Raw genomic sequence first — 103,732 nt, forward strand, 5'->3', positions numbered from 1 at the left:
TTAAACCTTTTCAACTCCCTCCTTTGAAATTAGCACAGGGATAGTCAGAAATCTAAAGCAGGAAATCAACATAAAATGCACCTAAGTTGGACTTGATGATCTTGAAGGTCATTAACAATACTGCTTAAAAAAAATGTTTCACTAACTCTGCAGTGGCCCAATTCTAGATGTCTCAGGAAACTGTTTCACAACATACCTTGGCATCAGCATGGTAAGAAACACGTTTATGGTGCTCAGACATGCAGTTTTTACCCAGATGGTGCAAGGAGGTACCTTGTTACACAGAATCCAAAAATGGTTTGGGTTGGAAAGGAGCTTTAATGTCCATCTCATTCCACTCCCTGTCATAGGCAAGGACACCTTCCACTAGACCGGGTTTCTCCAGCTTGACCTTGGGCACTTGCAGGGATGGGGCAGCCACATCCATGAGCTCCCTTTTTGCAACAGGTTTTTCAAATTCTGTTCAAATGACAAGTTGAGCCTCATTCAGCATTTGTGCTGGGTTACAGCATATTATCATATATTTTATTGGGCAGCTTGAAAAATTAGTCTGAATTCCTCAAATATCATATAGAAACACTTCCACACCGGGTCCTGCTTACACCATCCCTCTGTCCTGGTTGGCTGCAGATTCTACAGAACAGGGTATAGGTGAAGGCAAATATTCCATTCACCTTTCCACACAGACTCATTATCCATTTGAAAACTATGTTATAAATATGATGAAGGGAATAATCCAGGATTCTAGAATTCGAAAGCAAGCCAGGAGATGAATTTTGCCCCCATGGTAACCCTTATGTAAAATATAAATAAAAGTGTTATCTAACCCCCCCAGAGGTTGGTGGGTGCAAATTTCCACTGGGGTAAGTGATGATGTTTTCTTAAATATCCTGTATCAGAGCTCTTCCACCCACAACTGAGGTTTGAAGGTCAAGCTCAGGCTACTCAGGTCAAGGGAAGCTCAGCAGAAATCCAAGAAAGGGGTGGGAGAAGGTCAAGGAGAAGAATCCTCCCCTGGAAGCGCCACCTTCGCCTGCAGCACCCTTCTGAGCACAGTTAGGTAACCACACAACTACATTCAGGTGCTGGATGTGTGAATGACAATGAGAGGATTAATCACCTTAATTGCCTGTGATTGCACCCATCCTCCTTCAAATGGGTGTGTCTGGTTCATTTGCCTGATTAATTTCATTGGCCTAATTATCTTGGCCTCAGATCTGTTTCATTAAGCAGCAAATGGTTTTATATAAAACACAGGAACCATACTGCTCTTCCTCCGTGTGTTTTATTCCCTTGTTGCTTACAAGGTGCCTGATAAAACCTAAAAACTTGGGTCCTGAGCTGCAGAAGATGCTGCTGGTTTCTGGCTGGAGCCAGTTGCTCCTGCCTGGCCCAATGAGCATCTGCAGGTAAATCATTCTGAGCTGAAATTACCACCCTTTGCAAGTCTATAAAACCTTCAGGCCACACTCATAATCCCAGATGGACCAAAGCAGTACAACCTGTGCTTCACCATCACCCAGGGGAGGGGCAAATAAATAAAGTGTGAACCTAAATCAAAGTGCTGCTGCCAATTCCAATTCCATCCCGTGCTCATTCTTGTCTCCTCATCATGCTGGAGCTCACCAAATGCTAAAATTAAGCACCTGATTTGGTGAAAGTATGCAACTGAAATGCAATCCAACAGCACTAGAGGGCAAGGCATCACGAATCCAGTGTTCCAGCAGCATTCCAGCATCATGACTCCTTTCACATCCTGCAAAAAGTCAACAACTCAATAATAACAAAGTGTCTGGGCTTGAATGTTGCAGCAGGAGATTATGGGCAAGTCAGGGACTGGATAAGCTTTAAAAGTCTCTTCCAACTCAAACCACTCCACGACTGTGATAAATTCTGTCTGCATAACTGAAAATAAAATAAAATAAATAAAAAGCGAAGAGATGTTGAGTCTGCTCTGTTCTGTGATGAGCAAAGGAATCATGCACAAAACAGAAGATAGAGATTAAGAAGCAATTTCCTTTCTGCAATGTTTCCTAACAGAGAGGGGCAATCTTCAAGGCCTCTATTGAAATATGTGGTAAATGGACCCGAGTTTCAGAGAGGTTCTCCTGAATGTGGCAGTGTTAAGACAGGGATGAGTCCCATATGCTGCAGTAAGAGGGTTTAAGACATTTGTGCATTTTGAATGTGTAAATCCAGGGTTTTAAAACCAGCATGATGAAGAGGAAATAGTGACACCACAGCTGATGACATAAAAATGATTTCTGGGCTTTCAAAACTCAGTTGGGTCAGGCACTGACCAGCCTGACATCCTCAAACACTACACATAAGGTCTTCTCCACACACACACACACACACAATTTCAGCGCTAGATGAACAAGATTTGGAACTCATATTTCCTCTGTTAATGTTCCTGTGTAGAAGAAGCTTTAGGACTAATGGAAGCCAGAGGTGCCAAGACTTTTGGGTGGATGCAACACTTCCCCTGTCCAAAAGCATCATGGGACCATTAGACAATTCCCAATGCTCCAATTCCCCCCAGGACAATATTTGTCACTGCCTTCAGTTTGACTGAAAGTTGGATTAGTGCTTCATTCCCTCTTTGTGGCTTTTGCCAACTGGCATTGATGGCCTGACAAAGAGGAAGATCACCAAGGGCAACGGGGAAGTCACATCTTCCAGCCCCAGTTGCTGATGCAGAAAGAGCAAAGGTGCCTCTCAGTCGTGACCAACATACATGTCCGTCATCAGGAAGCATCTTAAATTGACTCTAAGGTGATTAACAGAGCAGAATTAGCCCAATGAGCCAGGGGAATTAAGGGCAGAGAGCTGTCCTTGAGCCAATATCCCATCTACATCTGCCAGAGGAAAGCCTGCAGTCCCAGAACTGGAGTGGAAGCAGAAATTAGAAACACAAACAAAGTCTTTGGTTAAAAAGTGCATGGGGTTCTGTGTGCCCACGTGAACCCCACTAAAAGCTCTGTAAGTAGCACAGGAATGAGTGCTGGAGTTTTCACTGCAAAGCTTCCTTTTCACAGCTCTGCTCTTTGAGACAGTCCCACAGGGAGCTGTTTTGGGAATTACTACTCCTGCACGAATGGCTGCGAATTCCTTTTCTGTCACTGATGTTACTTGTAAGTAACGACATTTGTACCAGTGATTCAGCTTTTCCCTTGTAGCTGACGTCTTCTCCTACAAGGGGAATCATTTCAAGTTTAAGGCAAAAGAAAGTTAAGGATTACCTTTTCCTTCCCAAACTTTCTCTGCTGTCTCTCTGCTCCATCATCTGAGGTAGTGCTGTCACATCTCCTGAGCCAAGGCACCATTGTGAGCTCAGATTTATCAGAGAATCACAGGATGGTTTGGGTTGGAAGGGACCTTAAAAATCTTCTAGTTCCAACTCCCTGCCATGGGCAGGAACACCTTCCACTAGACCAGGTTGTTTCAAGCCCTGTCCAAGCTGTCCTTGAACACTTCCAGGGATGGGGCAGCCACAGCTTCTCTGGGCAACCTGTGCCAGGGCCTCCCCACCCTCACAGGGAAAAATTTTTAACTAATATCTAATCTAAATCTATTATCTATCTAAATCTAAAATCTAATCTATTCAATTTAAGGCCATTCTATAACCCATTTCTCCCTTCACATCCAGCCCACAACTAGTCCTGGTCTCATTGTCTCTGCTCCCTTTTCCTTCTAATCCACCCCCAAACAAGGTAAAATTCTCACTTCTCTCATCTTTGGGTTGTGCACCACACACCTGTTATCTCACTATTGCAGTTTATCCCCTGCAAATTCAGGGAAAAGCAGGGAATTACCCCCCTGGGGGCCTGTTCTGGCAATTCTCTGAGTCTTCTATAAATCAGCACAAAGTCCATCTGCCTCCACAGCCTGGCTCAAGTCAACCTTCCAGCTCAGCCCAATAACCCTCGTACAAACATGGGAATACTGACATGATAAATAGCAAACCCCTTGGCTCCCAGCACCAGTGCCACCACAGGGATTGCTCCTGTTGGGAATGTGTTGCTTTGGCAGAGTTGACCAGCCCTCAGTGCCACGTGCACATTGAAAGTGCAGCCAGATTTGACTTTTCCTGGCAGGGCCACTCTCCCTGAATGCCTGGAATTTCCCCATGGCTGACACAGTGCTGCCTATTCTGCAATAATTCCCGTTGCTTTGATAGGTTCATCCTGCGGGAAGCTTTGAAACATCTGACTTTTTTGAGGCCAGCTGCTTATCTTCTCCCGCTTTTCTTGATTGCACCTGGAGCAAGCAAGCAAACAAAAAAAAATCTTTCATTTGTCGGTTCCTGGAAACAAACAGCTCTGAGAGCATGTGGGGACAGCCTGACCGCTGAGCAAAGCCTGATTTACAGCCTTGAGCAAACCTGGAGGAACTCTGCAGGCAGGGGAAAAGACAGGACTAGCACACACAGGGAATTGCCAGGAGTAACCAATTCTCAAGGTCCCTTATCCTGCTTTCTCTCTTCTTGCCATACCAAGTCCCCTAAATTCTCCTCTTGTGTATTAACATCTAAATACTTAAAAGCACCTAATTGTGCACAATTTTCTAACCATTTTCTCTCCCAAACTCTCACTTTATGACAGGGAAAAAGGATTTAGAGGGGAATGAAAACTAAATCCTCTTCGATAGTTTTGCTCATTGTCCTTCAGCTCCAGCTACAGGAAAGTTTCTGACAGCAATCCCTGCTGACACTACACCTGAAGACCAGCCAAACACTCCCAGTTCGTCACCTGGCCACCCTCATGGCTTTGCAACATTCCCCTTCAAGAAATCCAAATCCTTCCTTCCCACATTACAGACTTACACCCATCTAACACCAATTCCCATTTCCAGCAGCACAGGGAAGCTGTTTCCCTGTCAAGGGGCTGCAGGGGACAGGTCAGCAGGTGTGAGGTCTTCACTGAGGTAGAAGCCAGGAGGGGTCTGGAAATGCTCCGTTCCCACAGGGAGGGAGGATCAGGAGGGAGGACAGTCCTGTCTGGGCTGTCTGTGCCCTCTCGTGGCTGCCTGACCGCGCTGCACCACCAGATTCTTGTATTACTTTTGAATTTAAAATTATATCTCTTTCTGGAGACTGCTCTCCCTCGGACCTGTTAGGGTTCTCCAGATGTGGCAGCCCCTCCTTCTGGGCACTTGTTGGGCACTGAACTGCCTCCAGTGCCCTCCTCAAATGCCATCGCGGGAGTGTGAATCCAGCCAGCACAGACCTCACACACCCTCACTGACCAGGGAAATCCGAGAGCAGCATGAGGTCAGCTCATCCCGTCAGAGGGAGGCAATGCCCATGTTTACACAGGAATGTGCAGGGAAAAGGTGACAGGGAGATTTAGGGGCTGAGCTTGGAGTGTGTCAGGGCACTCCGAGTAGGGAGGACACAGGACTCCAGTTCCTGCCTTTCCCATCATGTGAAGGTCATGGTGATGCTTCTGGCTGGCATAGCAACCCCCAGCGATGGGATCTCAGGGTGCATCCAAGCAGGAAAAAACAGCCAAGGCCTGACCACCCCTCATACAAGTTTACAGTAAAAAGCAGCTCCAGATCCCAGAACCACTATTCCATGGGGTCTAATCCCGTTTTCTGTTCTGGCTGTACCTCAGCTTGCTTTCCCAAAGGTCTTTGATGTTTTGCTTTTTCCTTCCACTGTCATCCCCAAGAGATGATGATGAGATCTTCCATGTTAATGTCCAGAGCTGAACACAGGAGGAGAGCAAGTGATTTTAGAGAAACCAGAGTGGCCTAAAATCTCTACCTGATGTTAGGAAAAGCAAGAGACTGCTTGGCCCTGCAAGGACAGAGGAAGAAAGATCCTTGAATTAACCAGCCTTCAGGACAGCAGCATATCCCGTGCAATGCTCCAAGCCAGCAAATTGAGCAGGACAAACCTCAGCTTCCCTCACGAAAAACAGGGACCTGTCCTGTCATAAGTGTTACTTCCCTGTGAGGGCAGTGAGGTACTGGAACAGGCTCTCTGAGGATGCCCCATCCCTGGAAATCTTCAAGACCAGGCTGGACCGGGCTTGGAGCAACCTGAACTAGTGGAAGGTGTCCCTGCCCATGGCAGGGGGTTAGAACAAGATAAGCTTTAAGGTCCCTTCCAACCCAAACCATTCTGGGATTCTGTGAAGAAATGTTCATCCACCTGTGGGAAAAAACCCTTCCATTTGGCATGAAAACACTATCACTTATTCCCCTCATGAAGTCAGGGAGCAGCCAACTATGGGAGGGACACACTGATGAAAAAAAACATTAAAACCCAATCCAAGAGGTCACACAGGGGCCAGAGAAGCTCAGAGAATATCAGCTAAACTTCATTTTCTCTTGGCTACTGAGCACCCCAACCAACTCAACCCCTCAACCTCCAACCAGACTTTTAGAGGTTAATAGCAAATGTTTATTTTCCATTATTAAAGAGCAGGGTGCAACCATCCCGCAGTTAACGGAGTGACTTCATTTTCCTTTACAAATTGTTCTCTCTGCTTCATTTCAAATGTAAGACAACTTCACACATGGCATTTCTCCAATTCCTTTCATCTCAAAAGTGCTTTACAATGTGACACTGAGGGGAAGAAAAAAATCCTACAAACCAAAACATCTCCTACCTTGAGAGATCACCTCATTCCCAGCGCTGCAATGCAGCCACATATTGTGCAATGTAGCAGCCAATGGCACAGGAAGACATGGAGAGATCAAAAGGTCAGGGGGAGCAGATAAAAGGGGAAATTCCAGGGATAGAATTTACCTGAGCTGAAATCTGCAGCTGGGGAAACCAAAGCTTTTGCCTTCCCTGTCTATTCCTCCATCCTCTGGGCAAAACCACAGCAGCTCAGTTTGTGTCTTTAGTGGAATAAAACTGAGTTCTTACTGTAGCATCCCCCGGGAGAGGCTGAAAGTTCTGGAGCTGAGGATGATCTGGTGCTGGGCAGGGCGATGTGCCAGTCAGAGATGGAAACCCCAGGGTGGGTGGTGGCTGCTCCACAGACACTGAAAAAAAGGCTAAATTGGCTACAAACCACTGTCACGGCTTTAAGAAACCTGGGTCTGTGGCAGATCTGTGTGTTCCAACAGCTTTAGTGACATCCCTCCCTCCCAGCACAATTTGGAAGATACAGGAACTGCAGCCACACCCCTCACATGCACACAAAGATGTCTCAATTCCCTCACTGGGGATGGCAGCCCAGGAGAAGCTGGGATTTCCACTGGAATGGGCATTTCTAGGTCTAGTGTAATAGGAGGGAGGAAATCTCTGGGCTTCAGGACTGCCCAGCCTGGGCATGCTCCTTCTGAGACATGAAGAACCCAACCTGGGCAAACGGATTCTACCTAAACAATGCAAACAGGACTGCCCAAAGCTCCCTCAGGATCAGGAACAGCTCCAGGGCATGTTTGTAGGTGAGGTTTGTGTTTAAGAGCACCAAGGCGGACTCCTACACCAAGAACTGTCACAGGGTCTGTAATAAGGTCTGCCTGTGACAACTGCAGCAGATTTCCTAGTCCAGGAGAAAACATCCTGCACTGACTGCAGCCAGCTGGGAGTTAGGGAATTTTCCTGCTCCCTTTGTTCTGCTGAAGGCCCCAGGTGCACAGCTCCAGCTATTCCCCAGCCTGGATAACCCAGAGTCAAACAGCAAGCTAAAAAGAGGAACAATTCCTTCTTTGTGACTCCGTTGGCAGAAAGCTTCTCTCACAGGCTCCTTTAAAAGGAACAAGGAAGTACTTGGAAGCAAACTGTTCATGGCTCTCCGTAAGATTATTGTGCTCAGCTGGCATTTTCTGGGCTGTTATGGGAGTATGGTCAGCAGGACCTCGGAGTACCCCCAAAAAACGAGTGGGGCACAGGGACAGACAGCCAGCATCTGTCCTGACAGACTGGCTTACAGGGAAGGTCCACAATTCCTGCCCTCCTCAGAAAATGCCAAAGAAGACTGCATATAAAAACAAAAGTTTAAAAAAATGGATATACACTGCATATAGGAGACTCCAAAGTCTATAGATGGCCACCTCAGAGCAGTCAGGGCCAGCCCAGCTCCGAGGGGACAGCGTGGAAGCTGCATTCCAGTCACAGTTGGAGCAGGTGGACAGCTGAAGGTGGAAGTTGTGCTTCTTGGTCAGCTTCAGGCAGAGAGAGGGTGGGGAAGGAGAAAGGCCCATTGCAGGGCAGGCACTGCACTCACAAAGCCCTTCATACTGGAGCAGTTTCCTTCCATGCTCAGGCCTCTGCTTACATCTCACTGGGATAAAATCCAAGTTTGGCCAGGGACATCTCCCTCCGGAGCCGCATGACCTCCCAGTACATCAGCTCCACTGCAAAGCAAAAGGGTGTGGGGAAGAGAAGGGAAAAAACAACCAAAAATCAGTAAGCAAGGCACAGCTGGACACTACGTCCCAGTGCAGCCCAGCCAGGCTCCTTCCCAAAGTCAGGGAAGCAGGACATGCCCATCAGGTCACCATTCATCAGTACCACCCCAGGGCAAAGCTCCCAGGAACTGGTGCTTTGCTTCCTTCCCTCATGTTTTTCTTTTGTCATTTAACTGCTTCTCAAAGACACAGGGAGTTGAGGGGACCCTGAGCTGGCCCCACTCCTGTCATTTGGAATAGCACCTCTTAATTCCTCCACAGAAAGCATCCCACTGGAACCAGCTCTTACCATCCTGCCTCACCAAGCCCTGCTGGATATAGCGGATATATGTGAAGAAGTTGCAGACTGCTGTGATCTGAGAGAGAGGGGAAAAGAGAAAAATCAGGAATTAGCTCCAGAACTGCTCTGCCAAAAGGCCTGCCCTGCACTCAGCAGCAGAGCTCAGTGTTCAGCATCTGAGAAATAGTCCCACATATCACCAGGTAGGATGAAAGCTGGTTAAAAATAAAATTCAAAAAAACCATCTGGGTATCTTCCATCCCATCCCTAGACATTACATTATCCATGAGACACAACATGGAACAACTCCAATCTACTGCAGATTTGAGACACTGCTTTGGGGCAAGTGACACAAATGAGTCAAGTCTGTGCACAAAAAACAACTTTTTGTATCCAAAATGGTCACATGTTTCAGGATCAGCTCTTGTGATATGCAGCTCAGGAAAGAATAAACTTCTAAAATGCTCCATTGAATCAAAGCCCCAACAGCAACATTAATAAATTATCCACCTTTTGCCTTCCCTCCACAGAAAGAACAACTTGTTCTCACAACCACCGGAGCCATGGATCTGACTAGAACAGTAAGAGCATTTAAAGAGCAGAAAATTACTGTATTTTACAAAGGGGAATTAAATAATAATAAAGCCAAAAAACCAAAGCCCTGTACAGAACGAAACCATGGAAAGTGAACACACAGAGGGCTGTCTGAAAGCATAAGCAAGGCTGGATCTGCACCCTAATTATAAATCAAGAGCCACCCTGAGCTCAGGAACAAACTCAAATCCCACAGGTCTTCCTTAAGTTGAAGGCTGACCCTCAAGAGCTCCTACATCTCAGGGTATGGAACAATTTTGGAGGGTCAAGGCACCCTGGGAAGGCAAAGGACTCACCCTGGCCCTGCAGGAAGGTGAAATGTAGTAGTAATTCCCAGAATCCCCCAGCATGATCCGGTGCTTGCAGGTCCTGGGGAGACCACTTAGAGCACATTTCCTGCCAGGAAAGGAAAAAAACACTTCAACAATCCAGTGGCACAGCAGAGATCAGGAATTTAGGAATCTCAGGAGGTGGAAGGGGGAGCTCAGAAGCCAGATCTGGGTCAGTCAGCATGAAAAAAACCCCATGGCTGATAGAGCCTTTTGCTCCTAAAAGATTCCATAAGTGGCAAGTTAGGAGAGTTAAATATCTGGAATCATGAATTATTCCATATCCAAATACACCAAGTTGTACCCTTTCCCTGGCACAGAGCCCAAGAGAAAGCTACAGAAAACAGAGTGTAATGTCATCTGGTCCCTGCATATCTCCTCCACATTCCAGGGAAGACTCAGGTGTATCAGCTTTCCTGCTGGGATGCAAACATGCTGGCTGGACATCAAACCTGGCCTCAAAACTGGTAAATCCAGCATTAGAGCAGAATTTGCTCATGCTGAGAACTCAAAACAAGCCACATGGCTCTGGATGAGGCTTGCAACCCATAAGGACAAGCCAATCCCTTCCTGGGCAGACAGCGAAGAAGATTGGCTTCACTATTTTAGGATTTCACTCAGAGCAACAAAAACAGTCTTTTCAAAACAGTCAACAGCCTCTCTTTTTCTGCCATTTTTTTTCTGTTATTTCTTCTATTATGGTTTCCATCACCAGCCAGTTGCCTTTCCTTCATCCTCACTTTAAGCAGTAAAGCAGAATTTTCTATTGCATAGTTATCACCACATTCCTCAGAGGCTCAGTTCCTGCATGTGGAAAGAGCAACATCACTCCCCAGCTGCAAAAAACTGCTCTGGGAGCCATGGAAGGTGCCAACAGATGGGAGCAGATGTTTCAAGGAGATTCTGAGCATGTCTCTGGGCTTGTTTTCCACTGCTATCAAGGCAAATATTAGCCAAGAGTGGAAGCATGGGCTGTAGGAGTCCACATGCAAGGAGAAGCAATCACTGACCAAATATTATCACAACTTAAGGAGATTAAATTCTCAGGAAGTGTAGGATGACCAATAACAAGATATTTTTAAGTCACAAAATTCAACATTGGAGCACATAGAAAAAAGAGACTCTTGGTGACTCGGTGTAACTACAGCTGTCACAACCATATTTAGAGGTAACCAAAAATGCCACAAAAATCAGTGTTTTACACCTGGGAAACAAAAGCAAACAAATTCCTTTTGGATTTTTTTTATTCCCAATAGCAAAACTCCTCACCATCATGCCTGGAAATTAAACAGGGTTAAAGAGTTAGCTCAGTTCAGCTCAAGCCTCCAAGCTGCTACATTGCACTGAGTTAGTCACTTGTTAATGGATTAGAGATCTTTGATCACTGGCTAAACAATAAATGCTTCACTTACGTTACAATTTGTGACCGGAACCCACTGTGAAGACAAAAAATAAAACGCAAAAGGAAAGTGATAAGGATAAAGACAGGATGGGTTGCTCTCAGAGCAATTTGCCTAGAGATGGCAGACAATGCAGGAGCGTGGTAGGAAACCTGTGTTTGCCCTCACAGGGACACTTTAGGGGGTGCTCTGTTTGAAGGTAAGGGAGGGAAGGACAGAGAAAGGGAGCCCTGATGGAACTTGAATTCATCAGCTGAATAAAAACCCCTCCTTCATCTGGAATACCATGTCATATCTGCTAGTGCTCCTCTTCCTTGAGGTGATCCCAAGCTGTTTGTCACAGCACATATAGTCACACAAGCTCTGAAGCAGCCACAGCCCCAAATTCTGGTGGCAAGGTGACAGCATCAGGTGGTAAAGATGATGTGCAGCAAAAGGAGATCTCTTCTGACCTAGGCTCAAACCCACCAGCAAGGTCAGGATGCAAGGTGAGCTCAAACCTCACAAGATGCAAGAATGCAGCTCTGATTTAACCCTTTCACTCCTGGTTATGCACAAACACCTTCAGAGAACATAAACAAGTTGCTGCCTCAAGGCAAGGGAAAAAAACCCACCCCCTGGTCAAGGGCACTAACACGTCACAGGTTATCCCCAAAACCAGTCAACAGCTCATCTGCTGAGCTAAGCTCATTCCTCTTCTCAGGCAGAGCAGAGCTAAATTCCAACTGCTCACAAGCCTGGAGAACACTCAGCTGAGCCCTTTGAACTGTTCACCTCAGCGACTGAGCGAGGCCCGGCCAAACTCCACGGCACGGGACAAACCGACCAACAGCAAGGAGGGGACAAAAGACGGTAAACACGGTCCTTACTTTGGCCCACCACACTCTTCTGCTGCCACCTTCACCACAGGGAGTGTCTGGGAAGCCACTGGCTCGATGGTGAGGGTGTTCTGCTCCACAGCCACTCGCACCAGCTCTGACAGCTGCGGCAAACAGAAGGGAGAGCGGGTACGAACATGCCAAGGTCACCTCCACAAAGGTGACTCTCTGGAGCTGCTTTTCCAGCACTCACCTCCTGCTTAGTGAAGTCCAGACAAGGTCCTATGTCTTCTCGATAAATCCTGTCCAGGAAGGAGCAGGATTTATCCAAGGTTGGAGATTCCTTCCAGGCCTCGAACTCGGCAAATAAGATGGAGTCGACCTGCAGCAAGTGTCCAAGAGGAAAGGGAAGTGGCAGGGTGGTCACAAGAAAAGATTTCATATCAGAAGGTAAATGCTACTGTGCAGGTAACCGCAATGCAAAACATCTCCTCTGGCATCTAGAGAGGCTCAGACACCACGGAAGTGTCTGAGAGAAGCTGCCTTGCCTCTCATCTCCCACCCACCAGCAGTTCTGTAACAGTTCTGAGCCACAGCCATCCTGGGCTTATTGTGCCAGAAACCTGCAGGTATCTCTCTATCCCATCTTCCTCCAGCACCCGTGATGCAGGAAAAGCCACCACACAACCACTGAACAGACCAAGTTCCCACTCGACCCATGTCAGGAATGATGAGAGCAGCTGAGTGGCAAAGCACAGTGGCAATGGGAGACTTTGGGACCTGGTATTTAAATTCCAGATGGATCATTAGCCAAACCACCAACTTGACTGACAGGGCATCTCCTACAAGCCCAGCAAATTATGTTAAAGCTGCTGAAAGGAAACAATAAAACTAAAGAAACCCTACTGAGCAACACAAAGCACATGAGTGAACACAGCTGGGAAAGTCTGGATTCCAGTACACTCCCTCTGTGCCATGGAGACTGCTCACCTCGGACCAGGAACAGCTTCAGAGCCACAAGATGGAAAAACAAATGGAGAAAAACAAAACAAAAGGGAAAAAAATGGAGGTTAGCATAAAAGGGAGCTGGAACTGAAAGGCTGGAAGCATGAGAGGTAGCTGGGTCCCACCTATCCCCAGAAAGGTTGGTTACCTGCCGTGAGGAGGAGGAGGAGGAAGCATCTGCTCCCAAGGCCTGCCAGCCTGGCTCATAGGTGATGTGGATGGCCTTCCCAGGGAGGATGCAAAGGAGCAAGGAGAGGAGAGCAGGGAACCCAGACTTGGAGGGCAGAGGGAGAGACACAGTGAAGGAAAAGGTTTAGAGTGAGACAGGTAAGAAGGGAGGTAAAAAACGTGAGGTAAAACAGGAGATAGGAAGAAAGGCTCAAGTCCTGCCCTTCAGGAACTGAGCATGCTGCTCAAGGCATCACAGGGGCACAAGTCACACCTTTAGATTTTAGCTTAGGGTGCAAAAAGGGAACAGATATTGCCATTTTTAGGTTCAATTTAGCATGGGACACATCTTTTTCATAGGGCACCAACCCTCTGAACGCCAGATTCCCTTTTATCACCTCTCACATAGGCCATTAAAGAATCTGAGAGACAAAGAAACCACCCCATCCTTGATACAGAACATTATTAGTCACTTTGGAAGCTGAGCCCTGAGATTTTAGACCCCAAGATATCTGCACCCTGTGGAAGTTGCCTCCATGATGAAATGACAGGTCCAGATCTTAAACAAACAAGTCCTTGGTGTTTCCTCAACAATTCTTCATGACAGAGGCAGCAGCTGCCCCAAAAAAATCACCAGTGAGATATATTCCCCCACCACATTCTCACTCATTTTCATTCTTCCTGACCAAGTACCATAAGTTGCCTCCTTTTTGCTCCCCAGGACAGCTGTGTACACATCTGGCTAGTGGGAAATTCCCAGAAGGAAAGATCCTGGTAGCAGGAAGAAGTGTTACACTCGTGGTCACAGTAGGTTTGGGGGGGTGCTATCGAAGGATCACCTTAATTAAACAGGGCTTGTTTGGAAGTTATTCACAATGCTTTGGATGCTTCTCTGCCCAGCTCCTTCCAGTGAGGAAGGAATTAAATATAATTAAATATATACTCTGCAAAGAGGGATAACAGCCCAAGAACACAGGACAAGTGAGAGGCTACTAGCTGATGGAGGTGTCCTAGTGTCCCAGCCAAACTGAGCAGGAAGAAGAACCACCACCATGTCATGCCAGAACAGGCTATGGACTCATCTGCCAAGGTGCAGTAAACCACTGGCTTCTGCTCATCAACTCACAGCACTGGTACCTCTTGGATCTGCCCATGTCCCCCAGAGATCCCTCAACTGCTGTTGTCCTGACACAGCCTCCAACACGCCTCCAAAGAGGAAATACCCACAAAAGGAAACCCACCACAGCCTGCCTCAGCAAAAATGTAGGGAACAAGGCATGTTACCACACAAACAGCTTCTTCCAACACTGAAACCACAGATTTCTCCAGGAAGCCCCTGAGCACAGTGCCAGCAGTGGCTCTGAGGCCGAGTCAGCGAATGGCCCTCACCCACCTCTCTGCACTCCCGAGTGACTGGCTCTGGAGACACATTCTGTCTGGCAGCTGAGACCATGGCACTGCTGGTGCTTTTGTTTCGCCCATGGCCCTTCCTGAAGCCGGCTTTGGAAGGGCTCTGGAGCTGAGGGTGCAGCTCCCGGTTGGGGGAGGAAGGTGTGGACGTGATCACCAGCGTCTTCAGAGCTGTCACCTCTGCCTGCAGCATGTCAATCTGAGGAGACCAGGTAGAGTCAACACCTGCTGAACTCAAGTTTGCTGCATCCCATCACATATTGAAGCCACAGAGAAACAGCTACAAGCCCAGCCATGAAGCTTCTCCCCATCCCTCCCAGTGCCCAGCACCACCCAGAATTTTAAACAAACAGCAGCTATTTGGGATCCCATCCCTCTGCCCCTTTAGTCAGCACATTTTGCCCCAGGCTCTTTTCAGACCAAATAACCCCAAAGAAACTTCTCTCTTGAGTTAAGCAATGTTGTGATTCAGCCCTGCCAGGAAATTCCAATGCCCCAGGTCCCTGCTCTATCCATTCCCACAGCTGTGACGATTAAACAGCTTATCAGTTCCCTGTGGTTTCCCTGGCATCCATTTCCCAAAAAGGAGCTAGATCAGGAACAGACTACAAGGATCCCTCTTTCCCCTCACTTTAGTCCCTTTCCAGTGTCTGCTGAAAAGGGAGAAGAGCAAATGCAAGCACTTTACTCTCCTCCAGCCAACAAGCAGCACTGTGGCCAGTCTGGGCAGTGATGCCACCAGGCTACCCCAAAAATCAAGTCCCAGAGAGCAGTTCTCACCTTGCCCCGGGCCTCCCTCAGCTGTTTCTCTGCTGCAGCCTGTTTAGTGTTGGCTTCTCTCACCATCTTGTGGGCTTCCTGCACCAGAGAGAATTTAGTCTGCTTGTTACACAAAGCCACCAAGGCAGGTCACAGCTATGCCATATCACATGATCCAGGCAAGTAAGCAAGGGGACAGCCATCCCTGCCACATCCAAGGGATTTGTTCTGCAAGCTGTGAAGCATCTTCCCCCAGAATTTCCCAGAGAACGCTCCCAGTGCCAGAGCCTGGAGTGCACCCCCTGCTAAGGATTGTAGTCAGTTAAACTAAAGCATTTAGCTGACTAGTCCAAGGTCGTCTCTCTCACTGATAGGGGCTGCTTGAAGAATGTCAGAAGCAAGGGCCTGCCCTTCCTTGCCCTTGGGAGTTGCTTAAAGCTGAGGCTTTAACATGAACACTCAGCTGTGTTGCTATGGGTGCTGTGGCAGGGGCTGTGGGTGCCCCTATTCCAACATCTCTGACTCCAGCCTCCCCTCAGCTTGGCTTCCTGGCTTGACCCCAGTCACTGCAGCCCTGCTGGTTGATCACTAAACCTATTTCTGCCCCTGCCCTGCTGTCTGTGACACTGATCCTGATCCAGATCTGCTTCTCCACATCTTGGTGAGGTCACTGCTCCTGCCTGGGTTTCACTGCACTTTGCTCCCACTTCCCTTGTGGAGAAGCCAGTCCTCACTGCTCCAGGCACGGCTGGGACACAGCAGGATATAGAGCTCAGGCGGGGGCTAAATGGTAGAAACTGGCTTAAAAGGCTCTCCCACAGAAAGAGGGGAGTGGGATGAATCCCACCTGGGTCCTCCCTGCAGCACTGTCTGGAAGCAGGGTCTGGCCAAGGCCACCAAAGGAAGGGAACAGCCCTTGGCTTTATTATCTCCAAGATCACCCTGAGCTCAGGCAGCCAAAATTTCAAGGGGGAGTTGCTCTCTTGGCCCTCATATCCCTGTGTGTCAAAGGTACAGATGGGCTCTGGCTTTCCTCACTATCTAGACAGATCCAGACATAAGAGCTGCTGGTAAATGGGATTTTGCCAGGATAGACCTTGGCAAGAATCACATTACAAAAAACCAAACCAAACCAAAACAAAAAACCACCACAACTGACAGGCCTTCTGGACACTCATTGGAGCAGAATGTGTGAGGACACCTAGGCTGTCCCCACCCCCAGCAAGGGCTGAGACAAGCCAGGGAATCATCTCTATTCCGCAGTAGCTGCCCAGCAGGTATGGAGAGGGACGTGGAGAGGGACAGGGAGCTGTGCCTGGCTCCACCCACATCTGGTTTTGTCACCATAACTACTATGCTCTTTATGCCACCCCACAGCTGCCAGAAGGGGCAAGAAATACCTGTTAAATGCTCCCCAGGAGCTTGTTCTGAGGGTCTGCCTGCAGCACTGCCCAGCTCTGCTTCTCCAAGTGGGAAAGAACAGGGGAAAGGAAGAAACTGTAGGAGGACACAGCTGGAAGTTCAGTGAAAGCCTGTCTTAAAGGGGCTGGATGCAAGCTTAGGGTAAGAAAAGGAAGAGGGTGGTACCTCAAATAGGCTGGCTGTTAACTCCTCCAGTTCCTGCTCCAGTTGTTCCCTGACTTTTGATAATCTCTCACATTCTTTGTCCTTCAGCTTCAGCTCCTGTTGAGGAAATGGAGAAGGACACATCAGCCCACAGCAGATCCCAGGAGTGCTGATGCCCTGCCCTGTCAATCACAACCCTTCTCCCCACCATGACACAGATCCCTGATCCCAGATTCCTGTCACTAAACTCTGTGCCAAAGGCACCCTCCCTCTACAAGTTGTAGCAGGATTTTCAGGCTCATTTCAGGAATAGCTCATTTGTCATCAGCAAGGAGGCTCCCAGTTAAGCACTGCCTTGAGCTGCTTCCTGCAGTAGGTTTCCAGGATTAATTTGGATATTGGCACATCCAGCAACTGATGTCCTGCTCCAAAGCACTTTATGGCCACCTCAGCTCAGTCTCTCTCCTCTTCTGCCTGCTCCAGACTCCTAAAACACCTCTAGGAAAACTCCTACTGCTCCAATCCATGCTGCCATCCCCAGGTGTTCTCCCTTTACCTTCTGTGCTTTGTGCAGCTCATCCTTCAGGAACTCAGACCCCTTTTCACGGATCTCCACCGAAGAGCTGCGCAGGCGCGACACGTTGAGCTGCTCGGTGGACTGGGTCTCACCCACACCTCCAGCATCCTGGCATCCCGTCTCCAGCTCCTCCTTGTTGCCTTTGGATGGCATTAGTGGCTTCCAGTGCCCCACAGCAGATTGCTTCTGGCTCTCTTCCTCAAAACTGACCTGGCTGTGGGGTGACAGCACAGAGAAACTTCTCAACCAGTGTGTCCCAGAGAGGACACTCAGGATAAAGCAGGAGAACTAAAGACAGCTGTTGCAGGAATCCTGTTCTCACCTGGATTCCAAGAGAAACACACTGCAGCTGCCTTGTTTAGGACCCTGGTACTCACCCAGCAGACCCAAGTTCAGACACTACTTCCCCAGCTGAAGGAAAGTAGGAAAAAAAAAGGAACACAGCTCTCCCATTTCCACTGTACAGACCCTAATCCCCTCTGCTGCCAACCCAGCCTTCCCCTACCCCTACTTCCCACCAAAAGCCTCCACAGAGCTGCCTAAACCAGTGCATTTCCAGTGGGCTGATGCCCTGTTTTTTAATTTCAGTGGCTGGCAAGTGGAGATGTACCGGAAAGAAGAAACTAGAAGAGCCACCCAGGAGACTGTTCCCCAGCAGCGCTTGTGCAACTCCCAAATTAACACAGATGCTGGAGAGGCTGGTGGATTTAGCTGGCTTTGCTGTGGTTTTAGGAGAGGAAAACCTCATTAATGCCTGCATGACAGGGCACTGCAGTCACCCTGGGGTGTGCATCTCCCTTTCTTTGTGCATCAAAGTGCCCTCACGTGGTTGCTCACCGTTTGAAGGCAATGGGAGCGTGTCCAAGCCTTGCACACATGGAAGTTTTCTATCATGCCCAGCCACCCAGCAGGACACACACACTGCCCTGCAGATTAACCTGCTGCTGGTTATCTCTGGGTCACAAGCCTTGGCTGAGCTCTGGTGCCCAAGCCCTCTGCCCACACTCCTACTGCTTCTTGCCCGCTGCCTTCTCCTTAAGAGAAGCCACCACTTCCTTTGGTTTGGTTCACTTTCTCTTTTTCCCTTTTCCCAACCTGCTTTCCTCTCCTGAACTTGCTCTTCCTCCTGCATTCCAGCCAGGACATACTCTTCCCTCTGATCCGACTCCAGCCCAATACTGCACAACAGAGCACAGGCTGGGCTTATCTCCTCAGCCATGTGCTCCTCGAAAATAGCCTTGTTCTCCCTCAAACACAGAAAGGAGCCAAACCACGAGGCCCAACCATCCTTTTCACCCAGCCTCAGTGTCCCACCACCTTTTCTACTCAGATTTCTCTCTTTTTGTGCCCACTCCAACTCTGTCTATGAGCAACAGCTGCCCACAGTCATCTTCCAAAGAGGGAAAGAAGTAGCAGGTACCAGCTAAATCAGCTCAGGTACCACAAGAAAGCATGTGGAAAAGCACACATACAGAACTCTCTAAACCCTTGGAAGACAAAGAGCACAGGATCTGCGAGATGGTGGAGGACAACAGGATCATTCCTGCTGCCATGCCATGCCAACTGGATGGCATCTGGGCAGCAGAACTTGGGGAGGGGGACATCAGGTTGGTATCAGATTTTGCTGACCTCTCTGTCAAGGAAGTACATGTGAAAGCACCACAAATATGATCATAGTGCAGAAATTAACTAGTGTCCCACCGACTTCACCTGGTTTTACTGACCATTTCCTGAGGAGATCTAGAAAGGGAGGCTCACCCTGGTGATAAGACTAAATTTTCTGCAATGGATTTGCCATGGGAATCATGCCAAGCAGAGAGGTCTGTCCAGCAGATACACCAGTTCTCAGATGGCACAAGGGAAGTCCTCTCTGCTTTGGACTTTTGGGATGAGACAGGGTAAACTGCAGAAAAGAGACCTCTCCAGGTATTCCTGCATTAGAGGAAACAGAGCAGAAGGGACCCAGACAGTCCCAGCACCTCCAGCTTCTGTGAGCAGAGCACAAAAATCAGAGCACAGAGGAAAAGCAAGATTCAGAACCAAGCAGCTACTAAAAAATAATAAAGAAGCAGCAGAGAAAAGGGCATTTCAACAGTCCACTAAACTACTCATGCAGCCAATCAAACCCCCAGGAAGAAAAAACAATGTTGTTTCTTTATGACTCTCAAACTCTCACATGAAAGCTGCCTTGGGAAACAGATATTTCAGCACATTTCCACACACTACAGAAGAAAACTGGAGGATATGGAAGAATGAAACAGTCCCACCCACACCCTGTAATGCCAAAAACATATCCTGAAAAACCATCTGTGATAGCTCATTCTCCACACTGCGCAAACAGAATCCTCATGGAAGCCTTGGCTATGCTGGATCTCCATTGTCCAGGTGGGGCTCTGAAATCCAGCCCACAGAGACCAAAAGACCACCACATACACTCATTCTCTCTTGCTGACTGGTAGCTGTCTTTCTTGGAAAAACGGATCGTATTATATAAGTCCCACACTGACACAAGAAGTACAAACTTTCATAGGAAAAAAAAATTCACAACACCCCACAACCTTCTAAAATTGGTTTCTGTAGAAAAAGCAAAAAAAATGTGCAAGATCTGCACTTTTTCCAGCGGGCCCCACATGTTTCCTGCACTGCTGATCCAAGAGGGTTATTTCCCGTACAAGCAAGCCTCTGGCTCCCTCCAGGTTAAACTCTTACCCGCGGGTTTGGGAGGAGGACCCGACTTTTCCATCCCGCCGGGACAGATGCCTGACTGGTACCGTGTTCATCATCACGGGCTGGCATCTGTCCAGAGCCCGTGGCTGCTCAGTATCATCCCTCAAAAGCTTTGGCAAAGCATCTGGTCATGTTTCATTATATTATTATATTATAGCAGAACACACAATTGCAGTTTCTTGTCTTTGCCTCAGCAACGACCCTGTTGTGCCTTATGTCTGGGGGTGCTGGTGCCGCACGGCGTCTCCTCATTCCATCTCCTTAGCTGGCTTCCACACAACTCTTTCCACAGGTTGCCCAGAGAAGTTGTGGCTGCTCCATCTCTGGAAGTGTCCAAAGCCAGGTTGGACGGGGCTTGGAGCAACCTGGTCTAGTGGAAGGTGCCCCTGCCCATGACAGGGGCTTAGACTAGATCAGCCTTTAAGATCCCTTCCAACCCAAACCATTCTGGGATTCTATGAATCCTACGAACACCCGCAGCGCCCTGAGCGCTGGCGGAGCCGGGGGGCTCCGGGCTGCAGGGACACAAGGTGTGAGCACCGAAACCACCAAACCCCGTGGAAGCCCGAGGGGCACAGACACCCCCCTAAGCCCCCGATTCCCCCCGCACCTACCCCCGCAACATCGCTGGGTCCCTGATGCTGGTGCTGCTCACGGCGGAGGGGTGCCCGCCGCCCCCCCCATGCCCGGAGGAGCCGCAGCCGGAGCGGGAGCTGCGCCCGGAGAAGCCGGAGCCGCAGCCGGAGCGGGAGTCCTTCCCGGAGGAGCCGCAGCCGGATGAAGAGTCGGAGCGGCTCCTGGAGGAAGGGGAGCCGCTCCCGGAGCAGACCCCGAGGAAGCCGAGCTGGAGCCGGAGCGGATCCCGGAGGAGCCGCAGCCCCACCGCCGCCCACGTGATGCCGGCGCGGCTGCGCCCTGAGCCCGCCGGGGCCCGGAGGGTCACTGGGCGAGCGGCGGCGCGGGCAAAACGGGCTGGAATCGCGGGAATTAGGGTGGTTTGTTACCGATCACATCGGTGCAGGGCAGTGAGAAGCGAAAATTAAATCTTAAACAGCCGTTCCTCTGCCCTTCTCTTCTTCCCCGGCTCAGATTCGCGCCTGGTTTCCTCTGCCTCCTTCCACACGGGTCAGCTCTCTCCTGCTCCTTCTTGCTCAGAAGGATTCGTCACACTTTTCCCCTGCTCCAGCATGGGGTCCCTCCCAGGGGAGACAGTCCTCCGTGGACTTCAACGTGAGTTATTCACGAAGTGCTCCCGCGTGGGTCACTTCCACGGAGTGCAGTCCCTTAGGGAAGCGCTGATCCAGAGTGGGATCCTTCCACGGGGACCACCTCTGGCTGCAATTGCTCCCATGCAATAGCTTTTGTCCCCCTTCTTAAATATATTGTTCCAGAGGTGCTCCCACTGTCGCTGATGGGCTCAAGCTTGGCCAGTGGCAGGTCCATCTTGAGCCAGCTGGGAATGGCTCCATCCGACATAGGTAAGCTTCCAGCAGCTTCTCACAGAAGCTACCCCTGTAACTCTCCCACTACCACAACTGTGCCCCAAAACCCCAACACACTGAGGAAGTCAGAGATAATATGCAGGAAGCTGAAAGGATGGGGGAAACCTGGCTGGGGGAAGAAAGGCCATTGATTGTCCAGGATTTTTAAACTTGGCATTCAAGGAGAGCACAGGGCTGGGAACAAAACAGGCAAACCACTCCTGCTATTACCCCAGTCCCAACAGCAGATCCCACACCCACCTCTGAATTGACAGCACTGAAATTTTGGTGAGTGTCTCCACTCAACCAAAAACTGTCCCTGCCCTTGCAGGCCACCCTAAGAGGATGTTTTCCAGATCGATCCTTCCCCACATTTCCCATCACATCCTACCTTGCCATTGCCCAGGGCTTCCCTCCAGGCAGCCGTATCCCCTCAGAGCCTTCACATGCTCCTGCCTTGCTCTCCATTTGCCCATCCTCTGCCTCACTGCCAGATCCAAGGCCAAAGGCTGGTGAGTCAGACATGGTGATCCATGTATCCATTGCAGAATGCTGCTGTGGATACCACGTAGGGAGCACTTCTCTGTCCCAGCATCTCCTGGGTGTCCCTGTCATCTGCAGCCCTGCCCTGCCCCATGGCCAGGATCCATGGTGACAGAACAGGCCAACCTCATGCTCTGAAGTCTGGGAACGGAGTGTTCGGGACGTTTGTGTCTGTTTGTGTCACTGGCTGTAACCTTTGTTATCTTCAGGGAGCTTTTGGGAGGAGGGGAAAGATCTTCAGCTTTCCAAGGCAGCACCACAAGTAATTAGTCTTTGTAATTATTAACTCCCAAGGCTTGGCTGGCAGGGACGGAGGGTCCTCAGATTAGAAGGGTAGAACTGATTCCAGGAGCCAACAAAGGCAGGAAGGATGAGAACTGATAGTGCAGACAGGAAGCATTGAGGGGATGTGCTGAAGATTCTGAATCCCAGCCACTTGCAGAAGTTAACTTTTCATAGGGGGAGAGTGGCATGTGCTTCCCTCTTCTTCCCAGAAGGAAAGGGGAAAACCAGATGCAGGCTGGGAAGAGAAGGAATGGGGATTATTTTAGAGCTTGGAAAGCAGGACTACACCCCAGGCTCAGCAAACCCAAACCGGATGTTATTGCCATGAAAAGGAGAATGAAATGGCCTCAAACTCCAGGCTCCTTCCAGCCCCTCCTTGCTGGCTCAGATGCTGTGCTGATGTTTGCTCAGCTGGCTGCAAGGCTTTCAGCAAGGGCTTTCTGGGATTTCTGGCTCTAAGATCCCTGATTTCCAGGACCAACACATTTGGTCCTCCCTTTGGAGCCTAATCCCTGCCACAGAACCTATGGCAAGAGAAAGGGGATCTTGCTAAGGACCTTTCCCTCCTTTTCATGCCGTGCAAACTGAACTATGCAACATCGGAGAGGGAGATTTGTCACCCTCCAAGCCCCTAAAAACAAAATGCAGAGGGTAAGATGGAGATTAGCACTCGGGTCTGAGGGAGGTGCAGAGCTTGGCACCCACGGCTCTCAGAGCCCCCCAGAAATAGTGAAGAATTCTGCAGCATAAGGGGAAGAAGCCTGGGGGTCCTCACAAAAGCACTGAGGGTCACTGCATCCTCTTCAAACATTCCTGGCCAGCTCAAATCTCTGGGTAAATCCTGTCCTTGCAAAACAGCATCTCCTCAGATAATTCCCGCTTTATCTTTTTTTTTTTAATTACGTAAGATTCCAGGGAAGAATGCTATTTTGAGAGACATCCCTGATGCCAGCTGCCTCTGTGTCTATCTCACCACTGAAACTGGACCCACTGTCCCAAAAAACACTTATTCTCTACGAGACAGCAAGGAGGGCACCGTGCCATTCCCAGACAGTTGCTGCTAACTCAGCACGGAGAGTGGCCCTCTGGCATTCCCAAAACAGGGATTCAATTCCCACCACAGTAATTCAGTTTCTGCGTCTGTAACATTGAGAAAATGAGGATGATTCCAAGGCTGTGAGACTGAGGAGGGATATCAGACCTCCTTGCTTCCTCCTCTGCTTCTGTGCAAGGAATCTTCCTCAAGTCCTGCAAGGTCTGAGGCCACAGGGGATGTGAAAAGAGATCCAAGCAGGGCTGACATGCTGGTAGCCCTTCAGTTATTTACTTTAATATTAAATTCCACACATATTTCGTGCTGTCCCAGCAGCAGCTGTGAAACACACGAGCTGCCAGCTGAGCTGCTCTCAGAGGAGGGCAGCAGAGTCCCCCAGATGCCAGCACATCCTTCCACAAACAGCAGGACACTCTGTGGTTTGTTGTTTCATGTCCCCAGGAGCACCCAAACCACTACCAACAGCACTCTCCCCTTGTCTAGGATCAGCCACAGGAAGGATAAAACTACATTTGGGACAAATTGATCCCAACTGCTGATGTTAAACAAGTGTCAAAGACACAGGCATACAACCAGCACAAGAGAAAGTTGGTTTTTACAGGAGTCCTGGTCTCCAGCTGCTCTTACCTGCATGGGTCAGACCTGTGCTCCTTCTCCACAGCATCCCACAGCTGGGTAAATGATGGAAGACTAAATAGTGAGAAAGGATTTTCATTCAGAGCCCCGTGGAAGGGGAACATCCTAAAGACCTAACAGGGGGGATTGTTGAGGTGGTGGATGAGAAGGATGGTGGCAATTGGGAGGGATGACTTGGGAGCAGAAAAGGGACCCTGGAGAGACAGAGGGAAGGAGTTTCTGGCTTGGTGGAGATTTCAGAACAAAGGCAAGGACTGATGTTTCCCAGGATGTCATGCAGGGAAGAGCAGTGAGTCCCCAAGCACTGCTGGAAGAAGCCAGAGGAAGAGAAAGTGAACCCATGGAAAGAGTCTCGGGGAGGCAGTGGCAGAGTGGAAGTCCCCAGCATCCAAACCACAGCTGGAAGAGGTGACAAACTCATCCAGGGACAGCGAGGAGTGACAGAGAAACATCCTGTGAGAGCCAGGCAGAGCATGGACCAGGTGTTTCACCAAGCTAAGGAGCTTCCCCAGGGAAGAGAGGGCTGTGCAGCCCCCCAGGCATGACACATTTTACAGCCTTTGTGGAAAATTCCAGCCCTGCATAATCTCCTGGGGTTCCTGTAAGATTGTGACACGGAGAAAGGGACCAAACAGGAAAGAATTAGAGGAAAAATGCCTCTCTCCTGGCAGCCACCATGGCTGTGCCAGGAGTTAGCAGCAGCAGAGCAGCCAGCCCTGCCTCCCCCTCCTCCGGCCGCCTCTATAAACACGCAGGGCTTACTCAGAAGATTAGGAGGGAACAGGGCAAAAGACAACAGAGTCTCTTTTGTAATGAGGAAGGATTACGGCATCAAGTGACCGGCTGCAGCTCCCAAGTGGGTCTCAGGCTCCTTAGCACACCGTGTCGGGCAGGTTCAATCCCCCCATGAGCCAAGGGGGCACGAGGAGGCGGGCGGTGGCGTGGGCCACAAAGGACCCAGCGAGGACACGTGCGGCAGCAAACCTCCACAGCCTCCAGCACGGCAAAGGAGCCCATGACTGTGAGTATCCCATCCTCCTAAGAGCAGGCAGTTTCCTTCTGAGACCTTCCTGCCTTCCCGTAACCTCCTCTCACTTCATCCCTCTGCTCTGTCCCCTTGTTCTCCAGCTCTGTGGTACCTGCTCGTTTCTGTTTGCCGTCTCACGTGGTGGGTGATGCACCTGATGTTGCAGAATCCTGATTGCTGTGGGTTCCCACACTCTGATTAGTGGCAGTGGACCTCCAGGTGCAATGGTTAGTCCAGAGGGATGAGGCAGGTGGATGCAGGCAGTGGCAGGCAGCAGTGCTGTGCAGGGGATGGCTCTTCCTCCCCATACTGACTCCGGTGTGCCAGTGAGTCACCTCCCACCTCAACCCCAAATGGTACTTGGAGTGTGCCAGCTGCCCAGTGACATCCCTGGGCAGTCCCATGCAGGCTGGCAGGTGGGCAGGGAAGTGCCTTAACCATTCTGGGCTGGAGGGAAAAGCACTGGGAAAAAAAACCATATCCCAGGCGGGGGCAGAACTGCACAGAGGTGGGTGACATCCATTATTTACATGGACAAGAGCTGAAGTTTTCCTTCTTTGGTAAAAAGTGAATGTGTATCTGAATTACGCAACAAAGAGTCTCCCTGGGCTCTTTCAAGACCCAAAACATAGAGAAAGCAGATAGCCTTGTGTAAGCAAACCCCCCAAATTTATGGGTTTATGGGCATACGTTTCTTTTCCATAGAGCCCATGTGTGCAGTCTCTGGGGCAGTTAAAACCCACTCTTCCAAGTCCTGTGCACAGAAATCCGTATGAGAATGGCACAGAAGTGCACAAGGATTTAGTGAAATGTGCATTTGTGCAGCTGGGGACAGGGACCAGCTCTGCTCCTCCACATAACCTGTGAGAGGGGACTCAGGGACCTGAGTTACTACAGGGAAAGCCAAAGGAGGAGCAGCACCAAAAAGCCAAAACCAGGAAAAAGATGTTGTTTGGTTGAAGTAGCCAAAAAGCCCAGACTTTGCTGTTTTTCTCACAGCAGCAGCTCACTGGGACTCAAGTTGTCCCCACCTAGGTGTAAGTTTTTCACTGAGATGTTTAAATAAGGAACACGGCACAAACTTATCGACCTTCAGGTGCTGCAAGGTGTGAATTGTCCCTTGAAGTTTTGCATTGTCTCCATCATTCAGGGGAGAGCCCGAGGTGCCATAATTACTAACGTTGTTACCTCTGTTAAATAGCAATGCCTGTGTAACACCCTGGTGACATGTTAAGATTTAGAAATACCAGTAGTTTCACACTGGTTAATTATAAGCCAAGGGATCATTCACCAACCTGCCTGGCGTGGATTACTCCAGTGTTTTGGTGGGGTTTTTTGTTGGTTTTTTTGGGTTTTTTTACAAATTCAGATTTATATGAAAGTGAGTCTGATTACTAATTGATGATAAAGAAGTATTTATCCCTGTTAGACTAGAATTGCAACGGGGATGCTGCATGACTGGGAAGCATTTCAGGAGCCTGAATGCCTTTTTTTATCCAGTGTGATTTATTGTGCAACATATGGTGGAAGGAGAGGGGAGGCAGAGCTGCTGGAATTTGGGCTCTGTGAGCCTGGCCAAACTCCATCCCACAGATCTGTAACAGGGAGGGCTGTTCCACCTGGAGGACTAGGACCAGCAGAGTCCAGATATGGCCCTCACCCCAAATTTAAAGACAGCAATTCTTGTTGGGTACCTTCATCTGGATCAGTTCTAAGAAATCTCTACTTTTTGGGGTTTTTGCTTTCCTTTGGGTTGAGTTTTTTTGCCAGCAGCATTCCAGGAAGATGCTTCCCAACATTTTACAGAAACATTTGAAACAAATAGTATAACAAAAAAAATTAATGGGATAAGCAACTGTGGAGTTTGTGACCGTGACACTTAACCTTACACCGGTGTTTTGTGGGAAGGTGGTGGCACGTGGGCTCTGTCCTCTCCAGCCAACCAGCCCCACTTGAATGCTGACAATCAAGCACTAGAAATCCTGGGCTCCACCAGAAAATACATCCTCTGTCACTGTAACCAGCTCATGTGCAGCTCAAGGACAGGGGAAAGATTGCAAATTAGTTGCTTACGACCGATTTCCTCCTGGTTGTGTGTGTCACTGACTTCACCTTACCTGGCTTTGGATCTCAACTGTTTCTTGCTGTCTTTCTCTCTTTCTCCTCTATCCTTGCATCTTGCTTGGCTCCTCCTTCTGTTCAAGCTTCAACACCTCCTCCTTTTGTGTGTGCCACAGGACCTGTGATGACAGTGACATACACCAACCGTGTGGCAGACGCCCGCCTGGGCACCTTCTCCCAGCTGCTGCTCCAATGGAAAGGGAGTATCTACAAACTGCTCTACTCAGAGTTCCTGATTTTCATCTCACTCTACTTCACCATCAGCCTTATCTACAGGTGAGCACCTTACACCCTGACACCAACACAGCCTGTCCTGGAGCAGGACAGTGGAGCAACATGGGATTGGAACAGGGATGCTGGACAGACACTCATCAGCCTCTGTTTGCAGGAGGGAAGGGAAGAAGAGGAAAAAGCTGAAGGAGGAGAAAAAAAAGCTGAAAGACAAGGGAGGGAGGGCGGGGAAGGAAAGGAAGCAACTTTAAGAGGCAGGAACTCAGGGGAGAGCACAGCTTTGGACTGACGTTTTCCAGGACATTAAGTGAACTGCAGTGCACATCCAAGCTCTGTGTCAAACCCTTGGTACCACACATTGTTCTCCTGAGCGAGAAAAATAAAGGTGGTCCCTGGCATCAGGCTGCATTACTTACCACACAGTTCTCTGGCCTCTGGACTAGTCAATAGGGTATTTTGGGGATGTGGGCTGATATCCCAGGCTCACAAGGGCTGTTCACCCACAGACTCCCCATCCTTGGCTTCCCTTGCCAGACTCACCCCGGTGGGTCCAACAAGGGCCAGACTCTTCTCTGAGGCTGCTGCTTCTATTTGTCCCTTTTAGGCTGATCCTGAGTGAGAGCCAAAGGCTGATGTTTGAGAAGCTGGCACTGTACTGCAACAGCTATGCTGAGCTAATCCCTGTATCCTTTGTGCTGGGTAAGGAGCTCTGCCTGAGATCACACAGGGAGGGGAATGGGACAGCATTTCTTCTCTCTGGTTTGATAGAGATTGTAAATTTCTTTAGGAAGAAATTCTTTGTTGTTTAGGAAAAAATTCTTCCCTGTGAGGGTGGTGAGGCCCTGGCACAGGTTGCCCAGAGAAGCTGTGGCTGCCCTGTCCCTAGAAGCATTCAAGGCCAGATTGGATGGAGCTCTGGAGCAACCTGGTTTAGTGGAAGGTGTCCCTGTTCATGGAACGAGATGATCTTTAAGGTCTCTTCCAACCCAAACAATTCTGTGATTCTGTGAAACAAACCATGAAATCCAGACTCTTTTTAGCCTGAAGGTCTGAATTCCCCTCTGGTTATTCCTGCACTCATCCCTGTATGAGCACTAGAAGAAAAGAAGAGGAGAAGAGCAGAGCTTCCTACTCCCTTACGATGACTAATTTGCTCAGCTTCCTTCTCCCACTCCTCTGGGATGCCTAATTTGCTCAGCTCCCCTCCAGGTTTCTACGTGGCGCTGGTGGTGTCCCGCTGGTGGGCTCAATACGAGAGCATCCCGTGGCCTGACCGGATCATGAACCTGGTGTCCTGCAACGTGGACGGGGAGGACGAGTACGGGAGGCTCCTGCGGCGCACCCTGATGCGCTACAGCAACCTGGTCAGCGTGCTGATCCTGCGCTCCGTCAGCACCGCCGTCTACAAGCGCTTCCCCAGCATGGAGCACGTCGTGAGGGCAGGTCAGCCCTGGCACCACCGCTATTTCTGGGGCAGAGAGCCTCGGGAAAGGCCTCCTGACCTTCAGGTTGGAGGTGGGATAGTGCTGCAGTCTGCTGAGTGTCTGCAGCAGGCAACAGTTTTCCGCTGGTGGGTGGGAATTGGAGCCTCAGATCTCCAAACTTAACTGCTGGGCTCCCTGAATCCTCTTTGGGAGGATGCTCCTGAAGGTACAACGTTTCCCAGTCTGCCCAAACGGAGAGGTCTGCACCTGCTCCCATTATCTGGGTTCCCTTTGCGATCCAGAGAGAGAAACAGGCACTCTAGGGCACATGTTATGCCATTCCAAACAAATAGCTGTGGACATTAGGCAGTTGTACCCTCAGCAGTACTGTGATCTGATCAGATGTGCTGCAGACAGCCAAAGGGAAATCCCATAAATTCCACCTCTCAAACCTCTATGACTCAAAATTTTAACTATGAGACTTATCCTCCGTGTGTCTCCCAAAATTCTGAGCACCTGAGTCTTTCCCGTGGTTTTAAGGAGAGCTGAGGCCACCACCTGAGATTCAAATGTTTTCATTTTAGACCAGATCAATTCCTTTCTGCCCTTTGTGGCCATCCCTTTTCCATTTACTGTCTTCCACACAGGCCTCATGACACCAGAAGAGCACAAGAAGTTTGAGAGCTTGAATTCCCCCCACAACAAGTTTTGGATCCCATGTGTGTGGTTCTCCAATCTGGCTGTGAAGGCAAGGAATGACGGGAGGATCCGGGACAGTGTGCTGCTCCAAGGAATCCTGAATGTGAGTGACAGAGACAATAGGCAACTGTGTGAGATCCCGGGGATCCCTGGGGATGTTCATTAACTTTGGTGGAAAATGCTCCCAATGCCACACTCCTGATGGTGACAGAACAGAGCTTTCCATGGCCTACTGACATGGCAGCACTGTCACATATATTTGAGGAGAGGGCAATGCAACATCTTTCTCAAATATGGGACTGGGAGGAACCATTGGACTCACTTTTAGGTGTGGGAATGGGAGGTATCCAAGTAGCAGGTCCCTGATCAGCCTTGACACGCTCCAGGGCAGCGTACAACAGTAGCCAGTGGAGGTCTCTACAATACAGCTGGAAAGCCATAAGAAAGTAGGTATCTGGAAGAGATCAGGAGAGGTCAAAAAAATCTCCAACAATGAAGGTCCTTTAGAAAACTTAGCTATTGAAAACCCTTTGATAGTCCTGGGCAGCAGGCCACACTCCACAGGCAAGACCTGGCAACAATGCCTGCCCAGCTGCATAGAAAAAGACTCTGGAGCAGCTCATCCTTCTTGGTATTCATGTGCAGAGAAAGTCACATGGTTTCTGTTGCCTGGAGTGGGATTCATCTGCCCAGAGAGAGAGATCTCCCTCTGGCATACTTATCTATAGGCAGGAGAGAGAAATGGATACTCCTGAGACATCCTTTTGCCTCTCCTGTTGGCTGCTCATTTTGTGAGGAGATAAACTGCTAGGAAGTGAGTTAGGAAGGGGTCTTGGGCTCAGATGGAGACACCCAGGCAGCAAGGAGTTCCTCCAGGAATGTGTGAGATCCTGCTGGTGGTCTGTTGGGCTAGAGCTGGGCACCACGGGAACAGGAGTCCTGAGCCTCCCTTTCAGAGGAGGTGCAAGCAGGAGAGAATGGGCTGGAGCAGTGAGGGACAGTGGTTCCAGAGAGGCTCTGTGTCCTCAGCAAGGACATGCAAAGTTATTCTGACAGGCCATTCCTTCTCCCCACTGCAGGAGCTCAACACCCTGCGCAGCCAGTGCGGGAGGCTCTATGGGTACGACTGGATCAGCATCCCCCTGGTCTACACCCAGGTGAGAAGGGATCCCCCCACCTTCTGCTCCACCACCTGCCTGTGCACATCCCCATTTACATCCTTACCTAGAATCCTGCAATGGTTTGCATCGGAAGGGACCTTAAAGCTCATCTTTTAAAGTTCCACCCCCCTGCCATGGGCACCCTCTGAGTAAAGAATTTCTAATCTAAACCTGCCCTCTGTCAGTTTAAAACCTTTGCCCCTTGTTCTGTCACTATCTGTCCATATAAAAAGTCCCTCTCCCTCCTTTCTCTAAGTCCCTTAAGGTACTGGAAGGCCTCAGTCTCCCCAAAACCTTCTCATCTCCAGGCTGAACAACTTGTAGAAAAGGTGCTCCATACCTGCCTCACACATGGACCGTGCAGGATACTCTTGAATCTCTCATCCCCACCTACACATATCTCTTTTCCATAGGTACCTCAGCAGCACACATCCATCCCAGCCTCATCTCCCTAACTCAGACACATCCATCTCTACAGACACACCCCTGTCCAGGGGGAACTAACCCCAAATGTGCCACACAGGTACATAGAAAACACAGGGACCACAGACCCACTCCCTGCACCAGTTTGCAGGGCACACATTCCAGACAGGGAGTTCCAGGGGAGTTGTGCCACAGGTGTGAGCGAGCTCTGTGCGTGTCCTCAGCTATTTAACAGCCCAGGCAGACACTTGGGCACCAACTTGCCCCTTTGTCTCCTACAATCCAGCTACTCAGATAACACTGGTGCCCTCCACTGTGAAATAGGAGCCGCTGAAGGTTAATGGGGAACACTTTGGGAAAGTATGTTCTTGTTTTGAACCCCCTTGCTTGTATCAAGAGAGTCTCAGTTACTGTTAATTTGAAAAGGGGAAGTTTCCAGTCTCATGGTTATAGAGAAAAGCACAAAGCTCAGCACAGCCTGAGATCCAGGCAAGCAAGCAGGCAAATAGAAAAAAGGCTCAGCATGAGGAGCAGGAAGGAAGGAGCTAATAGGACTGCCAGGGTTCCCTTCCAGACTTTGAAGCAGCCTGCCAGCTTGGACTGAGCCACGAGACAGCTTTCAGTCCATCCAGGATGTCATGTGCTTCCTTTTGCAACTGCCCTGTGATACCTACACAGATCTCATTCCAGGGACAGCATGGAATGACATACAGCGCATGCAACAGCTAAAGGGAATATTTAAAGCTTTCTGCTGTGGGAATGCATCCCCCTGCAAAACAGCAGCCTGTCATAAGTGAATCCAAGGGTTTCCAAAGGCTGCAGAGCCAGAATCTGGCTTTGGAGATGTGTGGGGTGGAACTGAAGGGAGATGCTGGGAACTCACGCTCTCCTGGTGTGTCCCTTGGCATCTTTCCCAGGTGGTGACCGTGGCTGTTTACAGCTTCTTCCTGGCCTGTCTGATTGGGAGGCAGTTCCTGGATCCAGAAAAAGCATATCCTGGCCATGAACTGGATCTCTTCGTGCCTGTCTTTACATTTTTGCAGTTCTTCTTCTACGCTGGCTGGTTAAAGGTAAGTCCAGGAAAATACGTCTGGAGCTGGAATATGACTCAGCCGAGGGTTTTTCCCCATGTGAGCTCACCAGGGACCCAGCTGTGTGTTCTTTGATCTGTGCGCAACAATAGGAAGCCAAGGGGAGGCTGAAGGGATTTTCCAAGTGTGTCACCCTGGAGACCAGCTGCACCTTTCCTAAGCTTTGGTCCTCACTAGTTTGGGGAAAAGAGAGGCAGTAGGCTGCAGGAGGGCTGTTACTGTGTGTGCCAGTGTCTCCCAGCCACTGGCAAGCCTCCACTTTTAACCCTCCCCTTTTTGGGAGGAGCAGCCTTTCTAGGAATTCAAGGGACATCATGCTTGCCCCTGCCCCACAGGCCTTCTCCTTGCAGGGAAAGGGGCAGGTATGACCATGGTGACCTTTGCTGTCTGCTCTCCACATGCAGGTGGCCGAGCAACTCATCAACCCTTTTGGGGAGGACGATGATGACTTTGAAGCCAACTGGCTCATCGACAGGAACCTGCAGGTAAAGGGAAGGAAGATCCTCCCACCCTGTCAGTGCAGTCACCAAGTTCTGCAAAACCTCCCTGCCTGTGAGGGGATGGAGAGACAGTCCCTCCACAGCCACGGGGACAGCCCAGGCTCCAGAAAGGGTGTGGGGCAAGACCCGTGACAGGAAGGCCCCCGCCTGTTCTCCACACCAAGGAATTTAGGGCTTTGGGCCTATCTTTGTACACAGAGACCAACAGCAGCTTCAGTCCATGCTCTGGCACATGGCATGAATGCAGGCTGCTCATTTCAGGCCCTCATTGCCTTTGAACAACACATTATTCCTGTTTCCATCTTTACTATCCTATATCTACCTAAAACAACATCCTCTGCTTTCTTCTGTGCAACAACTCCACACCTCCAGCCCTTCATAAGACTGAGCCCATCTGTCCTAGTGAGCCTGCTGCTTTTTCTATTTCCTTCAGCATCATTTTCCTTACAATTAGTCAAATCTCTATGTGAATAAAATCTCTGTGTTGATTTGCTGGAAGGCAGGAGGGCTCTGCAGAGGGACCTGGACAAGCTGGAGAGATGGGCTGATTCCAACAGGATGAGGTTCAACAAGGTCAAGGGCCGGGTCCTGCACTTTGACCACAACAACCCCCTGCAGTGCTACAGGCTGGGCACAGAGTGGCTGGAGAGCAGCCAGGCAGGAAGGGACCTGGGAGTGCTGACTGACAGGAAGCTGAACATGAGCCAGCAGTGTGCCCAGGTGGCCAAGAAGGCCAATGGATCCTGGCCTGGATCAGGAACAGTGTGGCAGCAGGACCAGGGAGGTGATTCTTCCCCTGTACTCAGTGCTGGTGAGGCCACCCCTGGAGTGCTGTGTCCAGTTCTGGGCCCCTCAGTTCAGGAAGGACATTGAGGTGCTGGAGCAGGTTCAGAGAAGAGCAACAAGGCTGGGGAAGGGACTTGAGCACAAGTCCTATGAGGAGAGGCTGAGGGAGCTGGGGTTGTTTAGCCTGGAGAGGAGGAGGCTCAGAGGAGACCTCCTCACTCTCTACAACTCCCTGACAGGAGGTTGTAGCCAGGTGGGGGTTGGTCTCTTCTCCCAGGAACCAGCAGTAGGACAAGAGGGCTCAGTCTTAAGCTATGCCAGGGGAGGTTTAGGTTGGATATTAGGAAGAAATTCTTTACAGAGAGAGTAATCAAACATTGGAATGGGCTGCCCAGGGAGGGGGTGGATTCACCGTCCCTGGGGGCTTTTAAGATGAGACTGGATGTGGCATCGGTGGCATGGTCTGGGAACCACGGGGGGGTGGGTCAAGGGTTGAACTTGATGATCTCTGAGGTCTTTTCTGGTTGATTCTGTGATTCTATGAAAAACAACCCAAGTGACAAGAAACCACAGCAACCTCAGCCACTTGCCCCACTTCCGTGCTACACTGCTTCCTCCTGCCCTGCATCCCTTCATCTACAGAAAACAGGCTGCTCACCTTGTGTGACATTCCTGCTGTCTCCTGCAGGTCTCCCTCATGGCAGTGGATGAGATGCATCAGGATTTACCAGTCCTGGAGAAGGACCTCTACTGGAATGAGCCTGATCCCCAGCCACCCTACACAGCAGCCACTGCTGAGTACAAGCGCCCATCATTCCTTGGCTCCACTTTTGATATCAGGTCAGTGCAGGGTGTCACAACAGTCCACAGTTACACCTGGATCAGGTCTTCAGAAGGATAACACACCTGAGGAGCAAGAATGGGTAGTAATATCTTTCTCCATAGTCTGTGAAATCTTGCTCTAAGATCCCTTTAGGCTCACGCAAAGACAACAGCCAGCATCCTCCATGGAAAAGGATGACTCTGACCTCTTTCCCCCACTCACTTGTACTGTGAGCTTCCCTGCTTTGGGGGCACTAACACATTTAATGGCAGTACAGGGAGAGGTCTGCCACTGGCAGCAGTGGCAACGCAACCCCCCTCCCTTTGTGGCTCGTAACAGCCCTGCTTTGCCTTTCCTAGCATGCAGAAAGAAGAGATGGAGTTCCAGCCCCTGGAGCAGATCAAGGAGAACGAGGAAGCCAACCACTCCACACCATTACTGGGACACCTGGGCCGCCTCTTGGGTGTCCAGTCACCAAACTTCTCCAGGTCCTCCTCCCGGATGAACCTGCTGCGCAGGCGAGGAGACCCCGCATCGCCCTTCTCCCACTACACCTACCAAGACATGGGGAAGTCAGGAAGCCCTTGTGGCATCAGTCAGCCAAAGGGAGACTCCCAGGAGCAGTGGGACAGCGAAGATGGAAAACTAAGGGAGTTTGATGCCTTCATGTCAACCCCCTTCTATGAGAGACCCGGTTTCTACAGCGCCCCCCAGACACCCATCAGCTCCATCCCCATGATTTTCCCTTCCAGACGCCAAGGCCGGAAGAAACCACCTGCTCTCTCCAGCATTGCTGCCTGCTCAACTTCCCTGAGGGATGTCATCGTCAACGCCTCCCCTTCCAGGGCCAGTGATGTCTACAAGAGCCAGAGCTCCCTGGGCTCAGCTGCAAAGGAAACCTTCATCTGGCCAACAGATCGGAGCAAAGGTCCCGACTCCACAGCTATGACAGCGGAAGAGGAAAAGAACAACTCCAGGGAAGCTGCCACCACAGGAAGCCCAGGAGCACAGTCCACAGCATCCGACAGCCCAAAATTCCCCTTCCTGGCAGAGTCCCCTGACCAGGAGAAGCAGGGCAGCTACAAGAGCCTGAAGAGCTTGAAAGCTTCACACCCACCCTGGCTAACCCTGGAGAACACAGCATCAGCTCCTCCCAACTCAGAGCATTCCGGTGCCTTTCACACCCCCAGTAACAAAACCCCCGGGGGCAGCACCTCCCTCTGCTTCTCCTTCACTCCCGTGACCTCTCCAGCCCTGGAGAGGTCCCATAAGGGGAACCTGGGCCCTGACGCTCGCAGCCTGAGCTTGGAAGACGCAGCCAGCCCTCCAGACCAGCATCCAGAGGTTTCCAGGAACACGAGAGACACTGGGAATGGAAGCACTAACCCAACTCCTACGAAAGAGCCAAGAAGAGCAGAGAGTCCATCCCCTAATGACTCCGGAATCTCCCTGGCTGAGGGCGACTTCGTGGGGCTGATGGAGGTGATCATGGAGGCCAGTGAGAGCCCAGGTGAGGAGCAGATGGACCAGTACAGCTAAAGGAGACAAGGTTCCATGGGATACCTTCCTTATCCTCACACCTGGCACTCACCTGAACAGAAGGGCAGTGCTGGACATGCAGCTAGAGCCTGGCCTAGGCTAAAACCAGCACTAAGGACACACTACTCCTGGTTTTGGTACCATAGCAAGCTCAACTTCTGCTGCAACAAGAAAACCACCAAAAACCCAATTTTTAGCTAAAAGCCAAGACTGAGTGTTAAGTATTGCTGATATCTCAGCAGGCACCAGGTGCAGCCCAAAACAGGAGTATAGTTAATATGGATACTTACTTCCTCCTCACAGCAAGTAGAACTTGAGCTTACAAATCTCAGGCAGGACTTGCACTACTCCAGGGAAAGTAAGGGACTGAAGCAAGTCACATTATTACTGATGCGGACCCACAGTGCTTCTTCCAATCCTGTCTTAGCTCTTTTCCAGTACTGGGAAAGTACTGGAGTAAGGCAGGGTAAGTGTCTATACCAGCACAGGCAGCTGCAGTACCTGCCCCCACATTGCTTCCTTCCGAAGTTCCAGATCACCCCTGCCACAGATTTGAGTGCTCAGAGAAATGTGGATGGTAGCCCACACCACTCAGCTGAGCTTTACTGCCCACCCTCAGAAAATAAAAGCAAGGCTCAAGCCCAGGACCATCGTTTCATTTCCTCATTTTGGTTCCCATGCAACGGGAATTTAGAGAAACCATACAAGTTCTACTTCTGCCTTCAGCAGCAGCTGCAAGACTCCCACACCACATGACAAAATTTACCTCCCACACCCCTTCATTACAGCTGCCTTCTCTCCCTCAAAACTAAACAGGAAAAGCCAGCTGGAACCAAGTCACTTTATTGGCTGGAGGGCAGTACATAAAACACAAGAGAGAAAGGGGGTGATATTTGGTACAGAGAATGGAACTGTTTCTCTAGGTAGCTGAAGCTGCATGCACGGCTGGACATTAAGTAGGAGTCCCACTGAAACCCACAGCGTGTCTCGGGCCAGACTTCAGCTGTCATTGTCACTGTCCCCGAGGGTGTGCTTGTCGAAGAGGTACTCGGCCATGCCGTATTTTGGTGCCCCCATCTTCCGCAGGTTGGTCACATGGTCACCCAGCTCCTTGATGGCTTTCACCTGCTCATCCAGGTAATGAGTCTCAATGAAGTCACACAACTGGAAGGGAGACCAAGAGAGTTTAAATTCAGGCCCAGAAAGGAGCGGATACAGCATGACAACTTCCAAGTTGAGAGGAAGCAGTTTTTAAGTTTTGCTTCAGCAAAGCCAGAAGGAGATCAAAGTGAGGCAGGGCTTACACAGGCACACTGGCTCCAGAACCCTGCAGAGCTCAGGAAGCCTCTCCTCTTCCTCACTACAGGAAGCATTAGCCAAGTCTCTAAACAGATTTTGACTCCCCCACTACACAGCAAACTCACAACTGTGAGGATTTACACCTCTATAACAGCCCAGTTTTATTGTTTTCTTTAAAAAAGTCCCTCCAGCTTACACAGGACACTCACAAGAGTACTTGGATTCACACACATTAATCTCTTCCTGATACTAAGCAGCCTCAATCCAGCCTTGCCAAAAACTTTCATCTGTGAAGAGCCCTGTGTTTTCAGACCCTGTTCTCAAGTATCAGGGCTTGAGAAACCAGAAGTGACACCAGAATTTTGTGGCAGAAAAGCCTCATAAGATAGAACTCAACCACCTCAGAAACAAGCCTCCATAAAGCCTAATACACTTCAGAAGGAATAAAGCAAGTCTCAGCTACCATAAAAGTCCTCCTGGAAGGACAGCAATAACCTCACCAAAGGGCTAAAGGACAGGCTGACATCTGGGCCCTTCCCTCTGGAAGGGCTGCACCCCTGGTTCACCTTTTCTCACCTTTATTAACATCAAGGACACACAGCTCAGCCCTAAACCCCCACAATTAGACACATCCAGGCCCCCTCCTTGCACAGCCACATTCTCGGGCTCAGCCTCCACTTACGTGTGGGTCGTTCTTCTCAGTTGCCAATTTGTGCAGTTCTAGCAGTGACTGGTTCACGTTCTTTTCCAGGTGCAGGGCACACTCCATTGCAGTCAGGCCATTCTCCCAGTCATCACGGTCTGGCTTCTGCCAGGGGAAAGCACAGCCCATGTTTTCTCTAAGTACCCACAGATCAGTAGGGAGCAAAGCCTTTAGACCACCCTCAAAGCTTGTCTGGATCAAATTCAGACATTTAGGTAACAAACACTTGATGTGCACTCAGAACACAACTGAATGCAACCCCCCAATCCCACTTCTCAAAACAGTCCACAGAGCACTTCTGCTGTTAAATTTAATGATGATGAACCAGTTGCCTTCTTGTTCTGCCACAGGAAACCATTACCCTCTTCTTACACAAAAAGTACTTTTTCTTAGTCAATCAGCATAAATTATCAAATTACTACACGTCTCAAATGATTCTGCTTCTCCAGTGTCAGCTGCTGCTCCTTCTGGGAGAGGACCCAGAGGGAAACCCACCTCCTCCCAGCCCCCAAATGTAGTTCTGGGCCGGGAGAGCCCACTCACCTTGATATCCTGCAGGAAGATGCGCCCTCCCCTCTGGTTCTGCAGCTTCATCAGCTTCTCCGCGTGCTCCCGCTCCTCATGGGACTGATGCAGGAAGTACTTGGCAAAGTTTTTCAGAGCCACATCATCCCGGTCAAAATAGTAGGACTGAAAAATAAGGATTCACAGGCTCAGAATCCCAAGCTAAGCCTAAAGTGTGGCTTCAGATGTGTCTCCTCTCAGCCCTGCCTCAGGATGGCCCAAGTCCAATCTGAGGCCAGCAGACAGCAAGGCAGTGTGTAACAACCCTCCCCTTACTATTTTTCCAACTAAGATTAAATCTTAACCTGCATCCCTACCAAGGACATAAATGGTAGTTGTGTCCTTGGTTCAGTTCTGAAGATACAAAAAAATCCCCGATACCCCACAGATACCTGTTCTGATCACCATTCAAATGCCTTAAACTGCGGCCTTGAAAAGCCTTTTTCATGGAGAAATCTTCCCTTTGTTTGCTCGAGCTTGTTTACCATGATCACAAGTCAGGGTTATGACTTGCAACACCAGCTGAGTGGCCATTAACTTTTAGGTACTTCTGCAATAAAGCTCTCGTGCCTCCCTAGGCTTTTCAGGGATTAGACTAAAGAGTACACTTGCTACTTTTGGAGAAAAATAGCAGTATTGCATTTAAAAGACAAATCGAACTAAAATATCAGGTCAACAGCGAATACTGTTTTGAAAGCCAAAAAAAACCCCCCTCTAACAACAATTAGAAGCCATCACACAGCTTGTCTGTTCCTCAGTCAGGGCCATTAGCAGGATTCAATGGAACTTTCGCATCAACTGCCACTTATTTCCCAAACTACTACAGAATTCTCTGCCGCTAAACCAGCAGCCTGGAGGTTCAAAGCAAGACACTAGTGCTTTGTGTACCACTATCATCCACCAACGGAAGAACAAAACAGCATTAAAACTTTTACAGTAACACAGAAACAAGCCGTAAAGTGCTGGATGTACATGCCACGACATTATGGAACGCCACCGGAAAGTCTCAAGTTCCCTGCACGTCTAAAGCTGCACAGAGGTCAGAGCTGCTCCTTGCGCCAGAGCAGCTCAGCGTGGCCAAAACCGGACCCTCGTGCCAAGCGAGACAAGTAGACACAGGGCCAAGGAAATCGCGGATTCCTCCTGATTCACGGAGGAAAGAAAAACCGTGCCTGGGAGCCGAGCACGCCCGCGGGAAAGGTGCCAAGCGCCTCGCTAGGCAGGTCCTACTATCCAGCCCAGCCCCAAGGGCAGAGCCGGCCGGGAGCCGCTGAGCCGGGCTGATAACGGGGCCCACAAGGGCAACGGCCGCGGGGTCCGCGAACACCGAGATAAAGGGCCTCACCTACACACAGGGGACGGCCCACAAGGGCCCGGAGGCGCTGGGGAAGCAGGAGGAGGAGGAAGAGGAGGAGCTGCGCCCGCAGGCACCGCCCGGCACCCGCGAACCCCCCCCGCCGCGCCGGGCCCGCGTGCGGCCCGTCTACCCCTCGCCTCTCACCATGCTGAGGTACACGTAGGACGCGTAGAGCTCCAGGTTGATCTGGCGGTTGACGGCGGCCTCGCAGTCCTGGTGGTAGTTCTGGCGCACCTGGGAGGGGGGCGCTGCCATGGCTGGGTGCTCCGGTGGGTACGGCGGTGGCTGTGTGAGCGGTGGTGTTGTGGGTGTGTGGGAGGGGGCGCGGCGGGCCCGAGCGCGGCCGGTTCCGTCCAAGCACTGTTGACGCAGGAACCCGCTCCGCTCCGCCGCCGACGCGCTCTGAGGGCCGTCCGCCCCGCGGCGCACATTTTATACCGCCGCGCGCCGGGCGCACCCACCGAGGGGCGGGGCTTCTGTGCCGCGCTTCTGCTGGCCCAGCATGACTCAGCACCCGCCCAGGCCACGCCCACCGCGGGGGCGGGGTCCGCGCGCGCCGCTTCCCTCAGCCCCTCCGCCATCATGGAGTTGGTGCTGTTGGAAAAGCCCTCAGGGCGCGCCCTGCCCCCGGCCCCCAAAACACGCCCCCAAAGCGTTTCTAAATGTTTCTAAAATCCAATCTAAATCCAGAAAAATGAAAAATCAAAAAGCAAATGTTAAAAAACTGAGCCCTCTGGTAAGGAGATGGTTATTTCAGCTGCTTTTAGTGCTATCCCAGTCAGTGCCATAATTTATTTTCAATAAACACTGGGTTCTTTAGTCATTCAGTTTGCTCATTTATTTTCAATCACCACTGGACTATTTTACTTTGTGTTTTCTGTAGTTTTAAGCTGATTAAAAGTGCAACTTTGAGGGTTAGAAACATCCTGCTTAACCGAGACCATCTTTTAACATCAAACTCCCAAGATCTAGGCTTTTACCAAGCCAGCGTTCAATCCTGGCTTTTACCAAGCCAATGTTCACGCTGAAATCCATCAGAAATTTAACTTACTGGGCCTGTAAACTCAGATTACATAGTTTTTCTTCTATTTACTGTGCCTGTAAACTCAGATTAAATATTTCTTCTACGTATTGAGCCTGTAAATTCAGATTAAATAGTATTTCCTCCACGTACTGAGCCTGTAAACTCAGGTTAAATAATTTTTCCTCTAACCAGTTCTTTCTACAGCACTTTTCCAGGCAGTTCCAAACAGCCTGGAGGGAAGAGGGAGCCTCTGCCTTCCTTTGTTTCACCGTTTTCTGTCGGTTAAACATCAGAAGTAATTAAGATCTGTAAGATAACGTGGGTCATACCCATCGCTTCAGGCTGCCAGGTACACTTGAAATCTGTTCTCCTCCCGCACTAATGCTTATGTAAAAAACAACAACAACAACAACAAAAAAGTCGTAGCTGCTGGGCAGACTTGTATGACTATGTTCACACCAGAGTGTTTTCAGCTCCCTGGAACATCAAACAGACCTTTATAATTACAAAGTTTATAACAGCAATATTTCCTCTGCAGTTCGGACAGTCTGTGCCACCCGTGATTAAACGTCAGTGAGATTAGGGAAGTCTCAGATTCTGCTTTCTGGATCCACTGCGAGTTGCACAATGCACATGATGTTTGGTGACAGCAGATTTACGTGGGCAGGAGAGGAAACATGGGGTTGCACAGCCGTGTGTCATGCCTTGGTGACCAAGGTGAAGAGTTCAAAACTCTGGTTTTGCATGAGATTATGTTCAGCCGTACCCAGATCTTCCCTATCTCAAACTAGTGTTTTAATTTCAACTTTACTTCACGCTGTTTCCTCATGGTTTGGTTTAAGCCTTCTTTTATCTTGTACTGTTCTTCCTGAAGATGCATTTAATCATAAAAACCTCGGATGGTTTAGGTTGGAAGGGACTTTAAAGTCCAACCCCGTGCTGTGGACAGGGACACTTTCCACTATCCCAGGTTGCTCCAAGCCCCATCCAACCTGGCCTTGGACACTTCCAGGGATGGGGCAGCCACAGCTTCTCTGGGCAACTATACCAGGGCCTCACCACTCTCACAGCCAAGAATTTCTTCCTAAATAGTGAAGAATTTCTTCCTAAAGGACTTTACAAGCATTCTTGGGAAGAAGCCTGCTAAAAGCATCACCTTATTCGGCTGGACTTCCCATCAAGTAACATTCACATTTAGGAGGAAATTGTGCCCTGTGAGGGGAATTGTTCCCTAGCACAAGTTGCCCAAAGAAGCTGTGGCTGCCCCATCCCTGGAAGTATTCGAGGCCCAGGGCCTCTCCCATCCTTGTGTGTGGATTTTGAATTCACATCTCTCTCAGCTGCTTTGTTGGTCTGAAGTAAAGGCATATTCAGGCTGCCTACAGGCAAAATCATTGTATTGTCTGCCTACACAAGCTTCAGATTGTTGAAGACAATCTCTGTTTTCCCTTGGATAATATCCCACCAGGAACAATGGAGCAAGCTTTTCTTGTTTACAGCTTGTACATAGAGCACAGACCCTAAAATCTACCAATTTAGGGACAGTTATGCTGAGCTTTAGGTGTGCAAAAATAGGGCTTCTTTGATGAATGTCCCCATATAAACACAAAAGGTCATCAAGTCAGAGATCAAGATATACCTGAAGGAAAAGTTTCCATGACTCTTACACCCACTTTAATATAATTTATTCTGACTCTACCTATGGCCTTCTCGTGCATGACCTTCACAAATGACCACAGTGACCTTCCTGGGGGTTGAAAACAGGACTTCTAAGCAAATACTGGACAATATTTGCCCAAAGTAAATTCTGAGGCAGATTTTTGCTGATACAGTCCCTGAGCAAAAAACTTGGCATGAGACTTAGGCTTACAGTTAGACCTTCAAAAAGAGGGCTGCCTTGGTGTGATCAGAGAGAGCCAGAATGCTCAGGAATGCACAAAATTTCTTTAACATCTGTAGAAACAGTTCACCTATAGCTTTAAAATGCTTGATTTTTCCATGCTGGTTTAATTACAGATTAATAACAGATCTCAGTTAAAAATCAACAGCTGTCCCAGATGCAGTGAACAAGAAAGTGCTGAATATGCCTCAAATATTAAATCAACAAAAATACAGTAACCTTTTCTTTTTTTTTCCCCCCAAAGCTCAAAGTCCTGTAAATAAGATAAACTGCATCCAGTCAAATATTTGTTATGGAGAACCTCCATTCCACCTACGAATTTCAGTGTCATTCAGGTCCCAGACTTTCTGTAAACACAAAAGCAACTCTAAACTTGGCTCCAAGGTTGATCATGTGTGGGGAAATTTGACACTGATCTCAACTGTGAGTTTTGAAAGCTGTTTACTAAACACATCTGGGCTCCATTTGCTCTGTGAGATTAACTGCAAACTCCTTCTGTAGCTCCTTGGGCAAAACGTGGTGCAAGTTTTTCAGTTGTTTCTTTTAGGTGTCCAAATTTCTCCACGTGGGAAAGCCGGGATTTCACTGAGTTTTCCCTTGGTACTTACAGCACAGAATGCAAATGACTGGGGAACACAGAAGTGCTGGTTCCTGGAAACACTCTCCAAAGACAGAAAGACAAAGGATGTTTGAAGTTATGCTGGGAAATTTGCCTTGGAGACTGAACACGAGGCTATTCTGATTCAGGAAAAAAAAGTCCCGAAGACAGACTAAAGGATTTTGTAAACAACTAATATAATCCCTGTTTTAAACAGACAAACATTTTCTAAACTCTGTTACAGTTTTTTCTCTCTCTTGAACATTTTTGCATACAGTCTGAATGAAATGCCATAGATAACAATTCTCTACTTTGTCCACACTACTCTTGATTTTATTTTTATATATTTTTATTTATTAGTTATTTATTTTTACAAGCCTCTAAAAACACACTTAGAGTTAATAGAGTGAGGAAAAACATTGTTAATAACATGATAATTCTGTCAGCCCAGCATGGCCAGAAGCAGAATTTGGTGAATTTACTTGCATGTATCAGCCCCTTTTAAACTAATTTCAAGACCAACTTCAATATCTGTGACAGAAAAGCTCCAGTTTGGATTCCAAAAGCATCCTGTGCACCAGCTGCATGTACTGGAGCTTCCACAACAGATTTTTCCAAGCTGCAAAAGTCACAATAATTTGATGTTGACATTCCACCACAGGCCACGATCCACAACATTTACTACACTGTCATGGTCCTCCTGCAGGGCCATCCACTTTATTTCCCTCTCAGATTTACCAAGTGTTAAAAACCAGGGGGTGGGTATCATTCCTGTTCTCTATTTCTGTTTATTTAACTTACTCTAAAACTGGAAAAAAATTGCAAATAGAACCACCCATCTAAAGTCAACAACCACAGGGAAATTTCTCAATATACCAAAGGATCACCTCCTTCCTACCATGAATTCCCCTGGAAAACACTGGGGAGTATCCAAGCCCTCATGAATGATCAGGCAGCTTTCATTCTGAGTAGGATACACAGGCAAAATGTTGTTTTTTAAAGATGAGGTTTCATCTGGGAATCAAAAGGAGGTGTCTGTCCTCCCTGTCCCTCATGCTGCCACCTTGTTTTCCACAAAAACTGGATTTGTTACCCTCCACAGAGACACTGATTCTTTATTTCGGACCACAGTTTGCACCTCAGGCCTCAGTTAATTTTGTGAGGATGTTCCTTAGGCACAGTTTGTGTAGCATCTTGAACAGATATTACAAAGCCTTCCAGAGAAGGTGGTGGCTGCTTTTATATTCAGCCACCCAGAAAAGGGGCTGGCAGGCAAATGCTTTCAAGCATGATGAGAAGAAACAAGCTTTTACAGGGAACTGGCGGTTAAAAACCGGCTTAAAGAACATGCAGCAGCCCGATAAAGCACCACAAAAAACAAGCAGTGGCCCATGTCATGATCTCTGTCAGGCAGGATGGGCGGGGGGAGCACCTCCAAACTGCTGCTGCTGCTCAGCAGGTCTCTCCAGGAACTCATTTCATGGATTATTTTAGAGGAAGTGAAGAGATTAAATCGATGTAGTGGCTTAGAAAAATTGGAGGGATGTTGTCTACAAGAGGTGAGAAAGCAGGGAGAGTTTTCTGGGAGCCTGTGGGAAAAGCAGGTTCCTGTTGTGCTGTGAAGAGACACTGAAAACACCCATGTGGTTCATGCAGCTGAGATGGAGCCACAACTCCACAGCTTTCCTGCTAGGTATAATTTCCTCCTAAGTCACATCCCAGACCTTGGCATCAAGGTAAAAAATATTTAAAAGCAGTTCAAGGGGCTTGAGTTGGACCTGCTCCTGCGTGTGTGACCTGTGGAGCAGGCAGATAGTGTTGAAAAGTAGAGTATTGTCCCTGAAAAGTCAGCTCTGAATGAGCTGGACACAGCTCCTTCCACAAGCCAGCAGCAGCTGGGTGGGGAGGAGACCCACTGGTGCTTTCCCTGCCTACTGAATAAACTGGGAAGAACCTGGTTCTCTGTTTTTAAACTTATTCCACCAGCATCTGGGGGGGGGGGGAAGGAAAGCCATAAAATTAGGAGAGAGAAATAAAACAGGAAAAAATAAGTCTCTATAAGAGCAAGGCCTGACCACGATAGTAATAAATAGGTTGGATTAAGTCGTTGTCTTTAACTTTGCAGATGTTGGGCCAAGCCCACAGATATCAGCATTCCAGCAGCCAATAAAACAGTGACAGAGCAGGCCCCCTGCTCCATCAGGGCAAGGAGATAACAGGGAAGGGCAGCCACAGGAACATATGGACTCCTCAGCAATCACATCTGGCTGTTTCAGACTGGGCAGAACCATTAACTTCAGGCAGAGCACCAGCTCTTAAACCTTGGCCACCAGGTCTTGCTGACCTGGGGTCGTGGCCAGAATGCTGGGAAGATGCTCCCACTAAAATTATCATTTTTATGTGGTAGCAAAGCTCTCAGACTGCCCTTGGACAGCAGCCACCTTAATTTCAGGTTTAAGGCAGCCAGAGGAATGCTCTGCCTGGTCTAAGGAATCAGTTCTTCCACCCAATTGCTCTATGAGTAGCTTGCTCAGTCATGCATGGCCACACTGCCCAAAACCTGTCTAAATAGGCAGTGATGACCAAGACTGAAACTACTCAAATCAGGAACTTTCCAGTCTGACAAGAAAAAAAACACAAGATTTCCGCTCCACACTTGTTTAGCACAGGCCAGGCCCTTCCTTGCTTTGTGTTTGGTGCTCCTGGTTCCTTCTAAAAGCCACTGTGAAGGGACACAACCCTCAGGGGAGCAGCAGGTTCAGTGTAAAGCTGCACCTTGCAGCTGAAACCTTCCCACGACTCGAGGCTGCCAAAAAGGGGAGACTGAATTCTCTACCCACATGCCTTGTCTGTCTCCTTTCCCTGTCCCCAGCCACCCTTAGAGTGTTCACCAGGGTCTCTGCAGGCAGAGACCGGCAGAAAACAGCATTTTTGGCCAGTTTCTAGGGCTGGCTTGGCCAATGGATGGATCTAAAAGCTCCAGAGTCATGAGACACATGGAGGAGCTCAGCCAGCCACTCCTCAGCCAGCAACTCAAGGCAAAGGGTGAACTGCCAGGATTTGGTTGAGATGCCAGGAATCCTGGGAGCAGTGAGGATGTTCAGTGAGGCTCAAAAGGGTTCTCTTACAAAGCATTTCTGCAGTCAGGAGGTGCAGGTTGAGCAACAGGCTGACATCAGCTAAAACAACAGCCTGAGGGAGGGAGCAGCTCCAAGGCGAAACCACGTGGGCATTTCTTAGGTCACCAAGTAAAACAAGAGTTTCTGATTGGGAAGAAAAAGAAGCCAGAATTGCAGCATTGTTACTTAATCCAGGAAATTTTGTTTAGCAGAGACCAGCAGGCTCAGCGTGACCACACGAAAAAGCTTTTTCTTGGAATTCCTGCATCCCTGCCTCAGCCAGGTTCAACTAACAGTGGGGAGTGCCTGAAAAAGGCAATTCCAACCTTTTTCCCTGCCTGTATTTACTTTCATGTACTCTGGAGTCACCAGGTTCTACAACGCCCCCCCCCCCCCCCCCCCCCGTAAACTTCAAAAGGAACATGGATGACTGTCTGTGTCAGCCTAGGAAAGATCCACTTCCAAAGTTTTCTACTGGAAGCCCTTGTCCTTTGCATCACCAGATTAGTCCTCCTTGCAAGGCTGTGACATCACAAAATTCATCAGGTGGGAATGGGAGGGTTCAATACTTTCTTGCTTTATTCCAGAGGCCAGAAAAGCAGCTCAATCCACAGAAAAGAGTACTTCCCAAACTACTTCAACCTAAACTGCCCCACAGTCACACCACAGCCACAGAGAGACCTGTAATAACAAGGATGACAAGCTGGGAAGCAGCTGGGAATTGCAGAGACTGGAAAAAAAAAAGAGGAAGGGGACTGAGAATCTGTGTTTCCACAGCCACATCCAGCATAAAACCACCGGTGCATGGAGAGGCTGAGGAATGGGAAGAGAAAGTGACACCACCGTTACTTTAAATCAACTGGAAACTTTCTCTTCTTGTTCCAGGGCCTTAAGAAGTGGCTTTTTCCAGAAGTAATTGGGAGGAGACAGTTCTACCCCTTTCCCCCTATCACCCTCAGCCATAGCCAGCCCCATCTCTGTTTCAGTGAGTTTCTGCTTTCCTGTCAGGTGGGAGGATCAGGACTGAGCAACAGCACCTAAGAAAGCAAACAAACCCTGAGAGTTGGATTGGGAATTGGGAAGTGGGGGAAGAATCTCTTCCTGACCAGCACATGACTTTTACTCATCTTCCTTACTGAGAGTGAGATAACAATTCATTATCAGGCAATGTGCTTTGCCTGATATCTACAATAACCAAATTAACAAAGTCACGATTCATTTGCCAAGGACAAGTTTTAAAACCCACTTTTTTTTCTCCTCTTTGAAAACTTGTGTTATACTAGAAATCAAGAGACAAAGCAATGTTAATTAGCTTTAATTTCAGCTCTAATTTCAGTCCAGTTGCCTTGTGAAGGATGCTGTCCTTTACAGCTCTCTCTAGGAGGATTCCTGAAACTTTGTTAACATTCCCATCTTCTTCCAGCACCAGGATTACAGTCAAGAATTAGAACACTGGGAAGCTGGTCACAACTCCCAGCACTCTTCCTCCCATTCCAACCTCGAACGCAGAAGCTTAATAGAATTTTGGGGACGGTGGAAGGACAACGAAGCTGGCAGTGGTGCCTCCCAGTGCCATTCCGTGGGCACAGCTCACACACCAGCCCGATCCTGTCATGGGAAAACTCCTTTTCCTAGAAGTCCTTCCCACTCTGTCGGTCTTCACACACATCTGCTCTGCTTCCTGAGGCTGTGTCACAACCCACTGGAATCCTCTCTCCCGTGGCAGAACCGATCCGAGCAGCACTTCCACACCGTGGAGGTGCGGGTTTGTCCCGGTTTGTCCCGGTTTGTCCCGGTTTGTCCCGGCCGGGCCGAGCCGCCACGCGGGGGCGTCCCCGCTGCGCTGACACCCGCAGCCGGCAGGGGGCGCTGCGGGCGGAGGCGCGCTCCGCCGCCCCGGGGCACGCTGGGAGTTGTAGTCCTTGCGGCGCGGCGGGAGCGCGCAGCCGTACCCCCGCCATCGCCGCTCCCGGGGCCCGGCGGGGCCCCTCCGCCGGTCTCCGGGGCGGTTCCCGCACTGTTCTCGCGTCATGGACACTTGAGGATCTGCAGAATGTTCTATGCCATCCCCCAGCGCTGCCGGGATGCAGCGCTGTGGGGATCGGGCAGCGCTGTGGGGATCGGGCAGCGCTGGGGGGATCGGGCATCGCCGTCGCGCTGCGATGACATCACTGGTGCTGACACCGCCTCAGGCAGGGCGGTCAGACTATTCCCGGTTTTTTTCCCCTGCGCAATGACAATCATTTTCCGGTGTAATTATAATAATTTCCCTGCTGTTACGTGTCCTTCTGGCTCTGTGAGCCACTCACAGCTCCAACTCTGCCACTGACTGTACTCGTAACTCCCTGCTGGGACACGGCACTTAGGACACATGGTTAGTGCTGGATTAACGTTTGGGCTCGATTTCAGAGGTCTTTCCCATTCTTAATAGTTCCACTGTCTCACAGCTCTTCCCACAGCACGGTTTCTCAGCAGCCCGAGCCACAGTTATGCAGTTGGGCCATCCCGCAGTTGGACCTTGGACACTCGGCCCAGGGAGCTGAAAGCTGGGAACAACATGACGGGGGAGGGTTACAGAGATGTTTTCAATCCATAAGAGGAAGGTTTTGCTTCCTCTGAGGTTGTTAGCCTGCGAAATTACCATTTTCACTGTTCGTAAGACGAAGTCCTGATTATCATTGAATCCCAGAATCCCAGAATGGTTTGGATTGGAAGGGACCTTAAAGATCATAGAATTCCACTCCCCTGCCATGGGCAGGGACACCTTCCACCAGACCAGGTTGCTCCAAGCCCTGTCCAACCTGGCCTTGAACACTTCCAGGGATGGGGCAGCCACAGTTTTTCTGTTGAGGCCAGGGCCTCAACACTCTCACGGGGAAGAATTCCTTCCAAATATCCCATCTAACACTGCCTCTGTCAGTGGGGAGCATTCTGTGGGCTTGGAAAGGATGGGATTAGGAAACCTGTTGTTTAACTGCAGGTTAGAGTGACAAGGAGCAGTCAAGGGCAACTAGAAGGGCTTCTACAGACATCAGCAAGTGGAAAATCCACCAAAAAAGGGTCCAGTGCTGAAATGTCAGGAATTCTGTGCAGACAAAGCAGAAGTACCACACCCATGTTGTACCAGGATACAATTAGTACTTGTTTATACTGAATCCAGGCACAGGTGTGCTACAAAAGTCTGTCTTGATATCAGTGCGTGTGTTTTGTAACAGTGCCAGGCCCATAACCACCAACAAGCATTTCACAACACAATTAGGCAGAAATAAAAACCTAATTATGCTGTGGGAAGGGAAACAAGGGCTTGTGGTCTGCAGGCAGAAAGAGATGATGGAAAAATACATACAAGTAGTAAAACTGTCAGGAACACAGGAGGAGAGCAAGCATGAAAAATGTCTGGGGGGAGCAGAACACGCAGGGAGGTGCCTAGTGAAAGCTGAACAAGTCCAGCCACAAAAATATGGTAACACAAATAAATAAATAAATAGATAAATAAATAAATAAATGACTCCTTTCTCTGTAGCGGGTACGGCAGAACTGGCTGTCAAATATGAGAAGTATTTTCCCTGTACAAAAGCTTTTAGCTTTCCAAATTTAATACAGAGAATCACACCCATATGTAATAATTGTTTTAACTGGACTTTTCTTTCAAACATCTTGGTGAAGAGTTGTCTCAGTAATTGTAATCTGCAAAAATATAACTTTCTTCTGCATTCGGGATAGACTCGTTATGGACAGTGAGGAGAAAGAGATCATGGAATACTGGGATTGTTTGGGTTGGAAGGGTCCTTAAAGACCATGTAGTTCCAGGGCTGTCACTCACTGGATCCTTCTGGGATGGGATCCACCTGACCTGAGCTTCTGTTTGATAAGGTGAGTCACCTTCTCAGTTGACTGCTTTTTCCCAGTGATTACCAAATGGACCTGGGAAGCAAACCTCCATGCAGATATTCCTAACGACTCACCTACATTTAGCCCAATGGTTCCCATCACTGGTGCTTTTATTGTGTTTTGGACCAGAAACACACTCTAAGAAAATCCCTGAGAAAAGACCCTCCTCTCCACTGTCCTCCTCAGGGCATCCTTCACTTCTTTGTTCCTCAGGCTGTAAATCAGGGGGTTCAGCATGGGAAAGACAAGAGTGTAAAATGCAGACACTACTTTGTCTGTGTCCCAGGAGGAGTGGTTGGAGCTGGTCTTTAAATAGGTGAAGAGGAGGGAGCCATAGAACAACGCGATGGCCATCAGGTGGGAGCTGCAGGTGTAGAAGGCTTTGTACCTGCTCTTAGCCACCTGGATGCGGGATATGGTGCTGAGGATGCAGATGTGGGACACAGCAATGCTCAGGAAGGTGCTGGTCTGGATGAAGCCACACAGGGTGACGAGCAGGACCTCACTGGGGCGTGTGTCAGAGCGGGAGATCTTCAGCAGCAGCGGGATGTCGCAGAAGTGGTTGATCCATCTGGAGCCGCAGAATGGCAGCGAGAATGCGAGGCAGGTGTGGACCAGCAGGTCAGACCCCTGCTGAGGAACGCCCCAGCCACCATGGAGGTGCAGATCCTGTGGGACATGGCCTCAGAGTAGAGGAGAGGCTGACAAACGGCCACGTAGCTGTCGTAGGCCATGACGGCCAAAACGAGTCACTCAGTGGAAGCGGCAAAGAGGAACATCTGCATCCCACAGCCAAGGAAAGAAATGGCTTTATGCCGGGCCAAGAGGTTCACCAGCATCTTGGGAGTGATGGCAGAGGAACAACTGAGTCTAGGAAGGATAAATCGCTCAGGAAATAATACATGTGGGTGTGAAGGCAGGCACTGAGCCGGACGAGTGCCATGAGGCCGACGTTCCCCACCGAAGTGGTGCCGTAGATGAGCAGGAAGAGCACAAACAAAGGAATCTCCATCTCAGGCCAGTCTGTGAAACCCAGGAGAATGAACTCAGTCAGGGCAGTGCAGTTTCCTTCAGGCATTTCATTCCCTTGTGTTTGGCTTTGTGCACAAAAGATTTGTCAGGGGCTGACTTAGTCCTGGTGGATGTCGAGGCACAAATGCATCACATCCTGCACAGGAAAAAGTGGTGGAAATTCAGGCACCTTGCCCAAGTCAGAGGGGAAACCAGTGGTTTGGATGATGCCCATTGAAAGGAAAGCTTAGGAGGACAAAGAGAGCTTTAGAGACACATTTTAAATGTGGAATTCCTTCCTGGGTGGGATTTTGTAAGATCTAGGCCATAGTGTATAAAAACCATCCATATAAACCCACACCAGAGGTATAGGAAAGACTCTGTGTCCTTTCTTGGTGAAGGCTTGGTACGCCCAAAAATCTGAATTATTTTCTGCAAGTGACTGTTTACTCCAGAAAATGTCTGGGTGGAGTCAGGTAAGCACAATATCACTTGAGAAAAAATATCTTATTGAAGTATAAAAGTTGCTACACATTTCCCTGTGTTTCAAGTAGAGGAAGCAGTTCAGGCACAGTTAATAATGACTTTTCTTAGGCAGCAAGAAAATGAAATACTGGAAAAGTTGATTGAAATGCTGAAACAAAAGCAGATTTATTTTTTTTTAGAAAAAAAAAGAAATAATAAGTTTGGAACAAACAGGAAACATTGAGTTTAAAGTGAAATATCGCATGTCATTCTAGGATTCCCTACAAATATATTGTGGGTTTATTTTCCCGAGGCTGATTAATTCTTAAGCAGTTAATGAAAAGCAAGTCATGAAGATTGTTTTTAAATATTCAAACTTAAATATTTTTAGGATTTCCAAGCAGTTTTCCCCACCTTTTGTTTTTTTTGCCTGAAATTATTAATTGAATTTGAATTGGACTCAGTCTGCTAGAAAATGAATTCTGGGTATTAATTTAACATTTCAAGAAAAACCCATCATTTTAATTTTGAGAAAGTTAATACACATTTCTGCTGATGCCAGTATGAATTCTACACAGGGCAGATAAATCTTGCTCACCTTTACAGGAAAAATAAGGATTACAGAAGGACATCTAATAAAAGAACTGTTAATGCAGTTAAATAATTCTGTAAATATCAATGTTATGTGGAAAAACCACAGACAAACCAGAAATGTCTATGTTGCCAAAATAAAATAATTATAATTTAAGAAGCTTCCTCCAGGAGAGGATGCTAAATGGTTCCAGAAAGGAGGATTTTAGGTTCCAAAGGTGTTTGCAGACACTTGCAGACACAACAAATCTCACCTGCATTTTGCTTTGCTTTGTAAAGGTTGGTGTGAGGAAGTCTGGATGACCAATATAAATTCCAGAATTTTGGATGATTACCCCTAAGTCAGGTGAATCCCATTTTTGGCAGCTTTGATCTTGTTTTTCAAGCCTTGGAGAAGGCTTAGTGCATCCTAAAAATCTCAATGATTTTCTAGAAATGACCATTTACTCCCTAAAATATCTGGAGTGACTCAGGTCAGGACACAGGTCCCTCAGTTGATTCCTAGAATAAGGTGATAAGTTCCACAAACATTCAATTGAGGTTTACTTTTAGCCAAAAGATCCTGTTACATTACCATTGATTTTGACACCACCACAGGCAATTTGAGAGATTCCTGGTGGAAGGCCAAAAATAGAAGATTTCAACCCCCCCAAATATGCCTTGGTTATGTACACGTGGCTGTTTCTCCTTATTGTCACCTCTTGATCATGCTCTGAAATGAACTCACAGAAGCACGAGCAGCTGCCAAAAAGTCAGTGGTCTCTGATGAAGACCTGCAAGAAATTTCAGTCCCCAGATAAAAATTTAGACAAAAAAATAATAATTTAAGAAAACCACAAAAATTTCCCCCTTTTTAAACATATATTAGTATTTATTCTTTATTTTGTTGCATGGTGATGCAGCAGCCTTTTCCTTTGGTGGATCCAAAATTCACACAGTCAACAAGACTAAGACACAACTTCTTGAATGGAAGGAAATTTTACTCATCTAGAGACTCACCTGCTAAAGAAATATTTGAGGTTTTTTTCCTGGATGCAGGAAATACTTCTTTTGGGGGATGTCAGAGGTTTTATATCTTCCTTTTGGACACAGGAGACCACGAGGGAAGAGAAGAACAACCAATTAAAGTGCTCCTGGTGTTTTCTCAGCGTGGAAGTATCTCAATGACATTATGTGCTCTAAAGATCATGACTAGAGACCCATAAAGTGTGGTTTTTAAAGCATCAAAACATTGCTAAAAGTGAGGATGGACGTTGAAGAAAATTGGATTCTCAACCCATGATCTGGAGTCATGGATACAAGACCACTGCTATCTTGAAGCAAAGACTTTTAAAATGTCCTTAGAAATTGAAAAAAGAAAATTAAATTTAAAATTGAAAAATTTTAAATGCACCTCCAAGTGAGAATTTAGAAAATGGAATTCCAGCAGTCATTAGAACTTTTGGCGATGTGATTATGGTCCTATCAAATTAAAGGTGCTGGTTCTAGTCCGATATAATACAGAAATTATACACAGATTTGAAGCAGTTTAACTTGTTACTTTGCTACTTATATTAAGCAGGCAGTTGATCTCTTCCCTTCATATAAATTTAGTTGATAAAATAGGAGATAATCCTGGTTCTTTCATAGGAGAGTTGATATTAATTGACTGTGACTTGACCTTCTAGTGGGAGAGTTGGAACTAGATGGTCTTTAAAATCCCTTCCAACCCCAACCATTCCATAAATATTAAATATATATATATTATTCTCCAACTAAGAAGCTTTATTTGCATTTTTTTGCCTTTTCCTTCCTTCCACCTAGTTCATGTGCACAGTGGAGGGCACATAAATGTTCATATCACATACTTGAGGACTTACATGTGGGAGAAAGCAAAATACCATGGGAGAACTGATGTTTATTTCTCCCATTTCAACCAAGTGTCTATGGAGAGATGGGAAAGCTGCACAGAGGTTTCCAGTGGCCAGTGATAGGTGTGTTTGGACCTTCCCAAGCTCTGGGCAGAGGCTAAACTATGACACCTAAGAGAGATGTGATGGATGCTCTGGTTTGAGGGAAAGGCCATCCAGGAGAAGAGGGGAAAACTACCATGTTTGGATGATTATTTATATCTCTGCTCTTTCCTTTGATATTCTTAGTATGGGTTTCATCACGCAAAGAATTAAAAGTTACTTGTCTAAGCTTAAATTCCTGACATGTAGAGAAATAATCCCTCAGATTCTAGAAGGATCCGGAGTACAAACATCTCTGTGTAGGCTCATGGGGACATTGCTTCTCTGAGTTCTGGAGAGGACTGTGTGTCTTTTCTGACCCAGTTATGATTTCAGGGAGCAGGCACATGCCTGTATTAATCACTTCTCTAGTATTAATCAAGAATCTCAGATGACTGTAGAGTGTTAATTAATTAAAATACTTCTTAATGATCCAATAGGGAAGACTGTCAGGGATGTAAAATATCTTTAGATGAAATAAGGAGAATATGCACTGGAATTAACTTGCACTTTGGTGTTCATAGAATGAGAGAATCCTAGAGTGGTTCAGAAGGGACCTGAGGGACCATAATTTTCCAACTCCCCTGTCGTGGGCAGGGACACCTCCCACTATCCCAGGTTGGTCTGAGCCTCGTCCAACCCAGTCTTGGACACTTCCAGGGATGGGGCAGCCACAGCTTCTCTGGGCAACCTGTGTCAGGGCCTCACCACCCTCACAGGGAAGGATTTCTTCCCAATATCTGATCTAAACCCTTCCTCTTTCAGTTGAAAGTCGCTTAAAGCCGAGTACTTAAAGGGGAACTACAAAGAGGACCAAGTCTCTCTCTGCACAAGGTGCCTTGATTCTCTGATTCTGTCTTTTGTATACAGAATTAAAAAATATCAGGGGAAGGGAAGACAAAATGGCACTGAAACACTGAGTGTAACTTTTTTTGATTCCCAGAATTTTGGAAATTTTAAAGCCAGAACTAGAGCCCAACCTGAATTCCACAAGTGGACAGTATTTTTAGAGAAAAGTAAATAATTTACAACCTCTTTCATTTTTTTCCCTTTTTTTTTTTTCTGTGGATGTTAAACCACCTATTTTAGTCTAAGTCTTGGTCTGTCTGAAATGAAAATAATAAACAGTGTTATGGAGAGTGGAAGCTAAAAGTGAAACTAAATAATAGATGGATCCTGAAAATTGAGCCGAGTTAGACTCAAAATGGCTCCAATATCTTCTTTAGCATTTTAACCTGAAGAACAACAGCCTGGTGATATTTCAGGTGAAAATGGGGATCAAGATAACAGTCAGAATGGGATGGTCAGATATTCCTACTGTTTGGTACCATCTCAGACCAGAAGACTCCAGCCACCTCCCAGGAGCATGAATTAATTAATTAGCCTTGAATGATGCCCAGAACTGAGTTTGGACGTGGTGGGCTGTGTGCTGGGGAAGTCTGCATCTCCTGAAAAATCTCTTTGGGACAGTGTAAGGTGACCCCTTGGATAGATGAAGCTTTTAGTGGGCAAATACAAGGAGAAATGGAAAAATGATCAGCACAGAGTGAGAGAGGAAAAGGGAAGTTTGTCCAGAGCCAGACACCAGCCTTGTCCTGGACCAACCCTGACTCCCACCACACCTAAAGGAGTGTTTAGTTTTTAAAAACTAAATTCTTCCCATGAGTCAAAGACAGGGCAGAGAAGGCAAAACTAAAATATCAAGAAGAGGCCTCCTCCAGCAGCAGGTGGAGGCAAAAGTCATAGCATGAGCCACGGGAAGCCTCAGCAGACCCAAACTCCAACAGCAGCTCAGTCATTACATCTATTTCCATCCCAAATTACCCTCCCCAAAAGAAGGCCCTCCCCTGGGAGCAGCCACCCAAGGGTCTTCAGCTTAACAAGCCCTTCTGGGCAACCTGAAGAAGCCTCTAAAGATCTTGAAACCCCCTAAGGAAGCTCATGGCAGACCTACTTCATCCTTCTAACAAGCCCCTGGGGACAAGTTCACAGACACTAAGGAGAAGGAAACTTTCCTCCTTGTTAAAGGAAAGGAGAACTTGTAGAGCACTTTACTTTGTGACAACTTCTCCACAGCCTGAAGTTCCTCACCTCTGCTTTTGGGTGAGGGAAAGGGACATCAGCACCTTATTTCTCTTGGAGAACTTCTTGACACCTGCCTGAATCAGCAGTGGGGTGGAGGGTGGTGTGAGCTCCTCAGTGTGACCTGGAAGCAGTCAAGGAACACCAAGGACAACAAGGGGATCCACATCCTGAGATGGTGCTGGGGAATCACACCTGAGGAGAGGCTGAGCAATAGGGCATCTGATGGAATTCAGTCTATCTCCATGGAAAGAAATGTCCAAACGGAAATAAAAAGCCCCAAGTTCTGTCCTTGGCCACTGTTTCATGTTCTGTGCTGAGCTAAGCAAAGGGAAAAAGCACCTCTGGTTTTTAATAGAATCTAGAGAAGAAAACTTACATTAAAGTAAGACTCAGAAGATGAATTTAAACAGCTCATTTAATGTGTGCTTTATGTACACAGAGAAGTGTATTCAGGGAAGGATATGAAGTTATACTGTGACTATCTTGGGGTCTAGAGGTGGCCAACAAACGAGTTAGTGCATCCTTTCATGATTCAGCCAAAATATTGAGATACATAAGTTTGTTGAGAATTAGTAAAACTTTATATTTTATCTTGCCTTTGAAAGTACTTTTCATTTAGTATTGCAATTAGAATTCATGCTCACCAAACACTCTGGAAATACAGCTTTCAGTCAAATTGCCTACCAAAAATGGAAAAGAAAGCAAAGAGTTCTGGTTATCCAAAGAGTGTGATGGTTTTAAGATGATGCCAGAAGATCTAAAATATCCAAAACCTGATGGTTTTACGTAGCTGTAAGTATTCTGATGGGAAATGCAACCACTGCATGCAGGTTGTACTGCCATTGAGAGACCTGGAAAGGCTGGAGAAATGGGTCAGGAGGGACCTCCTGGGGTTCAACAAAGTGCTGCAGCCCAGGAGGCAGCAGGAAAGGCTGGAGTGGGACCTGCTGGGACAGCAGGCTGCCCATGAGCCAGTCTGTGTGTGAAAGAAGGTCAAGATCCTCCTGGGCTGCTCTCAGAAAAGAATTGCCTGCAGGTCAGAGCCCACAGCTGGGGTTAGATGGGGCTTGGAGCAAGCTGGTCTAGTGGAAAGTGTCCCTGCCCATGGCAGGGGGTTGAAACAAGATCATCTTTAAGGTCTCTGCCAACCCAAACCACTCTGTGATTCCATGATGCTACAACCCAGTTGAAACATAAAAAAAAGCTTTATTTCCATAAAGGCAATCAAGACTGAAACCCCAGAAAGGTTGTGGGGTGCCCATGGTTAAACCTATTCAGAGTGGACACACTCCTTGGCAGCCTGTCTGGTTGCCCTGGCTTTGAGCAGGACTAGGTCATCTCCAGAAGTCCCATCAAATTTCCACCATCCTGTGATTGTGTGTGAAGATCCAGAGCGTCCCCGTCTCTGGCTCCTGGACACCTTTTCCCTTGTTTTGCCCAGTGGCATCATGACTATCACATGGCAGGTAGAGGGGAAGAGTCGAGGTCGAGTAAGTGGGCAAGAAGTTTGTACGTGAGACAAGAGTGATGCAACTTTATTAGTGGACAGAGTTTGAGAGCAGACTAACTAATTTTTCAGCTGTAACAACGTCCCAAATGCTCTTGGAGGCAACAGTCTCAAAGACCTCCCAGACTCGCAGAATCAAAGAATATGCTGAGTTGGAAGGGAAGGATCATGGAGTCCAGCTGCTGGCCCTGCACAGGACCATTCCCATGTCACACCATGAGCAGGAGAGTATTGTCCAAACACTCCTTGAGCTCTGTCAGCCTTGGTGCTGTGACCACTGCCCTGGGGAGCCTGTTCAGTGCCCAGCCACTCTCTGAGAGAAGAACCTTTTCCTAACATCCAACCTAAAGCTCCCCTGACACAACTTCAGGCCATTGCCTTGGGTTCTGTCCCTGCTCACCACAAGAGATCAGTGTCTACCCCTCCTCTTCCCCTCCCCAGGAAGTTGTAACTGCAATGAGGACTCCCCTCAGTCTCCTCTACATGAGACATTCTCCTTAAAGAGGAAAAACCCAGGGAAACAATAGAAGGTAGTCTTTCATCAGTACATTGTCCTCCTGATGAAGCTGCTGAGGGCGTTGTTCACCTCCTGGTTCCTCAGGCTGTAAAGCACAGGGTTCACCAAGGGCACTACGATGGTGGAGAAGACAGATGCCACTTTCTTGCTGCTCAGCAAGTGGGCCGAGCTGGGCTGCATGTAGTTAAAGGCGAGAGAGACGTAGAAGATGCCGAGGGCTGCCAGGTGGGCAGCGCAGGTGGAGCAGGCCTTGCGCCGGCCCGCGCCGGGGCCCATCCTGCCCACGGCCACCGCGGCGCAGGCATAGGAGCCGAGGATGAGCAGGCTGGTGGCAACGATGTTGAACCCCACCAGGACAAACACCAGAGCCTCGTTGAGGCGCGTGTCCGTGGAGGCGACGAGGAAGAGCGGTGGCCCGTCGCAGTAGAAGTCGTCGATGAGCAGTGGGCCGCAGAAGGACAGCCGGAGTGCCGCGCCAGTGTGGGCGGCCGCGCTCAGCAGCCCCACAAGGAAACAACCGGCCACCAGCCTCGTGCAGAGCACGGGGGACATGATGAGCTCGTAGAGAAGGGGCTTGGAGACGGCCACGTAGCGGTCGTAGGCCATGGCTGCCAGCAGGTAAACCTCGGCCGTGCAGAACGCCGCGTAGAAGTAGAGCTGCGCGAGGAAGCCGGCAAAGGAAATGGCTTTGGTGTCTGCTGGGAGGTCCAGCAGCATCCTGGGGCTGATGGTGGAGGAGTAGCAAATGTCCAGGAAGGACAAGGCACTGAGGAAAAAATACATGGGGGTGTGGAGGCGGGGGCTGACCCTGATGAGGGCAATCAGGCCCAGGTTCCCCACTAATGTCAGTGTGTAGGTGCCCAGGAAGAGCCCAAAGAGGAGGAATTTCAGTTGTGGGTGTTGGGTGAGTCCTGCGAGGGTGAACTGGGGCACCTCGGTGCAGTTCCCATCAGCCATCCTTCCATTCCTGCAGAGACACGAGCAGGGTGAAATAATTTCTGATGCAATTCCCACTTCGTAAATATCAATGTAAAAAAGCTGGTGCTGGCACTGAATTTAAATGGAAAAGAAAAAAATGGAAGAACTGCTGACTTTTTTCTTACTATGACAGAAATGCTTCTTCCATCTCTGGAAGAAGCATCAGCAGATCTTACAAGTTTTTTTTCCTTAAGTCCTTATAGAAAGTAGGTTGTCCCCTTTGACCCGATTCCCTCCCAGTTTCAAACCCCATATCTGTACAAGGACATTTTTGGACAGATTAAATGCTTCACAAATATCCTGCTCACAGTTGCAACCCTGTACCCTTATTCACACTGATGAATTTTCCTGTATTTCAAACTATTACTTCATTTCAAATACCATAAGCCTACAGTTAATACAAGGTCTCAGCACCAAATGAAAGCATTTAAAAACCCTTGTAATTAAGTAACAGAGAATTTATTAATTTCTTTAGATTTCTCTTCTCCTGCAGCTCCTGAGGTGAAACACACTCCAGGAATGTGTCTGCAGCTTGCTTTTGGTCACTAAATATTCTCGTTTTGGGACCTGTGTTACTGGGAGAACAGTGATCAGGTATTGCCACTGGATTAGATATTTCCAACACTTCTAATTGAAACCTTCCCTCAGTTCCTCATCCTGTTGATATACATTCGATTCCTCTACAGTCTTCACCCAGACTTGAAACTGCAGACTCTTGTGCCATTGAATCTACATGAATTCTTGTGTAAAAGTGTTCTCCAACATGTATTGTCCTTTTTCTCCTCTTCTCTTCCTCTTTGCTGCATTTTTAAGCACTAAGTTCCTAATCAAATCCTTAATTTTCCTGCCTTACCTCAGAGTTTCCTCAGTTTTTCAGAGTTCTCCTCCATTCCAGGGAAACTACAGGCAGGTAGCACCATCAGGCAGGGGCTGGTGGAAGATTTTGTCCATGCACAAGTTGATGTAACTGCTAACAGAGACTGAGTAAAGGCAGTCAAGACTTTACCTCCAGCATTGTAGCAGCAATTCACCCACTCTCTCCCCTTCCACAGGTCTCCATGTTATTTTCAGAGCCAATTATTATGCCACAGGCAAAAAACAGGCTGCACAGGTCTTTATGAAGCCAGAATGGAGTCCATGCTCATGGGATAAATGATCACAGCCTCTCCAGGGCACCTGGAAAAGAGAGTGAGATTCCTCCAAGGGCATGCCGAAGGGATTTCTCTCGGAAGTTTTCTGTTTGGGGAATTTGTCAAAGTATCAGCAATAATATGTGTGTAGGGTGATTGATTCTGCTTCCAGATATAAGTTTGGAAGAAATCAAAAAGCACAAGACCATGCATTTTGTGGAAGGATTTGATTTGGAAGAACATTTTGTCCCTGTGTTTCTGGGGAGTAAACTGCAGCAACTGTTTATTGATGGGCCAACGGTTTATTACTGGAAACCCTGAGTTTATTTTTGCAGTGGCCACTTAGGTTAAATAGAAACCCTTGGGAGACAAATCTAACAGGATATATATTTAATATATATATCTCCTGACCATAGAAGACGTGTAAAACTTCCTTTTGCACACAAAGAAACCCTCTGTGTTTCTTCTCTTCAGTCCAAAGGGAATGGAGGATTCCAGCAAACAGCATATACCCAGCAAGGAGAGAGAGCAAGAGGAGTGAGATTTCATGGCTAATCCATAAAACCTAATTTAATAGATTTGGGATTTCATTTGAAAAGGGATCAAGGATTTTTATCTCCAATTTCGGCCCGCAAACAGGGTAGAAAGCTCTCTGTTTCTGCCATCTGCTCATGGAAGCACAAACCCTGTAGAATTGACCAGGATAGAGGCATCTTGTCACCAAGGTGTTCCTTGGAGACCTTGAAGTCATGAAGCACTAAAAGAGCTCAGCACTGGGTGTCTTTCAGGCAGCACTGAACTGAAAGCCTGACTTGCCTGAACTGGGTGAAGGGATGAGGGATGGTTGTGTTGGAAAGGAATTATTGTCCTTGAGCTAAGCAGGGTGAAAGTACCGGGTGCCAACATCGAATACAGTCTCCAGGTGTCCTGGGTTTACTTGTTCTAAAAAACCAAAGAGGAATTTTTCTTTCCCCTGCTGCATGTGGGGGAGGGATGTTGAAGGGGAAGGACAGTTTTCTGCCTTTCTACCTCCCCAAAGGAGCTGGCTGGCAGAACTACATTCCAGGCTGATACCCCTCTCTGCGCCTGGGGTGGGTGGGTGGGGAGTTTTTCTCCCCTCCTCTCCTTGGAAAGTGGCACTTCACTTTTTGCCTTGTCGGAGGCGGGGGGGGGGTGTTGGAAAAGCTCTGAGCCCATTTTGCTCTCGACCTGGTCATGTGGCTGCAGATGGAGGAAGGGCACACGTAGGTGCAGATGGTGGTCCCATAGAAAAGGCAAACCACGGTCAGGTGAGAAGCACAGGTGGAGAAGGCTTTGTGCCTGCTCTGGGAGGAGTTTGTGGCCAGGATGGCCAGGAGGATGCAGAGATAAGAGGTGAGAGTGAGCACAAAGGTGCCGCTCCCCAGCACCCCAGCGACTGCCAGAATCACCAGTTCCCTGCTCCAAGTAGACGAGCAGGAGAGGCCCAGCACAGGAGGAATGTCACAGTAATATTGGTCCACTTGGTTGGAGTCACAAAAAAGCAGGGTAAAAACCAAAGAGGTGTGCAGGAGGGAGTTCAAAAACCCTACCAGCCAGGTGCCAATGGCCAGGTGAGCACACAGCTTCATCCTCATGATGTTCGGGTACTTCAGGGGGTGGCATACGGCGACGTAGCGGTCGTAGGCCATGACAGCCAAGAGGAAGATCTCTGTGCCTACCACATGAATGAGGAAAAAGAGCTGGAAGAGGCAGCCCTTGAAGGAAATGCCCTTGTTGTCAAGCAACAAGGCCCCCAGCATCTTGGGCACGGTGATAGTAGGACATAAGATATCCAGCAAGGCTAAGTTGCCCAGGAAGAAGTACATGGGGTTGTGCAGGCGGGTGTCTGTGCTGACAGCAAGGAGGATTGTGATGTTGCCTGCCATGGTGGCCAAATAAATGGTCAGGAACAGCACAAAGAGGAGCAAACGGACGTGTGGAGCATCAGAAAGGCCGATGAGAATGAATTCAGACACTGCTGAGAGGTTGTGCCTCTGCATCTTGTCTTTCATTCTGGAAAGGAGACAGAGGTTTCCCTGGAAGAGAGAAAAAGTTGGGACTTAGTCAAATTTGCACCCGCCTTCTGAAGAGTGCAAGGGGTCTGTTTTGCAGTTCAAAAACATTTGCAAGCTTGCATTGCCACACTCCAAATCTAAATCTGACCCACCTCTACCTAGTGTGAAAGGAAAAATGGAGGCATTAAGCTTCAAAGGCATGAATCCAAAATGTTGAATTCTTGCAAGTTGTCATCTCAGCCTGAAGAGCTGAAAGTTGGTTTTACTCTGTCTGAGGTGTCCAGCTTGGTTGGACACAGTTGCAGGCAGGGTGAGTGGTCTTTGAAGGTTGTCAGAGTGAGGAGAGTGGGGTACAGATCCCTAGAAAGCCTTTCAGCATAAATTATTTTGTGATAACAGTGTCCCCAAAGGTGTCTCGTTTATCAGCTGAAACTAAAACTTATTTTTAGAGGAGTAATGCTACCACAGAAGAATTAAATTCCTAATAATCAAGAGAAAAATGTCCCTTCTCATGGCAGAGGGTTGGAACTAGAAGATCTTGAAGGTCCCTTCCTTCCAAACCATTCTGTGCTTCTATGATTTTGATTCTTTCAGGTTCACCGTGTGGGATGTCAAAAGAGATCTAATCTGGTATCCAATTCAAGACTTCCCACCTTTCTCTACATTTTGCCCTCTAGACTTCCATAACAGAATTTGTCCTCTCAGGATCTATCTGGACTTCCCCTTTTGCTCTTTTTTCAATTCAAAGAAGACTACATTTGGCATTCAAGGGTCTTCCCATTTATCCTGCATTGCTTCCTGGAATGTAACTCAGAATTTATGGTAAGGATTTCCATATCAGCTCTATAGGGAGATAAAGCAAAGTTCAGAATTAAGTGCCTCCTTTCTGGAGATTAGAGCTTGATTATGGGGCTGTTGGTGTGACTATTGTCCCACGTTCTCATTTGTAAGAGATTTCATTGGTACAGAGATTTAACAGGTGATTATGATATCCCATCCAAGGCAGGCTCCTCTATGCTCTCATGTTCTCACAGAAGCTTGAGAGGGACCAAAGTCAGAGCTTAAAGTACAGAAGGGAATATTTTAGTCAACAGAAATAAAAGGCAGGTTCTTCAGATGGGGAACTCATCCAGGTGAAATACCACAGAAAGAACCCAGAAATAATCACTGCTCCACAGAATTAACGACAGGTAATAGATAGTCCTGAGTATCCCCAGGAAACACAACTCTCCTTTTTCTTCCTTCACCATCGGATTGGAATATCTACATAGGACAGAACAATTCTTTCATTGTGAAGGAAGAGATGAGTCCAGGTTGGGCAGTGTAGCAATATTCACCCAGACCCCCGTGAGCACTGGCAGAAGGGCTGGCTGGGCTGCCAGGGTGAGCACCTCTCCTCTTTAATGAGGTTTATAAACAAGAAGGTGTGTCTGGGGACAAGTGTCTCAAGATTTTTTGGGTGTTACCTTAATTGCATGTATGGTTTTTCTTTTTTCAGAATGTTGCCCAAGGGGGCTGGAAATGGAAGGAACTCAAATGATCAGCACTGCTTTTGGAGAGCTATCAAAAAATTGGTTCCAGAAAGCATCCCTGCCTTAGTTTATGGAAGAATCCCTTCCCATATGATGTCCAGGACTAGGAACAGGCCCGTTCCAATTGCAGCAATACCTGCCTGTAGTTTCTGCCCTGTTCCCATGAATGACACTGCCTGTCAATCATTTCTCAAGCTTACTTGCTGTGTTTGCAGGCTGTGACTCTTTCAAAATTAAGGCATCTTCCATGGGACAAGGGGGAACACTTTTGAACTAAAGGATGAGAGATTTAAGGGACATATTAGGAAGAAGTTCCTCCCTGTGAGGATGAGGAGTTCCTGGCACAAGTTTCCCAGAGAAGCCATGGCTGCCCCATCCCTGCAAGTTTTCCAGGCTAGGTTGGACAGGCCTTGGAGCAACCTGGTCTAGTGGAAAGTGTCCCTGCCCTTGGCAGGGCACTGGAACACGATGATCTTTAATGTCCCTTCCAACCCCAACCATTCTGGGATTCCCTACATTGGAGTTATCCAAGGGTCTGGAATAAATCCACGTGGTCCAGGTCTTTGCCTGTGTGCTGCAGTTGGCCCAAGGACCATAAACCCTCGCACTTCCCATGAAGTTTTGCAAGAAAGAATGAAGAGAATAATTTTGTGTTAAAGCCAGAGGCCAGAAAGGGATGCAAGAAGGGGATCAATCCCATGCATAACTGTGAGGAGAAGGAGGGCTGTGCCTTTCCATTTTCCTACACTGGCTTCATGTCACTTCCACTGCCTGGGACCCAACTTTTCATTGAACAGCCATGAGAGGGCAATACCTCCCACAAAATCAAGGTGCCACTCACCCAGGACTACTTTTTGGACTACTGGCTCTCAGCTCTGCATCCAGTGCTCCAGTGTGTATTTCCAGGGGTATTTTTAGTTGGGTCAATAGAAGTAGAAAGACAGGATGGTCTTTGGGCTAAGCTTTCTGCCTCAGGGTAAACCAGTCAATAAAAATCCCACTCGTATTCCTCATCTTGCAATGCCTCCAAGCAGCCTGGAGATCCTTGGGTGGTGTAAAAATGCCTTTAATGTTGCCATCCCATAGGAGCTGCTGGTATGGGCAGCCCAGTGAAAACTCTTTCTGTGTCTTGTTCATCCAAATTGCTCCGTCATTCCAAACCATTTGGTACAAGGCAATTTGTGAGCTGTGGACTCAAGAAGGAATCCCTGGCTGAGGAGGCACAGTTGAAAGTTCCAGTTCTTACATTCTATTCTATTCTAAAACCAGTTATTAAAAAACAACACACAAAACACCCCCAAAACAGAAAAAAAAATTCTCTATTTGCAGAATGCAGATGTGCCCCAGTTGATGATATGCTGGATTAGCCCTGTTGCCCTCCCGTCCTGCCACACCAGGACCATCCCCAGTGTAACACAAGCAAAGGGATTTGATTTTAACCATTCTGGGACTACCCAGCCTTGTTAAGCCTTGAGTTTTCCACCTAGAAATGCTTATGGTGAGCCCAGACTGACTGCAGTCCCTTTTCTCTGATGTCCATTTGTGTTTCAGTCCCATGGTCTTGAAACAAAATTGATTAGACGGGGATTTCTTCAGTTGACTTGGCATTTAACAAAAGCATTGTAGAGATCCTAGCAGTTGTCAAGGGAACATTTTTCCCCTTTGAGGCCTTTTTTCCCTGTCCTCTGGATGACAGTGAGCTCAGAGCTGCTAATTTCCAGGAGAGAAAGAACTTGTGCTTTTAATGATGCAGTGGAGCCAATTTCCAGACGCTTCCAAACTCAACTGCCAAAGTTGCACCTTTGCAATTTGTCAGGCCCAACTTTTTAACAGCACCAACTGAGGCCTTATTAATGTCATGCCAAGATGTTTCCTGGAGAGAAAAATCAATTGCATTGAATTGTTTGTCTTCCCAGAATGGTTTGGGTTGGAAGGGACCTTAAAGCTCGTTCACTCCAACCCCCTGCCATGGGAAGGGACACCTTCCACTGGACCAGGCTATTCCAAGTCCCATCCTTGTATTGAGACACCAGCTCCCAAAAAGATGGAATTTTCATTTGGTTTTTTGTTAAAGCTGTGCTGGGAGATGTCATTGGAACACAAAACATGTAGTCCAAAACTGGGTGACCAGTCTCTGGGTGTGATTTCCTGCCTAATTTTATGCCACCTAAACCAGAATTTTATGAAATATGATAAGATTGTATGTGATTTCTATAATATACATTCTGAAATGTCTAATAAAAACTTGATTGGGATTCTTAAAAATTATCACAGGGATACCTTTTAATTTTTTTCTCCATTGAAATTTACCCAATTGACCTGGAGGACATTTTAATATTTCAGCATTTCCCTCTAATACTAAAGAGAAAAATTCCCTTCCAATCCAAACCATTCCATGGTGATCCAATCATGATTCTAAGTAGGAATTCACCATTCAAATGAAGTCTGATTTGCATCAAGATGGGAGATAGGTGGAAATCTCTCTTAAGCAGGAGGATCAGGGACTCCCTGATGCTTCTGATCTTCCTCTTCTTTCTGCTGGTGTGAGAGTGAGGGCTAATTTAAGAGAGGAATTTGAGCCTCCCACTTCCTTTGCAACAATTTAGATTGGATATTGGGAAAACTTTCTTCCTAGAAGGGTTGTCCAGCCCTGGCACAGCTGCCCAGGGCAGTGGTGGAATCACCATCGCTGTGGGATTTAAAAGGCATGTGGATGTGGCACTTGGGGCTGTGGGTTAGTGGTGGCCTTGGCAGTGCTGGGGGAAGGGATGGACTTGCTGGTCTTAGAGGGCTTTTCCAATATAAATAATTCTGTGATTCTAATTTTGATGGGATGAATCCAATCCTAAATCATTCTGGTTGGTGTTCTCCTGATGGCAGCCACTGCACTTCCCACCCTGATGGATTTGGTGATGTCATTGCTGCCCTCAGAAATAGAGAAACTTAATTACTGTGAGGTGGAAATGTTGCTTATTAAAAACACATCACAGAACAAAATCCTACTGCCTTCTCCTTAATCTTCTTCCCCAAACCCTGTTGTTATCTCCCCAGGCAGAATGCTGGATTGGGTCACTCCTTCATAGGATCACAGAATCCCTGGATGGTTTGAATTGGAAGGAACTGTAAAAATCATCCAGTCCCACCCCCTGCCATGGGCAGGAACCACTTCCACTAGCCCAGATTACTCCAAGCCCTGTCCAACGTGGTCTTGAACACTTGCAGGGATGGGGCAGCCACAGCTTCTCTGGGCATCCTGTGCCAGGGCCTCACTGCCCTTACAGGGAAGAATTTCCTCCTAACATCCAATTGAAACCCACCCTCTGTCAGTGTGAAGCCATTCCCCCTTGGCCTGTCACTGCATGTTCTTGTCCAAAATCCCTCTCTTTCCTCTATATTTTGTCTCTTATATGTTTTTAATAATGCACTTCAGTGAGAGAATTAGGACTATGTTCTGAAAGGTTAAAAGAGTTCCCATCCTTATATGTCTGAAGAAAATCCTACAAACAATGTCTGCACTGTCTCTGCCTTCACCTGAGAACATTGGTGTCAGTGGGGGAATTTGGGGACACTAAGTGCATGTGCCTCTGCCATCTGCTGTCACAGCACAGTAACAACACGGCAGAGAGAGAGGAAATGCTTGTGCTTGATTTATTTATTTGAAACTTATGATTCCACACGAATGAAACAGTTTAGAAAGTTTTGGTTTTTTCAACGTGGATTTTTAATATTTTAAAAAGTTTCAATTTTTCAACACAGATTTTTAATATGAATATTTATATATGTGTATGTATATATCCACACACCTAATTTGAAGGGTGGAGGCATTAGTCACCAAGCCATCAGTCTGTAGGAACGTCACGCCAGGTGCAAGTCTCAGAAGACGCTGCAGCACTTCCAGAGCCTCTGCATGGATTCCTTCACCTCGTTATTCCTCAGGGTGTAGATGAGGGGGTTCATCAGCGGGGACAAGATGGTGTAGATGACACAGACGTACTTGTCGAAGGGGAAGGTGCAGGGGGGCCTCAGGTAGATGAAGATACAGGGCAGGAAGAAGAGGGTGACGACCAGCAGGTGCGAGGCGCAGGTGGAGAGCGCCTTGCAGTGGCCCTGGGTGAGGCGTCCCCGGAGGGAGAGCAGGAGGAGCGTGTAGGAGGTGAGCAGCAGCAGGAAGCAGCCCAGGGAGATGAGGCCGCTGTTGGAGGCCATGAGCCACTGGGTGAGGTAGATGTCGGCGCAGGCCAGGCGGATGACGGGCTGCACGTCGCAGAAGTAGCTGTCGATGGTGTTGGGGCCGCAGAAGGGGAGCTGGATTGTGAGCCAAGTCTGGGTGATGGAGTGCAGGAACCCCCCTGCCCAGCAGGAGCAGACCAGCAGCCAGCAGGCCCAGCGGCTCATGATGGCCGTGTAGTGCAGGGGCTTGCAGATGGCCGTGTAGCGGTCGTAGGCCATCACGGCCAGGAGGAACATCTCCGAGGAGCCAACAAAGTGCAGGAAGAAGAGCTGGGCGATGCAGCCTTCAAACACAATGGCCTTCCTGTGGGAGAGCAGGTCCACCAGCATCCTGGGAACGGTGACAGAGGTGTAGCAGATATCGAGGAAGGACAGGTTGCAGAGGAGAAAGTACATGGGTGAGGAGAGCTTGGGGTCAGTCCTGACTGTCACAATGATGAGAAGGTTCCCCAGCAGAACCATGGTGTAGGCCAGGAAGACGATGGTGAACAAGACAACTTGCAGCTCCCTGGTGTCAGAGAGCCCCAGGAGGATGAATTCAGTCACCTGGGAGAAGTTGCTCCGTGCCATGGCTGCAGCTCAGGCTCCCATGGCACAGGTGTTGGGGGGCAGTCATGGGCTGGCCAGCAAGAGAAGGGAATGTGCTACAGCTCCAAGGGTCATGGATGGTGACAGCAGCGTGCATTTGCTGCTGTTTTTCCTGCTACAGAAAGCACAGTGTCATGTCCTAAATCACAGTGAGCAGCGTTTGCAAAGAGCACTGTCCCCTGCTCCTCTGCCTTCCCGCTCCCGTTTCAGATCTCTGACCCCTCCACACTGACCCTCAGCCCTGAACCCACTGTTTTCCTGCACTGTAGTTGTTGTGACAAATGTGTGCTCCCATTCTGTCAGGGAGGAATCCCAGAATCATGGAATCATTGAGGTTGAAAAGATCTCTGAGATCATGGAGTCCAACCGTTCCCTCAGCACTGCCAAGCCCACCACTCAACCATGTCCCCAAGTGCCACATGCACATGTCACTTCAAACCCTGAAGGGATGGCAATTCCACCACATCCTACTCTCACAGAATAGAGAGCTGGAAAAATGCTACAGTGTCCTTTTATCTGCTGGGAATTGGAAGGGCTAGGATGGAAGTAAATCCTGCCATGCTCAAGCATCTTCTCTACAATATATGGCTCAGGCACGAGATGCTGCATGTTCTTTTCCTAATGGCTCTCCTCTAAATTGAGGAAAGGACTCTCTAGTTAGCTCATCCACTCTGAAACTGGAAATATATGCACAGAAGCCACGTTCCTCACTGGAAATGCTCTCCCCCGAGCCAGCAGCTGTTTGGAAGCTTGAGTGCTCCCTTAGGCCTGCTGTTATCAGAACACACTCTCCCTCCCAAAATTGGGGTCTCTAACAAAGCAGAAGCTGCAAAACCCTGCCCAGTTTCTCTACCTCTTTATTTTTTAAAGGAATTGTTAAAGTTCTCCAGTAGACAAACACACTCACTGTCTTGGGGAGGTTCAAATGGGACCAGCAGAGGAGTGCCCATTTCCATTTACAATCCCACCAGGAAATTCCTTTGCTGATCATTTCTGCCCAAGAGTTTCTAACTCAGCAAGCAGGAGGTTACTAGCAAGAAACCAGAGTCTGTTTTTCTTACGTGCCTCTTGCCTTTTGCACTTTCCTCAGGTCTTGCTCTAGTTTCTCCCTCTTTCTGGTAGATCTCAAGCACAGAATTCAGAATATCTGTCTGCAAATCACGGCATCAGTTTAGGAATGATCCCACTTTTCCCTCTCTCTTTTTTTCCTTCTCCCTGAAGTCACCCCACCCCAGCACAGCCTATAAATACTCCTGGAACATACTGGGGACTAAACACAGGCAAAAGAGAGTTGGACCTGAGAGAAATGTGTCATTAGCAAACTGCAAGCAGGTCCCTGAGGGCCTTATTAAATAGTTTTGCTGGTTGGGTCCCTTGGTTGGGTCCCAAGTCACTTGAGGACCTTTTGTGAGTGGAGTCCTGGGGGTTGATGAAGAGAGGAGAAAACACCACACACTTCCAAGCACTCACAAGACCTTTGTATGAAACAAAGCCTGAAGTTTCTAGTAATAAAATGGCAAATGTAGGGTTCTACCACTGATCTGTGCATTGAGCCAGTGTGAGGCAGCAGGAAATGTTGCTTGAGATCAGAGAGCTTCAGGGCCAGGACAGGGAGTCCTGGTTTCCCAGGGATAGACTGGATCAATGCCTCACCAGGATGAGATGTAAACACAACCAAATATGAATGTTCACTCCCCAAGTCAAAGGAAGGTCTGGGCAGACCATCATATCGGTGGGGATATGTCACTGAGAACTGTGGCTCAAGTTCAAATCAGATTGAACTGATTCTTCCAGCCATGGTGTTAATTGAGAAGAGATCCCCCATCTTTATCCCAGTATTTTTTATTTCAATTTTTTTCTTTCAATTTCTTCCCATAGCCAGCTGAGGATGAGTGAGAGAGGGGCTGTGGGAGTGTTCCAGCAGCCAGCCAAGGAATCAAACCCATGGCATGAATTTTAAAGCCTAGAATCTAGTCTCTGAAAGCATGTAATCTCTAAAAAGAATGAATGTGATTATTGAATCTGAAGGCCATTTCTGCTCCATCTTCAGGGGCTGCTCCTCCAATCCAGAAAGAAAGTCTTATTGACTGCACCCCTGGGTTTAGTTTTACACAGTGAAGATAAACCCTTCCTCTTCTGCCAGTCCTGGTTACCTCTTTGTCTTCCTATTCTGATGGACATATAGAGAAATTCTAATACTTTCTGGTCCATGTGATGATGTTTTTGCTTCTAATTTTACTGCCATCATAAAGTGCCAAGGACTTGCTGCTGTATTTCATCTCCACGTGTTCCCAATTACTTTCAGGCAAATGAGTACGTTGTCAACTATTTTAAGGACATCTCATTCCTCTGCTTCCCTTTCCAAAATTTTAGGACCAATAGAAGTTTTTAGAAAATTCATGCCTTGACCACAGCCAGTCAATTTGCAGTAGAAGGGCATTGCCCAGAGTTGTGAGATTCTGGGGTCATTTCTACATTTCTGTACTGGAAATGGCTTGTCCTCCTTGTTCTGTCACTCCAGGCCCTTGTCCAAAGTCCCTGTCCAGCTCTCTTGGAGCCTCTTCAGGCACTGCAAGGGGCTCTAAGGTCTCCCCAGAGCCTTCTCTTCTGCAGGCTGAACACCCCCAGCTGTCCTAGCCTGTCTTCAGAGCAGAGGGGCTCCAACAGATAGATCAACCATGCCTGTGCTCTTTAACCATGCTCAGGCTGCTGCCCTGATAAGGGTCACCTGTGACATCAAATCAGTGTCTCAGGATTCCTTGAAATAAAGTTGATCCAACCAATAATAGCCATAATTTCCTGTTTATTGTACAGGAGTGGTTTTTGGAGGTGGGCATTAATTTGCATGTCTTCCAGTTGTTGGCAGTGGACCTCCTAGTGGAGTATTTGAGCACCCAGGGGCAGGAGGGAGAACAAATCTGAAGGAGACAGCACATTCACCAGAAGATAGCAAATCTATCAAAATGGGAGCATTCACACTGACTCCTGTAGGAAAGCTTTCAGCTCTTACCCTGATGAACATTTTATCATGATACTGATATTGAATCGGAATAGTAATGATTTCACTGGAAATTGCACTGGTAGAGGAAGAAGGAAAGATTCCCCTCCAGTAATTGGCAGCAGCAAATCACCAAACTTCCACCAAATACCAGTTTTTCTTTCCCTCCCCATGATGTCTTAAGCTCCTGTCATCTTACAAACATTGCCGTGTCCTTTCATTTCTCACTCCTCCTCACTGTCCTGCTCCACAACTTTTTCATGCTGTTTTTCACCTCTTGGTTTCTCAGGGTGTAGCTGAAGGGATTGAGCATGGGTGTGATGATGGTGTAGAAGACAGAGACCACCTTGTCCGCCGGGCAGGTGGCAGAAGGGCACAGGTAGATGAAAATGCAGGGTCCAAAGAACAGGGTGACGGCCATGATGTGGGAAGAGCTTGTGTCGAGAGCTTTGAGCCACCCTTTGGAAGAGTGTGTCCTCAAGGAAAGCAGGATAGCAGTATAGGATACTGCAAGGACAACAAGAGCCCAGAGAGCCCAGGGAAATCATGCCACTGCTGACAGCTATGCCGACACTGCTGGTGTAGGTGTCAGCGCAGGCCAGCACCAGACAAGAGTGGACATGGCAGAAATAGTGGTCCAGTCTCTGTCTGAATTCCCCAGTCTGGAAAAAAAAAAACAACAACCTGCAAGAGCATCTACAAGAACAAGTATTTCTGTAGCAGAAGCCCAAGACTCTCAGGAGTAAGGAGATCCCAGAGGCAAATGAAGTTTTGTCAGAAATCATCAGTGGACAAGGAGCTCAAATTGTTCTTTGGATAGTTCTTAGGGGAGTGTCTGGAGAGAAGTGTTGGAGTAAAGATGTCTCTTACGTAGGATGTCTCATACATGTCTCATATATATAAATTTCCTATAAATTTGTATAAATTCTGCTTTCTGTCCTAAGCTATTTCTCATCTGCATCCTTATTTCTTATTAACTCGCTCTTACCACTGCACAAAAAACCCCAAAAATCACACCTGTGCTACAGATGCTATCCCTTAGATGCCTGATGAATATAAATTTGAAACAAGAAGTAACACAGGAAATGACTTCAAAAAGTTGGAAAGGTTTGTGGTGAATTCCTCTCTTCCTATCAGTAATTTTTACTGCCACAGTGCAAAGCACAGAAGCAACTTTTTAGCTCAAGTCTGAAGTTTTTCTAAGAATTCTTAACAAAATGTGGAGAAGCCTAATGCTGCTTTCAGTGACACCTTCCATAAACTCTGGAGGAATACTTGCTCAGCAGCACACAGAAATGAGACCTCCAAAAACCCCATTGGTGTTCACCTCCAAAGCATTTAAAAATTGATTTTTAAATATTTTTAGTATTTTGTGTGTCTGTGTTATTGTGGCAGTTTGAGCCACATTAGAAATCCAAAATCCAACTTCCAGGCTTCCCCCACCCCTTCCCACAATTTATCCCAACACCGAAGAGAAAATCTTTCAGGCCAGAGGCTTCTATAGGGGAAGGGGGAAGCATATGTACATTTTATTTACACAAATAAATACTATACAAGCTAAAAGCAATTATATATTTTAATTTGTGTGTGTGTGTTTGTTATAAAGGACATTTTTGTGTGTTATCCTGACCCTGTCTTGGGCTGGGAACACCTTGTAACCTTCAACCCTACTTAAAGCAAGGAGTTATTTTGGCTACTGGAATAGTTGCTAAACAATTCTTTTTTATTATTATTCTCCCATGAATTTGTGCCTCCAAAGCCCTAAATTGGTGACTCCTTAATTTTTAACAGTCAGGAAAGTGTGTTTAATTAGATGTGTGATTCTCTATTCGTCTAAAGATGAAAATAAAAGACATGAGGCCGAGCTGAAAGATAGAGGGTAGGGTTGGAAGGATGGCAGCAGGGATGGGAGAAGTAAATAGACTTGTAGGATTCTAGAATATCTGTTTAGGTTGGAAGGGACCTTAAAGACCATCTCATTCCACCCCATGCTATGGGCAGGGAGACCTTCCCTTAACCCAGGTTGCTCCAAGCCCCATCCAACCTGGTCTGGAACACTTCAGAAAGGATTTGTTGAGGGGAGAGGGGAAGGGGAGAAGTTTCCTCTCCCATTACTTGCATCAGCAAAGGACTCAACTCCCACATAATATCAGGTTTTTGTGTTTGTTTTTTTAATGGGATGCTCTACCTGGACAACATTTTCAGTCCTTTTGATAGTATTTATTTCAACACTGGTGTTGAGTTTGTGCTCAAGAGGCCCTGGTCTGCACCTGTGCTTGTTGACAAAGAATAGACAGGGAATGCCAGCTCATCACAGAGTTCACAGTGTCTTTCCCCTCAGCAAATAAACCTTTAGTGCCTTCCTAATTACAGCAGGAGCTCCCAGCAAGCTGTCCTTTAAAGGGCAGGTCGTGAGGAATTGTCACAAAAGAAATCATAGCCAAAGATGCTCGATTTTCTCCGATCTTTTCACAACATGACTATGGTCCTGCACCTTTGCATTTTGGCTTCCCACTTTTCTGCTCCACAGCTTTCTCATGGCACTCTTCACTTCCTGGTTCCTGAGGGTGTAGATGAGAGGGTTCAGCATGGGTGTGATGATGGAGTAGAACACGGCCACGACTTTGTCCTCCACCAGGTTGCTGGAGGGGCGGATGTAGATGAACGTGCACGGCCCGAAGAACAGGATCACCACGGTGATGTGGGAGCCGCAGGTGGAGAGGGCCCTGTGCCACCCTGCAGCTGTCTGACCTTTCAAGGAAAGCAGGATGACAACATAGGACGAGACCAGGATGGAAAAAGCACTCAGAGTTATCAAGCCACTGTTGGCGACCACAGCAGCACCCGCGGCACGGGTGTCGGCACAGGCCAGGCAGAGCAGGGGGTGGACATCACAGAAGTAGTGATTGATTTTGTTTGGGCCACAGAACGGGAGGCAAATGGTGAGAAGGAGCTGCAGGGTGGAGTGGAAGAATGCCCCGAGCCACGAGCCCAGCACCATGAGGCCACAGGTGCGGCCGCTCATGAGGGCGGCGTAGTGGAGGGGCCTGCAGATGGCAACGTAGCGGTCGTAGGCCATGGCCGTGAGGAGGAAGATCTCAGCGCAGCCAAAGAAGTGAAACCCAAAGAGCTGGGCCATGCAGCCCACGAAGGAGATGCTTTTAGTCCCCCCCAACAGGCCAGCAATCATTTTGGGAGCCGTGGTGGAGGAGTAGCAGATGTCTACAAAGGACAGGTAGCAGAGGAAGAAGTACATGGGCGAGTTGAGGCCCTGGCTGCTGATGACAGTGACCACTATGAGCAGATTTCCTGCCACAGTGATCAGATAGAAAGCCAGAAAGAGCACTGAATATATTTTCTGCAGCCCCTGGTTCTCTGAGAAGCCCAGGAGGATGAATTCCTTCACGCTGCTGGCGTTGTCCATGTTAAGGTGTTGGGGGATAGTCGATGCAGCACCTGGGAATGTGGAAAAATAAAGGCAAAACAATTCTTCAGGTTTTTTTATGAGTATAAATGAATTCTTGATCAGAAGTACAGTCACACTAAGAAATGTGTAGGATTAGAATTAAGTTTATCAAGAGTGGTTTTTTTTGGTTGGTTGGTTGGTTTTTTATGTTTGTTTGATTTCTGTTGTTGATTTTTCTTTCCTTCCCCCTCTACCTTGCATGAGACTTCAGCCATAGAACCATAGAATCCTGGAGTGGGTTGGAAGGGACCTTCAAGACCATCTAGTTCCAACCTACCTGCCATGGGCAGGCATGCCACCCACTCAGTCCTTCTGGCACCGGGTCCATCTGATGCAGGCTTTTGCTTTAGGATTTCAAAATCAGAAACTCTTGTGCAGGCAAAAAGCTGCTCAACCCATAGGAAATGGAGAAAACCCAAAATTGCTCTCAAAATTGCCCACAAAGGGAAGCCTAGAGAGGAAGTTGGGAAAGTTTGGGACTTTTCCTGTGTTTCCAGTTGTACTGGCAGGAGGGAAAAGGTATTCAAGAAAGGGGGCAAAATTTAGAGGTCTTCCCTCTAAAAGTATCTTTCAAAGGACAGATTAGAGTTATGTGATATAATGTAGTCAACTGCAATATGAAAGAAATACAATGTGGACTGTTTTAATTTCAAGAAAGGATGAGAACTTGCACCACCTCCTTCTTGCAAGTGTTTTCCCCTAAAATCTCAGGTGGTTAATGGGAAAGAGAATTAAAGAACTTAATTTGGGACTGCAGGACTGGCTCTGGATGTGGTTCTGGGCAAAGAGAGCCAGAGATGGTTCAGTGAAAATTTCTTCTTTGTATTTTCACATTTGAAAAATGAGGGGGGAAAAGAGGAAAGGAAAGCAGAAATAGGAAAGAAAAGAGGAAGGAAAAAAGGGAAAGGATGCAGAGAATGTGGAAAACTTACCCTCTCTGTGTTTGAAGATCTAATTGTGTAAGGGCTGCAAGATTTTATCTCCTCAACCTCTGCCTTTCCTGGGATGAATGAGATAAAGCCCATTCTTTCAAAAAGAGAGAACAGCCTCTGGAAAGCTTGCAATGCTTGCTTAGGCGGTGCAATAATCCCACCTAATTGAATTTCTTGCTTTCCTGTATCAGCAGGTGTATCTGGATGTTTCCTGCCCACGAGAGCTGCTTTGGAGGCTGCTTGGAGATGGGTGGGCACTGAAGGCTGCACACCCAGCCCAGCAAGCAGAGAGAAGGCTGAGAAGAAAATTGTTTATGTAGCTCTTCTTAAGCATCTCCAAGGAAATCTCCCACCTCAAGGGCTTAATTCCCTGTTTCTGTAGAACTCCTGCAGCCTCTCCAAGGAAATGTCTCCTCTGCAGGGCTCTTGGGGCTGCAGGAGGGAGGTGTGAAGGCTGAATGAAAGGAAGTTGGGAAGGAGGAGAAAATAATCCTGTCCTGGGAGGGGAAGTTTACATCAGATAGTAGGAAAACTTTCTTCACTGAGAGGGTGCTGAAGGGGTTTCAAACTTGTGTGGATGTGGCACTTGGGGCCATGGTTTAGTGGTGGCCTTGGCAGTGCTGGGGGAACTGTTGGACTCGCTGATCTTAGAGGGCTTTTCCAACCTGACTGATTCCAGGATTCCTTGAGCTAACAGGCAATGGATGAGCTGAATATTAAACTGGACAAGCATGTGATGTGACCTAGTCCAGTTAACCATTCCCAGAATCCATCATGAAACCAGGATTTGTGGTTTTCCCAAGTCCCAAGGGGCCCATTGGATCCACTGCTTTGGCTTTATAGTTTTGTGAGAAATAAAACAGGACTTCTAAATCAGGTTTTATTCAAAAAGCAAACCACATCCATCAGGAATCTTCATTAAAAAATAAAAATAAATAAAAAATCAGAGATCTCTAGTAGTAAGTAGAAGAGAGACAGAAGATGGTCACCTCTTGATGACCCTCCAAGTCCCTGTTTGACATGAAATTTCATCACTGACAGCCCAGTGAATAAAGTCTCTTGCATGAACTTGCAAGTTTCAGCAAAAGTCAGGGAATTACAGAGTAAGGAAAAAACCCCTTATTTTACAAACTGGGAAACTGAGGGAGGGGAGGAAGTCAGCTCTTGTGCATCTGTGCAAGTCAGCTGAGTTGAGTCTTCGCAAGTCCAGGCTTTCCCTTGATCAATTAGGGGGAGTGGCTTTCAAGTACCAGAGGGGAGGGTTAGATGGGCTATTGGGAAGGAATTGTTGGCTGTGAGGGTGGTGAGGCGCTGGTAGAGGTTGCCCAGAGAAGCTGTGGATGCCCCATCTCTGGAATTGTTCAAAGCCAGGTGGGAGCAACCTGGTCTAGTGGTCGGTGGCCCTGCTGATGGAGTGGGTTGGAATTCAATGATCTTTGAGGTGCCTTCCAACCCAAACCATTCCAGGATGCAATGAATTTAAGTATCCCTTAAACTCCTCACTGCTCTAAAGTTTCCTGTGTATTTTTGAATTCTGATGTATGGGCATCTGTCAATAGTTTCATCCACTGCCCATGACTTTGTTTTGTTGACATTTCTTGCAGTTTAGAATGGCCCATTAACAGCCAAGGTGATGTGACCATCTCCTGACACAGAATGCCAGTGATCCATACAGGGAAAAGAGAAACCCTCCAATTTATGAAGAGGTTAAATAGTGCTCTGGGTGCAAATAGTCTTTTAATTTAAATAGCATTTTACACTGGAGTCCTGACCAGGTTAATAAGGGCTACCAGCAACAACTCAAGGAAGAACTATTGGGTGAGGAAGTTAAAGCTGTCTTAGAATCTTTGGGAAAGGAAGATGAACAAATATGTATCTGATTTTCAATGGCAAATTCAAAGTGTAAATGCAGAGGGGATGATTCATAAGAGGATTTCATAATAAAAATGCATTTTTCCTCCATTTGTTTGGATGATGGTGCTGCCTGTATTTCCATCCCCCTGTTCCAACAGGGCAGTCCCTCAACAGGGCTAAGAATATGAGAAGAGCTCTGTGGTGAGAGACAGGGTCCGGGGTATCCATTTGTGAGAGCAGCCAAAAAGAGACCTTCAGAGAAAGAGGATCAGAAACCGGATGAGTATTTTCTGGTCATGTGGCTGCTCTCCAGCCTCGTCTTGCCTGCGCGCTGCTCTGTCTGCAACCTGAATCTGCTCAGAATTCATCGATGAAAAAGGGGCAGTCGTGACCGCAGCCAGCCGCAGCCAGCGTGAGTTTAGTGGGAACGAAAGGGCCCTTCTTTCCCCTTTGCCCTGCCCTGCTGGGTGGGGGGAAATCTCCATTTTCGGCCTCTCCCGCACCCGGGGCCTCAGGGGAGGACAGCCGGGGCCGGCAGCGCCCCCTGCTGGCCGTGCTGAGAATGGTGACAGGGACAGAGCCCCAGTGCCGATCCCGGCAGTGGGGTCTAAAATATGCATCCAACGCCTGTGTGCTCTCACCTAACCTTCCTCTGGGCCCAGGGGAGAAAAACCTTCCCAACTGAGGTCTTCTCCTGCTGTGACCGTGACCCAAAGCTGTGCCATCCGCTTGGCCCTCTGGAGGTGCACAGTTCTCCCTGCTAACTGCAAAGGGAGCCCAGAAAAGGAGTTTTGAGCCCAGAGGAGGAGTTTTGAGCCCCAAACAATGAGTTTGGCTTGCAGCATCTAATTTTTAGAAGGTCAGTCACAAGCTGCAGTTCCTATCCAACTGCTGGAGCTGCAGAGGACGCCCGAGACTGGGCGAGGTGTTGTTGTGCTGTGACAGCCGTTCTGAGCTGTCTGATCCCTCTCCTTAGGGCACTTCTCAGCTCTTTGTTCCTCAGGCTGTAGATGATGGGGTTGAGCAGGGGGGTGAGGATTCCATAGAGCATGGAAACGATCCTATCCCGCTGGGGTGAGTAGGTGGAGAAAGGACGCATGTAGGTGCAGATGGTGGTCCCATAGAAAAGGCAAACCACAGTCAGGTGAGAAGCACAGGTGGAGAAGGCTTTGTGCCTGCTCTGGGAGGAGTTTGTGGCCAGGATGGCCAGGAGGATGTAGAGATAAGAGGTGAGAGTGAGCACAAAGGCGCCGCTCCCCAGCACCCCAGCGACTGCCAGAATCACCAGTTCCCTGCTCCAAGTAGACGAGCAGGAGAGGCCCAGCACAGGAGGAATGTCACAGTAATATTGGTCCACTTGGTTGGAGTCACAAAAAAGCAGGGTAAAAACCAAAGAGGTGTGCAGTAGGGAGTTCAAAAACCCTACCAGCCAGGTGCCAATGGCCAGGTGAGCACACAGCTTCATCCTCATGATGTTCGGGTACTTCAGGGGGTGGCATACGGCGACGTAGCGGTCGTAGGCCATGACAGCCAAGAGGAAGATCTCTGTGCCTACCACATGAATGAGGAAAAAGAGCTGGAAGAGGCAGCCCTTGAAGGAAATGCCCTTGTTGTCAAGCAACAAGGCCCCCAGCATCTTGGGCACGGTGATAGTAGGACATAAGATATCCAGCAAGGCTAAGTTGCCCAGGAAGAAGTACATGGGGTTGTGCAGGCGGGTGTCTGTGCTGACAGCAAGGAGGATTGTGATGTTGCCTGCCATAGTGGCCAAATAAATGGTCAGGAACAGCACAAAGAGGAGCAAACGGACATGTGGAGCATCAGAAAGGCCGATGAGAATGAATTCAGACACTGCTGAGAGGTTGTGCCTCTGCATCTTGTCTTTCATTCTGGAAAGGAGACAGAGGTTTCCCTGGAAGAGAGAAAAAGTTGGGACTTAGTCAAATTTGCACCCGCCTTCTGAAGAGTGCAAGGGGTCTGTTTTGCAGTTCAAAAACATTTGCAAGCTTGCATTGCCACACTCCAAATCTAAATCTGACCCACCTCTACCTAGTGTGAAAGGAAAAATGGAGGCATTAAGCTTCAAAGGCATGAATCCAAAATGTTGAATTCTTGCAAGTTGTCATCTCAGCCTGAAGAGCTGAAAGTTGGTTTTACCTTGTCTGAGGTGTCCAGCTTGGTTGGACACAGTTGCAGGCAGGGTGAGTGGTCTTTGAAGGTTGTCAGAGTGAGGAGAGTGGGGTACAGATCCCTAGAAAGCCTTTCAGCATAAATTATTTAGTGATAACAGTGTCCCCAAAGGTGTCTCGTTTATCAGCTGAAACTAAAACTTATTTTTAGAGGAGTAATGCTACCACAGAAGAATTAAATCCCTAATAATCAAGAGAAAAATGTCCCTTCTCGTGGTAGAGGATTGGAACTAGAGGGTCTTGAAGGTCCCTTCCTTCCAAACCATTCTGTGGTTCTATGATTTTGATTCTTTCAGGTTCACCGAGTGGGATGTAAAAAGAGATTTAATCTGGTATCCAATTCAAGACTTCCCACCTTTCTCTACATTTTGCCCTCTAGACTTCCATAACAGTATTAGTACTTTTAGGATCTCTCTGGACTTTTACTCTTTTTTCAATTCAAAGAAGACTACATTTGGCATTCAAGGGTCTTCCCATTTATCCTGCATTGCTTCCTGGAATGTAACTCAGGATTTATGGTAAAGATTTCCATATCAGCTCTATAGGGAGATAAAGCAAAGTTCAGAATAAGTGCCTCCTTTCTGGAGATTAGAGCTTGATTATGGGGCTGTTGGTGTGACTATTGTCCCACGTTCTCATTTGTAAGAGATTTCATTGGTACAGAGATTTAACAGGTGATTATGATATCCCATCCAAGGCAGGCTCCTCTGTGCTCTCATGTTCTCACAGAAGCTTGAGAGGGACCAAAGTCAGAGCTTAAAGTACAGAAGGGAATATTTTAGTCAACAGAAATAAAAAGTAGGTTCTTCAGATGGGGAACTCATCCAGATGAAATACCACAGAAAGAACCCAGAAATACTCACTGCTCCACAGAATTAATGACAGGTAATAGATAGTCCTGAGTATCCCCAGGAAACACAACTCTCCTTTTTCTTCCTTCACCATCGGATTGGAATATCTACACAGGACAGAACAATTATTTCACTGTGAAGGAAGAGATGAGTCCAGGTTGGGCAGTGTAGCAATATTCACCCAGACCCCCGTGAGCACTGGCAGAAGGACTGGCTGGGCTGCCAGGGTGAGCAGCTCTCCTCTTTAATGAGGTTTATAAACAAGAAGGTGTGTCTGGGGACAAGTGTCTCTGAAGCTTTTTTGGGTGTTACCTTAATTGCATGTATGTTGTATTTTTTTTCAGAATGTTGCCCAAGGGGACTGGAAATGGAAGGAACTCAAATGATCAGCACTGCTTTTGGAGAGCTATCAAAAAATTGGTTCCAGAAAGCATCCCTGCCTTAGTTTATGGGAGAATCACTTCCCATGTGATGTCCAGGACTAGGAACAGGCCTGTTCCTATTGCAGCAATACCTGCCTGTAGTTTCTGCCCTGTTCCCATGAATGACACTGCCTGTCAATCATTTCTCAAGCTTGCTTGCTGTGTTTGCAGGCTGTGACTCTTTCAAAATTAAGGCATCTTCCATGGGACAAGGGGGAACACTTTTGAACTAAAGGATGAGAGATTTAAGGGACATATTAGGAAGAAGTTCTTCCCTGTGAGGATGAGGAGTTCCTGGCACAAGTTTCCCAGAGAAGCCGTGGCTGCCCCATCCCTGCAAGTTTTCCAGGCTAGGTTGGACAGGCCTTGGAGCAACCTGGTCTAGTGGAAAGTGTCCATGCCCATGGCAGGGCACTGGAACACGATGATCTTTAATGTCCCTTCCAACCCCAACCATTCTGGGATTCCCTACATTGGAGTTATCCAAGGCTCTGGAATAAATCCACGTGGTCCAGGTCTTTGCCTGTGTGCTGCAGTTGGCCCAAGGACCATAAACCCTCACACTTCCCATGAAGTTTTGCAAGAAAGAATGAAGAGAATAATTTTGTGTTAAAGCCAGAGGCCAGAAAGGGATGCAACAAGGGGATCAATCCCATGCATAGCTGTGAGGAGAAGGAGGGCTGTGCCTTTCCATTTTCCTACACTGGCTTCATGTCACTTCCACTGCCTGGGACCCAACTTTTCATTGAACAGCCATGAGAGGGCAATACCTCCCACAAAATCAAGGTGCCACTCACCCAGGACTACTTTTTGGACTGCTGGCTCTCAGCTCTACATCCAGTGCTCCAGTGTGTATTTCCAGGGGTATTTTTAGTTGGGTCAATAGAAGTAGAAAGACAGGATGGTCTTTGGGCTAAGCTTTCTGCCTCAGGGTAAACCAGTCAATAAAAGTCCCACTCGTATTCCTCATCTTGCAATGCCTCCAAGCAGCCTGGAGATCCTTGGGTGGTGTAAAAATGCCTTTAATGTTGCCATCCCATAGGAGCTGCTGATATGGGCAGCCCAGTGAAAACTCTTTCTGTGTCTTGTTCACCCAAATTGCTCCATCATTCCAAGCCACTTGGTACAAGGCAATTTGTGAGCTGTGGACTCAAGAAGGAATCCCTGGCTGGTGCGGCACAGTTGAAAGTTCCAGTTCTTACATTCTATTCTATTCTAAAACCAGTTATTAAAAAACAACACACAAAACACCCCCAAAACAGAGAAAAAAATTCTCTATTTGCAGAATGCAGATGTGCCCCAGTTGATGATATGCTGGATTAACCCTGTTGCCCTCCCCTCCTGCCACACCAGGACCATCCCCAGTGTAACACAACCAAAGGGATTTGATTTTAACCATTCTGGGACTACCCAGCCTTGTTAAGCCTTGAGTTTTCCGCCTAGAAATGCTTATGGTGAGCCCAGACTGACTGCAGTCCCTTTTCTCTGATGTCCATTTGTGTTTCAGTCCCATGGTCTTGAAACAAAATTGATTAGACGGGGATTTCTTCAGTTGACTTGGCATTTAACAAAAGCATTGTCGAGATCCTAGCAGTTGTCAAGGGAATATTTTTGCCCTTTGAGGCCATTTTCCCCTGTCCTCTGGATGACAGTGAGCTCAGAGCTGCTAATTTCCAGGAGAGAAAGAACTTGTGGTTTTAATGATGCGCAGTGGAGCCAATTTCCAGACGCTTCCAAACTCAACTGCCAAAGTTGCACCTTTGCAATTTGTCAGGCCCAACTTTTTAACAGCACCAACTGAGGCCTTATTAAAGTCATGCCAAGATGTTTCCTGGAGAGAAAAATCAATTGCATTGAATTGTTTGTCTTCCCAGAATGGTTTGGGTTGGAAGGGACCTTAAAGCTCGTTCACTCCAACCCCCTGCCATGGGAAGGGACACCTTCCACTGGACCAGGCTATTCCAAGTCCCATCCTTGTATTGAGACACCAGCTCCCAAAAAGATGGAATTTTCATTTGGTTTTTTGTTAAAGCTGTGCTGGGAGATGTCATTGGAACACAAAACATGTAGTCCAAAACTGGGTGACCAGTCTCTGGGTGTGATTTCCTGCCTAATTTTATGCCACCTAAACCAGAATTTTATGAAATATGATAAGATTGTATGTGATTTCTATAATATACATTCTGAAATGTCTAATAAAAACTTGATTGGAATTCTTAAAAATTATCACAGGGATACATTTTAATTTTTTTCTCCATTGAAATTTACCCAATTGACCTGGAGGACATTTTAATATTTCAGCATTTCCCTCTAATACTAAAGAGAAAAACTCCCTTCCAATCCAAACCATTCCATGGTGATCCAATCATGATTCTAAGTAGGAATTCACCATTCAAATGAAGTCTGATTTGCATCAAGATGGGAGATAGGTGGAAATCTCTCTTAAGCAGGAGGTTCAGGGACTCCCTGATGCTTCTGATCTTCCTCTTCTTTCTGCTGGTGTGAGAGCAAGGGCTAATTTAAGAGAGGAATTTGAGCCTCCCACTTCCTTTGCAACAATTTAGATTGGATATTGGGAAAACTTTCTTCCTAGAAGGGTTGTGCAGCCCTGGCACAGCTGCCCAGGGCAGTGGTGGAGTCACCATCGCTGTGGGATTTAAAAGGCACGTGGATATGGCACTTGGGGCTGTGGGTTAGTGGTGGCCTTGGCAGTGCTGGGGGAAGGGATGGACTTGCTGGTCTTAGAGGGCTTTTCCAATGTAAATAATTCTGTGATTCTAATTTTGATGGGATGAATCCAATCCTAAATTATTCTGGTTGGTGCAGCCACTGCACTTCCAACCCTGATGGATTTGGTGATGTCATTGCTGCCCTCAGAAATAGAGAAACTTAATTACTGTGAGGTGGAAATGTTGCTTATTAAAAAACACATCAGAGAACAAAATCCTACTGCCTTCTCCTTAATCTTCTTCCCCAAACACTGTTGTTATCTCCCCAGGCAGAATGCTGGATTGGGTCACTCCTTCATAGGATCACAGAATCCCTGGATGGTTTGGATTGGAAGGAACTGTAAAAATCATCCAGTCCCACCCCCTGCCATGGGCAGGGACACCTTCCACTAGCCCAGGTTGCTCCAAGCCCTGTCCAACGTGGTCTTGAACACTTGCAGGGATGGGGCAGCCACAGCTTCTCTGGGCATCCTGTGCCAGGGCCTCACTCCCCTTACAGGGAAGAATTTCCTCCTGACATCCAATTGAAACCCACCCTCTGTCAGTGTGAAGCCATTCCCCCTTGGCCTGTCACTACATGTTCTTGTCCAAAATCCCTCTCTTTCCTCTATATTTGTCTCTTATATGTTTTTAATAATGCACTTCAGTGAGAGAATCAGGACTATGTTCTGAAAGGTTAAAAGAGTTCCCATCCTTATATGTCTGAAGAAAATCCTACAAACAATGTCTACACTGTCTCTACCTTCACCTGAGAACATCGGTGTCAGTGGGGGAATTTGGGGACACTAAGTGCATGTGCCTCTGCCATCTGCTGTCACAGCACAGTAACAGCACGGCAGAGAGAGAGGAAATGCTTGTGCTTGATTTATTTATTTGAAACTTATGATCCCGCACGAATGAAACAGTTTAGAAAGTTTTGGTTTTTTCAACATGGAGTTTTAATATTTTAAAAAGTTTCAATTTTTCAACACGGATTTTTAATATGAATATTTATATATGTGTATGTATATATCCACACACCTAATTTGAAGGGTGGAGGCATTAGTCACCAAGCCATCAGTCTGTAGGAACGTCACGCCAGGTGCAAGTCTCAGAAGATGCTGCAGCACTTCCAGAGCCTCTGCATGGATTCCTTCACCTCGTTATTCCTCAGGGTGTAGATGAGGGGGTTCATCAGCGGGGACAAGATGGTGTAGATGACACAGACGTACTTGTCGAAGGGGAAGGTGCAGGGGGGCCTCAGGTAGATGAAGATACAGGGCAGGAAGAAGAGGGTGACGACCAGCAGGTGCGAGGCGCAGGTGGAGAGCGCCTTGCAGTGGCCCTGGGTGAGGCGTCCCCGGAGGGAGAGCAGGAGGAGCGTGTAGGAGGTGAGCAGCAGCAGGAAGCAGCCCAGGGAGATGAGGCCGCTGTTGGAGGCCATGAGCCACTGGGTGAGGTAGATGTCGGCGCAGGCCAGGCGGATGACGGGCTGCACGTCGCAGAAGTAGCTGTCGATGGTGTTGGGGCCGCAGAAGGGGAGCTGGATTGTGAGCCAAGTCTGGGTGATGGAGTGCAGGAACCCCCCTGCCCAGCAGGAGCAGACCAGCAGCCAGCAGGCCCAGCGGCTCATGATGGCCGTGTAGTGCAGGGGCTTGCAGATGGCCGTGTAGCGGTCGTAGGCCATCACGGCCAGGAGGAACATCTCCGAGGAGCCAACAAAGTGCAGGAAGAAGAGCTGGGCGATGCAGCCTTCAAACACAATGGCCTTCCTGTGGGAGAGCAGGTCCACCAGCATCCTGGGAATGGTGACAGAGGTCCCGCAGATATCAAGGAAGGACAGGTTGCAGAGGAGAAAGTACATGGGTGAGGAGAGCTTGGGGTCAGTCCTGACTGTCACAATGATGAGAAGGTTCCCCAGCAGAACCATGGTGTAGGCCAGGAAGAAGATGGTGAAGAAGACAACTTGCAGCTCCCTGGTGTCAGAGAGCCCCAGGAGGATGAATTCAGTCACCTGGGAGAAGTTGCTCCGTACCATGGCTGCAGCTCAGGCTCCCATGGCACAGGTGTTGAGGGGCAGTCATGGGCTGGCCAGCAGCTGTTTACAAGCTTGAGTGCTTAGGCCTGCTGTTATCAGAACACACCCTCCCTCCCAAAATTGGGGTCTCTAACAAAGCAGAAGCTGCAAACCCCTGCCCAGTTTCTCTACCTCTTTATTTTTTAAAGGAATTGTTAAAGTTCTCCAGTAGACAAATACACTCACTGTCTTGGGGAGGTTCAAATGGGACCAGCAGAGGAATGCCCATTTCCATTTACAATCCCACCAGGAAATTCCTTTGCTGCTCATTTGTGCCCAAGAGTTTCTAACTCAGCAAGCAGGAGGTTACTAGCAAGAAACCAGAGTCTGTTTTTCTTGCGTGCCTCTTGCCTTTTGCACTTTCCTCAGGTCTTGCTCTATTTTCTCCCCCTTTCTGGTAGATCTCAAGCACAGAATTCAGAATATCTGTCTGCAAATCATGGCATCACTTTAGGAATGATCCCACTTTTCCCTCTCTCTTCCCCACAGTCTCTGTAGTTTTCCAGAGGTGCAGAAAGGGTGAAGAGTCTACAACCACCCCAAGGTTGTACTAGACAGAGAGCTCAGAACAGGCATCACAGTTGGTGTGTAGCAGCTCTGCCTCTCTGTGTAGTCAAGAAAGAGGAAGAAACACCTTAAAGACACAGCTCAGTTGACCTTTATTAGGTCATTACACCACAGGGAGATGATTTAGCCCATCAAAGATTGTCCCTCTGTCCTTGAGTGTAAATGGAGAGCAGATACCTGCCCCAGGCCAGATGTCTAGGATGCCATCAGCATTAAATAAAGCTGCCTTAAAGGATCCCAATGGCCAACATTTAGCATTTACATGTTTCTGCATATTTTTCAACACTTTACCAAGGATTTCTCTCTGCCTTTCACATAAACAAACACCACCACACATGTGCTTTAATACCACATGGCTGACACGAAGAACATAAAGAAAGGAGAGAAAAAATGCTTCCTACAGTACCCAGTTCCTAAATGTTGCTACATCAACTTTCTGAGCTCCTGAAAATGTTTGAAATCATTCGCTCCATGTTCCGAGTTCTTCATCAGACAGGTCAGGGAATTGTTCCACTCTTCTTCCTCCTGCTTGCAATTCCTGTACCCTTGCTCTTATTTTTCTTGTTGCATCGAAACTTCCTTCAGGTATTTTTCAAGGCAGTTTTTTTTTCTTGCCAGGCAGGTTTTACTGTGATGGCATCAATGTCCTATTTTCTGTCTGTCACTTACACTGAGAGAACCAATGAGGGAACATCTCCAAGGCTTTTGGTACAGAGCTCTGCATTTCCTCCATCTTCCTTCTCCCTGAAGTCACCCCACCCCAGCACAGCCTATAAATACTCCTGGAACATACTGGGGACTAAACACAGGCAAAAGAGAGTTGGACCTGAGAGAAATGTGTCATTAGCAAACTGCAAGCAGGTCCCTGAGGGTCTTATTAAATAGTTTTGCTGGTTGGGTCCCTTGGTTGGGTCCCAAGTCACTTGAGGACCTTTTGTGAGTGGAGTCCTGGGGGTTGATGAAGAGAGGAGAAAACACCACACACTTCCAAGCACTCACAAGACCTTTGTATGAAACAAAGCCTGAAGTTTCTAGTAATAAAATGGCAAATGTAGGGTTCTACCACTGATCTGTGCATTGAGCCAGTGTGAGGCAGCAGGAAATGTTGCTTGAGATCAGAGAGCTTCAGGGCCAGGACAGGGAGTCCTGGTTTCCCAGGGATAGACTGGATCAATGCCTCACCAGGATGAGATGTAAACACGACCAAATATGAATGTTCACTCCCCAAGTCAAAGGAAGGTCTGGGCAGACCATCATATCGGTGGGGATATGTCACTGAGAACTGTGGCTCAAGTTCAAATCAGATTGAACTGATTCTTCCAGCCATGGTGTTAATTGAGAAGAGATCCCCCATCTTTATCTCAGCATTTTTTATTTCAATTTTTTTCTTTCAATTTCTTCCCATAGCCAGCTGAGGATGAGTGAGAGAGGGGCTGTGGGGGTGTCCAGCAGCCAGCCAAGGAATCAAACCCATGGCATGAATTTTAAAGCCTAGAATCTAGTCTCTGAAAGCATGTAATCTCTAAAAAGAATGAATGTGATTATTGAATTTGAAGGCCATTTCTGCTCCATCTTCAGGGGCTGCTCCTCCAATCCAGAAAGAAAGTCTTATTGACTGCACCCCTGGGTTTAGTTTTACACAGTGAAGATAAACCCTTCCTCTTCTGCCAGTCCTGGTTACCTCTTTGTCTTCCTATTCTGATGGACATTTAGAGAAATTCTAAGACTTTTTTGTCCATGTAATGATGTTTTACTTCTAATTTTACTGCCATCATAAAGTGCCAAGGACTTGCTGCTGTATTTCATCTCCACGTGTTGCCAATTACTTTCAGGTAAATGAGTATGTTGTCAACTATTTTAAGGACATCTCATTCCTCTGCTTCCCTTTCCAAAATTTTAGGGCCAATAGAAGTTTTTAGAAAATTCATGCCTTGACCACAGCCAGACAATTTGCAGTAGAAGGGCATTGCCCAGAGTTGTGAGATTCTGGGGTCATTTCTACATTTCTGTACTGGAAATGGCTTGTCCTCCTTGTTCTGTCACACCAGGCCCTTGTCCAAAGTCCCTGTCCAGCTCTCTTGGAGCCTCTTCAGGCACTGCAAGGGGCTCTAAGGTCTCCCCAGAGCCTTCTCTTCTGCAGGCTGAACACCCCCAGCTGTCCTAGCCTGTCTTCAGAGCAGAGGGGCTCCAACAGACAGATCAACCATGCCTGTGCTCTTTAACCATGCTCAGGCTGCTGCCCTGATAAGGGTCACCTGTGACATCAAATCAGTGTCTCAGGATTCCTTGAAATAAAGTTGATCCAACCAATAATAGCCATAATTTCCTGTTTATTGTACAGGAGTGGTTTTTGGAGGTGGGCATTAATTTGCATGTCTTCCAGTTGTTGGCAGTGGACCTTCTAGGGGAGTATTTGAGGACCCAGGGGTCCCGAACAGCTGAGCCATAGAGCCCGCAAAGGAGACGGTCCTCTCCTCCACGAGAAGGTCATGGATGAGTTTGGGAGCTGAGACAGTGCAGCAACTGATGTCTACGAAAGACAAATAGCTGAGGCAGAAGTGCGTGGGAGAGTTCAGCAGGTCACTTGTCTTTATAGTCATGATGATGAGCAGGTTTCCAAAACTGATAGTGGTGTAGAAGAGTAAAAAGAACAAGAAGCAGACTTCTGCTCCTGTCCTGTCTTATGTCAGTCTGTGGAGGATGAACTGGGTCCCACTGTTTGTGTTCTCCCTAGACACCACTCAGGCAAGACCTGGAGCCCAGAAAAGAGACAACAGGAATGACATCAGACCTGAGGCAGGATCAGAACATGCACAAACTGACCTCTGACATGTTAAATTTTCAGCTTTTTTTTTTTTTTTGCTGTATTTTTGGGACAATTTCAATTTCAAGTCAATACTTTCCTAAAGGAATAACAGTGCTATCTGAGTCAGAATGTATTCTTGACATAAGTAATAGCAAGTTCAGATTATTTAGTTGAGAAGGGTGGTAAAAATAAGAGGCAGGTGCTGGACTTAGTCCTGAACAGCTCCTAAACACACCTGTAGTGACACTGGGGGAGTGAATGAGCTGTTGGAGACCCTCCTTTCCTGACAAACACACACAAATTCACCTTTGCAGCATTGCCTCGCACTACACAAGGATCACTGCTGTGTGATATCCCTGGAAGTGCTCAAGACCACATTGGGTGGGGCTTGGAGCAACCCAATCTAGTCGAAGGTGTCCCTGCCTCTGGCAGGGAGAGTCAGAACAATATGAGCTTGGAGGTGCCTTTCATCCCAAACCATCCTGTGATTCTAAAGCTGTAATTGAGGGGGTTTTTTTCCTCAATCATAAAATAGACCCCACAAAAGTCACTCACCAGAAATGCTGCTTTTCAAGGGCAGGATTTCAGCCAGGCCTGAACAAAACCAAGGGACAATCTCCAAACATTTCCACTGAGAGCTCTCTTGCTATCACTCCTCTGAGGATCTCCCCAAAGCACTTCAGGGGGTTTCATCAGAATGTCTCAGCTGCAATTTACTGCTTAGAAGTTGTGAAAGCAAGTGGAAATCTCTGCCAACTCTGAGCCCTGCAGTGGCTGAAAAGAACAGCCCAACTCTCTGTCTGAATTCCCCAGTCTGGAAAAAAACACCCAACCTGCAAGAGCATCTACAAGAACAATTATTTCTGTAGCAGAAGCCCAAGACTCTCAGGAGTAAGGAGATCCCAGAGGCAAATGAAGTTTTGTCAGAAATCATCAGTAGACAAGGAGCTCAAATTGTTCTTTGGATAGTTCTTAGGGGAGTGTCTGGAGAGAAGTGTTGGAGTAAAGATGCCTCTTATGTAGGATGTCTCATACATGTCTCATATATATAAATTTCCTATAAATTTATATAAATTCTGCTTTCTGTCCTAAGCTAATATTTCTCATCTGCATCCTTATTTCTTATTAACTCGCTCTTACCACTGCACAAAAAAACCCAAAAATCACACCTGTGCTACAGATGTTATCCCTTAGATGCCTGATGAATATAAATTTGAAACAAGAAGTAACACAGGAAATGACTTCAAAAATTTGGAAAGGTTTGTGGTGAATTCCTCTCTTCCTATCAGTAATTTTTACTGCCACAGTGCAAAGCACAGAAGCAACTTTTTAGCTCAAGTCTGAAGTTCTTGTAAGAATTTTTAATAAAATGTGGAGAAGCCTAATGCTGCTTTCAGTGACACCTTCCATAAACTCTGGAGGAATACTTGCTCAGCAGCACGCAGAAATGAGACCTCCAAAAACCCCATTGGTGTTCACCTCCAAAGCATTTAAAAATTGATTTTTAAAAATTTTTAATATTTTGTGTGTGTGTGTGTTATTGTGGCAGTTTGAGCCACATTAGAAATCCAAAATCCAACTTCCAGGCTTCCCCCACCCCTTCCCACAATTTATCCCAACACCAAAGAGAAAATCTTTCAGGCCAGAGGCTTCTATAGGGGAAGGGGGAAGCATATGTACATTTTATTTACACAAATAAATACTACACAAGCTAAAAGCAATTATATATTTTAATTTGTGTGTGTGTGTTTGTTATAAAGGACATTTTTGTGTGTTATCCTGACCCTATCTTGGGCTGGGAACACCTTGAAACCTTCAACCCTACTTAAAGTAAGGGGTTATCTTGACTACTGGAATATTTGCTAAACAATTCTTTTTTATTATTATTCTCCCATGAATTTGTGCCTCCAAAGCCCTACTTTGGTGACTCCTTAATTTTTAACAGTCAGGAAAGTGTGTTTAATTAGATGTGTGATTCTCTATTCGTCTAAAGATGAAAATGAAAGACATGAGGCCGAGCTGAAAGATAGAGGGTAGGGTTGGAAGGATGGCAGCAGGGATGGGAGAAGTAAATAGACTTGTAGGATTCTAGAATATCTGTTTGGTTTGGAAGGGACCTTAAAGACCATCTCATTCCACCCCCTGCTATGGGCAGGGAGACCTTCCCTTAACCCAGGTTGCTCCAAGCCCCATCCAACCTGGTCTGGAACACTTCAGAAAGGATTTGTTGAGGGGAGAGGGGAAGGGGAGAAGTTTCCTCTCCCATTACTTGCATCAGGAAAGGACTCAACTCCCACAGAATATCAGGTTTTCGTGTTTGTTTTTTTAATGTTTTAATGTTTTTTTAATGCTCTACCTGGACAACATTTTCAGTCCTTTTGATAGTATTTATTTCAACACTGGTGTTGAGTTTGTGCTCAAGAGGCCCTGGTCTGCACCTGTGCTTGTTGACAAAGAATAGACAGGGAATGCCAGCTCATCACAGAGTTCACAGTGTCTTTCCCCTCAACAAATAAACCTTTAGTGCCTTCCTAATTACAGCAGGAGCTCCCAGCAAGCTGTCCTTTAAAGGGCAGGTCGTGAGGAATTGTCACAAAAGAAATCATAGCCAAAGATGCTCAGTTTTCTCCAATCTTTTCAAAACATGACTATGGTCCTACACCTTTGCATTTTGGCTTCCCACTTTTCTGCTCCACAGCTTTCTCATGGCACTCTTCACCTCCTGGTTCCTGAGGGTGTAGATGAGAGGGTTCAGCATGGGTGTGATGATGGAGTAGAACACAGCCACGTCTTTGTCCTCCACCAGGTTGCTGGAGGGGCGGATGTAGATGAACGTGCACGGCCCGAAGAACAGGATCACCACGGTGATGTGGGAGCCGCAGGTGGAGAGGGCCTTGTGCCACCCTGCAGCTGTCTGACCTTTCAAGGAAAGCAGGATGACAACATAGGATGAGACCAGGATGGCAAAAGCACTCAGAGTTATCAAGCCACCGTTGACCACCTCGGCAGCTCCCACGGCACGGGTGTCGGCACAGGCCAGGTGGAGCAGGGGGTGGACATCACAGAAGTAGTGATTGATTTTGTTTGGGCCGCAGAACGGGAGGCAAATGGTGAGAAGGAGCTGCAGGGTGGAGTGGAAGAAGGCCCCGAGCCACGAGCCCAGCACCATGAGGCCACAGGTGCGGCCGCTCATGAGGGCGGCGTAGTGGAGGGGCCTGCAGATGGCAACGTAGCGGTCGTAGGCCATGGCCGTGAGGAGGAAGATCTCAGCGCAGCCAAAGAAGTGAAACCCAAAGAGCTGGGCCATGCAGCCCACGAAGGAGATGCTTTTACTCCCCCCCAACAGGCCAGCAATCATTTTGGGAGCCGTGGTGGAGGAGTAGCAGATGTCTACAAAGGACAGGTAGCAGAGGAAGAAGTACATGGGCGAGTTGAGGGCCTGGCTGCTGATGACAGTGACCACTATGAGCAGATTTCCTGCCACAGTGATCAGATAGAAAGCCAGAAAGAGCACTGAATATATTTTCTGCAGCCCCTGGTTCTCCGAGAGGCCCAGGAGGATGAATTCCTTCACACTGCTGGCGTTGTCCATGTTAAGGCGTTGGGGGATAGTCGATGCAGCACCTGGGAATGTGGAAAAATAAAGGCAAAACAATTCCTCAGGTTTTTTAATTATTAAATGCCCATCCTTCTGGCATTGGGTCCATCTGATCCAGGCTTTTGCTTTACAATTTCAAAATCAGAAACTCTTGTGCAGGCAAAAAGCTGCTCAAGCATCCACAGGAAATGGAGAAAACCCAAAATTGCTCTCAAAATTGCCCACAAAGGGAAGCCTAGAGAGGAAGTTGGGAAAGTTTGGGACTTTTCCTCTGCTTCCAGTTGTACTGGCAGGAGGTAAAAGGTATTCAAGAAAGGGGGTAAAATTTAGAGGTCTTCCCTCTAAAAGTATCTTTTAAGGGACGGATTAGAGGTATGTGATATAATGTAGTCAACTGCAATATGAAAGAAATACAATGTGGACTGTTTTAATTTCAAGAAAGGATGAGAAATTGCACCACCTCCTTCTTGCAAGTGTTTTCCCCTAAAATCTCAGGTGGTTAATGGGAAAGAGAATTAAAGAACTTAATTTGGGACTGCAGGACTGGCTCTGGATGTGGTTCTGGGCAAAGAGAGCCGGAGATGGTTCAGTGAAAATTTCTTCTTTGTATTTTCACATTTGTTAAATGAGGGGGGAAAGAGAAGAAAGCAGAAATAGGAAAGAAAAGAGGAAGGAAAAAAGGGAAAGGATGCAGAGAATGTGGAAAACTTACCTTCTCTGTGTTTGAAGATCTAATTGTTTGTGTAAGGGCTGCAAGATTTTATCTCCTCAGCCTCTGCCTTTCCTGGGATGAATGAGATAGAGCCCATTCTTTCAAAAACAGAGAACAGCCTCTGGAAAGCTTGCAGTGCTTGCTTAGGAGGTGCAATAATCCCACCTAATTGAATTTCTTGCTTTCCTGTATCAGCAGGTGTATCTGGATGTTTCCTGCCCACGAGAGCTGCTTTGGAGGCTGCTTGGAGATGGGTGGGCACTGAAGGCTGCACACCCAGCCCAGCAAGCAGAGAGAAGGCTGAGAAGAAAATTGTTTATGTAGCTCTTCTTAAGCATCTCCAAGGAAATCTCCCACCTCAAGGGCTTAATTCCCTGTTTCTGTAGAACTCCTGCAGCCTCTCCAAGGAAATGTCTCCTCTGCAGGGCTCTTGGGGCTGCAGGAGGGAGGTGTGAAGGCTGAATGAAAGGAAGTTGGGAAGGAGGAGAAATTAATCCTGTCCTGGGAGGGGAAGTTTACATCAGATAGTAGGAAAACTTTCTTCACTGAGAGGGTGCTGAAGGGGTTTCAAACTTGTGTGGATGTGGCACTTGGGGCCATGGTTTAGTGGTGGCCTTGGCAGTGCTGGGGGAACTGTTGGACTCGCTGATCTTAGAGGGCTTTTCCAACCTGACTGATTCCAGGATTCCTTGAGCTAACAGGCAATGGATGAGCTGAATATTAAACTGGACAAGCATGTGATGTGACCTAGTCCAGTTAACCATTCCCAGAATCCATCATGAAACCAGGATTTGTGGTTTTCCCCAGTCCCAAGGGGCCCATTGGATCCACTGCTTTGGCTTTATAGTTTTGTGAGAAATAAAACAGGACTTCTAAATCAGGTTTTATTCAAAAAGCAAACCACATCCATCAGGAATCTTCATTAAAAAAATAAAAATAAATAAAAAATCAGAGATCTCTAGTAGTAAGTAGAAGAGAGACAGAAGATGGTCACCTCTTGATGACCCTCCAAGTCCCTGTTTGACATGAAATTTCATCACTGACAGCCCAGTGAATAAAGTCTCTTGCAAGAACTTGCAAGTTTCAGCAAAAGTCAGGGAATTACAGAGTAAGGGAAAAAACCCTTATTTTACAAACTGGGAAACTGAGGGAGGGGAGGAAGTCAGCTCTTGTGCATCTGTGCAAGTCAGCTGAGTTGAGTCTTTGCAAGTCCAGGCTTTCCCTTGATCAATTAGGGGGAGTGGCTTTCAAGTGCCAGAGGGGAGGGTTAGATGGGCTATTGGGAAGGAATTGTTGGCTGTGAGGGTGGTGAGGCGCTGGTAGAGGTTGCCCAGAGAAGCTGTGGATGCCCCATCTCTGGAATTGTTCAAAGCCAGGTGGGAGCAACCTGGTCTAGTGGTCGGTGGCCCTGCTGATGGAGTGGGTTGGAATTCAATGATCTTTGAGGTGCCTTCCAACCCAAACCATTCCAGGATGCAATGAATTCAAGCATCACTTAAACCCATCACTGCTCTGAAGTTTCCTGTGTATTTTTGAATTCTGATATCTGGGCATCAGTCAATAGTTTCATCCACTGCCCATGACTTTGTTTTGTTGACATTTCTTGCAGTTTAGAATGGCCCATTAACAGCCAAGGTGATGTGACCATCTCCTGACACAGAATGCCAGTGATCCATGCAGGGAAAAGAGAAACCCTCCAATTTATGAAGAGGTTAAGTAGTGCTCTGGGTGTAAATAGTCTTTTAATTTAAATAGCATTTTACACTGGAGTCCTGACCAGGTTAATAAGGGCTACCAGCAACAACTCAAGGAAGAACTATTGGGTGAGGAAGTTAAAGCTGTCTTACAGTCCTTGGGAAAGGAAGAGGAAGATGAACAAATATGTATCTGATTTTCAATGGCAAATGCCAAGTGTAAATGCAGAGGGGATGATTCATAGGAGGATTTCATAATAAAAATGCATTTTTCCTCCATTTGTTTGGATGATGGTGCTGCCTGTATTTCCATCCCCCTGTTCCAACAGGGCAGTCCCTCAACAGGGCTAAGAATATGAGAAGAGCTCTGTGGTGAGAGACAGGCCCAGGGGTATCCATTTGTGAGAGCAGCCAAAAAGAGACCTTCAGAGAAAGAGGATCAGAATCTGGATGAGTATTTTCTGTTCAATTTTTCCCGCTCTGGCAAAGAAAATCGTGGCTGGCTGACAGAGTTCCCTCTTTCTAGTGTTCCAGGCTGTTGGGCACAAGGAAAGAGCATGTCTTGGTTTTGAGGAAAACTTAGGGATAAGCACCTTGCTCCAGAAAGGGGTAGCAGCTCTTTATCCTGACTGAAGGTCAGAGAATCCTGGAATGGTTTGGGTTGGAAGGGACCTTAAAGTTCATCTTGGGAGCACAGGGCTTTGGTGGGTGGGAGGGGTTGAAGCACAGCAGAGTTAGACTTGATATTGCAACCATTCCAGCTTTGTGAGACAGGAGAAGCATCAAAATCTCCCATCTGCTCATTGCTTGGCAATTGCATTCAAGGTTGGTCACATGGATTCAGATGCCTGTTTTACAAGGCATCCAGGATTTGGAGTTGCACACAAGCTGATATCCGTCTTTAGGCATCTCTCCATCCAGTTCCGTTTGGATTCCAGCATCTCTGGAAAGAGGAGTGTTCCTGAATGGTTTCCAGCTGAGAAACAACCACCATCTTATGGAAAACCAAGTGTTCTTATCCCTGTGTGGCACTCCATTTCCCCCCGCCATTTTAACATGAGAATTCTGGTTTCATGAGGGTAAAAGGTAAAAGCATGGGATCAAGTAGGTGGTGAAGAAGAAGTTTGGAAAAATTAAAGCTTTTTCTTGTGCAAATGAACAGGCCTAATGTTAATAATATATTGTATTTTTTTCTCTTTTTTTTTTTTTTTCTGTGGATGTTAAGCCACCTATTTTAGTCCAAGTCTTGGTCTGTCTGAAATGAAAATAATAAATAGTGTTATGGAGAGTGGAAGCTAAAAGTGAAACTAAATAATAGATGGATCCTGAAAATTGAGCCGAGTTAGACTCAAAATGGCTCCAATATCTTCTTTAGCATTTTAACCTGAAGAACAACAGCCTGGTGATATTTCAGGTGAAAAAGGGGATCAAGATAACAGTCAGAATGGGATGGTCAGATATTCCTGCTGTTTGGTGCCATCTCAGACCAGGAGCCTTCAGCCACCTCCCAGGAGCATGAATTAATTAATTAACCTTGAATGATGCCCAGAACTGAGTTTGGACGTGGTGGGCTGTGTGCTGGGGAAGTCTGCATCTCCTGAAAAATCTCTTTGGGACAGTGTAAGGTGACCCCTTGGATAGATGAAGCCTTTAGTGGGCAAATACAAGGAGAAATGGAAAAATGATCAGCACAAAGTAAGAGAGGAAAAGGGAAGTTTGTCCAGAGCCAGACACCAACCTTGTCCTGGACCAACCCTGACTCCCACCACACCTAAAGGAGTGTTTAGTTTTTAAAAAACATTCTTCCCATGAGTCAAAGATAGGGCAGAGAAGGCAAAACTAAAATATCAAGAAGAGGCCTCCTCCAGCAGCAGGTGGAGGCAAAAGTCATAGCATGAGCCACGGGAAGCCTCAGCAGACCCAAACTCCAACAGCAGCTCAGTCATTACATCTATTTCCATCCCAAATTACCCTCCCCAAAAGAAGGCCCTCCCCTGGGAGCAGCCACCCAAGGGTCTTCAGCTTAACAAGCCCTTCTGGGCATCCTGAAGAAGCCTCTAAAGATCTTGAAACCCCCTAAGGAAGCTCATGGCAGACCTACTTCATCCTTCTAACAAGCCCCTGGGGACAAGTTCACAGACACTAAGGAGAAGGAAACTTTCCTCCTTGTTAAAGGAAAGGAGAACTTGAAGAGCACTTTACTTTGTGACAACTTCTCCACAGCCTGAAGTTCCTCACTTCTGCCTTTGGGTGAGGGAAAGGGACATCAGCACCTTATTTCTCTTGGAGAACTTCTTGGCACCTGCCTGAATCAGCAGTGGGGTGGAGGGTGGTGTGAGCTCCTCAGTGTGACCTGGAAGCTGTCAAGGAACACCAAGGACAACAAGGGGATCCACATCCTGAGATGGTGCTGGGGAATCACACCTGAGGAGAGGCTGAGCAATAGGGCATCTGATGGAATTCAGTCTATCTCCATCGAAAGAAATGTCCAAAAGGAAATAAAAAGCCCCAAATTCTGTCCTTGGCCACTGTTTCATGTTCTGTGCTGAGCTAAGCAAAGGGAAAAAGCACCTCTGGTTTTTAATAGAATCTAGAGAAGAAAACTTACATTAAAGTAAGACTCAGAAGATGAATTTAAACAGCTCATTTAATGTGTGCTTTATGTACACAGAAAAGTGTATTCAGGGAAGGATATGAAGTTATACGGTGACTATCTTGGGGTCTAGAGGTGGCCAACAAATGAGTTAGTGCATCCTTTCATGATTCAGCCAAAATATTGAGATACATAACATAAGTTTGTTGAGAATTAGTAAAACTTTATATTTTATCTTGGCTTTGAAAGTACTTTTCATTTAGTGTTGCACATTAGAATTCATGCTCACCAAACACTCTGGAAATACAGCTTTCAGTCAAATTGCCTACCAAAAATGGAAAAGAAAGAAAAGAGTTCTGGTTATCCAAAGAGAGTGATGGTTTTAAGATGATGCCAGAAGATCTAAAATATTTGAAAACTGATGGTTTTACGTAGCTGCAAGTATTTTGATGGGAAATGCAACCACTGCATGCAGGTTGTACTGCCATTGAGAGACCTGGAAAGGCTGGAGAAATGGGTCAGGAGGGACCTCCTGGGGTTCAACAAAGTGCTGCAGCCCAGGAGGCAGCAGGAAAGGCTGGACCTGCTGGGACAGCGAGCTGCCCATGAGCCAGTCCGTGTGTGAAAGAAGGTCAAGATCCTCCTGGGCTGCTCTTGGAAAAGCATTGCCTGCAGGTCAGAGCCCACAGCTGGGGTTAGATGGGGCTTGGAGCAAGCTGGTCTGGTGTAAAGTGTCCCTGCCCATGGCAGGGGGTTGAAACAAGATCATCTTTATGGTCTCTGCCAACCCAAACCACTCTGTGATTCTATGATGCTACAACCCAGTTGAAACATAAAAAAAAAGCTTTATTTCCATAAAGGCAATCAAGACTGAAACCCCAGAAAGGTTGTGGGGTGCCCATGGTTAAACCTATTCAGAGTGGACACACTCCTTGGCAGCCTGTCTGGTTGCCCTGGCTTTGAGCAGGACTAGGTCATCTCCAGAAGTCCCATCAAATTTCCACCATCCTGTGATTGTGTGTGAAGATCCAGAGCGTCCCCGTCTCTGGCTCCTGGACACCTTTTCCCTTGTTTTGCCCAGTGGCATCATGACTATCACATGGCAGGTAGAGGGGAAGAGTCAAGGTCGAGTAAGTGGGCAAGAAGTTTGTACGTGAGACAAGAGTGATGCAACTTTATTAGTGGACAGAGTTTGAGAGCAGATTAATTAATTTTTCTGCCGTAACAACGTCCCAAATGCTCTTGGAGGCAACAGTCTCAAAGACCTCCCAGACTCACAGAATCAAAGAATATGCTGAGTTGGAAGGGAAGGATCATGGAGTCCAGCTGCTGGCCCTGCACAGGACCATTCCCATGTCACACCATGAGCAGGAGAGTATTGTCCAAACACTCCTTGAGCTCTGTCAGCCTTGGTGCTGTGACCACTGCCCTGGGGAGCCTGTTCAGTGCCCAGCCACTCTCTGAGAGAAGAACCTTTTCCTAACATCCAACCTAAAGCATCCCCTGACACAACTTCAGGCCATTGCCTTGGGTTCTGTCCCTGCTCACCACAAGAGATCAGTGTCTACCGCTCCTCTTCCCCTCCCCAGGAAGTTGTAACTGCAATGAGGACTCCCCTCAGTCTCCTCTACATGAGACATTCTCCTTAAAGAGGAAAAACCCAGGGAAACAATAGAAGGTAGTCTTTCATCAGTACATTGTCCTCCTGATGAAGCTGCTGAGGGCGTTGTTCACCTCCTGGTTCCTCAGGCTGTAAAGCACAGGGTTCACCAAGGGCACTACGATGGTGGAGAAGACAGATGCCACTTTCTTGCTGCTCAGCAAGTGGGCCGAGCTGGGCTGCATGTAGTTAAAGGCGAGAGAGACGTAGAAGATGCCGAGGGCTGCCAGGTGGGCAGCGCAGGTGGAGCAGGCCTTGCGCCGGCCCGCGCCGGGGCCCATCCTGCCCACGGCCACCGCGGCGCAGGCATAGGAGCCGAGGATGAGCAGGCTGGTGGCAACGATGTTGAACCCCACCAGGACAAACACCAGAGCCTCGTTGAGGCGCGTGTCCGTGGAGGCGACGAGGAAGAGCGGTGGCCCGTCGCAGTAGAAGTCGTCGATGAGCAGTGGGCCGCAGAAGGACAACCGGAGTGCCGCGCCAGTGTGGGCGGCCGCGCTCAGCAGCCCCACAAGGAAACAACCGGCCACCAGCCTCGTGCAGAGCACGGGGGACATGATGAGCTCGTAGAGAAGGGGCTTGGAGACGGCCACGTAGCGGTCGTAGGCCATGGCTGCCAGCAGGTAAACCTCGGCCGTGCAGAACGCCGCGTAGAAGTAGAGCTGCGCGAGGAAGCCGGCAAAGGAAATGGCTTTGGTGTCTGCTGGGAGGTCCAGCAGCATCCTGGGGCTGATGGTGGAGGAGTAGCAAATGTCCAGGAAGGACAAGGCACTGAGGAAAAAGTACATGGGGGTGTGGAGGCGGGGGCTGACCCTGATGAGGGCAATCAGGCCCAGGTTCCCCACTAATGTCAGCGTGTAGGTGCCCAGGAAGAGCCCAAAGAGGAGGAATTTCAGTTGTGGGTGTTGGGTGAGTCCTGCGAGGGTGAACTGGGGCACCTTGGTGCAGTTCCCATCAGCCATCCTTCCATTCCTGCAGAGACACGAGCAGGGTGAAATAATTTCTGATGCAATTCCCACTTCGTAAATATCAATGTAAAAAAGCTGGTGCTGGCACTGAATTTAAATGGAAAAGAAAAAAATGGAAGAACTGCTGACTTTTTTCTTACTATGACAGAAATGCTTCTTCCATCTCTGGAAGAAGCATCAGCAGATCTTACAAGTTTTTTTTCCTTAAGTCCTTATAGAAAGTAGGTTGTCCCCTTTGACCCGATTCCCTCCCAGTTTCAAACCCCATATCTGTACAAGGACATTTTTGGACAGATTAAATGCTTCACAAATATCCTGCTCACAGTTGCAACCCTGTACCCTTATTCACACTGATGAATTTTCCTGTATTTCAAACTATTACTTCATTTCAAATACCATAAGCCTACAGTTAATACAAGGTCTCAGCACCAAATGAAAGCATTTAAAAACCCTTGTAATTAAGTAACAGAGAATTTATTCATTTCTTTAGATTTCTCTTCTCCTGCAGCTCCTGAGGTGAAATACACTCCAGGAATGTGTCTGCAGCTTGCTTTTGGTCACTAAATATTCTCGTTTTGGGACCTGTGTTACTGGGAGAACAGTGATCAGGTATTGCCACTGGATTAGATATTTCCAACCCTTGTAATTGAAACCTTCCCTCAGTTCCTCATCCTGTTGATATACATTCGATTCCTCTACAGTCTTCACCCAGACTTGAAACTGCAGACTCTTGTGCCATTGAATCTGCATGAATTCTTGTGTAAAAGTGTTCTCCAACATGTATTGTCCTTTTTCTCCTCTTCTCTTCCTCTTTGCTGCATTTTTAAGCACTAAGTTCCTAATCAAATCCTTAATTTTCCTGCCTTACCTCAGAGTTTCCTCAGTTTTTCAGAGTTCTCCTCCATCCCAGGGAAACTACAGGCAGGTAGCACCATCAGGCAGGGGTTGGTAGAAGATTTTGTCCATGCACAAGTTGATGTAATTGTTAACAGAGACTGAGTAAAGGCAGTCAGGACTTTACCTCCAGCATTGTAGCAGCAATTCACCCACTCTCTCCCCTTCCACAGGTCTCCATGTTATTTTCAGAGCCAATTATTATGCCACAGGCAAAAAACAGGCTGCACAGGTCTTTATGAAGCCAGAATGGAGTCCATGCTCATGGGATAAATGATCACAGCCTCTCCAGGGCACCTGGAAAAGAGTGAGATTCCTCCAAGGGCATGCCGAAGGGATTTCTCTCGGAAGTTTTCTGTTTGGGGAATTTGTCAAAGTATCAGCAATAATATGTGTGTAGGGTGATTGATTCTGCTTCCAGATATAAGTTTGGAAGAAATCAAAAAGCACAAGACCATGCATTTTGTGGAAGGATTTGATTTGGAAGAACTTTTTCTCCCTGTGTTTCTGGGGAATAAACTGCAGCAACTGTTTATTAATGGGCCAACGGTTTATTACTGGAAACCCGAGTTTATTTTTGCAGTGGCCACTTAGGTTAAATAGAAACCCTTGGGAGACAAATCTAACAGGATATACATTTAATATATATATCTCCTGACCATAGAAGACGTGTAAAACTTCCTTTTGCACACAAAGAAACCCTCTGTGTTTTTCCTCTTCAGTCCAAAGGGAATGGAGGATTCCAGCAAACAGCATATACCCAGCAAGGAGAGAGAGCAAGAGGAGTGAGATTTCATGGCTAATCCATAAAACCTAATTTAATAGATTTGGGATTTCATTTGAAAAGGGATCAAGGATTTTTATCTCCAGTTTCCACCTCAGACACGGTGGAAAGCTCTCTGTTTCTGCCATCTGCTCATGGAAGCACAAACCCTGTAGAACTGACCAGGATAGAGGCATCTTGTCACCAAGGTGTTTTCCTTGGAGACCTTGAAGTCATGAAGCACTAAAAGAGCTCAGCACTGGGTGTCTTTCAGGCAGCACTGAACTGAAGGCCTGACTTGCCTGAACTGGGTGGAGGGATGGTTGTGTTGGAAAGGAATTATTGTCCTTGAGCTAAGCAGGGTGAAAATTCCGGGTGCCAACATTGAATGCAGTCTCCAGGTGTCCTGGGTTTACTTGTTCTAAAAAACCAAAGAGGAATTTTTCTTTCCCCTGCTGCATGTGGGGGAGGGATGTTGAAGGGGGAGGACAGTTTTCTGCCTTTCTACCTCCCCAAAGGAGCTGGCTGGCAGAACTACATTCCAGGCTGATACCCCTCGCTGGGGCTGGGGTGGGGGTGGGTGGGAGCTTTTCTCCCCTCCTCTCCTTGGAAAGTGGCACTTCACTTTTTGCCTTGTCGGAGACGGGGGGGGGGGTGTTGGAAAAGCTCTGAGCCCGTTTTGCTCTCGACCTGGTCATGTGGCTGCTCTCCAGCCTCGTCTGGCCTGCGCGCTGCTCTGTCCGCAACCTGAATCTGCTCAGAATTCATCGATGAAAAAGGGGCAGTCCTGACCGCAGCCAGCCGCAGCCAGCATGAGTTTAGTGGGAACGAAAGGGCCCTTCTTTCCCCTTTGCCCTGCCCTGCTGGGTGGGGGGAAATCTCCATTTTCGGCCTCTCCCGCACCCGGGGCCTCAGGGGAGGACAGCCGGGGCCGGCAGCGCCCCCTGCTGGCCGTGCTGAGAATGGTGACAGGGACAGAGCCCCAGTGCCGATCCCGGCAGTGGGGTCTAAAATATGCATCCAACGCCTGTG

The 103,732-nt window shown here is 47.7% G+C and overlaps 11 protein-coding genes across 15 annotated transcripts; 1 reads left to right on the forward strand and 10 right to left on the reverse strand.

The window, feature by feature from the left end:
• Nucleotides 1-6,389: 6,389 nt before the first annotated feature.
• On the reverse strand, nt 6,390-22,679 carry RAB3IL1 (RAB3A interacting protein like 1). 5 transcript variants are annotated; one of them, XM_051776797.1, is made up of 12 exons: nt 21,882-22,679; nt 17,262-17,496; nt 16,727-16,822; nt 15,161-15,238; nt 14,364-14,579; nt 12,951-13,076; nt 12,051-12,179; nt 11,849-11,961; nt 10,992-11,015; nt 9,547-9,646; nt 8,666-8,732; nt 6,390-8,322 (listed from the first exon to the last, which is right to left on the reverse strand). In XM_051776797.1, exons 1-12 carry the CDS (start codon nt 22,103-22,105, stop codon nt 8,240-8,242), a joined length of 1,491 nt encoding a protein of 496 aa, XP_051632757.1. In that variant the 5' UTR covers nt 22,106-22,679; the 3' UTR covers nt 6,390-8,239. The 5 variants fall into 5 exon arrangements, with proteins under 5 accessions (XP_051632757.1, XP_051632762.1, XP_051632760.1 ...); XM_051776802.1 differs by lacking the exon at nt 21,882-22,679 and adding an exon at nt 20,624-21,861; XM_051776800.1 differs by lacking the exon at nt 12,951-13,076 and having other exon boundaries at nt 21,882-22,529.
• Nucleotides 22,680-23,137: 458 nt separating this feature from the next.
• LOC127466093 (bestrophin-1-like) lies at nt 23,138-36,527 on the forward strand. Its single transcript, XM_051776704.1, has 10 exons — nt 23,138-25,029; nt 27,273-27,432; nt 27,992-28,086; nt 28,597-28,830; nt 29,459-29,613; nt 30,590-30,667; nt 32,011-32,163; nt 32,589-32,669; nt 34,159-34,310; nt 34,653-36,527. Exons 2-10 carry the CDS (start codon nt 27,281-27,283, stop codon nt 35,830-35,832), a joined length of 2,280 nt encoding a protein of 759 aa, XP_051632664.1. The 5' UTR covers nt 23,138-25,029; nt 27,273-27,280; the 3' UTR covers nt 35,833-36,527.
• A 132-nt stretch (nt 36,528-36,659) lies between these two features.
• On the reverse strand, nt 36,660-40,199 carry FTH1 (ferritin heavy chain 1). The gene is made up of 4 exons (XM_051776879.1): nt 39,900-40,199; nt 38,378-38,524; nt 37,814-37,939; nt 36,660-36,996 (listed from the first exon to the last, which is right to left on the reverse strand). The coding sequence occupies exons 1-4, from the start codon at nt 40,008-40,010 to the stop codon at nt 36,832-36,834; spliced, it is 549 nt and encodes a 182-aa protein (XP_051632839.1). The 5' UTR covers nt 40,011-40,199; the 3' UTR covers nt 36,660-36,831.
• A 7,450-nt stretch (nt 40,200-47,649) lies between these two features.
• LOC127466216 (olfactory receptor 5AS1-like) lies at nt 47,650-51,403 on the reverse strand. Its single transcript, XM_051776830.1, is given in 4 exon segments — nt 47,650-47,830; nt 50,464-50,929; nt 50,932-51,155; nt 51,158-51,403. Coding segments are annotated over 4 exon segments (1,053 nt in total). The 5' UTR covers nt 51,366-51,403; the 3' UTR covers nt 47,650-47,675.
• Nucleotides 51,404-57,562: 6,159 nt separating this feature from the next.
• LOC127466227 (olfactory receptor 151-like) lies at nt 57,563-59,897 on the reverse strand. The gene has a single exon (XM_051776845.1). It carries the CDS (start codon nt 59,409-59,411, stop codon nt 58,479-58,481), a length of 933 nt encoding a protein of 310 aa, XP_051632805.1. The 5' UTR covers nt 59,412-59,897; the 3' UTR covers nt 57,563-58,478.
• Nucleotides 59,898-60,547: 650 nt separating this feature from the next.
• Nucleotides 60,548-62,723, reverse strand: LOC127465812 (olfactory receptor 5V1-like). Its single transcript, XM_051776342.1, has 2 exons — nt 61,772-62,723; nt 60,548-60,608 (listed from the first exon to the last, which is right to left on the reverse strand). Exons 1-2 carry the CDS (start codon nt 62,593-62,595, stop codon nt 60,548-60,550), a joined length of 885 nt encoding a protein of 294 aa, XP_051632302.1. The 5' UTR covers nt 62,596-62,723.
• Nucleotides 62,724-67,955: 5,232 nt separating this feature from the next.
• LOC127466229 (olfactory receptor 1509-like) lies at nt 67,956-69,267 on the reverse strand. The gene has a single exon (XM_051776847.1). The coding sequence runs from the start codon at nt 68,928-68,930 to the stop codon at nt 68,004-68,006; it is 927 nt and encodes a 308-aa protein (XP_051632807.1). The 5' UTR covers nt 68,931-69,267; the 3' UTR covers nt 67,956-68,003.
• A 5,102-nt stretch (nt 69,268-74,369) lies between these two features.
• On the reverse strand, nt 74,370-93,410 carry LOC127466219 (olfactory receptor 4S2-like). Its single transcript, XM_051776835.1, has 2 exons — nt 92,481-93,410; nt 74,370-74,440 (listed from the first exon to the last, which is right to left on the reverse strand). Exons 1-2 carry the CDS (start codon nt 93,408-93,410, stop codon nt 74,381-74,383), a joined length of 990 nt encoding a protein of 329 aa, XP_051632795.1. The 3' UTR covers nt 74,370-74,380.
• Nucleotides 79,079-80,214, reverse strand: LOC127466454 (olfactory receptor 5V1-like). The gene has a single exon (XM_051777212.1). It carries the CDS (start codon nt 80,084-80,086, stop codon nt 79,079-79,081), a length of 1,008 nt encoding a protein of 335 aa, XP_051633172.1. The 5' UTR covers nt 80,087-80,214.
• LOC127466231 (olfactory receptor 1509-like) lies at nt 85,480-86,406 on the reverse strand. Its single transcript, XM_051776848.1, has one exon. It carries the CDS (start codon nt 86,404-86,406, stop codon nt 85,480-85,482), a length of 927 nt encoding a protein of 308 aa, XP_051632808.1.
• Nucleotides 93,411-100,101: 6,691 nt separating the features above from the next.
• LOC127466228 (olfactory receptor 151-like) lies at nt 100,102-101,446 on the reverse strand. Its single transcript, XM_051776846.1, has one exon. The coding sequence runs from the start codon at nt 101,035-101,037 to the stop codon at nt 100,105-100,107; it is 933 nt and encodes a 310-aa protein (XP_051632806.1). The 5' UTR covers nt 101,038-101,446; the 3' UTR covers nt 100,102-100,104.
• Nucleotides 101,447-103,732: the final 2,286 nt, after the last annotated feature.

The sequence above is a fragment of the Manacus candei genome, unplaced genomic scaffold, assembly GCF_025592945.1.
Source record: "Manacus candei isolate 608988 ecotype Guabito, Panama unplaced genomic scaffold, ASM2559294v1 h1tg000009l, whole genome shotgun sequence".
In the NCBI taxonomy this organism is placed as follows: Eukaryota; Metazoa; Chordata; class Aves; order Passeriformes; family Pipridae; genus Manacus; species Manacus candei.

Bases quoted from the DNA above. Each gene is read 5' to 3' on its own strand.
- RAB3IL1 (XM_051776797.1), bottom strand. From the start codon at position 22,105: ATGACAGGGACACCCAGGAGATGCTGGGACAGAGAAGTGCTCCCTACG. The intron at 15,239-16,726 runs GTACCACCCTCT...TCTCTGGTGCAG, and splicing joins TAACAGCCAGCCTATTTGAG to GAAGCCCACAAGATGGTGAG. The intron at 12,180-12,950 runs GTAACCAACCTT...CACTTGCTGCAG, and splicing joins CCTCCTCCTCCTCACGGCAG to GTCGACTCCATCTTATTTGC.
- LOC127466219 (XM_051776835.1), bottom strand. From the start codon at position 93,410: ATGGACAACGCCAGCAGTGTGAAGGAATTCATCCTCCTGGGCCTCTCG. The intron at 74,441-92,480 runs GTGTAGGACCAT...CAAAATGCAAAG, and splicing joins TGGGAAGCCAAAATGCAAAG to GTGCAGGACCATAGTCATGT.
- LOC127466454 (XM_051777212.1), bottom strand. From the start codon at position 80,086: ATGAAAGACAAGATGCAGAGGCACAACCTCTCAGCAGTGTCTGAATTC.
- LOC127466227 (XM_051776845.1), bottom strand. From the start codon at position 59,411: ATGGCTGATGGGAACTGCACCGAGGTGCCCCAGTTCACCCTCGCAGGA.
- LOC127466229 (XM_051776847.1), bottom strand. From the start codon at position 68,930: ATGGCACGGAGCAACTTCTCCCAGGTGACTGAATTCATCCTCCTGGGG.
- LOC127466228 (XM_051776846.1), bottom strand. From the start codon at position 101,037: ATGGCTGATGGGAACTGCACCAAGGTGCCCCAGTTCACCCTCGCAGGA.
- LOC127465812 (XM_051776342.1), bottom strand. From the start codon at position 62,595: ATGAAAGACAAGATGCAGAGGCACAACCTCTCAGCAGTGTCTGAATTC. The intron at 60,609-61,771 runs GTCGAGAGCAAA...TCTCTTTTCCAG, and splicing joins ATCTGCAGCCACATGACCAG to GTGCCCTGGAGAGGCTGTGA.
- LOC127466231 (XM_051776848.1), bottom strand. From the start codon at position 86,406: ATGGTACGGAGCAACTTCTCCCAGGTGACTGAATTCATCCTCCTGGGG.
- FTH1 (XM_051776879.1), bottom strand. From the start codon at position 40,010: ATGGCAGCGCCCCCCTCCCAGGTGCGCCAGAACTACCACCAGGACTGC. The intron at 38,525-39,899 runs GTGAGAGGCGAG...CTTATTTTTCAG, and splicing joins CCTACGTGTACCTCAGCATG to TCCTACTATTTTGACCGGGA. The intron at 36,997-37,813 runs GTAAGTGGAGGC...TCTCCCTTCCAG, and splicing joins CTGAGAAGAACGACCCACAC to TTGTGTGACTTCATTGAGAC.
- LOC127466093 (XM_051776704.1), top strand. From the start codon at position 27,281: ATGACAGTGACATACACCAACCGTGTGGCAGACGCCCGCCTGGGCACC. The intron at 27,433-27,991 runs GTGAGCACCTTA...TGTCCCTTTTAG, and splicing joins ACCATCAGCCTTATCTACAG to GCTGATCCTGAGTGAGAGCC. The intron at 34,311-34,652 runs GTCAGTGCAGGG...TGCCTTTCCTAG, and splicing joins GGCTCCACTTTTGATATCAG to CATGCAGAAAGAAGAGATGG.